The sequence below is a fragment of the Caretta caretta genome, chromosome 1 (genome assembly GCF_965140235.1).
Source record: "Caretta caretta isolate rCarCar2 chromosome 1, rCarCar1.hap1, whole genome shotgun sequence".
Classification (NCBI taxonomy): domain Eukaryota; kingdom Metazoa; phylum Chordata; order Testudines; family Cheloniidae; genus Caretta; species Caretta caretta.
The window spans coordinates 350,515,163-350,628,280 of NC_134206.1; the positions used below are offsets into that span (position 1 = coordinate 350,515,163).

At 51.1% G+C, this 113,118-nt stretch overlaps 2 protein-coding genes and 1 long non-coding RNA gene across 11 annotated transcripts; 2 read left to right on the top strand and 1 right to left on the bottom strand.

Annotated features, from left to right (window-relative positions):
* Window positions 1-26,900: 26,900 nt before the first annotated feature.
* LOC125630617 (uncharacterized) lies at window positions 26,901-33,441 on the top strand. The gene is made up of 3 exons (XR_007354721.2): window positions 26,901-27,053; window positions 30,960-31,267; window positions 31,567-33,441. It is a non-coding gene; the product is annotated as an uncharacterized LOC125630617 (long non-coding RNA).
* A 2,865-nt stretch (window positions 33,442-36,306) lies between these two features.
* LOC125630885 (uncharacterized) lies at window positions 36,307-68,066 on the bottom strand. The gene is made up of 11 exons (XM_048837100.2): window positions 68,051-68,066; window positions 65,538-65,633; window positions 61,363-61,460; window positions 54,516-54,667; window positions 53,285-53,377; window positions 51,086-51,220; window positions 49,617-49,777; window positions 45,540-45,655; window positions 41,716-41,805; window positions 39,490-39,610; window positions 36,307-37,242 (listed from the first exon to the last, which is right to left on the bottom strand). The coding sequence occupies exons 1-11, from the start codon at window positions 68,051-68,053 to the stop codon at window positions 36,991-36,993; spliced, it is 1,317 nt and encodes a 438-aa protein (XP_048693057.2). The 5' UTR covers window positions 68,054-68,066; the 3' UTR covers window positions 36,307-36,990.
* A 1,714-nt stretch (window positions 68,067-69,780) lies between these two features.
* IRF5 (interferon regulatory factor 5) lies at window positions 69,781-111,742 on the top strand. 9 transcript variants are annotated; one of them, XM_075124597.1, is made up of 11 exons: window positions 69,787-69,880; window positions 72,458-73,577; window positions 77,596-77,732; window positions 102,535-102,746; window positions 103,485-103,674; window positions 106,431-106,483; window positions 107,629-107,659; window positions 108,746-109,057; window positions 109,313-109,702; window positions 109,960-110,078; window positions 110,908-111,742. In XM_075124597.1, exons 4-11 carry the CDS (start codon window positions 102,573-102,575, stop codon window positions 111,142-111,144), a joined length of 1,506 nt encoding a protein of 501 aa, XP_074980698.1. In that variant the 5' UTR covers window positions 69,787-69,880; window positions 72,458-73,577; window positions 77,596-77,732; window positions 102,535-102,572; the 3' UTR covers window positions 111,145-111,742. The 9 variants fall into 9 exon arrangements, with proteins under 9 accessions (XP_048692760.2, XP_074980697.1, XP_074980698.1 ...); XM_048836804.2 differs by lacking the exon at window positions 69,787-69,880 and adding an exon at window positions 70,828-72,320; XM_048836803.2 differs by lacking the exon at window positions 72,458-73,577 and having other exon boundaries at window positions 69,781-69,880.
* Window positions 111,743-113,118: the final 1,376 nt, after the last annotated feature.

Here is a 113,118-nt window from a genome sequence, read left to right on the forward strand (position 1 = left end):
CCTAGGTAACGCATTCCAGTGTTTCACCACCCTCCTAGTGAAAAAGTTTTTCCTAATATCCAACCTAAACCTCCCCCACTGCAACTTGAGACCATTACTCCTTGTCCTGTCCTCGTCTACCACTGAGAATAGTCTAGAACCATCCTCTTTGGAACCACCTCTCAGATAGTTGAAAGCCACTATCAAATCCCCCCTCATTCTTCTCTTCTGCAGACTAAACAATCCCAGTTCCCTCAGCCTCTCCCCATAAGTCATGTGTTCCAGACCCCTAATCATTTTTGTTGCCCTTCGCTGGACTCTCTCCAATTTATCCACATCCTTCTTGTAGTACGGGGCCCAAAACTGGACACAGTACTCCAGATGAGGCCTCACCAATGTCGAATAGAGGGGAACAATCACGTCCCTCGATCTGCTCGCTATGCCCCTACTTATACATCCCAAAATGCCATTGGCCTTCTTGGCAACAAGGGCACACTGTTGACTCATATCCAGCTTCTCGTCCACTGTAACCCCTAGGTCCTTTTCTGCAGAACTGCTGCCTAGCCATTCGGTCCCTAGTCTGTAGCGGTGCATTGGGTTCTTTCGTCCTAAGTGCAGGACCCTGCACTTATCCTTGTTGAACCTCATCAGATTTCTTTTGGCCCAATCCTCCAATTTGTCTAGGTCCTTCTGTATCCTATCCCTGCCCTCCAGCATATCTACCACTCCTCCTAGTTTAGTATCATCCGCAAATTTGCAGAGTGCAATCCACACCATCCTCCAGATCATTTATGAAGATATTGAACAAAACCGGCCCGAGGACCGACCCTTGGGGCACTCCACTTGACACCGGCTGCCAACTAGACATGGAGCCATTGATCACTACCCGTTGAGCCCGACAATCTAGCCAACTTTCTACCCACCTTATAGTGCATTCATCCAGCCCATACTTCTTTAACTTGCTGACAAGAACACTGTGGGAGACTGTGTCAAAAGCTTTGCTAAAGTCAAGAAACAATACATCCACTGCTTCAGGATTGATTCCTTGAGGACCTGCTCCATGATTTTTCCGGGGACTGAGGTGAGGCTGACTGGCCTGTAGTTCCCAGGATCCTCCTCCTTCCCTTTTTTAAAAGATTGGCACTACATTAGCCTTTTTCCAGTCATCCGGGACTTCCCCCGTTCGCCACGAGTTTTCAAAGATAATGGCCAATGGCTCTGCAATCACAGCCGCCAACTCCTTAAGCACTCTCGGATGCAACACGTCCGGCCCCATGGACTTGTGCACATCCAGCTTTTCTAAATAGTCCTTAACCACCTCTTTCTCCACAGAGGGCTGGCCACCTATTCCCCATGCTGTGATGAACAAGGTCCACTCCGACTGCTGTGCTGGGCGTGAAGACAGAGCCAAAAAAAGCATTGAGTACATTAGCTTTTTCCACATCCTCTGTCACTAGGTTGCCTCCCTCATTCAGTAAGAGGCCCACACTTTCCTTGGCTTTCTTCTTGTTGCCAACATACCTGAAGAAACCCTTCTTGTTACTCTTGACATCTCTTGCTAGCTGCAGCTCCAGGTGTGATTTGGCCCTCCTGATTTCATTCCTACATGCCCAAGCAATATTTTTATACTCTTCCCTGGTCATTTGTCCAATCTTCCACTTCTTGTAAGCTGCTTTTTTATGTTTAAGATCCGCAAGGCTTAACAGTGAAATCCAAGCTGGTTGCCTGCCATATTTACTATTCTTTCGACACATCGGGATGGTTTGTCCCTGTAACCTCAATAGGGATTCCTTGAAATACAGCCAGCTCTCCTGGACTCCTTTCCCCTTCATGTTAGTCCCCCAGGGGATCCTACCCATCAGTTCCCTGAGGGAGTCGAAGTCCAGGGTCCATATTCTGCTGCTTACCTTTCTTCCCTGTGTCAGGATCCTGAACTCAACCAACTCATGGTCACTGCCTTCCAGATTCCCATCCACTTTTGCTTCCCCCACTAATTCTTCCCGGTTTGTGAGCAGCAGGTCAAGAAAAGCTCCCCCCCAGTTGGCTCCTCTAGCACTTGCACCAGGAAATTGTCCCCTAAATTTTCCAAAAACTTTCTGGATTGTCTGTGCACCGCTGTAGTGCTCTCCCAGCCGATATCAGGAAGATTAAAGTTGCCCATGAGAACCAGGGCGTGTGATCTAGTAGCTTCTGCGAGTTGCTGGAAGAAAGCCTCATCCACCTCATCCCCCTGGTCCGGTGGTCTATAGCAGACTCCCACCACTACATCACTCTTGTTGCTCACACTTCTAAACTTAATCCAGAGACACTCAGGTTTTTCTGCAGTTTCATATCGGAGCTCTGAGCAGTCATACTGCTCCCTTACATACAGTGCTACTCCCCCACCTTTTCTGCCCTGCCTGTCCTTCCTGAACAGTTTATAACCATCCATGATAGTACTCCAGTCATGTGAGTTATCCCACCAAGTCTGTTATTCCAATCACGTCATAATTCCTTGACATCACTAGGACCTCCAGTTCTCCCTGGAGATTGTTTCCAAGGCTTTGTGCATTTGTATACAGGCATAGAATCATAGAATATAAGGGTTGGAAGGGACCCCAGAAGGTCATCTAGTCCAACCCCCTGCTCAAAGCAGGACCAATTCCCAGTTAAATCATCCCAGCCAGGGCTTTGTCAAGCCTGACCTTAAAAACCTCTAAGGAAGGAGATTCTACCACCTCCCTAGGTAATGCATTCCAGTGTTTCACCACCCTCATAGTGAAAAAGTTTTTCCTAATATCCAATCTAAACCTCCCCCACTGCAGCTTGAGACCATTACTCCTCGTTCTGTCATCTGATACCATTGAGAACAGTCTAGAGCCATCCTCTTTGGAACCCCCTTTCAGGTAGTTGAAAACAGCTATCAAATCCCCCCTCATTCTTCTCTTCTGCAGGCTAAACAATCCCAGCTCCCTCAGCCTCTCCTCATAACTCATGTGTTCCAGACCCCTAATCATTTTTGTTGCCCTTCGCTGGACTCTCTCCAATTTATCCACATCCTTCTTGAAGTGTGGGGCCCAAAACTGGACACAGTACTCCAGATGAGGCCTCACCAATGTCGAATAGAGGGGAACGATCACGTCCCTCGATCTGCTCGCTATGCCCCTACTTATACATCCCAAAATGCCATTGGCCTTCTTGGCAACAAGGGCACACTGCTGACTCATATCCAGCTTCTCGTCCACTGTCACCCCTAGGTCCTTTTCCGCAGAACTGCTGCCTAGCCATTCGGTCCCTAGTCTGTAGCTGTGCATTGGGTTCTTCCGTCCTAAGTGCAGGACCCTGCACTTATCCTTATTGAACCTCATCAGATTTCTTTTGGCCCAATCCTCCAATTTGTCTAGGTCCTTCTGTATCCTATCCCTCCCCTCCAGCGTATCTACCACTCCTCCCAGTTTAGTATCATCCGCAAATTTGCTGAGAGTGCAATCCACACCATCCTCCAGATCATTTATGAAGATACTGAACAAAACCGGCCCCAGGACCGACCCTTGGGGCACTCCACTTGATACCGGCTGCCAACTAGACATGGAGCCATTGATCACTACCCGTTGAGCCCTACAATCTAGCCAGCTTTCTACCCACCTTGTAGTGCATTCATCCAGCCCATACTTCCTTAACTTGCTGACAAGAATACTGTGGGAGACCGTGTCAAAAGCTTTGCTAAAGTCAAGAAACAATACATCCACTGCTTTCCCTTCATCCACAGAACCAGTAATCTCATCATAGAAGGCGATTAGATTAGTCAGGCATGACCTTCCCTTGGTGAATCCATGCTGGCTGTTCCTGATCACTTTCCTCTCATGCAAGTGCTTCAGGATTGATTCTTTGAGGACCTGCTCCATGATTTTTCCAGGGACTGAAGTGAGGCTGACTGGCCTGTAGTTCCCAGGATCCTCCTTCTTCCCTTTTTTAAAGATTGGCACTACATTAGCCTTTTTCCAGTCATCCGGGACTTCCCCGGTTCGCCACGAGTTTTCAAAGATAATGGCCAATGGCTCTGCAATCACAGCCGCCAGTTCCTTCAGCACTCTCGGATGCAACTCGTCCGGCCCCATGGACTTGTGCACGTCCAGCTTTTCTAAAAAGTCCCTAACCACCTCTATCTCCACAGAGGGCTGGCCATCTCTTCCCCATTTTGTGATGCCCAGCGTAGCAGTCTGGGAGCTGACCTTATTAGTGAAGACAGAGGCAAAAAAAGCATTGAGTACATTAGCTTTTTCCACATCCTCTGTCACTAGTTTGCCTCCCTCATTCAGTAAGGGGCCCACACTTTCCTTGGCTTTCTTCTTGTTGCCAACATACCTGAAGAAACCCTTCTTGTTACTCTTGACATCTCTGGCTAGCTGCAGCTCCAGGTGCGATTTGGCCCTCCTGATAACATTCCTACATGCCCTAGCAATATTTTTATACTCTTCCCTGGTCATATGTCCAACCTTCCACTTCTTGTAAGCTTCTTTTTTATGTTTAAGATCCGCTAAGATTTCACCATTAAGCCAAGCTGGTCGCCTGCCATATTTACTATTCTTTCGACTCATCGGGATGGTTTGTCCCTGTAACCTCACTTGAGATAACCTGCTGATTGCCCCTCATTCTCAGTATGAGGTAGGAGCCCTCCCCTCACAGACATTCCTGCCTGTGCTTCCTCCCGGTATCCCGCTTTCCCACTTACCTCAGGGCTTTGGTCTCCTTCCCCCGGTGAACCTAGTTTAAAGCCCTCCTCACTAGGTTAGCCAGCCTGCTTGAGAAGATGCTCTTCCCTCTCTTCGTTAGGTGGAGCCCGTCTCTGCCCAGCACTCCTTCATGGAACACCATCCCATGGTCAAAGAATCCAAAGCCTTCTCTCCAAGGCCACCTGCGTAGCCATTCGTTGACTTCCACGATTTGGTCTCTACCCAGGCCTTTTCCTTCCACGGGGAGGATGGACGAGAACACCACTTGTGCCTCAAACTCCTTTATCCTTCTTCCTAGGGCCACGTAGTCTGCAGTGATCCGCTCAAGGTCATCATTGGTGCCCACGTGGAGAAGCAGGAAGGGGTAGCGATCCGAGGGCTTGATGAGTCTCGGCAGTCTGTCACATCGCGAATCTTAGCCCCTGGCAAGCAGCAGACTTCTGTTTTCCCGGTCAGGGCAGCAGATAGATGACTCAGTCCCCCGGAGTAGAGAGTCCCCGACCTCCACCACCACCCGCCTCCTTCTCTTGGGAGTGGTGGTCGTGGAACCCCCAACCTCAGGACAGCGCATCTCATGCCTTCCAACCAGCGGAGTCTCCTTCTGCTTTCTCCCCCCAGACGTATCATCTGGTCCACTCTCCATAACGGTACCCATAGAGAGAACATGAAAACTGTTACTTACCTGTGTCTGCGTTGCTGGTACCCGAACATTCCCCCTTCTTCTGGAGGTCACATGTTGCCAAGCTTCTTCGCTGGCCTCTTGGCTCCGCTGTGCAACCTGCTCTAAATCTTTAGAGCTTTGTGCCCGTAGAAGCATATCCTGACTTATCCAGAAAATCCTCAGATTCTCGTATGCAACGCAGGGTCAATATCTGTTGCTCCAGACCTTCAATCTTCTCTTCCAATATGGATACTAGCTTGCACTTTGTACAGACAAAGTCACTTCTGTCCTGTGGAAGAAAGACAAACATGGCACATCCAGTGCAGGTCACAATAGCTGAAACCCCCCCCCCCCTTCCATATCACCTTCCTACTCTGAGCTTCCTCAGAGAAGTTGGCAAGATGTAAGCCTCACTGGGCTCACTCCAGGCAAACTCCTGCTGTGTGCTGCTCAGCTGGTTCGCCGCTGCTCATGAGGAGCTTCAGTTGGAGATCCCTGACTTTTCTTGTCCTGGCTGTTAGCTTTCTGCAGCGTGGGCACTTTTAAGTAATGTGCATCTCGTCAAGGCAGCGGACACACTGAGCGTGGCCGTCAGAGATCGGTATGGAGAGTCTGCAGGTCAGGCAGTGTTTAAAACCAGGTGAGCCTGGCATGCCTGACAGAGTTGGTCCCTTAGAGAAAAACGTTAAGGCTAAGGCTGTACACCTGTCAGAGAGGTGGGGGAGGGGGCTGAAGAGAAATAAAAGGATTTTTAATGAAATTAAAGAAATTAGGGTAGGGCAAGTGGATAGGGAAGCTAACTACAACTAAGCTAACATTACCGCTATGAATTATCCACTATAATTTTTTTCTGAAGTAAAAGAGGGTGCTGCTGATTGCTCTGACTCAAGCCAAAGGTGGTAGAGCAGGAACTGCGGGGGGACAGTTGGCTATGCACTGCTATGTAACCACTTGGGAGTGGCGCGAGACGGCTACTGTGTGTGCGCGGCCCAACCGGGCACTACTACCACAAATCTCCAATTACAAGTGCAGGGTCTCAAGACACCTAAAGTGGAGCACCTACAGGGACACTCCTTGAAGAAGAACACGTGGATACAGACAGATGGTGGAGTATAAAGAAATCATAGAAGATTGGGGTTGGACGAGACCTCAGGAGGTCTAGTCCAACCCCCTGCTCAAAGCAGGACCAACCCAACTAATCACCCCAGCCAGGGCTTGGTCAAGCCGGGCCTTAAAAAGCCACTAAGAATGGAGATTCCACCATCTCCCTAGGTAACCCATTCCAGTGCTTCACCACCCTCCTAGTGCAACGATGCTGCCTCTGGTGGGACACAACTGAGAGCATCAATTCAGGACAAATTGCTTAGAGCAGGGCAGTCACAGCCCCAGGCTGGTGGTTCTCCACCTCTAAGGCACACCAAACCAGCCAAACAAAGAGGACTTTGGTCTCACCCCACTGGTTAACCATAAATCACACAAGCAATTCCCTTAGACACTCCAGTTTCCTAGTATCACCACCACTCGTTATGGGGGTGAATGGTTATGAAAACCAATGCCACAGTAAAAGAAAAAAATGTTCTCACGATCTCAAAGGACAAAGCCCCAGACCCAGGTCAATATACAAGTCAGATCTTAAGCCACAAATCACACTGTTGCCAATCCTTTAGAATCTAAAATCTAAAGGTTTATTTATAAAAAGAAATATGGAGGAGAGTTAGAATTTGTTAAATGGAATCAATTACATACAGTAATAGCAAAATTCTTGGTTCAGGCTTGTAGCAATGGTGGAATAAACTGCAGGTTCAAATCAAGCCTCGGAGTACATCCACAGCTGGGATAGGTCATTCAGTCCTTTGTTCAGAGCTTCAGTTTGTAGCAAAGTTTCTCCAGAAGGAAGAAGCAGGATTGAAGACAAAATGGAGATGCTGCTGCTGCCTTTTATAGTCCTTTTGCCATGTGGCTTTTGCTTTCTTTGTTCCAACCACAAGCCACGCAGCACATGGCATAGAAAAACCTTAGAGTTCCATCCATAGGCATGTCTCTGCATGCCTGGCTGAGTCACAAGGTGTATCTGCCTTCTCTCAATGGGTCAATTGTATAGCTGATGGTCCTTCATGGGCCATCAAGCCAGCGCGGACGCCACATTGTCTGGAGTGTCACCCAGAAGCTTAGCACAAGTTTGAAATAGACAGTATAGAGATGCTTATAACTTTAAATACAAAAATGATACATGCAAGCAGATAGCATAATCATAACCAGCAAATCATAACCTTGTCATAGACGTCTTACTTAACCTCTTTGTAGAAGATTGGGTGCCGCTATATGACCTTAGTTGCAACAATGATCTATATGGTCAATTTATGTCAATAACGTCACACCTAGTGAAATAGTTTTTCCTAATATCCAACCTAGTCTTCCCCCACTGCAACTTGAGACCATTGCTCCTTGTTCTGTCATCTGCCACCACTGAGAAGAGCTGAGCTCCATCCTCTTTGGAACCCTGCTTCAGGTAGTTGAAGGCTGCTATCAAAACTCCCCTCACGCTTCTCTTCTGCGGACTTAAGTCATGTGCCCCAGCTCCCTAGACATTTTCATTGACCTCCGCTGGACTCTCTCCAATTTGTCCACATCTTTTCTGAAGCGGGGGCCCCAAACTGGATGCAGTAGTCCAGATGTGCCCTCACCAGTGCCGAATACAGGGGAATAATTCCTTCCCTTGATCTGCTGGCAATGCTCCTACTAATGCAGCCCAATATACTGCTAGCCTTCTTGGCAATAAAGGCGCACTGTTGACTCATATCCAGCTTCTCGTCCACTGTAATCCCCAGGTCCTTTTCTACCGAACTGCCACTTAGTCATTCGGTTCCCAGCCTGTAGCAGTGCGTGGGATTCTTCTGTCCCAAGTGCAGGACTTTGCACTTGTCCTTATTCAACCTCATCAGATTTCTTTTGGCCCAATTCACCAATTTGTCCAGGACACTCTGGACCCTCTCCCTACCCTCCAGTGTATCTACCTCTCCCCCCATCTTAGTATCATCCGCGAACTTGATGAGGGTGCCATCTAACCCATCATCCAGATCATTAATGAAAATATTGAACAAAAATCGGCCCCAGGACTGACCCTTGGGGCACTCTGCTTGATACCGGCTGCCAACTAGACATTGAGCCATTGATCACTACCTGTTGTGCCCAATGATCTAGCCAGCTTTCTATTCACCTTATAGTCCAGTCATCCAGCCCATACTTCTTTAACTTGCTGGAAAAAATACTGTGGGAGACGATCCCAAAAGCTTTGCTAAAGTCAAGGTATATCGCGTCCACTGCTTTCCCCATATCCACAGAGCCAGTTATCTCATCATAGAAGGCAATCAGGTTGGTCAGACATGACTTGCCCTTGGTGAATCCATGTTGACAGTTCCTGATCACCTTCCTCTCCTCCAAGTGCTTCAAAATGGATTGCTTGAGGACCTGCTCCACGATTTTTCCAGGGACTGAGGTGAGGCTGACTGGTCTGTAGTTCCCCAGATTCTCCTTCCCTTTTTTGAATATGGGCACTATATTAGCCTTTTTCCAATCGTCTGGGACCTCCCCTGATTGCCATGAGTTTTCAAAGATAATGGCCAATGGCTCTGTAATCACATCAGCCAATTCTCTCAGCACCCTCGGATGCATTGCATCTGACCGCATGGATTTGTGCATGTCCAGGCTTTTCTAAATAGTCCCTAACCTGTTTTTTCACCCCTGAGGCATGCTTACCTCCTTCCCATGCTGTGCTGCCTGGTGCAGCAGCCTGGGAGCTGACCTTGTCTGTGAAGACTGAGGCAAAAAAAAAAAAAAAACAAAGAAAAAAGCATTGAGTACTTCAGCTTTTTCCACATCATCTGTCATTAGGTTGCCTCCCCCATTCAGTAGGGGTCCCACACTTTCCCTGACCACCTTTTTGTTGCTAACATACCTGTAGAAACCCTTCTTGTTACCCTTCACATCCCTTGCTAGCTGCAACTCCAGTTGTGTTTTGGCCTTCCTAATTACACCCCTGCATGCTCAAGCAATATTTTTATACTCCTCCCTAGTCATATGTCCAAGTTTCCACTTCTTGTAAGCTTCATATTTGTGTTTAAGCTCAAAGATTTCTCTGGTTTCAGAGTAACAGCCGTGTTAGTCTGTATTCGCAAAAAGAAAAGGAGTACTTGTGGCATCTTAGAGACTAACCAATTTATTTGAGCATGAGCTGTAGCTCACGAAAGCTTACTTCATCGGATGCATACTGTGGAAAGTGTAGAAGATCTTTTTATATACACACAAAGCATGAAAAAATACCTCTTCCATGCTTTGTGTGTATATAAAAAGATCTTCTACACTTTCCACAGTATGCATCCGATGAAGTGAGCTGTAGCTCACGAAAGCTTATGCTCAAATAAATTGGTTAGTCTCTAAGGTGCCACAAGTACTTTTTTTTTTTTTTTTTTTTTTTTTTTAAGATTTCTCTGTTAAGCCAAGCTGGTCGCCTGCCATACTTGCTATTCTTTCTACACATTGGGATGGTTTGTTCCTGTGCCCTCCATAAGGCTTCTTTAAAATACAGCCAGCTCTCCTGGACTCCTTTCCCCCCTCATTTTAGCCTCCCAGGGAATTCTGCCCATCAGTTCCCTGAGGGAGTCAAAGTCTGCTTTTCTGAAGTCCAGCGTCCATATTCTGCTGCTCTTTCTTCCTTTTGTCAGGATCCTGAACTCGACCATCTCATGGTCACTGCTGCCCAGGTTGCCATCCACTTCTACTTCCCCTACCAATTCTTCCCTGTTTTGAGCAGCAGGTCAAGAGGAGCATGGCCCCTAGTTGGTTCCTAACTTTCTGGATTGTCTGTACACTGCTGTATTGTTCCCCAACAGATGTCAGGGTGATTGAAGTCTCCCATGAAAACCAGGGCCTGTGACCTGGAAAGTTCTGTTAGTTGTCCGAAGAAACCCTTGTCTACCTCATCCTCCTGGTCTGGGGGTCTATAGCAGATGCCCACCATGACATCACCCCATCGCTCTCACCTCTAAACTTAACCCAAAGACTCTCAACAGGCTTTTCTCCAGTTTCACACTGGAGCTCTGAGCAATCATACTGCTCTCTTACATACAGTGCAACTCCACCTTTTCTCCCCTGTCCTTCCTGAACAGTTTATACTCCTCCATGACAGTGCTCCAGTTATGTGAGTTATCCCACCAAGTCTCTGTTATTCCAATCACATCATAGTTCCTTGACTGTGCCAGGACTTCCAGTTCTTGTTTCCCAGACTTCTTGCATTCGTGTACAGGCACTTAAGATAATTAGCCAATTGCCCTACTTTCTCAGTAGGGATCAGGAGGCCTCCCCTGTTGCACCCTCCTCCTTGTGTTTCCTCCCAGTACCCCACTTACCTCAGGGCTTCGGTCTCCATCCCCTGGCGAACCTAGTTTAAAGCCCTCCTCACTAGTTAGCAAGCCTGCCTGCGAAGATGCTCTTCCCTCTTTGTTAGGTGGATCCCATCTCTTCCTAGCAATCCTTCTTCCTGGAAGAAAATCCCATGGTCGAAGAATCCAAAGCCCTCTCTCCGACATCACCTGCATAACCACACATTTACCTCCACAATTCAATGGTCCCTACCTGGGCCTTTGCCTTCAACAGGGAGGATGGACGAGAACACCACTTGCGCCTCAAACGCCTTTATCCATCTTCCCAGAGCCACATACTCTGCAGTGACCCACTCAAGGTCATTCTTAGCAGTGTCATTGGTGCCCACATCCCCAGTAAAATAATAAGACCATATTTGTCAGCATGATAAAGTCATGATCTCTCCACACCAGCAGCCTAACCGTTGTCAAGATTTTTGTAAGTGTCACAGAAAAGGTGAGTTTTGAGGAGGGCTCTGAAGGTGGATAATAAGGTGGCTTTTGTTAGGGGGCTTATTCCTTCACCCACTTACTTCCCTGGTCCTTCTCGCATGAACAGAGAGCAACAATACCCGAAGTCCAAAGGTGCAAACAATTCGATGTTTATTGGGGTGAACTTCCAGCAAGCATGATTCCAGTTTCCTTCCTTAGTATCCTCCTTCCCAGCTCTGACACCACAGAGCCTTACACGTGTGTCCCTGTTCCCATCTCCCCCTTTAGCAAAACATGATTCCAATTTTCTTACCCCCATTCCCATCTCACACACCCACCCACACCCAGTCACTTCCTCATTGACTACAGATTATATAGTAAAACTTGAGTTCTGCTTAGCTATACCTTAACCAATCATTTTCCTGAAATTTAACTAACCAATCCTAACCAATTATATCCCACCACCTCAATTAGTTTACACCCAGCAAAATTATACAGCAGACAGGAACAATCACAGAACCATACAGATTATACAGACAAACAACAGCAAAGTGGGAACTATAATGACAAAACAATACAGAAGTGAGGATTTCACATCCCAGCTATTGATAAGTGAGTTCTTGCCAGACAGGATGCTATCAAACTAAGTTTCCTTTTACATTTTCTAGGCACTTCCCTTCCTCTGGAGGTGATAGGAATACAATCCTGTCCTGATAGTGCCTAACAGCCCAATAGCACCTTATTTTAATGTGACTAGTTTGGAATGTGAGGATGTGACCGTTCGCTTCCCAGCTTATGGCTGCCTCTGCTGCTTAGCCAAAGGCCTGAGCCTAAGCACAGGGCCACAAACTGTCACAGTAAGAGATGGCCCTTACACTGGCAGACAGTGGTTTTGATTCTCTTTTATACCTCTATCACTAGCCAAGTGATAAGAATACACCTAAATTCTTAGAGTATAGGCCTTTACAGACAGGCCTGAATATCTATATCCTAACAGCTTTGCAGATGTTTAGGGCGAGCCCTCCCAAGCGTGTGGGGCAGCATGGGAGAAAAAATGAAGGGATTTGTTTGAAAATGTAACAAGTGGCCAATGGAGGCTGGTTATGTGGGCCGACTGGAGGTGAGCATGAACAGTGCCTGAGCAGATAGGTAGGTGGGGCTTGATTGTGAAGAGCCTTTAAAGTGAGTACAAGCAGCTTATGTTTGATGCAGTGGAGAAGAGAGAGCCTGTGATGGGTTCAGTCAAAGAGACCCCCTTGAGACTGTCACCTGGTGTGCTGAGACTACCTCTGCGCTCATTTTCTCTGCCAGTTTGGGCCTCCAGAACGCTGCCTTCTTGAGCCAGACACACAAGCCTGCTGCAACACAGACCCAGGGTCTGCAGTTTTGGCGGTGTGGTTCAGACTTAACTGAAAACAGCTTAGTAAGTGCTCCTGTCTCCAGCACTGAGACACCCAGCTCCCAATGGCATCCAAACCCCAAAGAAATCCGTTTTACTCTGTATAAAAGCTTATACAGGTTAAACTCAAACTGTCCGCCCTGTATAACACTGATAGAGAGATGCACAGCTGTTTGCTCCCCCAGGTATTAATCACTTACTCTAGGTTAATAAATAAACAAAAGTAGGATTTAAGTGGTTCCAAGTAATAACAGACAGAAGAAAGTAAGTCACCAAGTAAAGCAAAAACATGCAAGTCCAAGCCTAATATGTTAAGAAACTGAATACAGGTAAATCTCACCCTCAGAGATGTTCCAATAAGCTTCTTTCAGAGTAGACACCTTCTTAGTCTGGGCCCAATCCTTTTCCCTGCTACAGTTCTTGTTAGTTCCAGCTCAGGTGGTAACAAAGGGGATTTATCATGACTGCAGCCACCTTTGTTTTGTTCCACCCCTTTTATAGCTTTGGCACAAGGCAGGAACCCTTTGTCTCTCTCTGGGTTCCCACCCTTCCTTCTAAATGGAAAAGCACCAGGTTAAAGATGGATTCCAGTTCAGGTGACATGATCACATGTCCTGTGAGACTTCATTACCCACTCGCTGGCACACTATACAGGAAGTCTTACAAGTAAACAGAGCCATTTACAACCAACTGTCCTGGTTAATGGGAGCCATCAAGATTCCAAACCACCACTAATGGCTCACTTAATTAATTGCATAATTACAGTAGGACCTCAGAGTTACATTTCATATTCCTAGTTTCAGATACAAGAATGATACATTTATACGAATAGGAGGACCGCACTCAGTAGATTATAAGCTTTTTAATGCTACCTTAAAAGAGACCTTTTGCATAAAGCATATTCCAGTTACATTATAAACATATTTTATAAAAATATGGAGTGCAACGTTACAGCGCCATTGGAGGGATTCAAAGGAGGGATTCAAGCAACAGGCTAGGAAAATGATCTATGCAGCAACATTTTGAATGGATCTAAGCTGGTAAGATTGCATCTGTCAAGGCCAGAGAGAAGGATGTTATGTCAAAACATCTTCAGGTTACATCAAAACACTATCATGCACATCACTGTTGTCATTTTACATGAAAATGCTATCACATTGTGTCAAAAGGACAGCACACAACAACATTGTATTAGATACAATGATATCACATTGCATCGGATGTGTGACCCTAAGAGCTACTCAAAACCCCCTGGCAGAGGACCCACTATATTGTGGCACTTATCAGGCCTAACACACACACTCACTACCACCCAGTACACTTGTCAAGGTTCCTTCCCCACTCTGAACTCTAGGATACAGATGTGGGGACCTGCATGAAAGACCCCCTAAGCTTATTCTTACCAGCTTAGGTTAAAAACTTCCCTAAGGTACAAACTTTGCCTTGTCCTTGAACCCTATGCTGCCAGCACCAAGTGTGTTAAACAAAAAACAGGGAAAGAGCCCACTTGGAGACATCTTCCCCCAAAATATACCCCCCTCCCCAAGCCCTACATCCCCTTTCCTGGGGAAGGCTTGATAAAAATCCTCACCAATTGGTACAGGTGAACACAGACCCAAACTCTTGGATCTTAAGAAACAATGAAAAAATCAATCAGGTTCTTAAAAGAAGAATTTTAATTAAAGAAAAGGTAAAAGAATCACCTCTGTAAAATCAGGATGGAAAATACCTTACAGGGTAATCAGATTCAAAATATAGAGAATCCCTCTAGGCAAAACCTTAATTTACAAAAAGACACAAAAACAGGAATATCCACTCCCTCCAAAACAACTTATTTTAGCAGTCATTAAACAAAAGAAAATCCAACGCATGTTCTAGCTCGATTACTGACTAACTTAACAGGAGTTGGAAGCTTGCATTTCTGATCTGTTCCCGGCAAAAGCATCACAGATAGACAGACAGACCCCTTTGTTCCCCCCACTCCAGATTTGAAAGTATCTCGTCCCCTCATTGGTCATTTTGGGTCAGGTGCCAGCGAGGTTACCTTAGCTTCTTAACCCTTTACAGGTGAAATGGTTTTGCCTCTGACCAGGAGGGATTTTATAGAACTGTATACAGAAAGGTGGTTACCCTTCCCTTTATTTTTATGACAACACTGCAGTCAGCATACGTGTCCAGAAGGTATCTTGTAAGGGATCATATGTAAACTGGTGAAACACAGGTCAATAATATTGCTGTGGGATGTATATACAGGATATATATAAAGAATTATACATATGTGCTGGAAATATGTTCTTAAAATGTGTTTGGGAGGCAGTGCATAAAGCATGCCTGCCCTAGACAAAGGAGAGTGGATTTCCCTGCCTGACTGGTTTGCCTACAGGCAAAGAACAATGACATACATTAACATATAAGGTAAACAAAGCAATGAAGCTAACAAGTGGTGGAGGAAAGAGTTTATCAAGCACATCTGGGGGACAGAGCCTGCACTCCAGGAAGCCTTCCTTGCTCTTAAGGCAAAGACAATGGACTCTGCAAAATATAAGGTGAGCAAAAAGACATTCTAGTTATCCATCCCTTAGGGAGCCAAGGGGACAGCACCCTCTGAGCCTGTGAAAAGTGGAACCTCCTATCTGAATGGCTGGTAGCTTGATGGAAGTGAGAAACCTGCACAGGGAAAGATTGTAACTCGCTAGAATTATATTTTAGGCACTAGAAAGCATGTTTTGGTTTGTTTCATATGTAACCACACCATCTTTTCTCTTGCTTAGCCTTTTATTTTATTTAAAATGAATTTTGTAATGTGGTGTTACACCACCGTGGGTTTGGCTCTGGTGGCTACAGTTTCAAGCTTAACAGAGTTAGAGTCTTTGGGAACACAAACACCAAGGGTAGTGACCACACAGACATTCACAAGTACAAGGTCCAGACTGTTTTACAAGTTTTATTAAAGATACAATTAAAGTTATGATTACCCAAGTGTAGTGAAGCAAAGACTCACCAGCATGGCACCTCCTGCTGGTCATCTTGGGAATTAGCTCTTCAGCCTCAGAGCACCTTCTGCTGGCCGGTGTCTCACCTACCTCAGGCCCCCGTATCCCTCCCAGACCCCAGTGCCCTTTACCTTGGGGTGCTGTCCCAGAAGTGCCACACCACACTCTGGGTCTCCCCTCCTAGGGGAACCCCCAACCCCCTCACCCACCTTGCCTCAGTGGCTACTGCCAGTTGTCATCTAGCCCCCGCTCACTGGGACATACTGCAGTCTGTCATGGCCACTCATCATTGGCAAGGAGGTTGGACCAGCTGCCTCTGCCTATCTCTGGGCTGCACCTCCCAGCCCCAGTACCTGCATAGGCCTTTACCATGGCCCTCAGCCTGGGGAATTACCAGGCTGGAGCTCCCCAGCTCCTCTGGCCTTTCCCTAGCCCTGCTCCACTCCAGGGTCAGGAGCTAGAGAGAGACTGACCTAGCTCCTTCCTGAGTCCTTATAACAGGGCTAGGTGTGGCCTGATTGGGGTGTGGCCCCAGCTGTGGCTGCTTCCCTAATCAGCCTGGCCTTTTCTCTCCAGAGCGAAGTAACTGCCCTGGGTGACGAAGTGGGACTGTTCTTGATGTTTCCTCTGAATACTGTAGGGGTACCTCAGTTTCCCCATGGCATTTCTTAAGTTTAGGTGGTGGGATAAGGCAGGGGATGTAATTGTTGCAGACTACAGGGCCAGTGTACATAAATGGCCGACACTCTGTCTCCTGGCAACTGATGGCCTGGCCCTTCCCCCCTGCAAGGTGAGAGCTGAAGGGTTGGAAAACAAAGGAATCCGGTGACCTCCTGGCCCGGGAAAGGGACAAAGCCCAGAGGAGGAGGGGCTGGAGGGGGAGTCAGTTGGGGGCTGGCTGGGGGCGAGGAGTGAAGTGCAGACGGGGTTGTCTGGCTCACTCCCCCCCAAAATGGACCCAGTTGAGGGGTCGTGTTCTCTGCACCTAGAAGCTCTGTGTTAGACCATGTTCCTGTCATCTAATACACCTCTGTTTTACTGGCTGGCTGAGAGTCACATCTGACTGCGAAGTTGGGGGGCAGGACCCTCTGGCTTCCCCAGGACCCCGCCTGGGGGACTCGCTAGGGGAAGCGCACGGAGGGCAGAGGAGGCTGAATCCTCCAAGATCAGACCCAGGAAGGTGGAAGCCGGGTGAGCTTTTTGCCCTGCAGACAGGCTGCTCACAGAGAGGAGGCTCCCCCAGAGTCCTGCCTGGCTTCGTCGGGAGCAGTTCCAGAGCAGCACCCCGGGACGCCGGGACACCCCACTACATCAAGCATACAGAAATTCTATACAGACCTATGCACAAGTTACTAAAAGGGCTTCTAAATTTAACCAGCCAAGAGTGGCGCCTTAGGCACCGACTCCATGGGTGCTCCCCCGCCCCCCGCCAGGCTTCCCGCGAATCAGCTGTTCGCGCGAGAAGCTGGGGCAGGCTGAGATGCAGGCTGCGGCTTCCCGCTCAGGCCCAGGGAGGCGGAGGTGAGCTCGGGTGGAGGGTGGGGGGGGGGTGCGAGGAGGGCCGCCCATGCCGCAGCAGGTAACCGGGGTGGGGAGGGCGCAGGGGAACCGCTCCCTGCCCCAGCTCACCCTTAGCCACCCTCAGCCTGAGCGGGAAGCCGCCGCCTGCTTCTCAGCCCTCCCCGGCTTCCCGCCGAACAGCTGATTCGCGGGAAGCCGGGGGAGGGGGCGGAGAAGCAGAGCGGGGCGGTGCGTTCAGGGGAGGAGGAGGAGCGGCAGCTCCCCGCCCCGCGCCCGGCCCCAGCTCACCTCCCCTCCTCCTCCTCCCCTGAACGCACCGCCCCGCTCTGCTTCTCCGCCCCCTCCCCCGGCTTCTGCAGACTCAAGTGGAGAACCAGTGTTGCTGGCCTAGGCGTTAATACACTGCTGCAGGGCAGAAGTGAGGGTGGCGTGGTCTGGTGTTGCCACCCTTCCTTCTGCCCTGCTGCTGGCGGGGCGCTGCCTTCAGAGCCGGGCGCTTGGCCAACAGACTCTGCTCTCCGGCCGCCCAGTGCTGAAGGCAGCATAGAAGTAAAGGTGGCAATACTGCAACCCCCCTAAAATAACCTTGATGGCCAATAACCTTGATGGCCAATAACAGAACACCACTGGTCATCACATACAGCCCCCAGCTAAAACTGCTCTAGCATATTATCAAGGATCTACAACCCATCCTGAAGGATGGTCTCTCACTCTCACAGACCTTGGGAGACAGGCCAGTCCTCGCTTACAGACAGCCCCCCAACCTGAAGCAAATACTCACCAGCAACCACACACCACACCACAGAAATACTAACCCAGAAACCAATCCCTGTAGCAAACCTCATTGCCTACTCTGTCCCCATATCTACTCTAGCGACACCATCAGAGGACCCAACCACATCAGCCACACCACCAGAGACTCATTCATCTGCATGTCTACTAATGTGATCTATGCCATCATGAGCCAGCAATGCCCCTCTGCCATGTACATTGGCCAAACCGGACAGTCCCTATGTAAAAGAATAAATGGACACAAATCGGACATCAGGAATGGTAACATACAAAAACCAGCAGGACAGCACTTCAGTCTTCATGGACATTCTGTAACAGATTTAAAAGTAGCTATACTTGAACAAAAAAACTTCAGAAACAGACTTCAAAGAGAAACAGCAGAACTAAAATTCATTTGCAAATTTAACACCATTAGTTTGGGCCTGAATAGGGACTGGGACTGACTGGCACATTACAGAAGCGCTTTGCCTCTCCTAGAATTGACACCTCCTCATCTATTATTGGGAGTGGACTACATCCACCCTGATCGAATTGGCCCTGTCAACACTGGTTCTCCACTTGTGAGGTAACTCCCTCCTTTTCATGTGTCATTTCATGGCCTGGGAACTACAGGCTAGTCAGCCTCACCTCAGTCCCTGGAAAAATCATGGAGCAGGTACTCAAGGAATCAATTCTGAAGCACTTAGAGGAGAGGAAAGTGATCAGGAACAGTCAGCATGGATTCACCAAGGGTAAGTCATACCTGACTAATCTAATTGCCTTCTATGATGAGATAACTGGCTCTGTGCATAAGGGGAAAGCAGTGGACGCGATATACCTTGACTTTAGCAAAGCTTTTGGGACAGTCTCCCACAGTATTCTTGCCAGCAAGTTAAAGAAGTATGGGCTGGATGACTGGACTATAAGGTGGATAGAAAGTTGGCTAGATTGTCGGGCTCAACGGGTAGTGATCAATGGCTCCATGTCTAGTTGGCAGCTGGTATCAAGTGGAGTGCCCCAAGGGTCGGTCCTCGGGCCGGTTTTGTTCAATATCTTCATAAATGATCTGGAGGATGGTGTGGATTGCACCCTCAGCAAGTTTGCAGATGACACTAAACTGGGAGGAGAGGTAGATACGCTGGAGGGGAGGGATAGGATACAGAGGGCCCTAGACAAATTAGAGGATTGGGCCAAAAGAAATCTGATGAGATTCAACAAGGACAAGTGCAGAGTCCTGCACTTAGGATGGAAGAATCCCATGCACCGCTGCAGACAAGGGACCGAATGGCTCGGCAGCAGTTCTGCAGAAAAGGACCTAGGGGTTACAGTGGATGAGAAGCTGGATATGAGTCAACAGTGTGCCCTTGTTGCCAAGAAGGCCAATGGCATTTTGGGCTGTATAAGTAGGGGCATTGCCAGCAGATCGAGGGACGTGATCGTTCCCCTCTATTCGACATTGATAAGGCCTCATCTGGAGTACTGTGTCCAGTTTTGGGCCCCACACTGCAAGAAGGATGTGGAAAAATTGGAAAGAGTCCAGCAGAGGGCAACAAAAATGATTAGGGGACTGGAACACATGACTTATGAGGACACGCCGAGGGAACTCGGATTGTTTAGTCTCCGGAAGAGAAGAATGAGGGGGGATTTGATAGCTGCTTTCAACTACCTGAAAGGGGGTTCCAAAGAGGATGGATCTAGACTGTTCTCAGTGGTAGCAGATGACAGAATGAGGAGTAATGGTCTCAAGTTGCAGTGCGGGAGGTTTAGGTTGGATATTAGGAAAAACTTTTTTACTGGGAGTGTGGTGAAACACTGGAATGCGTTACCTAGGGAGGTGGTGGAATCTCCTTCCTTAGAGGTTTTTAAGGTCAGGCTTGACAAAGCCCTGGCTGGGATGATTTAGTTGGGGATTGGTCCTGCTTTGAGCAGGGGGTTGGACTAGATGACCTCCTGAGGTCCCTTCCAACCCTGATATTCTATGATTCTATGATTATATAATGCCTGCATCTGTAATTTTCACTCCATGCATCTGAAGAAGTGGTTTTTTACCCACGAAAGCTTATGCCCAAATAAATCTGTTAGTCTTTAAGGTGCTACTGGACTCCTTGTTGTTTATGTGGATACAGACTAACACGGCTACCCCTCTGATACTATTTAAAGAAGTGTTGTTTACTACTTCTCATAACACAAGAACTAGGGGGTCACCAAATGAAATTAATAGGCAGCAGGTTTAAAACAAATGAAAGGACATATTTCTTCATACAACGCACAGTCAATCTGTGGAACTCCTTGCCAGAGGATGTTGTGAAGGCCAAGACTATAACAGTGTTCAAAAAAGAACAAGATAAATTCACTGGAACTTTTTAAATCAAGGTTGGATGTTTTTCTAAAAGATCTGCTCTATTTCAAACAGGAATTAATTCAGGGAAGTCCTATGGCCTGTGTTATATAGGAGGTCAAACTAGATAATCACTGTGGTTCTTTCTGGACTTATCTATGAAACTATGAATATCCCTGCTAAAAACTTACTTCTTCCACAAGGTCTGGAATTGGGGAAAATGGAAAATATTAGATGATGGAGTGGGGCATAAAAATAGCCAAGAGGAATTCTGAACTCCTGATCTCCTGGAGCATTTTGACTTTTTATATCTGATTTATTATTAACTCTTATGATTATTTGTATTACAGTCAGAGCCAGGGGCCACATCTAAGATTAGGGCCCCGTTGTGCTAGACACGGCAAAAACGCATAGTCCCTGCCATGAAAACCATCTAAATAATCAAGACAGGCAAAGGAAATATTATGATTACTTTCTCATTTTACAGGTTTCAGAGTAACAGCCGTGTTAGTCTGTATTCGCAAAAAGAAAAGGAGGACTTGTGGCACCTTAGAGACTAACAAATTTATTTGAGCACAATATTTAAATTTGTTAGTCTCTAAGGTACCACAAGTCCTCCTCTTCTTTTTTCATTTTAAACTCTCTGGGACAGGGACTTTCTCAATGCTTGCGCATTGTCCAGTGCCAATCACATGGTGCTTGACAAATAATAAATAAAATTAAAATAATACATTTTTGCATACATCGTACCAGTGGGTACACATAGGCTTCTGGTGAACCTCATCGATGTGCCTGTATTTCTGTTGCCTTTCTTTATGCCAGAGTTAAATAGGAAATTTAAATAGGAAATGGTTGATTTTTCCAGTACTCAGGCTGATCGGGTGCTTTTTGGGAAGATTCTGAATGAGAGTATTTGAGATGGGAAGTTGAATTATGTATCAACTAATCCTCAATTTGACCACAGTTGCACTAGAAAAAAAAATCTCAGTTGACCAAACCTGGTTTTAAAACATACATAAGTTTTGTCTTCAAATATGGCATGACATTTTGCTTGGAATAAAATAACGTTAGTACACCTTGTTGTCAGATGCCACCGGTGTGGTGCTCTGCTCTAATTGATGAAGATAACGGTCGGCTGTGTGCGTGTGTTCCCTCTGTGTGCTGCCCCGGCTCCGCAGATCACTGGGACAGGAGACCCCGAGAGAACCCCCAGGGACCACAGACTCTGATAAGGTTCGAAGGCACCTGGCCAGGTTTATTGTCAAACGAAGCACAAGAACAGTTCCCCACAGACAGGGCCGGTGCAAGGATGTTTCGCGCCCTAGGTGAAATTTCCACCGTGCGCCGACCCCCACCCCAGCCCACTCCGCCAGCTCCCAGCCGCGTTGCTCCGCTTCCCACCACCACCGCTGGTCAGTTCGGGGGCAGGCCTGACCTCTTCATCCAAGCCCCCTCCCCCAAGCGACAGTGCTGGAAGCTGGGGGAGTGGAGTGGCCTGGGGCCGGGTCGCTCTGCTTCTCGCTGCCACCGGTGAATGCGGGGGCTGGTAGATCCGACCCCTGCTGCCAGCGCCAGGCCCCCCGCTAATCCCCCACACTGCTCTGGGCTTCCCTGCCCTGCTGCTGCGCCCCACAGCTCCTGCCCCTGCAGCCCTTGAGCACAGCCTCCCCCCAGAGGGGCTGGCCCCCCAGCAGAGCAGCTGCTCCCCCCACAGGGAGGGTGCAAGTACTTGGGCTGTGTAGAGCACCACCATAGATAGGGACGGCCTTGCCTGTGCAAATCCATTTAGAGCCAAAGAGGTTACAAACATGTCCTTGAAGTCAGAATCTGAAGACAATGGGAGTTGCACAGGTGTAACTGAGGAAGCAATATATCCAGCAGAACCTCTGGCACTAGTGATCACTTGTGAGATGGGAGGAACCCAGCTTGACAGTCAGAGACCAGTGTGAGTCTGAGGGGCTAATAGAGAAAACAGGCCATATTTTTAAAGATATTTAGGTGCCTAGTGGGATTTTCAAAAGTATGTAAGTGCCAAAAACCCATGACTAAATACTGCAGGTGCCTAAACTCACTCGGCACCTGTCATGGAATGCTAAACTGTATTATATTATCAAACCATTGGGTGGCATACTGTGTAAAATACCCTACTTAAGCTAACCTCAGCCATACCTGGCAGAGTGTTAAAGGATCTTACACTGAACACGTCTGGAGTGTACAAGCAAGCTCCATAGCCAGTCCACCTCTGGTACAGAGGGACAGGACATGGTGTCAGGAGTAAACTAACAGAAAGAAAACACCAGCAAAGGCTGCAGACAGAAGGAACAGCACCAAACGTTGCAGGATCTCATCCACATGCCATTCTTCAATGCCCCAGAGAACTTCAGCTTTGACAAACCTTCACAATGAAAAGACCGGAAGCAGGATTTTGCAAGATTTTGCATTGCTACCAAACTGTATAAAGAAACTGGAGATATCCAGGTATTAACTTTAATTTATACGATGGGTAAGCAAGCATAGCGTAACTTTAAATCCTTTGGCTTTACTGAAGACAGTCATAAAGATGACTATGAAAGGGTTCCAGCTAAGTTTGATGCATTCTTTATACCTCAGAGAAATATGGTGTATGAAAGAGCATGTTTTCATCAGAGAATTCAAGGACCAGGGGAAAATGTTGAATGTTTTCTAAGAGTTCTGTATATATTGGCTGAAAAGTGTGATTTTTATGGGAGCGCAAATAATGAAAATATCAGAGACAGGCTGGTTATTGGGTTAACAGATCATAACTTTTCACAAAAAGAAAAGGAGTACTTGTGGCACCTTAGAGACTAACAAATTTATTTGAGCATAAGCTTTCGTGAGCTACAGCTCACTTCATCGGATGCATCAGCTCACTTCATCGGATGCATCCAATGAAGTAAGCTGTAGCTCATGAAAGCTTATGCTCAAGTAAATTGGTTAGTCTCTAAGGTGCCACAAGTCCTCCTTTTCTTTTTGCGAATACAGACTAACACGGCTGCTACTCTGAAACTTTTCACAGCAGCTACAAATGAAGAGAGCTTAACCCTTGTCACAGCTATACAGAGAGCAAAACAGTCAGAATTAGCCAAACAGAACAAAAGGCAGGAGCAATTTGAAAAACCTGAAGCTAACTTAGAAGCTATAAACAGACACTTGAGTGTTAAAAGTCATGATCATAAAACCCGGGAGGCAAGGAGAGAGAATGCCCAGGCTAAGAGGGACGAATTCCAGTCTACATGCACAAGGTGTGGAAAAGGTCCTATTCCAAGAGATGATACATGTCCAGCCAGAGGCACATGGTGTAATAATTGAATGAAATATGGACATTTTGCAGCTGTTTGCCGCATCAGAGCAGTGAGACAATTGACTCATATTACAGACAACCCAGAGCCATTGTTTCTGGGATCTATCAGGTGTGATGATATAGAGCCTGCCTAGAGAGTGAAACTGAATATTCCTGGCAATGTTGTTGTAACCATGACTGTCCCAGGGTATTAGAGAGACAAGGTGGGTGAGGTAATAGCTTTTATTGGACCAACTTACGTTGGTGAGAGAGACAAGCTTTCCAGCTACACAGAGCTCTTCTTCAGGTCTGGGAAATGTATTCAGAGTGTCACAGCTAAGTCCAAAGTGGAACAGCTTGTTCCTTTAGTTGTGACACTCTGAATACATTTCCCAGATGTGAAGAAGAGCTCTGTGTAAGCTCAAAAACTTGTCTCTCTCACTGACAGAAGTTGGTCCAATCAAAGACATTACCTCACCCACCTTGTCTCTTGAATATTCCTGGCAAGACTATTTACTTTAAAATAGACTCTGGAGCTGACCTCACAATCATCTCAGACGGGACTTACTATCACTTTCAACCTCTCCCTGAGCTGAAGTCACCTGACACAGCTCTGACTAACCCTGGAAGTATTCTGAACTGCCTGAGCCAGTTCACCAGGGAAACAAGTTACAAAGACAAAAGCTATGCATTCAGGGGACATGTGGTCAAAGGATCAGAGACCAACAACCTCCTCAGCCGTCGCGTGGCAGCCATGATCAGACTAATGAGAAAGGTGGAAGAACTTGATGGAGGATTTGATGATATTGGACTTTGGAAGGGAGATCCAGTACAAATCAACTTAAGAGACCAGGCTGAACCATACAGTGTGCAAAACCCCCAACTGGCGGTGAAAAGACACCTTGGAAGAAACTAGCTGCAGATTTATCTGAATTCAGGGGACATTATTACCTGGAAACAGATCTTAAGATGTTTAAAGAAAACTTAGTTTGACAGCAGTCTGTCTGGCAAGAAATCACTTATCAATAGTTGTGGCTGTGAAATCCCTCACTTCTTTATTGTTTTGTCTTTATGGTCCCCACTTCTCTGTTGTTTATCTGTATGGTCTTGGTCTGGTTCTTTGATTGTTTCTATCAGTTGCATAACTAATTTTGTTGGGTGTAAATCAACTATGGTGGTGGTGACTGATTGGTTAAGGCAGGGGTCGGTAACCTATGGCACCCGAGCCGATTTTTAATGGCACGCTGCTGCCTGCCGGGTCCTAGCCACTGGCCCCGCTCAGCCTGCTGCCGAATCCAGGCCGGGACCCCATTAGGCAGCAGAGTGCCATTAAAAATCCTCCCCGCCCTGGCCCGCTCTTCTCCGCCCCACCCCCACCCCGCGGGGGCAGAGTGAAGAAGCTGGGTCCTGCCGGCTGCTGCTGCAGGGCAGGCAAGGTCCCTGCTCCCCCGCCTCTTCCCCCAGTGTGCTGGGGCCCTGCCCCTCCTCCTCTCCCTCCTTGCTGCCCATCAGCTGATGGCCCTTGTGAGGGAGGGGAAGAAGCGGAGCCGCAGCACGCTCGCTGCCCCGGGGAGGAGGCGGAGAAGAGGTGGGGACGGGGCCTTGGGGAAGGGAGGGTAGAATCAGGGCTTATCTCCTCCAGCCCCCTGCCGTAAACCGCTCAGGGCAAGGGGCTGGGAGCACCCCCATGACCCCAGCCCACACCCCCAGCCCTCTGCCCTGACCCCTACACCTCTCCCCACACCCCAGCCCCCTATCCTGACCCCTGCAGCCCCCACACTCCCAGCCCTCTGCCGTGACCCCTGCACCCCCACACACCCCAGACCTCTGCCCTGACCCCCGCACCCTCCACGACTCCAGCCCTGACTGCAGCACCCCCCCACATACCCAGGCCCCCCACGACCCCAGCCCTTACTGCAGCACCCCCCACATACCCAGCCCCCCACACTCCATGCCCTGACTCCTGCACCCTCCTCACACACACCCAGCCCCCTGCTCTGACCCCTGAACCCCCCACAAATTCCCAGCCTCTGCCCTGACCCCTGCACCCCCCACATTCCCGCCCCCACCCTGAGCACCAAACGGGAGGTCCTGTACCCCTCGTGCCAAATGGGAGCTGCCCAGGTAAGCACTCCACACCCAAACCTCCTGCCCCAACCCTGAGCCTGCCCCCCCTTTCTAGCTCCTGGCCAGACCCTGCACCCCAACACCCAGCTTGTTCCTTCACCCCCAGCCCTGTGCTCAGTGCACCCCTAACCTCAGCTCAGTGCAGAGAGAGAGGGCCGGGATCCCAGACCAGCAGCGGGCTGAGCGGGGCTGACAGCCAGGACCCTAGCTGGCAGGAGCCGGTGGACGGAACCCCAGACCGGCAGCGGGCTGAGTGGCAGCAGGCTGAGCCGCTCAGCCCACTGCCGGTCCAGGGTCCCAGCCACCAGCCCCGCTCAGCCCGCTGCCGGTCCGGGGTCCCGGCCGCCGGCCCCGCTCAGCCCGCTGCTGGTCCGGGGTCCCGGCCGCCGGCCCCGCTCAGCCCGCAGCCGGTCCGGGGTCCCGGCCGCCGGCCCCGCTCAGCCCGCAGCCGGTCCGGGGTCCCGGCCGCCGGCCCCGCTCAGCCCGCTGCTGGTCCGGGGTCCCGGCCGCCGGCCCCGCTCAGCCCGCAGCCGGTCCGGGGTCCCGGCCGCCGGCCCCGCTCAGCCCGCAGCCGGTCCGGGGTCCCGGCCGCCGGCCCCGCTCAGCCCGCAGCCGGTCCGGGGTCCTGGCCGCCGGCCCCACTCAGCCTGCTGCTGGTCCGGGGTCCCGGCCGCCGGCCCCGCTCAGCCCGCAGCCGGTCCAGGGTCCCGGCCGCCGGCCCCGCTCAGTCCGCTGCTGGTCTGGAGTCCTGGCCGCTGGCCCCGCTCAGCCTGCTGCTGGTCTGGGGTTCTGGCTGCCGGCCCCTCGCCAGCCGGGGTCCTGGCCCCAGGCCCCGCTCAGCCTGCTGCCGGCCTAGGTGATCGGAACCCCAGACTGGGAATGGGCTGAGCGGGCCGGCGGCATAAGATCAGCATTTTAATTTAATTTTAAATGAAGCTTCTTAAACATTTTGAAAACCTTGTTTACTTTACATACGACAATAGTTTTGTTATATAATATATAGACTTATAGCGAGAGACCTTCTAAAAACGGTAAAATGTATTCCTGGCACGCAAAACCTTCAATTAGAGCAAATCAATGAAGACTCGGCTCACCACTTCTGAAAGGTTGCCGACCCCTGGGTTAAGGGATTGTTTTACAATACAGTAGGATTGGTTAGAGAATTGTTGAGTAATATTTTAGTAAAATGATTGGTTAATATACAGCTAAGCAGGACTCCAGATTCACTATATAAACTGGGGTCCAAAAGGAAGTTCTTTGGCACCAACTCCAGGACACAGCTCCAAGATCAGAGCTGCCAGGCCTCAGCACCCTGTCAATCACACCGTGCAGAAACTGGAGTCCTCAGATGACCTGATCCTGACTGGCCACCAAGAACAGTTCATCGGCCTTATCGGGAGTGGTGAGTGTTGTGTGCTTCGTGTGTGCATTCTGATGTGGTGACTGTTAATAAACAGAGGTTAAGGATATTCCTGTGTAAGGCTCTTTCACGGGTAAAAGACCCCGTAAACCCGCAAAAGAGTACACCCTGAGCCCTATGAACTGGGAAAGGGTGGGGTGCCTAAATTTACAGGGTTATGCCTTGAGCCCATGGGAGGGTAAAGGTGGGTTCCCTAGAGTGTGCAGGGGCGACTGGTTTGTATAATTGTTGGTGGTGCCCAGAATGGGTCCAAGTCCTGTGCAGGTCCCTCTCCCTCCCCCCCCCCCCCGCACCACCGGCCTAAGGCTCTGGGGGGGAGTTTGGGTTCGGGGTCTGGGCTGGAGCAGGGGGTTGGAGTGCGGGGAGGGGCAGGGGGGACTCTGGGAAGGCATTTAAGTGTGGGGTGTGGGCTCTGGGCTGGGGCAGGGGGTTGGGGTGCAGTTGGTGGTGTGGGGGCCAGGCTCTGGGAAGGAGTTTGGGTGCAGGGTCTGGGCTGGGGCAGGGGTGCAATGGGGGTGTGGGGGGAAGGCTCTGGGAGGGAGTTTGGGTGTGGGGTCTGGGCTGGGGCAGGGGTGCAATAGGGGGTGTGGGGGGAAGGCTCTGGGAGGGAGTTTGGGTGTGGGGTCTGGGCAGGGGGTTGGGGTGTGGGATGGGGTGCAGGGGGCAGGCTCTGGGAGGGAGTTTGGGTGTGGGGTCTGGGCTGGGGCAGGGTGTTGGGGTGTGGGAGAGAGTGAGGGGTGCTGCACTTACCTCGGGCGGCTCCCAAAAGTGACCAGCACCCCCCTCTGGCAGCAGCTCCTAGGCGGGGGCCCAGAGGGGTCTCCATGCGCCGCTGCCCGCAGGCCCCACCCGCACAGCTCCCATTGCTGCAGTTGGCAGAGTTGGCACTCAGGGTGGGGGCAGTGTGTGGAGACTCCCCCACACACATGCAGAGACGTGCTGGCCGCTTCTGGAAGCGGAGCAGGCAGGCAGGAAGCTGCCTTAGCCCTGTTGTGCTGCTCGTGGTGGCAGTGGGGGCCCCGGGCCCTTTTAAATTGCCCGGGGGTGGCAGGTGGGGCTGGGGAAGAGACCTGGCCCCGAACTTTGGTGGAGCCAGGCCCCTGTGCTCTCATATTGGTGGAGCACGGGCACCACGGGCCCATAGAACTCGTGGCCCCTGAGCGTGCGTGTAACAGAGAATTTTGTGCGGGTAACACTGATGGGAAGACAAACCAGAACGACTGTTCCAGTAAGATCCTATCTTCAGCCACGCAGAGAGCAGCCAAAGTGGATAAAAGGGTTTCTGACACTTTAACAACAGACATCACGCCGAGAACTGCTGGGTCTCAAACCCGGTGACCGGGTTTGTCCAAACTGGATGGAGAAGAGGGAGGGACAACTGCAGCTGTCGAGAAATACAAAAGAATTCAGGGCCCAGATCATGTGACTGAGACTGCCAGTGAAGAGTGAAATAGAAACTGTCGACATCTGCAGTTTGTTACGCAGAAAGAAGAATCAACAGGTCAAATGCTACAGACTGTAGGTGCAGAACGAGATGACGAAGATTCAAGGATTCCAAACCGTCATTGCAACTAGCAGACGGCCAGAGGCCCAAGTTGTTACGCATTCAGGTCGTGAAATTCGAAAACCAGCACGATTCAGAGACACTTGACAGCCTGAGCCGACCTGAACTTGAAAGAGAGCGCGACAGTGTAAATACTGTATGTGGTAGGAATGCAGAACTGACAAGGAATGCAGATGTAATCGGAGGCTAAACTGTGTTATACTCTTCCACTCCAAGGTAGTGCTCGGTGCTAACCTCAGCTAGGTCCCAGGGTACAGTCAAGCACCTGACGATCAACGCCGCTGGAGCGTACAAGCAGCGGGTGAGAGCTGGATTCGGGTCAAAGAGGAAAGGCCCGCTTGCTGAAAGGCAGGAATCTGCTTTCTGTAGCAGGAATGTTACATGACATGGAGAAGCGTAAGTCACTTAGGAGGGTCTGGAGACTTGGGCTGAAGTCGACTGGATTTATCACAGATATTCCCAAGCCAGGAATGCAGCTGGGGCAGCCATCACAGCATCCTCTGGCTTCCCACTAGTGCTGGCCCACAGTGCATCTCATGGAAGCTTCTTTGACTGACGCGGCGCTTCCTCTCCTACAGCAGAGGTCGCTGTGTCCCACTAGCCACGTTGGTGCGACCTGTCAGTAGGACAGGGATGCTGAGATAAGAGAGGTTTCAGAGTAGCAGCCGTGTTAGTCTGTGTCCGCAAAAAGAAAAGGAGTACTTGTGGCACCTTAGAGACGAACCAATTTATTTGAGCCTGAGCTTTCGTGAGCATCCGATGAAGTGAGCTGTAGCTCACGAAAGCTTAGGCTCAAATAAATTGGTTAGTCTCTAAGGTGACACAAGTACTCTTTTTCTTTTTGAGATAAGAGAGTGGATTGGATTTGAGAAATCACTGCTGATGGCTTTCAGAGGGAACCCCAAACCAGAGCTGTGACCGCTCAAGGCCCTGAGAGATCCCCCGGCAGTTTTCATCAGAGTGGAGGAGTTAGCCGTGTTGTTTCCTCCCCTTCCCCATCAGAAAGCCCTGCTCCAGGAATTGCAGGCTACCTCCAAAAGTCTCAGTTGGATACAGGGTTCCTATTCACAGCCTGCTTTAAACTGTTGCTGTGCAATGTTAAACAGCTTCCACATTTCACCCCAGAAGTGACTGCATTGCATCAGTTGGTGAAGTGATCCCTCTGGCCAAACAATCAGTGTGTGAGTTCAGTGGTCCCGCTGTGTTTCAAGATCTGCTTTATTCTCCATTGGGCTCCAACAGGCAGCCTCTGGTGCATGACAACAAGCGTTTCCCAGCACCCTGCCCAGACTCTCTGCTTGGGAAGCTCAGCCCTTAAAGGCATGACCCCCTCCCCTGCATCCAAACACCACAGAGCAATTTGCAAATATTTTGTTAATACAAATTGCAAGTTTGCTTTGGGACTATTCGTCGTGCCACACAGAGATGCACTTTAATACTACAACATTTAGGCACTTGAGCAAAACCAAAGGTATTTGTTATTCACAAGTGTTCAGAACACCACAGGGTTTGTTCATGAAACCTGCAAGTTTCACAGGTTTTAGCTTGAATGATTAGTCATCTGGAAACTCGTACTGGAAAGTTTTTTTTGTCTCCCATTATCTGCTGGTTTTCATTCGTTAGTCTCATGTTTAAAATGTTGCAGACATCTGTTCAGGGAGCACTAGCCACACCATGTGATTTAGGTGACCAGTCACAGACCACAAAGAGCGAACAGTGGCCACTACCTGCTGGCAAACAAGCCATCGCTTGCCATTTGTGTGTGTAAGCTCAGTGTATGACTAACTAATGTGTGCACAGAAGTCGGTATTGGGTCATGAACAATTTGTGAACAGAAAGAAGGGCCAAATGCATCAGAGCATATTTCCAGCAAATAATGTGTCCCGCTCACCTTGTCCGTCTGGTTTATACAGATCTTTGGTGGGACTCTGCGGGGAGACAGGTTATAATAGATGCCTGGCCTGATGCTGGGGGGATGAGCAGGGATGCGGGCAGGGAAATGACCAGCACTGCTTTAGATCAACGAAGAACCTCCACCTGCTAAATCAGGGCAGGATGTCGCCTTTCCCTCAACGAGTTCAGCAGAACAGAAGCCAGGAGTGTGCAGGAAACCCCCCTGAATTGAGACTCGTGGGCTGGGGGGTGGCTTGCTTTTTACACTGGGGCAGGCTGCAGCATGGACTCTGGAATCGAGTACGTCTGGTTAACCGGAGAGTAAACTCATGCCGGCCATGGAAACATGCAATGCAGCAGGAGGCAGCTGAGGGTGTTACTGCCCTGGGGCAGGGGGATGGCTTTTAATTCTTCTTCTTCTTTTCTTCCAGGAAGTCCAGGCTCCTGCGGGCGACAATCCATGTAAGTACCCAGCCACCTTTGCACAGTGTTTGCTTTGCAGAGCGAACCCCTGTCTGACCCGAAATTGGAGAGTGAATGGACAAACAGGTGCCTGGAGTAGAGCTGGGGACATGAGGAGCCAGCCCAGCCCACTGACCGGCCAAGTCCTTGATGCTGACTCTGACTAATGACACTCGACTGTCTGGTGTGCAATGCCAAGACCGATGGTTTAAAGGAGGCAGCTCTGGAGGGTCACTTCACATGGGGTATTGCTATGTGAACCCAAAGGGAATGGCAGGTAAGAGGGAGGGTTTGGGTGGCTCTGGGGCTGGGGAGATGCCCTGAGAGAGATCCTATTCCCTTGCTGCGCTGTCCTCCGGAGAGCTGCGCAAGGAGCTGTATCGGCCCAGGGGCTGTCCACCAGCCGACTGTGTTCTCAGGGCGCAGGGCACACACTGTGCTAGCTGACAGACACTGGAGGGATCACAGCTAAGGGGCAATGGCAAGGCAAAGACACCGGAGCCGTGGTTTCTGGGGTTAATGGGATCTGGTTTACACGGGATCGAGGCCCTGATCTGCCTTCTCTCTCTCTTTCAGTTCTTTGCTGTCAGTGGTGGGATGCTGATCAGCCAGGCCGGGTGGAGAGCTGCAGCTGGACTGTAATCGGGGGCCAAGGCTGGGGGCAGGGCTGGAGCAGAGCTGGGGGTAGAGGGGGCTGGGTGGTGCTCCCCCTCACCCCCATGGGGGCTGGCCTAGGGCCTGCTGCAGCCCCAAGCCTGGTCTCTGGTCAGACGAATCCTGTCTCTGGGTGTTGGACACATTGGTCTCCTGGACTCTGGGCTCAAGCCTTCGCCAAGTGAGAGAGGAGTTATTGTTCTTGTGAGGTTCTGGGTGAGCCAACTGGCAGGTCCCCACCCCCGACTGCATGGCCTTTTCCCCTGTGAGTGGGTGGTTTGAGCCCAGAACCACAAAGATACTTTGGTGTCTTCACCCTGGCCATAGGCGCCTAAGGCCCAGTTTTGGCTTCGTGAAACTCCCACCGAACCCAGTGTCTCCGGACTCACTGGGTACCTACGTTTTCAGGGGGAAAGGGCCCCTCAGTTCACACCTCGGCTCCGGAGTGATGGATAAACTGGGGGAAGATGGACATTTGGCCGCCTACGTCGCGGGCGGGACCTGGTCTGTAGCAGCGCTCGGAGGCCTCCCGCAGATCAGAGCCCATTCAGAATCCAGCTGCTGGAGGAGGCCATGGTCCCACCGCCAACCCCCTTGTATCTTCTAGCTCAGTGGTTAGCGTGCTCTGGCTCTCCACTGTGGTTAAATCATGATTGGAGCAGGGGGATGGGCCCTGGGTCTCCCACCTCCCAGGTAGATCCCCCAACCAGACGACTCGAATCACTCCCAGTCTCTCTCTGGCCCAATGACTGCTCCACTGAGGGGGAGGGTGGGGCTAGCCTGAGATCAACCAGACGAGGGGGGCTCCTGCTAGAGTTTGGAGCTCTGACCAGTTGGGGGGGTTGCAAACCATATTTGCATTCACTGGGCTTTGTGCTTTGTCATTTGAATCCCAGCCCCCCTGGTCTATCACGTATAAAACACGCTTTCTAGCTACGTGAGGTGCCTGTGCTTTGTGTTAGGGACAGAACAGTGGATAGTTATTCCCACCTCTGCTTTCTTTCCAGCCGTGAGTTTGAAGCACGCAGCCTGGATCTGAAACCGGGCTAAGTGAGATCACCAACCCTCGCGCTAGAGGAGTCCACTGCCTCAGTCTTTTATTTCTCTGGGGTCACTGCAGTGCATCTGAGGTCCTTCCTTAATACCAGGCAGCTTTGAATTGCAGCGCGAGGGGGCCGCTCTCAGCCCTGGGTTTAAGATGGAAACTCGAGAGCGGATTGCTGGGACCCGCAGGGCCGCCAGGGGAACTTTCTGTAATATTGTTGGCAGTGACTCTGGGCTGGGGAGAGCTACTCCATGGGTGCAGAACTCTTAAAAAGCTGCTCCTGGGGCAGAGCAGGAGACACCAGGTGCATGTGTTGTTAGGATATAGATATTCAGGCCTGTCTGCAAAGGCCTAGACTCTAAGAATTTAGGTGTGTTCTTATCACTTGGCTAGTTCTAGAGGTATAAAACAGAGAATCAAAATCACTGTCTGCTGGTGTAAGGGCCTTCTCTCACTGTCACAGTCTGAGGCCCTGTGCTTAGGCTAAGGCCTTTGGCTAAGCAGCAGAGGCAGCCATAAGCTGGGAAGCGACCGGTCACATTCTTACAGTTAAAATTGGTTAGTTAAATTTCAGTAAAATGACAGGTTAAGGTTTAGCTAAGCAGAACTCAAGTTTTACTATATAGTCTGCAGTCAATCAGGAAGTAAGGGTGAGCATGGGAATAGGCAATGGGGGGTGGGGAATTGGAATCATGTTTTGCTAAGGGGGGGATGGGAACAGGGACACAGGCGTAAGGCTCTGTGGTCTCAGAGCTGGGAAGGGGGACACCGAGGAAGGAAACTGGAATCATGCTGGCTGGAAGTTCACCCCAATAAACATCGAATTGTTTGCACCTTTGGACTTTGGGTATTGTTGCTCTCTGTTCATGCGAGAAGGACCAGGGAAGTAAGCGGGTGAAAAAATAAGCCCCCTAACATGTGTCACGTAAGGTAACTGTCTGGGTGGGATGAATGGCTGCAATTCACCCATTTCAACTGAGAGTCCGGAAAGACAATGGGAACCCCAGGACTGAACAAGTAACACCTAACGAGGGGAAAGTCCGACAGGCAGAAGGTGTGAACCCAGCCTGGGTCTGCAGGACAATGGACCGAGAGGTGACTGGAGGCTGGGATAAAAGCTGGCCCTTGGAGACACCAGCTCATGTGGGACTGGGAGACAGACAAGGACAGGGACAGAGTGAGGAAACCAAGATGTTTTCTTCAGGAACATGGCTGAAGGGATCCCTGCCTTGGCCAGTCTGGACAACGTCTTAACCTTTGGTTCTCTGTGCTGACCTAAGGACTTCCCAGGGCTATGTTGCAGTTGACTAATAAACCCTACTTTATTTGGAAAGGGCTGCCTGGTGTCACTGCAAATACTTGCAGAGGTGCACTGGCCCCTGGAGAGCGGACAAGTCTCACAGCACAGGCTGGAGCCCAGGGGCTCAGCCTTGGGGCTGCTCAGGCCGGGTGGCCTCCCCTTAAGAAAGAGTGGGAGCCCTGGGGTGTCTGTCACAGTGAAGCAGTTCCTCCAAGGGGCTGTTTTAAAGCCAGGGCGTAACATCCTGTGGGGCCATGACACCCGTGCTCTCATTCAGCGCTTCATGAGGTAAGATTCAAGTATTGAGTTCACCTGGCAGTTCTTGTCATGGGGGTTTTTGTGGGCTCCCGTGCTCGTTCTGCGGTTCCCGTCTCGCTGGTTTTCCATGCAATTTGCCTTTCTCCCGGGCAGGACAGGTGTGGAGTCTTCCTTTAGCTCCCCTTCTCCTCAGGATGCTGCCATCTTGAATTGCCTGACCCCAGCTGAGAGAGACACATGGCAGAGGTGAGGTTCAAGACTGCAGGGCACCTCCCTTCTAGCTAGTCCCAGGGAGTAACACAGCTGCCTTAGCAACTCAGCCCCTGCGCAGCCCCCGCTCTCCGCAGGAGTCGCTACAGAGCTGTGGCTCTCAGCCTATTTACCACAGTGGGCCGCATCCAATACTACCACTACGGCCCTGCGGAGGCCACATGGGCTGCAGCGCTCTGCTGATTGGGCCACAAGTGGCCTGCGGGCCGCAGGTGGAGAATGCCAGAGAAGACGGTGATTGCGGAAGTTTGATGCTGACTGAATCCCTTTGCATCTTGGAGTACGTTAGTCGTGGCTCTTCCGGGCTCCAGCTCAGTCAGGGGTTGGGTAAGGGCGCGTAGCTGTCTGGGTGGTTATATTTTCCCATAAGCTTTTTTAGGGTCAAGGAGCCATTTGCAGGGCTATAACACAACCTCTGGTAGTGCAGTTCCTAGCTGGTGGAAAGAGAATGAGGAAACCAGCTCTCCTGCCATTTCACCCCCACAAATAGCTCCCTACAAGTAAAAAGAAAAGAATATCCTGGAATTTGTGCGTTCCCCCCACAGGGTATCAGCATTGCTGCACAATCCAAAGCGACAGCCCCCGGGATGGACATCTACCCCTACAACAGATACAGGAGTTGTGACAAAGTGGGAACTTTCTTAACGTTTTGCATGAATATGGTGTGTGCCTCAGTTTCCCCCATATGGTGCACAAGTATCTAGGTGGGGGGGCAAAGCTGTGTGATCTTGCAGAGGCCCTAGCGGGCAGCTGTGAGTGCCATATAGCTACTGGTGCACAGACAGTGGCCAGCGCTCTGTCCTGCAACTGATTGCTCGGCCCATCCTCTGCAGGAGCCAGCCGGAGGTGTTTGAGAACAGAGAGAGAGAGAGAGGTGGAGCCCAGGTGACCTGTTTGCCTGGGAAAGAGACGAAAGAAGGAGGAGGGGCAATGGGGCACGACTGAGGGTGGGCTGCTGGAAGCTGGTCAGGCTCCGGGTTGGGACTCAGTGGGAGAGCCCAGGGCTCTCGCCGCCCCCAGGATGGACTTTGCTGCAGGTTCCTGTTTCTGTGCAAACAAAACTCTGTTCTACGCTATGTTCCAACTGATTAATAAACCCTCCTGTGTCACACGCTGGCTGAGCCACCTCCGACTGTGGAGCTGGGGTACATGGGGGCATGAGGCTGCCCCAGGTGTCCCAGCCAGGTGGACTCACTGTGAGGAGCATGGACGGGGGGCTGAACGCTCCGAGGTCAGACCCGGGAGGCGCTGTAGCTAAGAGGGCTTGCCCTGGTGAGAGCGCACCCTGAGGGGTGTCACACTGGCCCAGGGTCCTGTCGGGCCCCCCCTGAGAGTGGTGCCAGAGTCCCAAGCCGGAGCACCCATGACAGGAGCGATGAATGCGTTAGTTAGCACCCCCCAGCTCGCTACAGAAACTACAAGGCGGCTCACTGGCCGCAGAGGGCGGGGAAAGGGCTGACAGCTCCTCTCCTCAGAGCTACGCTCTCTGACTCCTGCAAACAGAGCAAGGAAGTAACAGAGCTTCAACCAGGAGCAGGAGGCTATCCCTGCTTCCAGCCAGCGTCTCTGGCCAGCAAGCCATCCCTGGTTCACCACCGGCAAGAGCAGGTCTGACGAGATTTAGTGGCTCCCTGAATAAGCCCGACTCCTACAGCTTGACTCCGACTGTCAGGGGATGCCATGCAGGAGACAATCCAGTCTCAACAGTGGTATCAATGTCACTTCCCAGTGAAAGGCAGAGACTTCACAGCAGGGAGAGGAGGAATAAAAGCTTGTTCGAGACACAGTGTCCAGGTTGTGGAGTTTTTATTTTACAGGGAGGTCGTACTGGGCACTAGCAAGTTATAGACAGGCTCGGCTGTGCTTCACGTCCAGTGCCTTAGACAGAACCATCCAGCTACACTTGTTTTTCCTGTTTGGGTGGTCACCTGCCCTGGTCTCCACATGGCTCTGACAGAGCCATCTGAGGACGGGTTTCGACCCTCCCCTAGGAGGCCAATTCCAGAGCAGCCATTACTGCCCACCTCACTCTGCCATCTGGGTCCCTGTGCCACTGTCAATCCACAGAGCTTCCCATGCTTCAGGATTCTGAATGGGTGATTACAAACCCCTTTGGGAGGGGTTAGAGCAGCGGTCCCCAGAGTGCAAGCACAGTTCTTTGCCTAATGTAGTCAGTACATGGTCATCCTCAGCTTGACTACACCCAGTGCAGACTGCATGGCCTGCTCCAGGTCCAGCATGCAATGATGGTCTTGCTTGGCTGAAGATGAAGCACTGAGTGCTCAGACAGGGAGTGTCTGGAGGCCACATCCATATTGTCATGATGAAGAGGGCTGCGTTCTGCTCCACTCTGCTGCGTGTTAGCTCAGCCTGCTGGCAAGCTGCCAGCGGGACAGTGCACCTGGAAAGACATCCAGGGGCATCCAGAGTGAAGCTTGTCTCACTGCCTGTCAAAGTGATTTTGGTCTCCTGCCTAAACCTTCTGAGCTAATGGTGTCTTTGACTGTATGTTGACTTCTACTAATCTGAAGGCTTGAGGCACCACAGCCAGCTGCAAACAAATGCCTTTCAGGATGTCGATAAGAGGATAAGTCAGGTTCCGGACGCTGCAAAGGACATTCAATAGGAATAGCAGCAGGGGCTGCAGGAGGCTGTTAAACACGCCAACCAAGAAGGGCTTAAGAACGTGATCTCCTACAGTTGTCAGCAGGCCCACCACCAAGACCTGGAGGGAGAAGATGGATTTTGGTTAGTTGTTTACAGAGTTATTTATATAGCTGAATATATTCACTAACCAGCAGTATGTACTGTATCCAGCCAGGTGTAATGGAACTGCTGAGTTTATGAATAATTCGTGCAGGACAGTCCACTAGCAAGGACCCTGTGAACAGACCAACCACTGAGGTTGATGGTATCCAGATACAAGCTCAGGCTGGAGGGAAGTTCTCCATGCTGAGAAGGGGGAAAGCAGACAGAAGAGGCCAAGAGATTGAGGGTAGAAGGAACAGTTGAGAAATCTCCATTTGTCTCCACCACAGAAAACAATAGCCTCTGTGTAGTACAGAAAAATTCAAAGTCACAGCAAAGGTGAAACTTCCCCAGGTATTACAGAGCATTGGTAACTGCTCTAGGGGTTAAGATGAAAACTAGCTTCCCATTACAAGCCTGGTTTTCAACCCCTTAATCCAAAGGAGCAGATCCTTTTGAAACTCTATATGACACATCTCATCCCAGGGTAGAATCTGACTGAAGTACTGGAAGGGAATCGGGAGTTTTATTCTTAGGGCTGTAAACATTTTTCCATCATTGACTGTGACAAATTTCCATCCCTTTTCCTAAGCTAGCTTTGGCTCATTCGTCTCCCAAACAGCTGGGCCTCCAACCTCCAGAGCCACTTTGCTGCCTGAGCAGAGGCACCTTTCGGTGTTTGGGGAAGTGACGGATTTATAGCAGGGTTTTGTTTGAGAATTTCTTAATGTTTGTGTTTTGAATGTGAGATTCTTCATAATCTGCATTTCTCTGTCTAGACAACGTGGGGGATCAAGATACTAGTCTTCCTTTAACTCCTTTTCTGGAAAGCAGGGAGAGCTTCCAAGCATGGCATGTTTGCTTGTCTTAGACTGGACAGTTCTTTTATGAAACAATTTCTTTGGTTCCCAAAACCAATCATGCAGGTAAAATTAGCCAAATGTTGGAAGTCCCTGAGCCCTCCAATTCCTAGAACACACCCTTCTCTCAAAGGGAAGAGGAGTTCCAGATGCGCCTCAGACTTTGAGAACGTTCCTGAGGCTATGCAACAAAGGCCACTGGCCTCAAAAGCCACAGACTCCACAGGGGTTATCCTCTTTTCTATATAGGAAAGTAAGTTGTGCTCCCTGAAGGCCAACATATCTCTGGACCCCATTTACCCCGCCCCCTGCGCTGGGAGTTGTTGACTTCACTATTTAGGCTAGGGCTTAGGTTACAAAGGAACCAGCACTTATAGAAGGAGAAAGTGGGATACATACACCCCGCATAGAAGACCTACTACAAGAGGGTCAGCTCAAGGAAAACCTCTCCCCAGCCACGATGCTTCACTCACACAGAATCCACCCTCTCCTGCATACCCAAACATCACAGAAAAGCATGTTTTGGTTAGAGTTTGGCAAGTACTTAAAAGAAGCCATGTTGATAAAGCAGAGTCAGGACTTTCATTTTTGAGTTTTCCATTTCTCCTCTTCATCCACCCACAAACCTAAAGCCACCCCCTGTAGCATCAACTCCTAGGAAAGTTCTAGGGAACATCCTGTTTCCTTCAGAGGACTGAAGTTGTGCCCACCTCTACCAATACAGTCCCACATTATGTCTGGGCAGACTATGGTTTTAAATTGAGTTGGGATAGGCCAAAGGCATGTGACCAAAAAAGGATGAGGTCATGAGAAAGAAGAGTTAGTATATTAAACTTACAGTGACCATTGGAAATACCAGTGTTCTCTTATTTAAGGTTTGGGCTAAAGTAATAGACATAAAACACAGTTGATTGGGTACCAGGTGCAGTAAATAATTGGATATAAAAGAAAATCTTTCATCTGGCCTTAGGTAAGAGCTGATATTGGCAATGACATCACTTGTTTGTTAAAGTGTACTGAAAAGTAAACTCTTAAAGGGTTCATTGCAAATACCTGCCTGACCATGCTGGAGCTGACCTATACAGGTCTACGCACCCCATTTGTGAGTATCTTGCTCAAATGTTTGTAAATGTTTTGTTACTGTTTGGATGTAGTAAATTACTTAATTAGTTAGGCATGTTCAGAGCAATTTCGGCCTCTAGTTTAACAAAGGAAAGTAAGGTTAAATCAGTGTCATGGTCGTACCCTGCAACAGTGAGGATAATGGAACCCCACCATCACAATCTGATCCACCTAGGGTGCTGCCAGAGGTGCCTTTCAAGGAGCAGGGAGGCCAGTGGAGCTCTGGGAAGGGCCCTGCTCACCTGGAACACTGATTTGCCGAGAAAGCGGACCAGCTCAATAAGGAAAACAAGGACCACGTTCATCAAGATCCTCAGCAGGCCAAAGAATTCCCTCAGGTTTTGCTGAATCACCTTCTCAGAGCTGCCAAATGGAGAGGAAATACAGGTTCTCACGCTGGCAGGAAAGACCAGGCTCTTTGGGAATGAATCATGCTAGCTCTGCCCTGGGTGTTATATCAACACAGAACTACTGTAAGAGTAAAATGACCCCCGAGCCCCACCTACCCACACTAGGGGCCAACGTTTTCAAATGTAGGTGTTGAGCTCCATATTCAGGCACTTAAATAAGTGGCCTCATTTTCAAAGATGCTGAGCACTCATCACCCAATGAGCCTTGTGGGTACTTGGCCCCTCTGTCGTCAGGCTGCTTATTTAGGTGTCTAACTTTAGGTATCCAAGAGTCAAAGCTGTGGTCAGGAGCTTGAAGAACCCCTTCCCCCATCCCCATCCTGCATTTGATTAAGCTGCCCAAGGGCCCAAAGCAAGTCAATGGCAGAAGCTGGAACAGAACACGGAGTCCTGATTCCCAGTCCCCTCCTCTAGCCACACTCCCCTTCACATACACAAAACCTGTCTCAGCCTCCGACCTTTCAGCTAAAAGCAGCTAGATTATTTTAGTCTTTCAATATTACTCTTTATTAGCTGGCTGGACAGGTTGTTCACGAGCAATGCAAAAAGTTCTTCCCCCTGGGCTGAGCACAATTCCTCCACAGCACAGTGCCCTGCTCATCCAAGAAGGGAGAAGTCAGCTCTCAGATCTAAATAAGTCTCTCACACGGCAATCTGGAGTACTACCGACAGGCACCATCAGAGAGGATGAACGATTCCATAGCTTATAGGGAAAATCCAAGTCTTAACTAGCCCTTACCATTGAAAACTGCTCATCTATGAAAAAGAACGTTATCTTGCAACAGCTCATAGATAGCCTTCATGTATTACTGCAATGGTATAAGAGATCGTTATTTGTGGTGGTGGTAAAAATCTCTCCGCTGCATTGTGCAATACTTTCACCAGCCTACCTTCTTCAAACATTCTGTTCAATAATTGTCCTGTGACAGTAACGGCCAGAGCAGGATGCCTGACTCTGCCATTCAGCAATTTGACTGAGAAAGAGATGCATCCTCGCTGGCTCAAAATGATTCGTTCCTTTACATCAGGAACAATAGGAGGCTCTGGAGGCTGGCCAGCTCAGGGTAATGGGTTATGAAGACTTCCATCTCCTGGTAACTAGCGAACCAGTGACCCAGAGTTGCTACCATCTGCTGGGAGCTCAGTGGCCCGCCAATGTGATACAGCGGTCTAAGTTGGAGTCCCCATTACAAAAGACACCCAGAAAATGCACTGGCCTCATGTTAGGTTGCCTCAGAGAGAAGCTGGTTACAGATGTGCTGTATAGGGCTAGATATCATTAGGGTTATTGCACCCAGAATCCTAGCGGTGATCTTTCTCAGAATCATAGAAATGTCAGGCTGGAAGGGACCTTGAGAAGTCATCAAGTCCAGCTCCCCACACCCCCACCCCGCTCTGTGGCAGGACCAAGTACACCTAGATCTTCCCCAACAGGTGTTTGTCTAACCTGTTCTTAAAAGCCTCCAATGACAGGGATTCCACAAATGCCCTAGGAACCCTATTCCAGAGCTTAACTGCCCTTAGAGTTAGAAAGATATCCTAATATCGAACCTAAATCTCCTTTGTTGCAGATTAAGGCCAGTACTGCTTGTTCTGCCAATAGGGGACTTGGAGAACAACTGATCAGATCCTGCCTCAGCTGTCTTGTCTCAAGACTAACCATGCCCAGTTTTTGAACCTTTCCTCACAAGTCAGGTTTTCTAAACCTTTGATCATTTTTGTTGCTCTCCTCTGAACTCTCTCCAACTTGTCCAAGTCCTTCCTAAAGGGCGGCACCCAGACCTGGGACACAGAACTCCAGCTGAGGCCCCGCCGAGCAGGACAATGACTTCCCGTCTCTTACATACATTTCCCTACCTTTCCAGGGCAGAGTTGAGGTCAGCGAGAAGGGGCTGGGGAAGAAGACACCCTTGCACTGCTACTGCCTTCACTGTACCAAAGAAGTGCAATTTTCAGGGCCACTAGTCAACGGTCCATTCATTTTAGAAGGGAAAATAAATAAATAATTTGAGACAGCTGCAGGCGGGGACTTCCCACAGGACAGCGAGTGCTGGTTACCTTTCTGCCAGCTTCATCATGTAGGCTCTCTCATGATCTTTCTTCGGCTGGTAATAATGTCTGTTTCCATAGTCAAAGCAGTACATGCAACTGGAAGAGCCAAAAGCGACACAGTTGTTGGGGACCCTGGGGCATGGCCACTCGGTAACTCGAGGGGATGGAAGACCACGAGTGTCGATGAAGCCCCCTCGCACGAGGCCCAGGTGTCCTTGGCCCCCCCTCCCGCCAGGAGGCACTCGCAGCAGCTCTGCGTACTAAGCCCAAGTGTCCTTGCCACCCCCCCACCCCCCCCCCGCCTGGAGGCACTCGCAGCAGTTATGCTGAGAATCTGCAACAATATGCTGCAGAATCAGGCTGCCTGAAACTAAGCAAGGCCAAACAGGGCAGATATGGAAGAACAATGCTGAATAAAGCAGCTTTATGTATAGTTTAACAAATGATACAGAGAACCAGGGAACTAGCTGGGAACTGGATTGGCTGGCTATATGGATACTTGGGGCAGCTTGCTATTGGATAAGTATGCTGGGAAAAAGGATGTATAAAAGCCTGTGTAACTTCCTGCTCTGTGTACAGGATTTGAGATTCAAATCTCCCTGTACCTATTTGAAGCTTCAAATAAACTTTTCTGCGTCTCCACCCCCTTGTGATTATTGGGTGTAGTACACCGGGTAACGAACCACTCAAGCTGTTGTTCAGCCTCTCGGCACTGGGTGCCGGCAACACAGTGAACACCCCCAGTGTGCAACTGTCTACCTTTCACACTGTGAAAGCCGTCAGAACGGGCATCCCAGACGCTCCAGAGCCACCATTATCAACAAACAACGTTGCACACTAACTCTGGATGGACTGGGGGGGTGGGGGGAAAGAGAGGAAGCTATATGCGGCAGGCACCACAAAGATGTCCACAGACCATGCTATTAATGGAGGGGAGTGTGCCCTCTAATGGCACAACAGAGAAGTGCTCTAGCAAGGCTCTGTGCACAGAATTTTTTGTCCAAAAGGTTTTTCTCAAGAGTTTTAACAAACATCTACTTAAATGGTGATTATCTGAAAAGTGGGGTGGGGGTGGGAATTCCACGGTACTGTCCCTCAGTGACTCAACAAATGTATTCAGTTTGCCAGTAAAGATGTTTCCCGCCCCCGCATCCTCCCCGCAACTACCAGTTCTGCAAAGTTCCTTGATAATAGAGAGTCAAGCTGGGCTCTTTCCATCCCATGGGCCCCCCCACCAACAGTTCTACAGGCTGAATTATGTTCTCACTGACATCTGTGCCACTCCATTAGCTGCTTGCACAGGTGTAACTGTCTGGAGCTTAGCAAACCATTCTGTTGCTGACACCTGAGAAGGAAAAGACTCCAGCTTGCTCTTCCCTAGCATGTTGGTGCTGCAGATCTAGTAAAAATAAAAAGCACCACAAGAATGTGCAAACAGAACTCTGAATATACAAAAGGAGCAGCCCTGTTGGGTAATATGTTACCAGTTTTACAATCGCTTTTCAGAGGATAATGACACTTTTAATCACCTTTGTCTGCACTGGTGAATGTATAGTTTGGCAATACTGGCCTTAATTAAAAAATACAAACTGAAGAAATGATTGCCAATTGGATGAGACCTGGAAGGCCCTGGAGGTCAAAGCTTTGGCCACCCCTTTTTCAGACATTGCTGTGGTCACCTCTCTGGGGTGGATCATGGTAGCTGTTTAACAGAACACAGCAAGAGTTTAGAGCAGGAAATGGAAAAAAAAAAAACTTTCCAGTTGAAAGTGCCGGTGAAGTTTGAGGGCTGGTCTACTCACAGAGTTACGTCAGCTTAACCACATTGCTCAGGGCTGTGAAAAACATCATGTCCCCTGCTATGCAATTAAGCCGACCTATGCCCTCCTGTAGACACTGCTAGGTTAGCAGAAGAATTCTTCCACTGACATAGCTACTGCCTCTCGGAGAGGTTGATCTACTACAGGGACGGAACAACCCCTCCAGGTGCTGCAGGGAGTGTAGTAAATGCCTACGCTACAGAGCTGCCGCTGTACCACTGTTGCGTTTCTAGTGTAGACGTACTCTTAAGTAGGAAAAATACGATAACCCATATTGGGGTTTGGCTGGAACACCAGGATTAATACCGCTGTTACTGCAAGAAGTGCTCTACAGCTTTAGAAACCAGAGGCGACAGGAACAGCCTGGGAATCTGTCTGTGTGCACTTATGGATTCCAGTTAGATTTTACATTTACACCCCTATGGGGGTTGTTCGCAGCATTGTACCTCTTGTGTTAAAAGAAGGGGGACTGGGCCTCTGCCCTGAATGGGACAAATTCACAGACCATCAGTTGGTTAATAACCTTGCCCTAGCAGGGCAATGGAGGCTCCTTGGAAGGGCTATTGACTTTCTAATGACTTATCAGATCCACCCCCTCTGAAACAAAGGGGTGTATGGAGGTGAACCTACCACAGCTGGGGTCCAAGGTCTCACACTGGGGCTCATGACCAAACCCCCTCTTATAAGCCAGAGTGCTTCAGTGAGCGCTTGAGCAGAGAGAGCCCAGAAGCAGAAGACTAGGCAGCAGGAGAGGGGGTGCAGAAGAATCTGGGGTTCCCTGGAAGACACTGACTAAAACCCAAAGGACTCTCTGGAAGGGTGAGGAAACTGAGGCAGGTCCTAGCATACAGGTGTTTGTTGTTTCTTATAGATCTATGTATCTCTTGTGCTCTCTCTAATAAAATGAAAGTGTGTGTATTTAGTAACACCTTGGCAGAGGCTGCATGTTACTTGCTTAGGGCACGCCTACACTAAAAAATTAAGTCGACATAAGTTCGGTCGGCCTCCAGCTACCGCAGTAATTAAATCAGCGCACACTGCATTCCTTCTGTTGGTGGTCTGCGTCCTCACCAGGATCGCTTGCACCAACTTACGTGGCACATCGTGGGGCACTGACAGGCAGCGTAAGCAACGCAATGTCGACATGCACACGGCATCGAGCTAACTACATTGACCTAAGTGCTACGTCTCTCGCGGAGGTGGAGTTATTAGGTCGGTCTAGTGGGCAACTTACTTCAGCGTGAGCAATGTTACAGTGTAGACGCTTACAGAGTTCAGTTGATGTAAGCTGCTTTACATCAACCGAACTCTGTATTGTAGACCAAGCCTCAGACTGTCACTTAGTCCCTCAAAGGGGAAACCACAAACCAGAGGGTCCAAAGCTTTTGTGGAACTCTGGGAGCAAGTAGCTGCTACTGAGGAGTTTGGGGAGAGCAGTGGTAGTTTCAGGGCCCAGGGGTCCCCACTGCCAAAAGGGGTGTCAGACATGGGGGCTGCACCTGTACTGCCTGACTAGAGGTTCAAAGCCAGAGAGACAGTACCTAAACTTCATCCAGCCCTTGCAAGCCAAAAGCCTGTGGGACCCAAGGTTTGGGTGCAGTACAGCAGCCTGCTGAGTGTCCAGGAATGGGAGCTCATCTAGGGGTGTAACACCACATATGCTCAGGACAGAAGTTATGCATCATCTGAAAGATGGTGCCTCCAGCAACACTGCGCTCCTCTCTCCCTGAGAGGGAATGGGGCTTGGTTCACTACCCACTCTGACTCAATGACCCAGTCTACCTTAATTAGTTTGGGGAAATATAAGAAAATCGCATACCAAGGGATGTTGCTGCAGTCACCAAATTCATCCCAGCCTAGAACTCCCTACTAGATGCCCAACTCCCAGTATTTAGGAATCAAAAACGCCCTGAGAAGAGGGGAATGGGAGAGCGAGTCCACAGGAAAGGGAAACAACAGGTTAGAGAGGCCTTTTCCAGGAGCAAGAAGGGAATCAAGCATTTCACTTACTGGTCATCTTTATAACTAACATCTGTTACAGTCCCCACTTTAACTCCTTCCTCCATGGGACAATCAAGCTTTCTATACAGTGGCTCCGTAGTGAACCCATAGTTAATCCAACCAAGCTGTCAAAGAGAAGATACAAAAGTATACATAAAACATATCAAACTATTTTACTCTATCCAAAACTCAAGGACTGTTTCTAACACAATTTCTGGAAGAGAAATGTTCTTTGCATTCCTGCGCTTTTGGATGGCTTTTTTTTCCTGATAAGCTCATTAGTTTGTTCTTGTTGAATAACACACTCATGCTGTATATGGTTCTTTGTAGAATTAGAAAAAATAGACCTGAAGTCTCCCCTATAAAGGGCAGTGTAGATGCAAGGACATGACTTCAGGAGATGGGGGGGGAGAAAGAATAAAATCCTCCCCAGTAACTATCATTCTGGGGAAGCAACTCCTCCTTGAATGTACTGATGGTAAATGACCACGGGAATAAACTACCAAGGGAAATGGTGGATTCTCCATCACTTGATGTCTTCACACCAAGACCGGATGCCTTTGTGGAAGATGAGCTTTAGCCATACAAGTCACTGGGCTCAATACAAGGGAAACTGGGGGAAACTGACCAGGAAGTCAGAGTAGATGACCAGATGGTCATCTTCTGGCCTTCAACTCAAAAGGGAATTGGCCACTCTTGGCAACATCAGAAGCTCTCCTTGTTCAGGGGTCTATTATTACCACTCCTAACGACGAATACCATGCTTTATGTCCAGTATCAGTCATTCATTCAGTTCTTGACCTGCTCTGCTGTGACGGTCAATGATGGGGGTTTACATGGGGGCACCCACCTGTCCACTACGAACAGGACTGAGATCCACTAGCTCACTTCAGACCCAAGTGACAGCCGTGACGATAGCAACTTCCACGCTGGGTTGGCTGGGAACCAGTCACAACAAGCGAAAGGCTTTGTACCCCAGTCCTCTACAGTGAAGGGTTGTAAAAACCAACCCTCAGCAGCAACATCACCACATGCCTCAAGGAAGTGCTGGTACTTCACAACCTCTAACTCTGTCAGAGAAAAGAGACGACGAAGTGGGGGGATAGGATAGAGGTCTGTCAGATCACAAATGGGGTGGAGAAAGTGAACCAGGAAGTGTTATTTACCCCTTCACATAACACATGAACCAGGGGGTCACCCAATGAAAGTAAGAGGCAGCAGGTTTAAAACAAATCTAAGGAGGTATTTCTTCACACAACACAGAGTCAAACTATGGAACTCATTGCCAGGGGATGTTGTGAAGGGCAGAAATATAATTGGGTTCAAAAAGAATTAGGTAAGTTCCTGGAGAATAGGTCGAATAGCTATTAGCCACGATGGTCAGGGATGCAACCCTATGCTCTGGGAGCCCCTAAACCTCTGACCACCAGATGCTAGGACTGGACTGGATAAATGCCCTGTTCTGTTCATTCCCTCTGAAGCATCTGGCCACGGCCACTGTCAGAAGACAAGTTACAAGGTTCGATGGACCATTGGTATGACCCAGTATGGCCATTCTTATGTCATTTAGGAACTGAGGCCCTATATAGGATGGCATGGTGCCATCTTCACCTTTAGCAAAAGAAGGTCCAGCTCTGGCTTCATACAGTTAGTTGTACCCTCTCACACCAGGAGAGAATGTGGTCCCCAAGTGAGAGTGAAAGAAAAAATGAGCGTGCATCAATGCTAGAGTTTACTGTCCATGAATAGGCCTGGGTAATGTACCTACCTATTGTAGGATTAGCCATTGTGCCCATCACTATAGCAACCAAGCACTGAACAGCTCTCCCGGGGATGACTTGTATACAGATGAGATCCAAACCAGGATTGAGGTGCATTGGCAGAGCTGTGCTGGGACAGCTGGCACAACACAGCACCTGCTCACCATGCCAGCCTAAGCCACTTAGTTCCTCATTTCCAAAAGCCCAGCTTTCTTCTGCTCTGTTCTCTTTTAAACCAACTGACCAAAATGCTGGATGGACTTTATAATAAAGACAGGTCCAAGTATCAAAGCTCCCTTGAAGCATGTGCATGCGCATTAGAGGTCAGGGGTGGGGCACAAAAGTTGGGGTCCAATGTATTGCTTCATCTCTGGTTTGCAAGGGACTTGGTAAAGTACAAACACAGCCAAGTTATGATTTGGCTCTGCAGAACGGCATGGAGGCCTGAATATGGAGCCCACAGACTGCGTTGGGGCAGAACTCTGAATATGCTCAGGCGTACCTTTTGGGAGTAGAGGGCAAAAACCCTTCAACATAGATCAGTCACTGCTCTTGCAGCTCTCTGATCACCATCACAGGTTGGCCAGGGCCTCTAGGCAGAGTCGTCTCAGCTGAGAGAGTGCCACAGAGACACAAAGTATTGGAGTTTTCAGAAGTCAAGTGACTTGGAGAGAACTGTGCTGTTATCCTGAGATACACCCAGCTTTTGGATAAAAGGAGTTTTTAGGCACAGCAGAGAACCAGACAGGGTTTCCAGTCCAACCTCAGACACAAGTAGAAGGTAATCTAGTGGTTAAACCTCTTCCTAAGGAGAATTTTATGAACTAAGCAGACATTTCCGGAAGACAGAGCTCTTCAAAATCCCCTTCAGAAATGAAAGCCAAACCTCTAATCTCCATTCTGTTAGCACAACAGAGGTCCTGGATTGAGAGGAACATCCCAGTTTGGGCTGATCAAGTGCTGAAAGAGTCTGCAGAACAAATGACACAAGGATGAGCAGCCCCCCTCTAGAGGCTCCCACATTTCTTTTTACAGGGAGGCACTTTCATATCAGGGTTAGAGCTGAGCCCGAGCGGGGACAGGACAATTCGAGGGCTGGTTGAAGGCATCCAAGGATAGTCACACTCGGAAAAGTATCTTCGATTGAAAGCTCTTGGCACAGCATCTGCCTGACCCTGATCTGAGCTTTTGGGCATTACCGTAAAACAGATAATAAATATGAAAACTATGAAATAATAATCAGCACTTCACTCTTCACTATCACCTAGAAAAAATGCCGGACTGAGAGAGATTTAAAGAGCTCCATCAATTTACCTTATCCAAAACCAAGATCAAGAAGAAGATGGATCCCAGCCCACCTCCTAGCTGCTTGCTCAGTTACCAGTGGGGATGCAAAGAGCAGAAGATTTTCAGTGTTTAGGTAGGTGTTTGCAGCACTAGCTATTGGGGAGAAAATAAAAAATCATCTATTGACTTGTAAACTAAGCACTCTGGCTCCTCAATCACAGCCTGAGGCTGCCACTGCTCTCACCTCTCCAGATCCTTCTGCAGCTGGGGTCTCTCCTGCTGACGTTTACTGTCATGGCCACTTTTGGCATCATGTGCCAATTTGATCACAGCTGAGTTTAAACCAAACACACTCTGCTTTCTATTACGCTTGTCACTCCAGCAGCCAACCGCTTCCATTACAGGGATTGAAACACAAGAGCAGAACAGGTGTAGCTGATCAAAGGCTAAGTAGAAAAGAAGAGGTTCCTCGAGAATGCCCCCGGACAGCTTGCAGAGGCCATGAAGTAGCTGCACAGGATGTGGAGTTGAGAGTCTCCAGTGGCTTTGTGGATGAGTTATGTGTTCGCCAACTGGGCTACAACGCCGCTTGAAGCCTCAGAGATGTTTAGCTGCTGTAACAGGAGACCAGAGACCCGTGTGAGAACCATTGAGCTCTACACAACACAGCTCTGCAGTCTAGTTGGCTCCGCGGATCCGGTCCCCACAGAGGGATACTGATATATTTTAAGGTACCATTTCAGAATCAATTACACTAGCACAGGCCAAGTCTATAAATCGCTACAGTTAACTTGTGCACTACATTATGGATGCATGTGTGTTGCTAGGCAGTCCTGGCCAGAGTCTGACAGTAAGATGGCTGCAAACGCTGCATGCTGTAGTGGCTAGGCACAGTGCGGCACATGGAGGTCGCTTCTGACACATATATATCGAAATAGGACTCTCACAGTCCTATGCTGTACTGAATTGGGAACTGCCAGATGAAGCTACAGAAGGCTTTGGGCAGCCTCCACGCAAGTGGGTACAGATGATCCGTTACCTCTTTCAGTTCCTCTTCACGCTCCACTACAGAGCCCTCAGCCCACTTCCTTCCTGCTCCTCCCAGTGGAGGGGGAGAGTTCCTCTTCTCAAGCCCAAAGCTGTTCTTGTTCCCTCTGCCATCTGGGAAGCAGGGTAGCTGGGTCTGGTTTGGAGAGGATTCTAGACAAATATCCCAAGAAAGGAAACAAAGAGGAGCGTTAGAGTCAGATATGGCCACCAATGAAGTCTGGGCTTGCAGGTTTCTTTGTTTTTTTCCTCTCTTTCTTTGGAAAAAGAAATGCAAACAAGTCAGTAGCTCCCCCACAAGCAACAGCTGGCTGAGTCAGGAATCAGATTTCACAGCAGCTGGGAGCTTAGCCAGCCTCCCATTCCACCAGCACCATGATGATCACCACACATTTCCTTTAGCATCACCACAGTCTATCAGATTAACATAGACTGCCTGAAACCACATCCCAACTGGCTGGTTGCATCATGCTGAAGTCACACTGCCCACCTGCTGCATACAGCTCACGATGTCGCTAGCTAAATCATGCACCTCCGGCAACGCAGGCCTCCCTCACCAGAGACAAAGCAGCTCTCCCTTAGCTTGTGATAGCAGGTTTCTTCCTACCCCTGCCCCTTTGCTTTTCCTGCCTTTTTCCAGGCTGCATCTTGCACGTGAACTCCCCACCCCAGTACCCAAAGCAATATCAAACTATTCACTCACATCCCTCCTTAGCACTCATTTCTTCCAACAAGACTCACTTTGTGTAGTGTTCCTTGCCAGAGAGAAGAGGCAGAACTAGGCTGCGATCAATACAAAGGGGACTCTTCACTGAGGCGGCAGGACACAGACAGTCCCTGTGGTTTTCCCTGACTCTATAGCTTCCAGACTGACTGACAGACACAATTTGTGCTACCAAGTGTCACTTCTCATCTCCTGAAATCCTGGCCTGGACCATGCAGTCATGGAAAGACCTGCTGACTATGCTAGTGGTATCAAAAAATCCTCCAGTTGCCTAAAGCCTCTCACAGCTGACTTGTTTGGTCTGCAAGCAGCTTGGGACAGAGAACACATCTTCCTGCATGGAGCATGCTGCAGGCACTTAATACATCTTTGGAGCATGTCACTGTGTCTTCCAACTCAGAGCAACAACATACCCTTTGCATTTAGGTACTGCCTCCAATGTGCTAGGCACGGTCCAAACACACAATCACTGCCCTGAAGAACCTATGATCTAATAATATTTGGCACTTATAAAGCTGGGCCAGTATCATCACCCCATTTCACAGATCGGGCAAACAAGGCAGAGAGGTGAAGTGACCTGCCCTAGCTCTCACAGGGAGTTGGCAGCTGAGTCATGAATAGAACCAAGGAGTCCTGGCTGCCAGCCCCACTCATATACAAATTACAAACAGATACAGTCAGCAGCAACATACAGCCTTCTCCTGCTCAGTGACCATGCCTGGCCTGGGCCAAGTTACCTTCAGTTTGTGTGCTCTTGATAAGGGGCTGCATCCGCCTCGGACTTTTGATCTCAGACCGAGCCTCTGAGTTGTCACACGCCTCTCTTTTTTCAGCTGGTGCTACGGCCAGCTTAGCCAATGGTGGTGGATCTCCTGTTGGAAAGTAAACAGTACAGGCTCTCTTTTTGTGAAAGAGGCAATGAAGAGGCATTCAGGGCACAGACAGAAGACTGAATGGATAAGAAAGGAGACAGTGGACAGAGTTTAGTACAAGCTCTACCAAGGATCATCTAGTCCACCCCCTACCAAGCCAGGACACACTCCCCAGATAGGGGATGGTATCACACTCTAAACCAATCATCTTTTACTGTTAGGTGGTTACCTACTAGTCAGACAATATTAGACTGCAGCTGTTCACTCCTCACTCTAGTGCCAGGTACCACCGTAAGCCATTCTTCTCCCTCTCTAGAAGTCATTCAACTTTCAGATACTTTTAGAAGTGTGTTTCCCTTGGGCATTGCCTGGGCTAGTTGGACATGTCTAGTTCTCACAGCTCTTCCTCACATATCAAACCCTCCAGCCTCGTCATCAATTTCTCTGTACTCTGAGTTGCCTCTAACTGATCTTTGCATCTCTCTAGGACTGAAGTGATGCTCAGGGGGGCAGAGACAGGACAGCTGTACCTTTCTCCAGTGCGTTCTGGCAAAGGGCATTGACAACATTCATGAATTAAGCCACCCACCTTCCACTTCTTCTGTGCCAATTCATTCATTGATGCATCTCCCTTTCCACTCATCTCACCCAGAAAAAGTCCCCTGCTCACATACATAGCATGACCTGGTTCTCTATTTCAAATTTGGCTTCTGCTCTCTGATGCAATTGGATGGTAGCCATGCACAAGGCCTGAGAAAGGGTCAGCACACAGTCATTTGGAAACGAAGAAGTAGCTAGGATACCAAGTGGCTAGTTCACTGTAGCTGCCATTCTGCCCCAATCTCAACTTCTACACGATTTTTACACTCAGGCAGGGTGGTCACTGCTAGCTTGTCTCTGTCCATGGAAAATTCCTGAGTCCACTGGATCCTCAGACAGAGCGGAAGTGCTCTTTCCCTCCACGGCTTTGTTTATACCTTACAGATGCTGGATACGTTTCAGAGCAGGATAGCCTCTTGTGGAGCAACATGCTTACTCCGCTCGAAATGCGCTCCTCTTGCTCCAGCATGGTTTCCAATGACAGAAATGGAGCAACTGGAGTTTAGAGGTTTGGTTAATCTCTAATGTTAATATATTTCTGCAACAGGATCCAGCTAACTGAGAGATCCTGTAGAGCAGTGGTTCCCAAACTGGGGTTCGTGAAATGTTACAGGGAGTTCTCAGGAAAAATTTCCCTAATGGCGGACAGAGCTGTCCCTAGGGACCTTGGGCAGCACGGGGCCAGCAGCCCAGAGCCTTTGGACTTCCAAGAGCTAAGCAGTTCAAAGCAACCATATCTATCACACTGAGGAGATTTAAACTTCAAGACTCCTTATAAGAAATGGAAAGGGAGGTGGATATTTTTTGCTGTTTTTAAAATTAAATAGGCAACTAGTATTGTTTTTAAAATTATTATGAAGAACAAGTTTAAGCTTTGCTGTAACGTGTGTTGTTTGCCTGGACTGCTCAAGACCTGAATGCTTGTGTAGGAGAAACTCTTTGAGTTGGCTTCTTAAATCCCTTCATACTGTTTCACATCTGATACTCCTTGGTGAAACATAGGAGCCTTGTCTTGTAACAGGCTTATTCAAAGTGATACAAGCTATGAAAGTGGGATCTTGGAAGAGTGTTGCCGTTTTCATAATGTAATAAAAATACTGTAATGATAAATAATAATTAATAATAAATAGTGTGTAATAAGCATGTCATAAAAACAAATTTTATGTTTCCAAGATCACTGCTTTTATAATTTATACTCAGATAAAGGAGAAAATCCCTGGAAATATTCATTTTTAGGAGGGGGTTCACGAGACTTGACATTTTAGTGAAAGGGGTTCACAGGTTGTTAAAATTTGGGAACCACACAGAGAAAAGCAGAGCTGGAATATTTTTTAGGCAGAATAAAGTATGCAAAGCACGGTTCCGGTTCTTGTAGAAGGACTTCAGGCAGAATCATTCCTTCGATTGTGAGGGGCCTGGGTCGGTATCTATGTTTTTGTCTTGTTTTTTGATGTTTTTATTTACCTTGAGCATGTTCTGTTGAGCTGGACTCATAAACAAAGGCTCTCTGATTTTTCACGGAATGTTGATGAGATTTAGCATCTTTGGGGTCTTGATCTAAGAAAAATTAAGGAAAACAGGTACAAGAAGTAAACTGTCTACTGAGCCAAGCCACAGCCACTCACATGCCCCAGAGATGGCCACAGTAAAGAGTCCTGAATGGAACAGGATCACTTTTTTCCAAATCAAGAAGTTATTCCAGTCCTGGGCTCCCCACGCACACAGCAATTCTGACGTCCCTCAGTCCTGGCCCACAGCCCTTCTGGTCTTCTACTCTTGCATCCCCACACTGCTCTACCAATGCATCCCTCTACTCCTGAGCTAGAACATCCTCTACTGCTGAGAATCTGCTCAGACCAAGCAAACCCGCCACTCAGGTTGAACTGTGCTAATCTTGTGGCAGTTTGGGAAGGTAGAATATGCACACGGCTGAGAAGAGCACAGCCATATAACAGTACATTGAAGGTAGTAGAGGGTTATATTTGTGTCTGATGCAGAAGTCATCTGTAAGTGCCAGTTACTCAGATGTGCTCTGTGCCAGCCCATCGGATTGGTGGGAAGCTGGTAAAATTCACTGATATACGATTTGTATATTTTTAAAGAAATCGGCTTCATAAAAAGATGAGATCCTTTAACAAAGGCTTCGAGCAGTGGGGCTGGGGTAAGGGGTAAGGAGAGAGTGGAGCTGCAGCAAGCTCAGCTCTCCAGGCCAGGGTTGACAGGACTACCATACTTGGCTCTGCTGCACCCTCTGTGGGCAAGCAAGGTGCAGGACTGATGGCCTCACAGGTATGTCTACACTGGAGCTGCAGGTGTAACTTCTAACTCTGGCAGACAGACCCGAGCCAGCCGCGATGGACTAGCATGCAACAAATGGAAGTACTGCTGCAGCAATGTGGAAGGCTAGCAGCCTGAATACATACACAGGGCTTGAGACAGGAGTGTGCTCCAGCTCCAGAGTAGATTAAGAGCCCCATCCAGTTCTTCAGCTTCCCCTGTCAGGAAGATGCTGGACTGGAAGACAACTCCAAGTGACTACAGAACATGAGATCTGTTCTCCAGGCCAGTCAGAATACAACCCAATAATGACAAACCTGCCTTCACATCTATCAGATAAAGTAATATGTTACAGTTTCAAACAGGACCTGAAAGGCACCCTACAACCTCATCTTCAGGAGAGTTCTGGGGACATCACCTATCGAAATTCCCTTAAAGTCCTCAAACGGAGGTTTCTTCTGATCCACTCTCCTGCTTGCCACCTTTTTCCTTGGTGCCTGAAGATGGCTCTCCCCCTCAGCAGAGGCTCTGGACACTTGCGAGTGGGTGAAAGCAATATTCATCCATGAACTGTAGAGATTAAAGGTCTAATTAGGAAAATAAAGGGCTACATACATAGAATCATAGAATATCAGGGTTGGAAGGGACCTCAGGAGGTCATCTAGTCCAACCCCCTGCTCAAAGCAGCACCAATCCCCAAATAAATTATCCCAGCCAGGGCTTTGTCAAGCCTGACCTTAAAAACTTCAAAGGAAGGAGATTCCACCACCTCCCTAGGTAATGCATTCCAGTGTTTTATCACCCTCCTAGTGAAAAAGTTTTTCCTAATATCCAACCGAAACCTCCCCCACAGCAACTTGAGACCATTACTCCTCTTTCTGTCATCTGCTACCACTGAGAACAGTCTAGATCTATCCTCTTTGGAACCCCCTTTCAGGTAGTTGAAAGCAGCTATCAAATCCCCCCTCATTCTTCTCTTCCGCAGACTAAACAATCCCAGTTCCCTCAGCCTCTCCTCATAAGTCATGTGTTCCAGGCCCCTAATCATTTTTGTTGCCCTCCGCTGAACTCTTTCCAATTTTTCCACATCCTTCTTGTAGTGGGGGGCCCAAAACTGGACACAGTACTCCAGATGAGGCCTCACCAATGTCGAATAGAGGGGAACGATCACATCCCTCGATCTACTGGCAATGCCCCTACTTATACGTCCCAAAATGCCATTGGCCTTCTTGGCAACAAGGGCACACTGTTGACTTATATCCATCTTCTCGTCCATTGTAACCCCTAGGTCCTTTTCTGCTGAACTGCTGCTGAGCCATTCGGTCCCTAGTCTGTAGCAGTGCATGGGATTCTTCCGTCCTAAGTGCAGGACTCTGCACTTGTCCTTGTTGAACCTCATCAGATTTCTTTTGGCCCAATCCTCTAATTTGTCTAGGGCCCTTTGTATCCTATCCCTACCCTCCAGCGTATCTACCTCTCTTCCCAGTTTAGTGTCATCTGCAAACTTGCTGAGGGTGCAATCCACACCATCCTCCAGATCATTTATGAAGATATTGAACAAAACCGGCCCGAGGACCGACCCTTGGGGCACTCCACTTGATACTGGCTGCCAACTAGACATGGAACCACTGATCACTACCTGTTGAGCCCGACAATCTAGCCAGCTTTTTATTCACCTTATAGTCCATTCATCCAGCCCATACTTCTTTAACTTACTGGCAAGAATACTGTGGGAGACTATGTCAAAAGCTTTGCTAAAGTCAAGGAACAACACGTCCACTGCTTTCCCCTCATCCACAGAGCCAGTTATCTCGTCATAGAAGGCAATTAGATTAGTCAGGCATGACTTGCCCTTGGTGAATCCATGCTGACTGTTCCTGATCACTTTCCTCTCCTCTAAGTGCTTCAGAATTGATTCCTTGAGGACCTGCTCCATGATTTTTCCAAGGACTGAGGTGAGGCTGACTGGCCTATAGTTCCCCAGATCCTCCTCCTTCCCTTTTTTAAAGATGGACACTACATTAGCCTTTTTCCAGTCATCTGGGACCTCCCCTGATCGCCATGAGTTTTCAGAGATAATGGCCAATGGCTCTGCAATCACATCTGCCAACTCCTTTAGCACTCTCGGATGCAGCGCATCTGGCCCCACGGACTTGTGCTCATCCAGCTTTTCTAAATAGTCCCGAACCACTTCTTTCTCCACAGAGGGCGGGTCACCTCCTCCCCATGCTGTGCTGCCCAGTGCAGCAGTCTGGGAGCTGACCTTGTTTGTGAAGACAGAGGCAAAAAAAGCATTGAGTACATTAGCTTTTTCCACATCCTCTGTCACTAGGTTGCCTCCCTCATTCAGTAAGGGGCCCACACTTTCCTTGGCTTTCTTCTTGTTGCTAACATACCTGAAGAAACCCTTCTTGTTACTCTTAACATCTCTTGCTAGCTGCAACTCCCGGTGTGATTTGGCCTTCCTGATTTCACTCCTGCATGCCCGAGCAATATTTTTATACTCCTCCCTAGTCATTTGTCCAATCTTCCACTTCTTGTAAGCTGCTTTTTTGTGTTTAACATCAGCAAGGATTTCACTGTTAAGCCAAGCTGGTCGCCTGCCATATTTACTATTCTTTCTACACATCGGGATGGTTTGTCCCTGTAACCTCACGAAGGATGCAGATGAAGTTTCCCTCCCCTCGGGTTAAAAGCCAAACCTAAATTATTCGTGACGATATCTACAACCCCGTCAGTAAACCTGTGATCTAGTTGCGCAGATTAAGAAGATATTTGAACCAGAAGGGGAGAAAAATCAGCTGTCTGCGTTTTGTGGCTGTGTAAACAATTCTAGGACAGTTGGCCACGTCCAGGTGATTTGGAACATGAACATCTGATGTTCCGTCAAAGAGAAGTTCTCTGTAGTTGGTGCTGCAATGCTTCCATCCGATCCCCACACGAAGGAATTCTCGTATACAGCAGGGATACAGACTGACTGCTAGTTTGCCATGCAAAATCTCATAAACCTTATGGTGAAGTTCTTGCACTATCTCCAGCTGATCCCCACTCAGCCCCTTGACAAATGCCGAGTTTATGGCTCAGTTCCCACAGCTCCCCAGATGAGAGCTGTTGTGCTAACTGGGCCTACAAATTTACCCTAATTGTGAGTTAAACTGTAAAAAGTGAAGGAACATTTATAGAGCGGGTAACAAAATGGAGAAACTAGAGCTACTGGTGCAGGAAGTGAAGCCAGATACTATAGGGATGTCAGAAACATGGTGGAATAGTCGCCATGACTGGAGTACAGGTATTGAAGGCTATGTGCTGTTCAGGAAAGACAGAAATAAGGATAAAGGTGGTGGAGCAGCATTGTATGTTAATGATGAGGTAGACTGTAAAGAAATTAGAAGTGATGGAAAGGATAACACAGAATCCATTTGGGTCAAAATCACTTTGGGAAAGAAAGCTACCAGAGGCTACTCTAGGATAGTGCTTGGGGTATGCTAAAGACCCCAGGATCCAATCTGGATATGGATTGACACCTTGTTAATATTTTTAATGAAATAAATACAATTGGAAATTGTATGATTATGGCAAACTTTAATGTCCCAGATATAGATTGAAGGACAAGTGCTACTAGTAATAGCAAGGCCCAGATTTTCCGGGTTGTGATAGCTGGCAGATGTCTTCATCAAACAGTCATCGAACCAACAAGAGCTGATGCCATTTCCGATTTAGAATTGGTGAGTAGTGAGGACATGGTTTGAGTGATCATGAGCTAATTCAGTTTAAACTGAATGAAAGGATAAACAAAAACAAATTTGCACATAGGGTCCCTGATTTCAAAAGTGCAAACTTTAAAATATTAAGGGAATTAGCTAGGGAAGTGGACTGGACTGAAGAACTCAAGGATCTGAATGTGGAGGAGGCCTGGAACTACTTTAAGTCAAAGTTGCAGAAACTCTACCTGCATCCCAAGAAAGGGGAAAAAATTCATAGGGAAGGGTTGCAGACTAAGTATCACAAAGAGGTGATAAAGAGAAAGCAGAAAGCCTACAAGAAATGGAAGATGGGAAGGATCAGCAAGGAAAGTGTAGGGATAAATGAGAACTGCTAAAAGCTAAGCAGAGTTGGACCTTTTAAAGGAAATTATGTCCACCTAAGTTAGGTTGGCGTACAGCCGATGCAGTAATTAAAGGAAAGAGGAAGTAGGATCGCCAAGCACTGAGGATGGGGTGGAGATTAAAGATAATCTATGCATGTCCCAACACCTAAAGAAATACTTTGCCTCAGTTTTTAATGAGGCTAAAGAAGAGCTTAGGGGCAATGGCAGGGTAGTTAATGGGAACGAGGATATGGAAGTAGAAATTACCATATCCAAGGTGAAAGACAAACTCAAACAGCTTAATGGGACTAAATTGGGGAGCCTGGATAATCTCCATCCAAAAATATTAAAGGAACTGGCACATGAAAATGGGAGCCCAATAGCAAGAATTTTTAATGACTCTGTAAAACTCATGGGTCACGACTGGAGAATTGCTAACATCGTATCTATTTTGAAGAAAAGGAAAAAAAGTGATCCAGGAAATTACAGGCCTCTTAGTTTGACCTCAACTGTATGCAATGTCTTGGAACAAATTTTGAAAGAGAAAGCAGTTAAGGACATAAAAGTAAACAGTAATTGGGACAGAATATAACATGGGTTTACAAAACATAGATCATGCCAGACCAACACGATCTCCTTCTTTGAGAAAAAAAAACTGATTTTTTTGACAAACGAAATGCAGTAGATCTAATCTATCTGGATTTCAGTAAGGCATTTGATAGAGTTCCACATGGGAAATTATTAGTTAAATTGGAGAAGATGGGGATGAATTTGAAAACTGGAAGGTGGATAAGAAACTGGTTAAAGGGAAGACTACAATGATCATACTGAAAGGTAAACTGTCAGGCTGGGCAAAATTTATTAGTAGAGATCCTCAGAGATCGGTCTTTGGACCAATCTTATTTAACATTTTTATTTCTGATCTTGGCACAAGAAGTGGGATTGTGCTAATAAAATTTGCAGATGACGCAAAATTGGGAGGTATTGCCAATATGGAGGAGGACCGGAATATCATACAACAAGATCTGGACGACCTTGAAAACTGGAGTAATAGAAATGGGATAAAATTTAATAGTGCAAACTTATGCACTTAGGGACTAACAAGAAGATTTTTTTCTATAAACTGGGGATTTATCAGTTACAAGTGACAAAGGAAGAGAAGACCTGAGTGTGTTGGTTGATCACGGGATAACTATGAGCTGTCAATGTGATTGCGGCCATGAAAAGGGCTAATACAGTCCTAGGATGCATAAGTGAGGTATATCCAGTAGAGACAAGGATAACGATACTAACACTTCCAAGGCACTGGTGAGACGTCATCTGGAGTACTGTGTGCAATTCTGGTCTCCCATGTTTAAGAAAGTTGAATTCAAACTGGAATAGGTGCAGAGAAGGGCTACTAGGATGATCCAAGGAATGGAAAACCTGCCTTGCGAGAGGAGACTCAAAGAGCTGGAGATATGACTGCTCTCTATAAATATGTCAGCGGGATAGATACCAGGGAGGGAGAGGAGTTATTTCAGTTAAGTGCCAATGTGGACACAAAAACAAATGGATATAAACTGGTTATCAACAAGTTTAGGCTTGAAATTAGACAAAGGTTTCTAACCATCAGAGGAGTGAAGTTCTGGAACAACCTCCCAAGAGGAGGAGGGGAGGCAAAAAACCTAACTGGTTTCAAGACTGAGCTTGATAAGTTTATAAAGGGGATGGTACAAGGAAATTGCCTACAACTGCATGCAGCCGATCTGCAACTGCTAGTAGCAAATAACCCCGAGATCCGGTGATGGAACACTAGATGGGGACGGTTCTGAGTTACTAGAGACTTCTTTCCCAGGGTCTTGCCCACATGCTCAGGGTCCAGCTGACCATCATATTTGAGGTCGGGAAGGATTTTTCCCTCAGGTCAGACTGGCAGAGACTCTGGGGGTTTTTAGTCTTCCTCTGCAGCATGGGACACAGGTCACTTTCAGGTTTAAACTACTACAAATGGTGGATTCTCTGTAACATTAAGTCTTTAAATCATGACTTGAGGACTTCAGTAACTCAGCCAGAGGTTATGAGTGTGTTACAGGGGTGGGTGGGTGAGGTTCTGTGGCTTGCAATGTGCAGGTCAGACAAGATGATCATGATGGTCACTTCTGACCTTAAAGTCCAAGATACCAGGCCAGAGAGAAGGAGCCAGATGACGTTTCCATCTCTACTGGCTAAATCCAAATACCACCTGGGATATCAAACTTTGTCACACGCCGCCCCCACCCCTTTGTGTATTCTTTTCCTTCCCCACATTATTTCTTCTCCTTCTCATCCCTCCCTCTCCTTTTTACTTCTATTTAATAAGAGTCTGGCTTAGCTGGCCAAGACTGCATATTTTGCAATTCTGCTGTAAGCCTGTGAGCAAAAAAAGGCAGCTACATGCAATGCCTTAAACAGTCTGAAGCTGGGACAAGTCTGCCAAGTCTCTGAGGGTATCCCCACACAGCAACTAGACACCTGCAGCTGGCCCGTGCCAGCTGACTTGGGTTCACAGGACTCTGGCTGTGGGGCTATTTCACTGCTGTGCAGACCACTGGGCTTGGGCTGCAATACAGACTGTAGGATCCTGCGAGGTGGGAAGGTCCCAGAACTCAGGCTCCAGCCTGAGCCTGTAACTCTACACAGCAGAGAAACAGCCCCGCAGCCTAAGCCCCACGAGTCTTCTTTGCTGTGTAAACATACTCTGTGTAAGCATACTCTGAATGCCTGACCAGACAGTGTGCTGGGTCTGTGTTTCTCAAGCAGTGAGGCTGCAAGAGTCAATACCAGAGCCAGAAACTGCATTTTGTCTCTTTGCTGTCCTTTTCTCTCCCCCTTTTGTGTTTATTCCTCTTGTCTTGTCTTCTAGGAACCAGGATTGGACCTGAACAGCAGCAGCAGCAATGACAGAGCGAAGTCCTCATGTTGCTCTGGATATTTCAGGAGCTGCACTGCTCTGGAGTGAATGTGTCCAACCCTCCTTAGCCAGAGGGATGGGGCAGTCACGGTAACGTGTCTTGATAGTAAGAGCAAATACAGTAGAGCGAGAGGGAAACCCACGCGGGGAAAGAGAAAAGCTATGAACCATAATAGCACAACTACCTCTCCAAAAGGCAGAAGAAAATCTCCCAGTTTGGGCGGTGCTAGTTGGGGATGGACCTACCCATCCTGCTGTGGAACTCCTGCTCCATTCCCTTGATGGCTTTGCTGCTTCTTCTGTCCCTCCTCTTCCTGACTGCACAAGGACTCGGTAGCACCAGCCTTGGGAAAGATGCAGGATGTCAGCAGTCTCATATTGCTAACCAAAACGTTTGTATCACAAGGTGAAGACACCAATTTAAAATTGCTCTTTAAAACAAGGCATGGTCTCCTTCGCTTGAGATACATTACAGCACCCAAGGAACTAGCTAGGGTTATAGATGGGGAAAGAAAAGGAGGACTTGTGGCACCTTAGAGACTAACCAATTTATTTGAGCATAAGCTTTCGTGAGCTACAGCTCACTTCATCGGTTGCATTCAGTGGATAATACAGTGAGGAGATTTATATACACACAGAACATGAAAAAATGGGTGTTATCATACACACTGTAAGGAGAGTGATCACTTAAGATGAGCTATTACCAGCAGGAGAGCAGGGGCTGGGGGGAAGAAAACCTTTTGTAGCGATAATCAAGGCGGGCCATTTCCAGCAGTTAACAAGAACGTCTGAGGAACAGTGGGTGGTGGTAGTGGGGGGAAATAAACATGGGGAAATAGTTTTACTTTGTGTAATGACCCATCCACTCCCAGTCTCTATTCAAGCCTAAGTTAATTGTATCCAGTTTGCAAATTAATTCCAATTCAGCAGTCTCTCGTTGGAGTCTGTTTTTGAAGTCTTTTTGTTGTAATATTGCAACTTTTAGGTCTGTAATCGAGTGACCAGAGAGATTGAAGTGTTCTCCGACTTGTTTATGAACGTTATAATTCTTGACATCTGATTTGTGTCCATTTATTCTTTTACGTAGAGACTGTCCAGTTTGACCAATGTACATGGCAGAGGGGCATTGCTGGCACATGATGGTATAGATCACATCGGTAGATGTGCAAGTGAATGAGCCTCTGATAGTGTGACTGATGTGATTAGGCCCTATGATGGTGTCCCCTGAATAGATATGTGGACACAGTTGGCAATGGGCTTTGTTGCAAGGATAGGTTCCTGGGTTAGTGGTTCTGTTGTGTGGTTGCTGGTGAGTATTTGCTTCAGGTTGGGGGGCTGTATGTAGGCAAGGACTGGCCTGTCTCCCAAGATCTGTGAGAGTGATGGGTCGTCCTTCAGGATAGGTTGAAGATCCTTGATGATGCGTTGGAGAGGTTTTAGTTGGGGGCTGAAGGTGATGGCTAGTGACGTTCTGTTATTTTCTTTGTTGGGCCTGTCCTGTAGCAGGTGACTTCTGGGTACTCTTCTGGCTCTGTCAGTTTGTTTCTTCACTTCAGCAGGTGGGTATTGTAGTTGTAAGAATGCTTGATAGAGATCTTGTAGGTGTTTGTCTCTGTCTGAGGGGTTGGAGCAAATGTGGTTGTATCGTAGAGCTTGGCTGTAGACGATGGATCGTGTGGTGTGGTCTGGGTGAAAGCTGGAGGCATGTAGGTAGGAATAGCGATCAGTAGGTTTCCGGTATAGGGTGGTGTTTATGTGACCATCACTTATTAGCATCGTAGTGTCCAGGAAGTGGATCTCGTGTGGACTGGTCCAGACTGAGGTTGATGGTGGGATGGAAATTGTTGAAATCATAGTGGAATTCCTCAAGGGCTTCTTTTCCATGGGTCCAGATGATGAAGATGTCATCAATATAGCGCAAGTAGAGTAGGGGCATTAGGGGACGAGAGCTGAGGAAGCATTGTTCTAAGTCAGCCGTAAAAATGTTGGCATACTGTGGGGCCATGCAGGTACCCATAGCAGTGCCGCTGATTTGAAGGTATACATTGTCCCCAAATGTGAAATAGTTATGGGTGAGGACAAAATCACAAAGTTCAGCCACCAGGTTTGCCGTTACATTATTGGGGATAGTGTTCCTGACGGCTGGTAGTCCATCTTTGTGTGGAATGTTGGTGTAGAGGGCTTCTACATCCATAATGGCCAGGATGGTATTTTCAGGAAGATCACCGATGGACTGTAGTTTCCTCAGGAATTCAGTGGTGTCTCGAAGATAGCTGGGAGTGCTGGTAGCGTAGGGCCTGAGGAGGGAGTCTACATAGCCAGACAATCCTGCTGTCAGGGTGCCAATGCCTGAGATGATGGGGCGCCCAGGATTGCCAGGTTTATGGATCTTGGGTAGCAGATAGAATACCCCAGGTCGGGATTCCAGGGGTGTGTCTGTGCGGATTTGTTCTTGTGCTTTTTCAGGGAGTTTCTTGAGCAAATGGTGTCGTTTCTTTTGGTAACCCTCAGTGGGATCAGAGGGTAATGGCTTGTAGAAAGTGGTGTTGGAGAGCTGCCTAGCAGCCTCTTGTTCATATTCCGACCTATTCATGATGACTACAGCACCTCCTCTGTCAGCCTTTTTGATTATGATGTCAGAGTTGTTTCTGAGGCTGTGGATGGCATTGTGTTCTGCACGGCTGAGGTTATGGGGCAAGTGATGCTGCTTTTCCACAATTTCAGCCCGTGCACGTCGGCGGAAGCACTCTATGTAGAAGTCCAGTCTGTTGTTTCGACCTTCAGGAGGAGTCCACCTAGAATCCTTCTTTTTGTAGTGTTGGTAGGAAGGTCTCCGCGGATTAGTATGTTGTTCAGAGGTGTGTTGGAAATATTCCTTGAGTCAGAGACGTCGAAAATAGGATTCTAGGTCTCCACAGAACTGTATCATTCTGGGGGTGGAGGGGCAGAAGGAGAGGCCCCGAGATAGGACAGATTCGTCTGCTGGGCTAAGAGTATAGTTGGATAGATTAACAATATTGCTGGGTGGGTTAAGGGAACCATTGCTGTGGCCTCTTGTGGCATTGTAGTAGTTTAGATAGTTTAGTGTCCTTTTTCTTTTGTAGAGAAGCAAAGTGTGTGTTTCAAAGTAACAGCCATGTTAGTCTGTATTTGCAAAAAATAAAAGGAGTACTTGTGGCACCTTAGAGACTAACCAATTTATTTAAGCATAAGCTTTCGTGAGCTATAGCTCACCTCATTGGATATAAGTGGCTTGTCTAGTTTTTGTAAAGTCCAGCCACGAGGAAGTTTGTGTGGAAGGTTGTTTTTTAATGAGAGTATCCAGTTTTGAGAGCTCATTCTTAATCTTTCCCTGTTGCTGTAGAGGATGTTGATCAGGTGGTTCCACAGTTTCTTTGAGACCGTGTGGCACAAGCTGTCAGCATAGTCTGTATGGTATGTATGGTATGATGGGAAAAGAACATTCATCTTGGGCCATACGGGGTGGGCAGGTGTTTACTACATTTAGACAAAGTTCCACATCACGCAGTTTAGACTCCCCTCCCCCCTCACCTAAGGGCCAACTTTAGGCATCTGCACCTCCTGCAGAGGCCCCAAATTCTCCTAAACACCACCCATCTCCTGGGACCAATGAAGGACTGATCTCTAGTGCTAATTTCCTAGGGTTTGGTGTCCTGTCCAGTTTTAAGGGCCCCAGGTGATGGAGCTTCCATGATATCCTTGATGAGACTAGAATCCACAAGCTAATCCACATCACTGCTCCAAAAGTCCTTCCTGTAGAAAAGACTGGTCTAGTAGCCTTAGGTGACTGTGGACCTTGAACTCCTGAGTTTTGCTTCTCGCTCACTGTAATGCTTGAGTAAATGACTCCCTTCACCCTGCATCAATTCCCCAACCTGTGAAATGGGGAGGATAGTCCTTACCTAGCTCACTGGTATGTTGAGAGGTTTAGCATCAGTGAAGTGTTTTGAAAAGCTTGAATTTACCATGGCCAAATTATCTCCCCTGATCTTCCCTTCCTCTCCATTCCCTGCAGTCTCTGTAAGGATGGTTGGCACCATCACCACCCTCACCTTCATTCAGGCCCATAACCTGGGAGTTTCCTTTCATTCCTCTCTCTCCTTTCCCCACATATGCAAGTCATATCCAACTCTTGCCACTTCTTCCTCCATAACCTCTCTATCTCTGCAGCTAAGAGCTCATGTCCAGGCCTTTATTTCCCATATCGACCTCTACAACTCCTCCTCTTCTCTGGCCTCCCTGCCATCCACTTCACCTTCTCCAGTCCACAAAAAGGTCACTGTGCATTATCCCCTTGCTTCTTTAGGGTCACTGATTGCTTAGGAGTCCCAATAATTCATGAGTGAAGGACTTCACCCCTGAGTACCAATTAAAGTCAAGTGCTGCAGCTAAAATCTTACCAAGAGTTCCGACACTGCTAGCCTTCCATATGGCTCCTCCTCACAACTGGAAGAAGAACGAGAACTGTCCCAAGGACTGCTCAGTGCATCAATGTCCTGAAATACAGAAGGAGGCGTCCAGGTCAGAGCCCACTGCACTTTCAGGCAGTTATATTTTGATTTCCTAACATCTCTGTGTCATTTCAACAGGATATGGTGTTCTCCTTCAGCTGCTGCAGAGCGCTGCGGCCAGTAAACAGGTGGTGCTGTGTTCCATCACAAAGGTAGCTGCATTTCAACATGGGGAAGTCACAAAGTAATTGCTATTTTTATGGTCCATAAAATGCGTTGAAGTCCTCCTGCATGAAAATTGCCATACTGGATATCAAAGATATAAGACCACAGTGAAGGCTGACCAATAAGATATTAACCCTGCAATGTTCAGGAAGATTTTAATCATTTCAGGTATGCTTTGCAAGGGTGGTAAGCACATTATATCTTCCATACACTCACCAGAACTGGTCTTTTGCTAACAAATAAACTAGTTAATTGGCTTAAATATAAAATATATGTGAAAGTAAAAGGTATGGAGTTGAAATGTTAAAACTTGACTGATCTGAATATAAGTCTGTGTTGTTTTAAGCTTTCAAGACTGGATTACCTAGCTAGAAGGCCAGATATGGATTGCTAACTGCATTTCATTTTTGCACTGTACATGGTGAAAGATGCTGTCACTATATACAATGTGGAAGAGAAATCACCATGATAATTACTGTAATGAAAACTGGAAGGAAAGTTTGTGGTTGGAGCCAGAAAAGCAGCTATATTTAAAAGTTTCCTTCTTACTCAAGCAATCTTCTCCTGTGTATCTCTGAGTCACACTGTAGCTGCTCAGTTCACTAACACAAATTGCTCTCCCAACTACAACAATGCAGCTATGGCTGAGAGGTGGATTCTGATCTGCCTCGTGCATTCCACACTACGCTGGAAGACCTGTCAGCTGAGAGCCTGACTGCTACCTTCCCAAAACTCTTCTGGCTGCTCTTCCATGTGACTCCCCACTCTTCCTCTATTCACATAAATGATCCGTGAGAAGCACGAATACTGCCACGAATACTATTACTCAGCATCACAAATTATAATGCAGACTTGGAAGTGAGTGCATGAGTCATAATACCATAGACCATATAATGCAACAATAGCGAACTGATTCAGTAACAGCCTCTGCCTTATTCTCTTTTTCCAAGTCTAGCCACTACCACTTCCTAAGATCAGTTAGCTATTTCAGGTTAAGGATTTTAGACAACAAGTTACAGTTTTGTTACTGTGCGCAAACTAACTTCGTGTGCGGATTCCTTCTCCCATATACAGATACCACCTCTCCTGCTTTTCCCCATAACCCTGAATCCATGGCAGACTCCTCAGCAAAGATGCAGGTGAGCAGTGAAGTGAACATGTTCTAACTCTCACATGGCCCTAGGTCTGACTAAGCGTTTCCACTAGAAAACAAACAAAATTTGGGTTTTTCTGGAGAAGTTTTGCGCTGAGGTTTTCGGTTTACTTGGATGCTGAGCTCAGGGGGATGAACTGGCATCAGAAAACGAGCACCACGCCAAATCATAGAGTTCTGCACCATCACACTCACAGGGCAGAGATCCAGGAAGAGGGATGGGGCCAAGCGTCCAGCTTTCAACTGGAATGCCCGGTCAAAAAGGGACCCTGGTGGCGGTGCTGACTGGGCTGTTAAAAGTCTGGTCAGCAGTGCAGCAGGGGCCCAGGGCTAAGGCAGGCTCCCTACCTGCCCTGGCTCTGCACTGCTCCCAGTGCTGAGGCAGCCAGGGAGGCTCCATGTGCTGCCCCCACCCCTTGTACCAGCTCCGCAGCTCCCACTGGCCGGGAACCACGACTAATGGGAGCTGCAGGGGCGGTGCCTGTGGGTGTGAAGGGAGCATGCGCTGTGCAGAGCTGCCTGGCCGTCCATGTGCCTAGAGGCCGCAGGGACCTGGCAGCCGCTTCCTCGGAGCCATGATAATCGCCGCTAGGACCCCACGCCCCTTCCTGCACCCCAACCTCCTGCCCCAGCCTGGAGTCCCCCCCCAGCCCCACCCCCAGGTAGAGTCCTCATTCCTCCTGCACCTCAACCCAAAGCCTCCTCCTGCACCCCAAACCTCTCATCCCTGGCCCCACCCCAAAGCCTACACCCCCAGCCCAGAGCCCATACCCCCTCCCACACCCCAACCCCCTGTCCCAGCCCAGTGAAAGCGAGTGAGGGTTGGGAAGAGCGAGCGATGGAGGGAGCGGGGACGGAGCAAGCGGGGGCAGGGCCTCGGAGAAGGGGTGGGAGATGGGAAGGACAGGGGTGTTCGTTTTTGTATGATTAGAAAGTTGGCAACCCTAGATGGGGAGGGGTGTCCCTCTGTGGCCCCAATTTTAAAGGCACAGATGTGAACGCTCCCTCACACCTGGGACCAGTTCATAAACTGAGAGGCAAACCCCATACTGCTCCTGCTAAGGTTATTCCTGGGGGTACGTACCATGTGGCAGGCCTGGCTGCCGTCTCTGGGAGCTGCCTAGCAGTGCAGAAGGGCATGGAGCGGGGGTTGTAGGTGGGCAACTGGAGTGGGCAGAGGGTGACACCCAGGGGCATAAGGGGGCCTAGCACCTGAGGGAGGACTTAGGGCAAGGAAATGGAGACGGTGGGGGGGTGAAGCTGAGGCTGAGAGGCTAGGGGTCCCGAAAGGGCAAAAGCCGGTACTGGGCAGGCCTAGGAAGTGGAAGGGGCCTGGAGTCGGGGGGGAGCTGGAGCTGCCTGGGCAGCGGAGGGAAGAGATTGGGGTGGTCCGGCACTTGGGGGGGGGAAGCTGGAGTTGCCTGGGGAGTGGAGGGAAGAGATTGGGGTGGTCCGGCGCTCGGGGGGGTGGGGAGCTAGAGCTGCCTGGGCAGCGGAGGGAAGAGATTGGGGTGGTCCGGCGCTCGGAGTGGGGAGCTGGAGCTGCCTGGGCAGCGGAGGGAAGAGATTGGGGTGGTCCGGCGCTTGGGGGGGGGGGGGGGGCTGGAACTGTCTGGTGCTGAGGAGCAGAGGAGTCTGTGGGATGGGGCGGGGGGCTGCAAGGAGGCAGCTGGGGCTTTCTGGCACTGAGGGGCACTGCGGCCTGTGGAGGGGGTCTGGTTGGGATGGAGCGGGGGTGGGGCTTTCTGGTGCAGAGGGGAGTGGGCCTGCCTAAGGGGGAGGTGCCGTGCCCTGACCGGCTGGGGGTGGGGCTGTCTATGGGGGAGGGACCGTGTATGGGGGGGCGTGTCACCACTGGCTGGGGGCGGGGCTGTCTCTGGGGGTTGCTGTGGGGGAGGGGCTGTCTCTGGGGGTTGCTGTGGGGGAGGGGCGGTGTCGCGGGTGGCTGGGGGCTGGGCTGTCTCTGGGGGTTGCTGTGGGGGAGGGGCTGTCTATGGGGGTTGCTGTGGGGGAGGGGCGGTGTCGCGGGTGGCCGGGGGCGGGGCTGTCTCTGGGGGTTGCTGTGGGGGAGGGGCTGTCTATGGGGGTTGCTGTGGGGGAGGGGCGGTGTCGCGGGTGGCTGGGGGCGGGGCTGTCTCTGGGGGTTGCTGTGGGGGAGGGGCTGTCTATGGGGGTTGCTGTGGGGGAGGGGCGGTGTCGCGGGTGGCTGGGGGCTGGGCTGTCTATGGCGGTTGCCGTGGGGGAGGGGCTGTCTATGGGGGTTGCTGTGGGGGAGGGGCGGTGTCGCGGGTGGCCGGGGGCGGGGCTGTCTATGGCGGTTGCTGTGGGGGAGGGGCTGTCTATGGGGGTCGCTGTGGGGGAGGGGCGGTGTCGCGGGTGGCCGGGGGCGGGGCTGTCTATGGCGGTTGCTGTGGGGGAGGGGCTGTCTATGGGGGTCGCTGTGGGGGAGGGGCGGTGTCGCGGGTGGCCGGGGGCTGGGCTGTCTATGGCGGTTGCTGTGGGGGAGGGGCTGTCTATGGGGGTCGCTGTGGGGGAGGGGCGGTGTCGCGGGTGGCCGGGGGCGGGGCTGTCTATGGCGGTTGCTGTGGGGGAGGAGCTGTCTATGGGGTCGCGTGGCGGGGGGCGGGGCTGCCAGGTAACCGCCGCACGTAGCTCCCGTCTGCTGCCAACGGCCGCCCGCGCCAGGCGGCCCCCAGTGAGAACTGACCAACCCGCGGCGGCCAATCGTTGAGCCGGGCTGGGTGAAAGGGGCGGAGCGATCTCAGGAGGCGAACCAATGGGAGCGGAGAAAAGCGAAGGGGCGGGGACAGTTTCATAGCCCTCGCTGGCGGCACAGAGGAATCCGGGGAGGCCCCTAGTCCCCCTTCCCGCTGCATCCCCCGCCGCCCCCTCGCGGCGCTGAGCGAGTGCCCAGGTGCATTGTGGGTACGCGGGTCGGCATTGGCCAGGGTCTGGGCGGGGCCCGGCCAGGGGGCCCGGGGGGCGCAGGGCTGAGGAGTGCGGGGCCCGGCCAGGGGGGCCCGGGGGGCGCAGGGCTGAGGAGTGCGGGGCCCGGCCGGGGGGCCCCGGGCTGAGGAGTGCGGGGCCCGGCCGGGGGGCCCCGGGGGGCGCAGAGCTGAGGAGTGCGGGGCCCGGCCGGGGGGCCCCGGGGGGCGCAGGGCTGAGGAGTGCGGGGCCCGGCCGGGGGGCCCCGGGGGGCGCAGGGCTGAGGAGTGCGGGGCCCGGCCGGGGGGCCCCGGGGGGCGCAGGGCTGAGGAGTGCGGGGCCCGGCCGGGGGGCCCCGGGGGGCGCAGGGCTGAGGAGTGCGGGGCCCGGCCGGGGGGCGCAGGGCTGAGGAGTGCGGGGCCCGGCCGGGGGGCCCCGGGGGGCGCAGGGCTGAGGAGTGCGGGGCTAGGAGGGGGCAGGGCCCAGGAGGGGGCACGGCCCAGCCAGAAGGCCTGGGGGGTGCAGGGGCAGGGCATAGCTACAGGGCTTGGGGTGTACTGGGCTGGGCAGGGGAATGTGCAGGGCTGGCAGGTACAGGGTATAGGACAGGGGGGTGCGGGGTCAGGAGGGGACAGGGCCTAACCACAGGGCCTGGGGTGTGCAAGGCTGGGGTGGGCACCCGTGCAGCCAGAGGACTTGGGGGTACTGGGCCTAGGACAGGGGTAGGGATATCCCAGGATGGCGGCACTGCAGCCTGGCTCCTTCAGCCTAGCCCTGTCTCACTCCAGCTGTGGGAGCAGCTCCATTAGCTGCTGGGAGTATTGGGCTGTTACCTCTCTGGACAGGAAGTGGATGTGATGCGCACGCTCCACCAGCATGTGGCAGCAGCACTGACCCTTGCAGAGCCCATCCCTGCAATGCTGGAGTGAGGTGATGATGCCTGGAGCCATGGCACCCTTGGTGATGTTCACGAGGGGAGCTTCCCCCAGGGAACTACTGCACGCCAGCTACTCATCAAGGTCCTGCCCTACTGAAGTCAGTAGGGACGTTACCATCCACATTAACTGATGCAGGCTCAGGCCCCAAGTCCAGAATCTAAATACCCCAGGTGTCAATAACCAGACACTGACATAGGGCATGAACTAGAGGTAGGACTGCACAGTCAGGACCAAAAACAGAACAGGGATATGAATGACATGAGCAGCAATCCTCATGAAGTGAACTATTCTTAATCATATCACAAACAACCAGGCTGGCTACATATTCATATCCTAGATTGATGGCTGTGTCAAATAGAGGTCCCCAAACATCTAGGCCTTGTAACTTGTATCCTGTAACTTTAAATTCATTATTCCTAGGTGTGGAAGGATTTCTTTTTTTTATTGGTTGATGTCGGTAAAGCTCAGTTTCCCTGTACACTCCCAAACTGACAACAAAAATATTTTCAGCGATAACAATAGAAATGTACAGACAGGCAATGTAAGAAAGATGCTGCTTGAGAACTTACTGTGGTTTAGAATGTTGAATGAGGCTTGTTACAAATGGACTAGCGTATGAATAGTGAACAGGTGTGATTTATTGATTTAAGGATATTTAATTTGTATGATTTTGACAATTTGTGTTTTAACAGTTTGTAAAGCTTTGCCTTTTTGAATATCAGTGTCTATTGTCCTTAGTCTGCGCCCCCCCCCCCCATATCCCACAATTGAAAATTTAAACGGATAAAAATCTCAAAAAAAATGCTTAAAAATAAACATTGATATCAATCAAAATTATAAAAAAGTTAAATTCTGCCAAGAGTAATTATTTTCCAGTTTAATTTCTCTCACTTGACTTAGTTACATGCCACTTTGTGTCCCAGCCAGCAATCACACCAAAATATCACTGATTTGTTAAGTAACCAAAATAAACAAATCCTGGACACTTTAGAGTCTTTAAATCGGGATTTGACATCTTTTTAAGAGGAGAGAGGTTTTGTCTGGTTAAACCACAAGTTATTGGCCCTGATACAGGAATCGCAGCATGAAATTCTATGGCCACGTTATGCAAGAGGTTAGATTAGATTATCATAGCGGTCCTTCTGGTGTTAAAATCTGTGAACTTCCTTTACATCACCTCCATTTGACAAATGAGGAGAAGGTGGCATGTTGAGGAGAAATGACCCACACAGCAAGTCAAGAGCAGAGCTAGGAACAGAAACCAGGAGTCCTGATTCCCTGTCACCAAGCCAATATCTATGTTAAATTCAACATTACCTTTGAAAAAGAGGAGATAAAAGTCTGTGATTGTCAGTCTAGTATTTCTGACATCTTTATGGGGAAACTGGAGACTTGCAGCTTGTGTGGGAGGTTTTCTTCATGTGTCTATCTCTGCAGCTGGAATGGGTCTGATGACTAAATTCATTGACACAGTACTGTGGAACAGCTCAGGTACTGTCAGAGATCCCCTGGGCTAAATCCCAACCTTTTATCCAAATTAAATAACATTCCTGGTCAGCCTCAACAATGCACGTGAAGCTGATCAAATCAAGTAAATGAATATTTTACATTTCTGTGGAACTTTTCAGTTTCAGATATTTAGAAATGACTGGCAACAGCTGTTTGGTGTGTGGAAACACTGTGCAACCTAACTATCGTGGCTGCTGCTACAATACCAGCAGGAATAGCTGGGAATACCCTACTCTGAAATACAGCCACCCTGCTGTGAGTCAGGAATCTGGGACATGGATCAACAGAGAGAATTTTGGACCAAGGACTTCAGAGCAAAAACCCTACTTATGAAAAGTGCCATGGAATCCTTAATACATACATAGAACAAACAGAATATTGGCACTCAAGGTCTCATCTAAAAGACCTTCATGCAGTAAACTGCATGGAGCTCATCAGTTTATTGACCTTGGTTGGAAGGATGAAGAGCTAGGGGAACCCTGCTGGAATCTGAAGCTGTGATTTCATAGAATCTGAGTGTCTGGAGGCTCCTGGTTAGCAGTTGCAAAAACTGCTTTAGCTAAGAAAACCTATCATTTCCTACCAAAAACTCTTTGGTGAGAGGCTGGAATATTTTAAGCCGTGCAAATCAGAATTCTGCTTCGTTAGAACGGAGTTCCAGCTTGTTGCTTTTAAAGGAATATGTTCCAAGGGAAGTCTTGTCTCGAAAGGAAGGTTTGGAAAGAAGATGTAATGGAACAAATAAATTGTTTCAGTTCCATTCTCTTCTGAGCCCCAGATCCCTGCCACGTACTGAATGGCCAGCAGAGAGGGATATCACTCCATTCCCCTTTGTGTAGGATGGCAGGCATGGAAATCTCATTTTGCGGTTAAGTTTTGACATCAGGATTAAAAAGAGTTTAATCGGGTTAATTTCACTTCACCAGGTGACTGCTGCGTGGGTGGGACGCAGCACGCACTGGGTTCTCTTGAAAACACTTCAGGCTTCTACTGGGCCTGGAGTAACTATGATGTGCTCAACAACAGCTTACACCCAGTGCTTAAAAATACCACCAATGGTATTGCTCCTTCCTCTTTCTAAAAAGTGTCACATCATCTTGGACAGCTGCTTGTGAGATGGACACCAGCTGGAAGACGGGACCTCAGCCTAAATTCTCCGAAGCAGAGCATCTCTCTGGAGCACCCATTGTGCTATGCTGCAACACAGCTGTTCTTAAACGGTGGCCCCTGGACCAATTGGTAAGCCTCAGGGCATTTGGTCCCCACATAGCGGGCTGGCCACATAGGGCTGGCTTCTCCTCCTTGTAGGCAGCTTCTGCACTTCATCAAAAGCTAGTTTCAAATGCTATACAAATCTCCCCTGAAGAAGTGTTATCCCAGTGTGAGAGACTCACCCGAGCCCACCTTGGCTCACTGGGTTTACTAACAAGAGTGTGATGCCAATGAGCCGCACCAAGGTTTCCACTTGGGACGGAGCTTGGATGAAGGTACCTAGAAGAGGCCAGTCAACAGCTGGCCAAGGGAAGCCATTTTCTCCACAGAAGAGGAGGGCTGGCAAGGGTTCCCAGGCACACACTGAGTTTGACAAGAGAAGCTTCATCGTGAATGAAGGGCTGGAGTGGATGGGCTGCCCATGCGGGGGAATAGCTCCCCCATCCAGGTGAAACTCATGTCTCAGTCAGTCCAACTCAACCGTGCTGGGGAGGTGAGGGGCTGGCACAGATCTCTGGATAGATCAACAGGTGGCACAGGGCAGGATACCTAGGGAGAGGGGCTGGCCCAGGCAGGTGAGGGGCTGGCCCAGGCAGGTGAGGGGCTGGCCCAGGTGAGGGGCTCCCCAGGCAGGTGAGGGGCTGGCCCTGGGCGGGTGCGGGGCTCCCGGGCGGCGAGGCGGGGCTGGCCCCTGGGACGTCCCGGCAGGGGGTGCGGCTGAGCGGCGGGGGCGGCGGCCCCGCCATGCGGAAGTGCTGGGCGGCTGCTGCCGAAGTCAGGAGCCCGGCCCGGCTGACAGCGGCCCCCGGGCAGCGAGGGGAGCAGCCCGGCAGGAGGGTCCAGGAGCCTCCCGGCGCAGGGTGAGTCGCGGTCCCCTCCTCCCCGGGCTCCGAACCCCCCCCGGGGACCCGTGACTCCCACCCCCGAGTGCCCCAGCGCCCCTCCCTTGCTGGGGGAGCCCCTGAGTCCCTGTCCTGTGCCAGCCCTAGAGCCCTATACCTGTCCTGTGCCAGCCCCTGCCCAGGGTCAGCCCCTCCCTATGCCGGCTCCTCATGTGTCCAGGGTCAGCGCGAACAGGTGGGGGGCTGGCACAAGTGCCTGGGGAATGGCGCCTCTATTTATTGTGGTGAAAAGTTTCCTGGACCGGGACCCCAACCCCGTGGGAGAGAGAGAGAAACTGAAAGCTGGTGGGTCCCCAGATGAGGGGCTGGTGGGAGCTGAGGCAGCCCCCCTGCCCCCGGGAGCTGCTCTGCCCCCACCCCCTGGTGTCATTAGCGCAGAGCTCTTGATCCAGCCGATATTGTTTTTTCACGCTGATCCAAGTGAGGTGCGGCACAAGCGGGTTTATCTCTGAGTGCTGGAAACACAAACCTCCCAGATGGGCTCACTTCTCCTCACTGTCCTGCTTCTTCCTCACTGAGATAACGCACTCTGCTCTCCTGAGTCGTGTGTGGGCACACAAGCGTGCACACGTGCTCTCTCCCTGCAGAGTTGTGTGTGTGTGTGTGTGTACATACACTCTCTCTGTGCAGGGTTGCATGTGTATACACACACGCGCTCTCTCTCTCTCTCTCCCTGCAGAGTTGTGTGTGTGTGTGTGTGTACATACACTCTCTCTGTGCAGGGTTGCATGTGTATACACACACGCGCGCTCTCTCTCTCTCTCCCTGCAGAGTTGTGTGTGTGTGTGTGTGTACATACACTCTCTCTGTGCAGGGTTGCATGTGTATACACACACGCTCTCTCTCTCTCTCCCTGCAGAGTTGTGTGTGTGTGTGTACACTCTCTCCCCCCCCCCCCCCGCAGGGTTGTGCTCTCGTTCTCTCTCTCTGTCTCTCCAGAGTTGTGTCTACACACAAACCCCTTGCGTACAAATTAAAGGAAGCTCCCCCTTCCCCAAAACGGCAGGTGGGGAATAAAGACCAAAAGTTTCCTGCCGCCATTGGCGTGCGGCACAGACCTAGCAGGCTGCTCCGGAGAGCAGGACCTGCTGTGGAGATGGGCCCAGAAGGGTCCCATGCTAGATGAAGAGAGGGAGCGGGGAGAGTAGCAGGAGACCGCGCTGTTAGAGGGTTTACTTCTCACAATCAATGCAAGAGCTTTAATTGGGTTAGTCCCCCTTGTGCCTATTCCTCTGTGTGCCATGTTCCCACCTTCCCCAATTCCCCACGGAGGAACATTTTTTCCCCATGTTAAGCTATTTTTCTCGGCTCAGTGACACATAGGTAGTGGGCAATCCGCTGGCAAATACCTAGGAGAAGCAGGATTAAATTAATAAAGACCCTGGCAGACAGTGTAGGTTTTATTGACAGTTTGTCAAAGGAGTTTTCAATGCTACAATGAAGACAAAATTAGGAAAACCCATCACACAATGTGGCTTTTAACCTTCCCCTGCCAGGATTGTATTCAACCGCCACAGTCCGAGAGAGGCAGCTTGTGGCACTGAATTCTAAACAAACAGGAAATAGACGAGTGGGATTTGCTGGGCCAAGGCGAACAAATTGGAAACGAATAACAACTTTAAAAAATTCTCTCAGTGCCAACAATTGAGGGGTTTGTTAGGAACAAGGAGATGAGATTTCTTAAAAAAAAACAAAAAAAAAACAACAAACCAATGCAAATGTGACCTTTAGTTCGCGAGCCTCCCTTTAAAAAAGAGACAATTAGGATGAATATGGGGGAAACTCAACAAAAGCACAGTCGTTGATCGTATAACCCCCACCCAATCCTGCACTGGCTGACGGTGGCTGGATTGAATGTCATAGGCCTGCCCACCTGTCGTCTCTAGAACTTCAGGATAGTTTTTTTCCTATCAATGGCAGCTTCACAGAGATGGTGGTGGTGGTGTTTACCTTTCTCCAAAGCAACAGGCCCTGGCCATTGCCAAAGGCAGCATACCAGCCTAGATGGCTCACCATGCTTCTGGACAAGTTGCAGCAGGGTTAACTGGTCATCCCTCCCAGAGCCCAGTTCTCCTTGTAATAATAAACTCATCCCTTGAATACAGGTGCTAGGAGGTGAAAGGGGAGTTCCCCTCCTTAAGCAAGGCTGTAATGACAAACACAATGACCCAGGCAGGGTGGCACAGTAGAAGCTGGTTCAGAATGCTGAATTTGTCATTTTAACAGCATGCTTCCCTGTTCCTTTCAAAAACCTAGCCCAGAATAGCAGCTGGAGGGTGGGGGAAGCCAGGCTGTTGCAGCAGAAAGGGGCAGGAGGACCTGAGTCACACACTAAACAGGGACCTGTGTGTGGATGTAAGTGTTCAAACTTGGGTGCTTCTAGCCAGACACAGAATAAGGACACTTATTTAATTGCTTAAGTGTGGATTTAGTTGTCTAAATATAGACACCCAACTCTGAAAAATGTGACCATAATATAATTGCCCAGGATAGCGTATAAAGTCCTGCAAAACTTTAGGGACCAATCCTACAAGGCTCTCCTGGACAATTCTCCCTCGGATAATATTGCCTAGGAGAGCCAGTATTAATTGACAGCTGCTGTTAAGGTTTCATTGCTCCCAGAGATTACACTATAGATTCCCTGGGAGCTGGGATTGTCTCCCGGGGTTCTGAAATGTACATGTGTTTTTATTACAAAGGTCTGAAGTCATCTGCAAAACAGCTAATCCGAGTTCCCTCTCTCTACCTAGGTATTTAGGTACTGTTGAGTCACAGGCACAGACCTATGGGAAAGTGAGAGACTTAAGTACTGCAACCTAAGCTGGGTGTCACTCTTGCCTGCCTGGGGTTTGGTTGCTTGCATATGAATTCCTTCCTTTTAACTGAGCTTCTGGTACTGCAAGATTTCCAAGACAAGGCAAGACATGTGGTCTGTCCAGCACCTACCACGGTGGGGCCCTGATTGAGGTCTCCGGGGGTTACTTGCGGTACAAATAAGAGGGGAAATGAAGGGGGTTGTTACGGACATGGCTAGGCTGTTTATACTCCTCCTCCCAAAGTTATGGAGTTTTCACGCTTGGTAGCTGAAAACCCATGTCTATTTCTGATGATTTGAGGAAGTGTCTCTCTCATTTTTATTTCAGATACTGAAGTTAGAAAAAACCCCAACCCGAATTTCAAATTCCCCTCTCTAACATCGAATTCAAAGCCAGACCTCCATGGGCTTCCAAGAAGTCTTGGGCCGCCTCTTCTCTCTTTCCGTTCTGTGAACCTACCTTAGGTAAGTCCGCTTGTCTTTTGCACATTAACTTTATGAAGGTGTCCGCTAGTGGGAAACATCCAGGCAGGAATTGATAGTGGTGTAGTGGATGTTGTATTTTTTATCTCGACCTGGTGTCTGCAGCACTGTTACCGACTAGAACAATGTGGTTATGAATGGTTAATTGCGGCTCAGACCGGGAGCAGAGCTGTGTGGGAACTGTCTGTTCTTGTAAGATCATTGTTCATGTTTAATTAACAGGTGGGAGAAGGGGTTGTAAATAAGAACCTGTTACCATGTCACCCAGCTACAGACTGTGGTCAGGTCAGAATCAAGGTTTAAGGATTGAGATAAAACTCAAGAGTCTGGAGTTAATGAAGTCGGTTTCTCCGCCTTCCACCTCCTTTAAGAAATAATGTAAAGGGACACGATTGTCTTGAAAATCGGATCTATCTGAAAATGTTGGACCTACGATAGTTAAAAGTAGCACATAAGACTAGGAAACCTGAGAGACGTTCGCAGAAAAGCAAATCTCTGTCTTTGCGCTTTGTCATGTGGCATTTTACAGGGCTCTGTAGAGTCAGTTTCGCTGTTCCTCTTTACAGTCAATCAGTCGCTTGGTGTTTCCCTTGCTGAAAAGAAATGTAGCGCTTTTTGAAATTAACTAACTTCCAGAGAATTCCCATTTCTGATGGAGTGCCTTGTATGCATCCAATGAAGTGAGCTGTAGCTCACGAAAGCTTATGCTCAAATAAATTGGTTAGTCTCTAAGGTGCCACAAGTCCTCCTTTTCTTTTTATTCCTATGGCTGTATTTTGAGAATGCCTAGGGATCCCCCTCTGGGAGCAGGACCACATTGTGCTAGTTTATGTACAAACACAGAACAAAAATCTGGCCTGGAGAGGCTAAACTGCCTGTGAAAAATGAGTGAGGCACACAAATATTTTCCTGGGTTCTGCTTACTGCGGTTTCAGCCAGTCTGCCCTTTCCTCACATTAAATGGTCCCCGCGCAGCCACCTCCGAGCAACGTGATTAAAATGATCTGGGGCTCATTTCCATGGGTTTCCACACGGGGAAGAGCCTGAAAAGATTGGGATCATTTAATTTTGGAAAAAGACAAATAGTAGATAATACCCACTCCTGCCATGAGCGTGGGGGACTGGACTAGATGACCTCTCGAGGTCTCTTCTACTCCTATGATTCTATGATCTCTTAAACTAGCCAAGGCGTGTTAAATTTGATGTTCCGTTTGAGGTTACTGGCTAGACCTAAATGAAGTAGCGGGTGTGGTTTAAACTGAGAGCGATCATGAAGATGTGCATGAGATGTTCGTTTACAGAAAGAATCAAAGGGGCTTCCAATAAATTCCAGCAGCATTAATCTTTGTCAGCACGAACAGGATGACTGTATGAATTTCATACGGTAACAGGGATGCTGGCCAGCTGGGAGGTTGAGAAATCACCTCCCACCTTTGTGAATAGAGCCTCAAAGGGAATTTTTGCCTGATGCCTTGTCCGACAGAATGGCGGTAGAGAGTGAGCTGGTTTGCATGGGAGGACAGGCTCTCTGAATCGGTGTTGCAGGGAGATTCTCTCTTGTCTATTTTTTTTCCTTAGTCCTATTCTCAGGAACATACAGTTTGCCAGCCTAGATCAGAACATGGGTCCGTAGAGCTGAATATCGTGTCTCTAGCAAGGGCCAGTGCCTGCGACTTCAGAGTTGAAGTCCCTATGAGATGTCTCATCTGCCCCATTACATGGTATTGCCATTCCTGATATCACCTGGGGATCAGCCTGGGGCTGGATGGCAGAAAGCCTTTGCAAGCTTAGCCTTCCATCTCAGCACATCTGAGCTCTGGCCAAGGCCCTACAGAGCCCTGTCTCTGCTGTATCTCTCCCCTCTTTTCCACTCACTTGCTTTCCTCTTTCCTGGTATCCCTCCCTCAAACCTTCTTCCTTCGCCAGTCATCCCTGGGTTCTTCTCCTCCACGCTCTTACCAGGGGCCCATGCACTTGCACTGCATGGCTGTGATGAAGTGGGAATGTTCTTAATGTTTTCTCTGAATACTGTATGGGTGCCTCAGTTTCCCCTAGGTATTTCTTAAGTATCTAGGTGGTGGGATAAGAGGGTGTGATTGTTGCAGAGCCCTAGAGGGCCAGTGTGATGGTGTCTGACAAAGAATGGCCGACACCCTGTCTCCTGGCCACTGATGGCCTGGGCCTCTCCTCTGCAAAGGTGCCAACTGAAGGTGTTGGAGAACAAAGAGACCAGGTGGCCTCCTGGCCTGGGAAAGAGACAAACAGAGGCCAGAGGAGGGGCGGGAGAGTTTCAGTTGGGAGCTGGCTGGGGAAATGGAGGGAGGCCCAGATGGTGCTCTGGCCTCCCTGCCCCCCAAGATGGACCTGACTGAGGGTCCTGTTCTCTGTACCTACAAGCTCTGTTTTTAGACAGTGTTCCTGTCGTCTAATAAACCTTCTGTTTTACTGACTGGCTGAGAGTCACGTCTGACTGCGGAACTGGGGTGCAGGGCCCACTGGCTTCCCCAGGAGCCCCACCAGGGCAGACTAGCTGTGGGAAGCGCACGGAGGGGCAGAGGAGGCTGAATGCTCTGAGGTCAGACCCAGGAAGGTGGAAGCCGGGGGAGCTGTGTGTCCTGCAGACAGTCTGCTCTCGGAGAGGAGACTCCCCCAGAATCCTGCCTGGCTTTGTAGGGAGCAGTTCCAGAGCATCGCCCGGGGATGGCGTGATGGTGGCTTTGCTGCGTAGGATCTTGGAGGCGGGGACTGGGTCTTATTGTTTGTCTTTTATGCACCATCTCTGAAGGCCGGGGTTCAAATCCCACTCAGGTGATGCAATTGGGAGGGAAACAGCCTCCTGGAAATCTCAGCACCCTCCCCTTCCCCTGCCCCCCAGCCTGCTGCATGTCTGTGTGTGGACATGGGGCGAGCTGGGGGTTGAGTCACTTTGCTGACATATTCTGTGGCTCTTGCTTTCTTTGTTCTTAATTTGCCTGTTGTCAAATGTAGGAGGTGGGCAGGTGCTCAGAACGGAAAATCAAGGCCTTCCACGTGCAAAGGGAGACGTTCTGAATGAAGGGAGGTTGCCGGAGGTCCCTGTCAAGAGGAATTGGGCAGCCACAGATGTCTGTGGGCCCAGTTGGGTTCAGGTGCATTGGCAGAGGGTGGCTGGGGGCTCAGGTCTGCAGGAACAAGGGTCTGGATTGAGGGGCGTGGCCAGAGGAGGCCCAAGGCATCAGCACATCTGTGGTGGGGGAGCCCCAGGACTGGAGCAGCAGCAGGTCTGATACCTGAGCCCTGCTTGCCGGAGACCCAGATGGGGTAGGAGTGATGGTGTACAGGTAAGCGGGCTGGCGTTTCTCCACCATGCACCTTGTAGATGGAACCAATTCACTTTTGGAGCGATGGTTTTGTTTCCTTACCCGGTTTCTGCAATGAGACAGATCTCCAGGGAGAGCTTGGGATTTCGTTTCCCGCGGGGCTTGGCCTCTCAGAGAAAGACCCAGCTTGCAAATGTGGGGCTCCCGGCTCTTTACTCACACGCCAGTTGCTTCACCCGTCCGCCCGTCACATCCGTGGTTGTGCTGTAGCAACCTATGTGATGTCACTGGCCGGGTTCTGAGACCTAGATGTGATGAAACAAGCAGAGGCTTAAATTGCCCAGGGGGAAGAAAGGCAGGGAGAGACCAGGACTTCAGATGGGGGGGGAAGCTGCCCTAGTGGGAGGAAGAGCCATCAAACTCTGGTACCTGCAGCTCATCCAGAGCAAAAGTATTGGCCACCTCTCAGCCAATCAGATAGCAATATGCAAATCTCTGCTTGCTGGCTGGCTCGGAGGAATATTTTTTCCCCATGTCAGTGTAGACCCTATGCTGCTTACCTCGACCGTTACTGGCTTTCAGGGGTCGTCCCCCGATGCCCCACGCTGACAGTAAACTCAGAACTGCGCTCCGGGTGGGGGCGCGCACCCCGCCACAAGGAGCCGTGTGGGGACCCGCACAAGCGATGGAATAACCTCCGGGGCTGCGTGCCAACATACGTGAGGTTGGTGCAATTTTGTGTTGGAGACGTGGCCTAAGAAGAATGTCTGCAGAGTGATGTCCATGGGCTCGGCCGCAGGACTTGCCAGTGCGTTTGATGGGACGCTGAGCGTGTGCCGGTGGGGACGCTGCCGTCAGGTTTCCGTGATCAGCAGGATGTCCTGCCCCTCGAGAAAGAGCGGTCTGTATCTGTACGGCCCGGTGACTAGAGCCATTCCCCCAGGCCATGCTTGGAGCATGCGCACCTTCAGCTGGCCTCCAAATGTGCCCCGTTGTCACTGGGTCCACTCGCTGCCTCCTGGTTGCTCTGGGGATTAGCTTTGGCCAGGCATTGCGCCCGCCTCTGGCAGCATCCCTCCTGCCCTCTGCACCTCAACCCTCTGTGGTCCCTCTTCGTGCCTTGGCCCCTCCGGCCAGGTCACTGCGCGCTTCCCCTTCTGGGGGTACCAAAGTCTCTCTTGACACATGGACTCTGGCAATCTTCGTGCTCACTGCCCAGCCGGTGCCACTTCCCCAGCGGCCAGCAGGGGAACCTAGGCCCACCCACTGCTCCGGGTGCCAGCCTGGGGACCCCGTATCTGCAGCTGTGGCCTGCTTTCCTGCAAGAACCTGTTGCTCCTTCCTACAGTGCCTGGGCTTTATACAGGCCCCTCCTGTTCCTGCCCAGCTGAGCTGCCTGTCTGATCAGTCCCTGCTCCCTGGCTGCTCCTCCAGGTGCTGCCTGGGCAGTTAATCTTGCAGCTGCACCCGATTCCAGCCAGGGAGGATGGAGTCAGCAAGCGGATCCTGCCCTACTGAGTCAGCCTGGCCTGAGCCCCGTTGGCAGGATTCCAGGGCCACTGGAGTAACTCCTCGCTCTTACAAAACCTGCCATGGTGTCGGAGACCAGGACATGGTGGTCATGCCCAGGGGTTAGAGCAGGAGTTGGTGACCGGGACTGGAGCCGGAGGCAGACATCGGAGCAGAGACTCAGAGCAGGTTACCCTTGCCTGCAGTGAGGCAAGGCAAGGGAGGAGGGGACTGGCAACCCGGAGGAACAGGTCCTATCGCAGCCATGGGCGAATGCTCTGAGCAGCCCCCAAACTGCTGCTGCGGGGCACAGTTCCCACCAGTCAGGCAGCCGACTCCAGGTCAGCTGCACTCCTGTAGGTTGCTGGAGCCTGACTCCAGCTCCTGACCCATGGTCTCGATAGCGTCTGTGCACTGACTCTGTTCCCTGGGAAGGCTGAGGGGCCAAGTCTAACATGCCGAGATTCAAACCTGTGAGTGCGGAAACTCTGGGCTTGATGCTATTGGCTGCCTGTGGCTCTGCCAATATTTACTGTCTAGGTCAATTCTTGTTAATCTCGGCAGTAATCTTACCCGGCACTCACCGAGCACTTTACATTTCCAAAGCGCTGAGCAAACTTTGGCTGGTTCCCAACGACAGTCAGAAATCTCTCTGAGGGCTTGGGGTTAACACTCTGCTTCAACCAGGAAACCCAACTGCTCACTGAGCAGCACCATGCAGAGCAGATCCCAGGTCACGAGGGGAAAGGGCTTGAGGATCATTCCTGGCCCCGTTTACACCGAACCCTCCCACAAAGGAAAACCCACAGTTTAGGGGTACTGGTAGCTTATCCCCAGAGTTTCAGGGCTGGAACTGAGGTTACAAGTTGGGACCGAGTTGTTGGCAGAGCAATGTGTGGAGCGCCCAGAGCTGGCATAGCAGGGGCTGCGGGTCGGGATTGAGGGGCACAGGCACAGCAGTGGGGAGTGGGGAGCCCAGAGCTGGGATAGCGGGGGGCTGCGGGTCGGGATTGAGGGGCACAGGCACAGCAGTGGGGAGTGGGGAGCGCCCAGAGCTGGCATAGCAGGGGCTGCGGGTCGGGATTGAGGGGCACAGGCACAGCAGTGGGGAGTGGGGAGCCCAGAGCTGGGATAGCGGGGGGCTGCGGGTCGGGATTGAGGGGCACAGGCACAGCAGTGGGGAGTGGGGAGCGCCCAGAGCTGGCATAGCAGGGGCTGCGGGTCGGGATTGAGGGGCACAGGCACAGCAGTGGGGAGTGGGGGGAGCCCAGAGCTGGGATAGCGGGGGGCTGCGGGTCAGGACTGAGGGGCACTGGCAGAGATATGGGGGAGGGGAGCCCAGAGCTGGGATAGCAGGGGGCTGCGGGTCGGGATTGAGGGGCACCAGCAGAACTGTGCACGGAGAGCGTGGAAGAACTGGAAACTTGAATCTGTTTTCTCAATGTAATTTATTTGCCTTGATGGTTTTTGGTTACCTGGCTTTCCAAGAATGTCCGGGTCCTGGTACAGTAACAATAACCAGCTGCCAGCAAACCAGAGCTTCCCTCTGCCTGCTCTCCTGGGAGGATCAGAAGTGCGGTGTGTGAAAGCAGGCGATTCTGGGCAGAAACCCGGTGGACAAGGCAGTTGCAGCTGCCCACAAGTGATTCTGTGTTTCTTCGGGCGGTGTGGATGTGGGGGGGGGGGTCAGTTATGCAATTACCTGACTGGCCAGAAAGATATAGGAAGAAGCGAGAAAGGAGCAGAAGAGTAGAAAAAAGGAGAGAGAGAGAGGAGACAGGAAAGTGGACCATAAGGATGAGGTCTGGCTATGTGGAAACATAGGTAGGTGACATTTATGGCCTAGAAAGAAAAGGAGTACTTGTAGCACCTTAGAGACTAACCAATTTATTTGAGCATGAGCTTTCGTGAGCTACAGCTCACTTCATCAGATGTATACCGTGGAAAGATCATAGGTGCACTTAGGAGAAAGAGATCTCCTCTAAAGGGTTGCTCCTTGAGGGGTGTGACTGTCTCCATGATGAGAGACAAGATCTCCTGCGTCCAGCCCCTTGGTCTTTCCAGGGTGCAGGGAGGCTCCCTGATGGGGGTCTCGCGACTGATGCATAACAGGGAAGGCTCAGAGCTTGAAAAGATACCGAAAGGAGGCCGGTGAGCACAGGAAGCTGGTTGGTGAGGGAGAGAAGCCAAGCGACTGCACTGTTTTGCAGTGGGTCAGAAGGGGTCCTGGCATTGACTGAGCCAAGGGTAGCAAATACAGGTTTGCCCCCAGATTTGGTGACCGTGTCTAGAGGGAGCGTGCTGCATTCTGGGCTGTGCCGGGGCAGAGTGTCACAGCTGGAATATTGGGAAAGGGGCTGATTTTCCTCCTGCATTTGGCAGCTGTCCATGGTTACACACCCCCTGCTTCGGGCTGTTGGCTGTTCCGGCGGGGCTGCCGGTGGCGATGGGCCCCTTGTCAGGGCGCTGGAGAGTGTTCTGTGAGCACGCGTGGCCTGCGTTGGAGTTAGGAAAGGTTCTGCTTGCAAAGAGGGGATGTTTCCTCACCTATTGTGTGTCATTTCCTTTCTGGCTGTGACTAAGCACCGATCTGAAACCTCCACTTCCCTTCCCTGCCATGTGGCAAGAACTCCCAGGGCAGGCGTCTGACCCACCAGGCAGGGCTGCCCTTGGCAAGCCGTCCGACGCGAAGGGACGCCCAGGAGGCCAGCTGCCCGCCACGCAGCTCTGAGCAGCAAAGCCCTTGGATGTGAGTTTGCACTGTAACTACACCTGGATCCGCACACCTCTCCTCCAGAGCGTGCTCTTCGTAACTTTGCAGCTGTTACTTCTATGTTGGTGTAAGTACCCTGGTGCGGGCGTGGCTAGCAGAATGCTGCGCCCCCTGCTGGCTGGTTGTGGAGCCCGGAGTGTGACCAGATAGTTTTTTAAAGCAACGGCAACCATGCAAAGTTCTGTTGTCTCTCAATGTTCCCGTCTAACCCTTCCCTAGTGGGAGGGGTGGGACTTGGTGACCTTTTCTGTTCCTAATTGCTTAGCTCAGCCAGTATCCTGCCCTGCCTGTTACTGGTGGGTTGGTGCCAGTTACCACAAATATTCGGCCAATTAAGTATTTTTTAAGTCTTTCCAAAGATACCTGTTTTTTAAGAGTGCAACTTAAATTATTTCTAGAATCCCCACAAGCCTGGAAAGTCCCCTGTCGTCCCCCAGGCTGGTCATGCGGTGCAGGGCAGCAAAATGTTGGTAGCAAAGTTCTGCTTTCAAGTAGCTGTACTGTGAAGTCCCGGCAGGGCATGAATAATGTGGAAGAAGGCCGTTTAAAGAACGGTGAAGTGCTGTTCCCTCTGGCTCCGGGAGCTGAAAGACAGATGCGGGAACTGGATAAGGGGAAGGCTCCTGTTTTTTCCCTCTGCACATGCCCTTAAATCTTGGTACGTCAGTTTCTGCTGCAAGCCTAGAATCTGTTTATTGGCTCTTCATCCTCATGCATCAGGGCATAAACTGATCGGCAGCTGGGGTCAGGAAGAGGTTTTGTGGGAAATGCATGGTTGTGGGAGATGAGGAGGCATTCTGATATCCTCTGGAGCAACTAGCACCAGCCACTGTTAGGTACAGGATGCCAGACAAACTGGACCACAGCAGTGTTTGCACAGAGCTGACCCCAATTCCTACTCCCCCTTGCTCAGCTGCTGGCATCGATTACCCCAGTTCCCTTGCCTGACATCTGAGGGGTGAAGAGAGCTCTGCAAAGAGTGACTCCTAGCTGAAATCAGCTCTGGCTGAGAGTAGCTAAGCATGGCTTCTACCACTGTCTATCCAGTACCTCCCTCATAGCCTGTCTCCATGCCTCAGCTTCCTCCTCTGTACAGTGGGGCTAGTGATATGCACTCATCACCAGTACAGGGCCTATGGCACACAGTCAAGCAAGCCTGCTTCCATCCAGGAGATGGCAGCTCTTTGTATTCCAGTAGCACTGAAAGGCGCCCACCAAGGGTCCTAGTGTGCCAGGTGCTGTACACACAGATAAAGGAACACACAGTACGGTCCTTGCCCCAGAGAGCGCCGAAGGTGGGCTACAGCAGGTGGGTGACACCAAGCGTACAGGCAGGAAGATGGACATGGTGCCCAAGAAATAATCCCGTTTCGTGCACTCAGCAGCAGGCCCACGCTGGCCTGGTGTTTGGGGCCGGTTTCTGTCCTTTGTTCCACACTCTGGGGCAGAGCTTTTCCCTGTTCATCATCAGCTCCCTTTCTGCTTTGGGGATTCCTGGTGAGTGTGGCGTGTGTGTGTGTGAGACAGAGGTGGATTAAGGTCTCCTGAGGCCCTGGGCTGGAGCAAGGGTGGGGCCCTGGTGCTGGAACCATGACCCTGCCCCACCCTGTCCACCTGCGGCCCTGCCCCTTCTGCCTGAAGCCCCGCCCATAGCCCCACCCTGTTCCATCCCCTTGCCCATGGCCTGCCTCCATTCCACCCCTTTCCCCACAGCCCTGCCCCCCGCTCACTCCTGTCCATGCCTCCCTCCCCCCGCTGCAGAGAGCAAGAGCTCCTCCAATCCTGGAGTCATGGCGAGGGGAGATTTTTCCGGGGCCCCCAAATTGGCTGGGGCCCTTGCGCATGGGCCCCATTGGCCCGTGGGGTAATCCGCCACTGGCATGTGTGGTGTGAATGGCACGTAACTGTTTGGTTTTTTTAAGTCTCTAAATCACTACCGCATGCTTAGCTCTCCCGAGAATGGAAGCGAGAGAACTCTCCTAGACTGTCGTTTTGTTCTGGCTTTGTACAGCTCCTGGCACGTTCGAGGGTTTCCCCATTTTCTTCTTACCTGTGTCCCAGGAAGGACTAGCTCAGCCAGTTGTTTTCTGGCCACTGGGGCTGAGCGGAAGCTGCAGCAGGTTCTAGTCAAGCAGAGCGGGGCAAGTGAGGGTGTCTTAAAGGAGAAGGGTCGCACAGAGTTCTAAGAATTGCACCCTAGGTCGTGTCTGAGCCCTGGTTCAGCGGGGAACTTAAAGGCAAGTGCCTAACTTTAAGCATATGAGGAAGCTTAGTGAAGTCAGTGGAACTACTCATGTGTAGGGCAGCGATATTCTTTTTGTGGGAAACTGAGGCACAGAGAGACTAAGTGGCTTGCCCAAGTTAAACAGGGAGTCTTTGGCAGAGCCAGGAATTGCATCCAGGTCTCCCAGCACCCTCCCCACTAGATCTACCCCCCCCCCCGGCCCCATCAATCAGGAACTTCTCATACTGCACTATGGCAATTACCAACCTGACAGAAAGAAAAGGAGTACTTGTGGCACCTTAGAGACTAACCAATTTATTTGAGCATGAGCTTTCGTGAGCTACAGCTGATGAAGTGAGCTGTAGCTCACGAAAGCTTATGCTCAAATAAATTGGTTAGTCTCTAAGGTGCCACAAGTACTCCTTTTCTTTTTGCGAATACAGACTAACACGGCTGTTACTCTGCAACCTGACAGACTCATCCTGAAAGGTATTTTGATGCCTAACTTCTATTGGTTTCAGCCTTTGAGGATCCAGGACTTAGCAAATTTCACTTCACAGCCCCTTTCTTCCTCCTGCTCATTACTCTGTCCACTGTAATGGCCCCCGGAGTGTATGTGGGGATCGGGGCCACTGCATTGGGTGGACAGGATCAGAACTGTGTGCCCTAGTCCTCTGTCTGTCGCTTACCATTGCTCTCGTGACAGGGGCCCGTGTTTTCACAACAGCTCGGTTGTCGTTCTCGTCCCTGCTGTTGCCATGAAGTCCAGACTGACCCTAGCACCCAGCACAGTGACAAATGCCCAGTATTACAGGGACAACATCAGTCTAACCGGGACATTTCCATGTGGAAAGCTGCATCTAACAGTAACTGACAGCGCACTGGATAGTCAGTGTCAGTTTTCCTCTGGGTAGTCAGCTGTTTTGAGAGAGTCTTCCCTGCAGAAACAAGGACAAGAACTACATTTGCTAATTTAAATCAACCTGCTCTGTTACAAAGAGGAAACCTTGATTTAAATAAACAATTTTAATCATGTTTTGCATTTGCACTTTTTATTTTCCTAAAGACAGGTTAGTTCTCGTTGGCTGGTAACCATTAAAACACATTGATTTGCAGCCTTTGTGCTAAATTCGGGGCTTCTTTTTGCTAACCAGGAGGATACGCTATATTGAGACACTTTTATTTAAGCAATTATGCAGTTTGAAATACATTTATTCATCTTCTTAATTTTTACATTTTTATTAAATTAGAAAATGGGGAATGAAACATTTCTTATACAATAGATGATTAAGTTTAACTTGGATGAGAATTCAAATTCAATTAAAAATGCACAAAAACACCGTTTTTTTTTTTTCTTAAACTAACTTAAAAGTGCTGGATACTTGAGAAAAAACAATTGATCAAAAAGTTTATCAAAACATGTTTTGCATTTAAAACTAACTGAGTTATAAAAGAAAGGAAGTATCTGCAGTTAGTGAACTGAATGGATTGTTTCTAGTCACCACATCCCTCAAGGTTTTAGAATTAGTAGAGCTCATCCTCTCACACCTAGTTTTTATTTACAGATTGGGAGAGGAAAACAAGCTTTCCTGCTTTTGCATCTCCCAATTGGTTTCTTAACTTTGAAGGAACTAGTAGTCATTGAACTGACCTAGCTGAATAAGCTGATCTGAAGAAAATATTCTAAAATAGTTTAGAATTTCAGCAAACTCGGGTTCCAGGTGCTTCACCAGCAACTTCTACCGGTTCAGTGGTCTGACTTTCTTTAAAACTTGGCAGCGAACATGTACTGTTTCATAGTATTATTTCGTATTTAAATTAAATGATGTTGATAGATTATAATAAATGTAGGCCTTAACAGAGGTCATCAATTTCAAATGTAATTTATGTAATTAAAAAAAATATTTATATACATTTTAAAAAATCCAATGTTTTAAATGGATTTTTATCCTTTGGTTTGTAAGAACAGTTCGGGCCAGGTGAGTCCAACACCACCAGATGTGGGGTGGCTGTTAGTCCTGGGGAGAGTTTGCAGATCCTTTTGGAAGGGGACGAGACTTGAAGTGGCCGTTGTCTCTTTAAGTGTCGCTGGCCCCAGTGCCCACCCCGGGGCACTTCCTCATTCCTGTGCTCTGCAGAGCAGCTGTTCCCTCTCACTGCTTCCTGTTGCCTAACCAGGGTTTATTCCATAACAACACTTTCCTCTTCCCTGTGTCGTGTATTTTCCTCGGGAGGCTTTTTGGAGCAGCGCTCTCTGTAGCTTTTCATCAGCCCTACTGAATTAGCCTCACTCTTCCTCCTGATGATTGTTGTTGCTCTTCTTCGAGCTCCTTCCTCTTGGTCTGTCTCTCTGCTGCGGACGTGCCGCAGGCAGAATGTAAGTGGGTGGCTGCATGCGCTCCATGTGTGCCCCCTACAGGCCCCGGCACTGTGGGTCTTGGGTCACTCCAGTGTGAAGGGAGGGCAAAATGCTACCCGGTCGGGATAGACTAGCCTTGCACTGACATTGAATGCTCAAAAACCATGGGCCAGCCCCGGTCCCCCACCATCACCACCGCGGTCATGAGACTGGCTTAAAAAAACCTTGCGATTAAAATAAATATAGGCAGGGTTCTTTGCAATTGCCTTCTGGTTTCGATGCTGTTTGGGTCACATTTTCAGGCTTTTCACAACCACCATGGCTAGAAAGGTACCTGTTTTTTGTTTTTTGTTTTAAATGGCAGCTGATATTCTCCTGCATTCACATGACTCTAGGAACTGGTGCTTTAAGTTAAACACCCGCTGTCACGAGAGATGGCCATCTGGCACCTGTCGTAAGAGGTGACACCAGGTGCAGGGCCCCAGAGGAATTAGCCCACAGTTGGCACCAGGACAAGTGGGGTAACAATGAGCACATCACAAACCATGGCTATGTATAGGGCCCTACCAAATTCACGGTCCGTTGTGGTCAATTTCACGGTCATAGGATTTAAAAAATCATAAATGTCTTGATTTCAGCTATTTAAATCTGAAATTTCATGGTGGTGTAACTGTAGGGGTCCTGACCCAAAACCGAGTCGGGGGGGGGGGAGGGGTTGCGGTACCGTTACCCTGACTTCTGCATTGGTCCCGGCGATGGCGCTGCCTTCAGAGCTGGAGAGGGGCGGCTGCTTCCCAGGAGCCCAGCTCCGAAGGCAGAGCCGCCGCCAGCAGCAGCGCAGAAGGGAGGATGGCCTGGTGTGGTGTCGTCACCCTTACCTCTGCACTGCTCCCGGCAGAGCGGGGCCCTCAGTCAGCAGCCGCTGCTCTCCAGCCCTGAAGGCAGCACAGATGTAAAGGTGACAATACTGCAACCTGCCTAAAATAACCTTGCCACCCCCCTGCAACTCCCTTTTGGCTCAGGATCCCCAATTTGCGAGGCTGTGGGATCTGTATGGTATAGGGTAAAAGCACCCACAAGACCAGATTTCACGATCTGTGACGCATTTTTCATGGCCGTGAATTTGGTAGGGCCCTAACTACGTATGCACATAAAACCCGTGCTTGTCGGTGGGGCCTATCCCAGCCTCTGACTCCTTCACTTGCAAATAGCACATGATTGACATGACTGTCGCGTGTGTATCTGCGGAACACGTGCCTTGATCTAGCTGGGAGCTGAGATGTACACCGGGAAGCAGTTTGACTTGAGGGGGAGTTTGCTGTTGGGGGAAGGAGTCCATGGGTGTGTTTGGCTGGGCACATGAGCCGGGCTGCGGGTGGATGTGAGCGTCGACTCAGCAGCTGTTTCGCTGGATGTGCAGTGGTTGTGTCCAAAGGAAATGCGCTTGAGCAACCTCGATTCTTGGGAAATCAAATGTTTGTCTTGGGAATAAAATAATAATAGCCTGCATTCCACCACTCTGACGCTTGCTGATCAGTGCCTTACGCCGCGTGCTGCCCCACAGACCACCCTGCGGCTAGTTACTACTAAACGGGAGGACAGGTGGCAGAATCTTGCCCAATAAGTTGAGGAGTTGCACACCCATCACTGAAATGCAGCCACCTCTGGGGTGGAATGTGGGAGCTGCTTCACAGTGGACAGTAACGCTGGAGAAGAGTTTGAGACAGGAAGTGAAGCCTGACACTCTTTGGAGGGACCCTCCTCTCAGGTTAAAGGCAAGGGACCAAAAAGAAACCTGGGGTTGCTTGAGTTCAAGGGAAGAAACGGGCCAAAGAAGTTAACGTAACCCAGTCACTGTCCAGCATCAAACAGTGTTAAACAAGGTCCTGAGTTTGGTGTACAGAGATCTATGTCTGCTTTCCACAATGGCAAAGGCAACATCCAACATCCCGTTAGCCTTTACTAAAGGTATGGAAAAGGGAGAAAACTAGTTCAAGCCTGTGAAATGTATCCTCTTAAGTGAGGCTTTCCTTTTCACAGCCTCCCATGTCCCCTTTCCCTTTAGCTGGGGAGAGTTTTAGAAGGAAACCCCCCCTTGTTTGACCAGCCCTTAGGTGGTACCAAAGATGGGGGTAACTGTCCTTTGGGGGAGAAGAGAAGTTCTATTCACTGAGATGGGCTGGCGCTTGGGTGACCAGATGTCCCGATTTTTATAGGGACGGTCCTAATATTTGGGGCTTTGTCTTATACAGGCGTCTGTTACCCTCACCCCCATCCTGATTTGTCAGACTTGCTATCCGCTCCCCCTAGCTGGAGCGGTTGTTTCTGCTTTTTAATGTCTGGTCCTGTTTCATCCCAGGTGGTGGATGGGATTCAGCTGGAGCCAGTAGGGGTGGCTGTGTCATCTGGGTCCCTCTCTCTGGCCTGGCCTGGTCTGGTCAGGACATCTGTTAGGATTGGCACTAAGGTCAGGGGTCCCAGGAGCTGGGGTCGGGGGTGGCTGCCAGGATGCTGATGCTTGTGTGTCTGTCCTTCTGTCTGTTCTTTTCCCCCAGAGTCTCTCTCTTTAAGGACCCCAGAAGGGAGTGGTGGGTGGAACAGCCCATCCCCGCATTATTTTGTCCACTAATTAGGCCTAATATCCGACACACCAACTTCAGTTCGTTAATTTCCGGTTCCACATCTTCTGTTTTTAACTAGCATCGTTTCAACAGTCCTGGGATTACAGCGACATGGGTATACACTAATCCAGTTTCTCTCTCTGGATTTCTTGCACCTGTTCCCTTCCACGGTGGTCGTTGTACACAACGGTGATGTTCGATGACTGTATGCTCGTGGTGTGTGTATGTAAACTCCAATGTATTCAGTGCAAGGGAGGTCACAGCTGTGTGCCCAGAGCTGGGGGTTGCAGGGTGGGGCCTGGACTTTGGGTGGGTGATTAAAATACACACGGAGCAGCCTGTGAAGAGCCCCGCAGGGACCAAGGGCTGTGCGGGGGTGCAGTCAGCACCCACCAGGGAGCTGTGCCAGGTGGGGGAAGGGGCTCCCCATCGTGTGGGGTGTCTAAGATCATACTAGACTGGAGGGAAGAGCTTTCCCCAGGACCTGGGCTAGGTGGAGCCCCCGCCCCACCTCCCCGGTGGGTGTCTGTCGCTCTCCTCCCCAGGGGACGAGATGACGTTCCTGTGTCAGGGCTCTTGCCAAGCTGCCTGAGGGCATGGGAGCAGCGGGCTAGGTGAGGCTCCTCTCCCAGGTCTACAGGAGACGCGTGCTTGGTGTGTCGCCCCACGCCCTGCCGGCGCCAGGTGGCCTGACCAGCCCGGCGACTCGCCCAGCTCGGGCAAGCTGCAGCAAGCAGAGAGCCTCCCTGCCCAGCCCAGAGACCCTCCCGCTCTGCAAATACCAGGGTGTTGTGGGCCCCCTATAGGGCATCATCCTACCTCAGGGCTTGGCCTACCCTCCCGGAGCGATAGGTGTGCAGCCCCCTCCATGACTGTCTCCTCTCCAGGCTCGGGGCTGTTCAGTGCTCCCCCCATCCACCCTCCAAGCTTCGATGGGCCCGAGGGCAGGGCGCCGTGTGCCCCACACCCGGTGACCTGCTCCCATCGGTGCAGATTGCACAGGGCTGGGCTTGGCACTCACCTCAGAGAGAGTGAAGGAAACGCGGAGGACTGGCAGCAAATGGGGAGAGTCGGGAGCTGTGCAGCACGGCAAGGAGATCCCCTCCTCCTAGGCCCTGCCAGCCCCGCCCTGCCCATGTGGGCTGGGCTTTCTTCTCTCCTTTCCCCTGGCTTATTTGAAATCCTCTCTCCAAAGAAGCTTGGAGCGGAGGAAAAGTCCTGCTGCGTCTCCTCCATTTCCAGCGCCTGAACCCCTCCTCCTGGCAGCGCCGTTGTCCCAGAGCTGAGAGGAACCTGCCCTCCGGGCGCTGCCCCCGCATCAGCCATGCTGTAGCCAGTGTCTGCCAGCTGGCAGCTGTGAAGCCTGGGAGGGGGCAGGGGGAGCTCATGCAGAGTGTGGGGTTTTGTTTGTTTGTTTGTTTGTGTGTAGGACCTACAAAAACTGTCCCTTTTTTTTTCTCTTGGCAATAACAGGACTTGTTTTCTGTGTGAGAAGGTTCATAGATTCCAGGAGTTGAAGGCCAGAAGGAACCACTTTAGCTCACCTAGCCCATCCTGTATCACGGGCCATTACATTTCACCCCGTTACCCCTGTTTTGAGTCCAATAACTTGTGTTCGGCTAAAGCAAATCTTCCAGACAGGCTGCCAGGCTGGATCTGAGGACTCCAAGCAATGGAGAACCTTCCACGTCCCTTGGTAGTTTGTGCCAGTGGTGAACCACCTTCCCTGGTCACAATTTTTACCTGATTTTAATTTGTCTGGCTTCCGCTTCCAGCCAGTGGTTCTTGCTCTGTCTGTCTTCATGAGAACCTGGTATTTTCTCCCTTTGCAGGCACTCAGACTGTAAATCGAGTCACCTCTAAATCTTCCTTTGATCAGATAAATAGATTGACAGTCTCTTGAAGTCTCTTGCTGTCAGGCATTTTCTCCAGCGCTGCAATCGTTTCTGTGGCTCTTTTCTGCACCCTCTGCGATTTTCAACTTTCTTCTTAAAACGCAGCCCCCAGAACTGGGCTCAGTATCCCAGGAGTGGTCTCACCAAGGCCGGGTAGAGAGGTAAAATCACCCTGCTGCTCCTAGGCACCGCTCCCGTTCATACATCCCAGAATTGCATTCGCCTTTTTGTTGCCACAACATCCCCGTGGGAGCTCATGTTGAGCTGCTTAGCAACTGTGACCCCAGAGTCTCTGCTTTCGAGGATCCTGGCCCCCATTCGCGTCCTGTGTTCCTTGTTCCTAGAGTTGTAACTTGTACAAACGTTTTGTTTGCCTGGGCCCAGCTTCCCAAGCAATCCAGATCGCTCGGTCTGACTTCAGGGCTCCGCTGGGAACCCTCCCATCCGGTGTTGGCTCCCTGTTGACAGCTCTTGTCTGAGATCTGTCAGCTGGTCAGGCCCTAATCCAGTGTGCCCTGTAATGCAGTGCTAGCTTGGGATCCTCTGGGGACCTCAGGGTCACAGCCAAGCAGCCTCGTAGCAACCTGCTGATATGTCGGGCCGTGGGCGGCTGGCGCTGGGGTTGTTTCCGCAGGCCTGTTTCGAAAGGCCTAGCAGCTGGCTCTCGGGGTTTGTTTTTTCCCTCTGCGTCCTCAGCAACAAGGCCGTGTGCGTGCCCCATGTGCCCTGCAGGGGAGTCCAAAAGAGGAAGCAGGACTGGAAGGAGAAGCTGTAGACCAAGTGCCCGGGCACAGGGAGAGAGGTGGTATGGAGCCCGTCCCTGGCAGAGCCCCGGGGTTCATACAGCTCAGCAACCCCTGCTCCTGCCCCATCGTGAGCCCCCTGCTCCTGGGAGCCAGCAGCCCCACCCCATGCACTGGGGGACCCCCCCAACATAAGCCAAGCAGGAGACCCCACCCTGCAGTACCACCAAGAGGTCCCCATCCCAGCTGACCCTTGCCCCAAATATAATTTGAGCCAGGGCACCCCTCAGCCGGGATGCCCCTTCCCCCACCACATGGACTGGGGCCTGGATCCCCCATCCCTCTGGTACATCCTGCCCCCATCCCAGGAGGTGTCCCAGCTGGCCAGGATCACACCATGGAGGTGTGAGTGGAGGCCCTGGCAGCAGGGGAGGAGCGAACAAGCACAAGTTTTGGGGGGCTCTGGGGGTGGGGAATGGGCCCCTCACGACTAGGGCACTGCCCTGAATCCAGCTTTGCTTGGCAGTAACGGGAAGGCAGCAGGTGCTGGCAGGTTGGCGGCCTACATGAGATGAATTTGTTGGGTCTCTGCCCAGTTCCTAATGAGCAGGTGTCTGCATCAGAAAACATCCCTGTAGATGACACCAGCTGGCCCCCTCCTTGGCAGTCCCAGCAGAGAGGCCGAGGACTTGTTGGACCTGGAGCTCGACCTCCGTGCGCTTTCCCTGCCCTATCCCAAGCGTGGCTATCCACGTGGGGAATAACTGGCTAGCTGTTAGCGCTGCTGAAAAGGAGCTGGGGGCTACAGTTGATCACACACTGAATATGAGTCAGCAACGTGAGGCAGGTGTGAAAAAGGCTAATATCCTTCTGGGGCGTGTTAACAGGAGTGTCGTACGTCGGACATGGGCAGCAACTGTCCTGCTCTGCTCGGCACTGGCGAGGACTCCGCTGGAGTCCTGTGTCCAGCGCTGGGCGTCGCTCTCCTCTGGATTCTCTCCACTTTGTCCACATCCTTCCTGAAGTGCAACAGAAAACCTGACCTGTGAGGAGAGGTTAAAACACGGGGCATGTTTAGTCTTGAGAAAAGAAGCCTGAGGGGGGACCTGAGAACAGTCTTCACACCTATTATGGGCTGTTATAAAGAGGGCGGGGATCACTTGTTCTCCATGTCCACTGATGGTAGGATAAGGACTAAGGGCTTAATCTGCAGCAGGGCAGACTTGGGTTTGATATTAGGAAGAACTTTCTACCTCTCAGGGTAGTGAAGCTCTGGAACAGGCTTGCAAGGGAGGTGGTGGAATCCCCGTCACTGGAGGTTTTTAGGGACAGGCTAGTGACCCACCAGCCTTGCTCTATAATTAAGACTGGTGTGCTCTTTCTAGGGAGAGCTGTATTTCTGATGGGAGAAGCAGGCTTTAATTACCCCTGTGGACCAAAGTGGTTGTAATAGACTAAAATGGACCCTGGCCATTCATGACCAATCATTGAGGAGATTGGAGGACTCGCTTGTTAGATCTCTGAGATATAATTATTAAGTCTGAGAATTGCTCTCAAATTTGTGAATAATATGAGCTGCTGGTGAAATCTGTACAACCACTTGTCTCTAGACAAGTTGACTTTGGTTTTAGCTATTCTAAATGCTTCCAGAGATTGCGCACTTGGTTTGATGCGGACGGTGAAGGAAAAGTCTGTTCTCGTGGGTAAGATGAAATCCCTCCCCTCATTTATTTCAGGATGTAGTAGAGGCCAGAAGAAGATATAAAGGTTTATTATATGAGACGCCTCCCAAGAATATCTTAGATCCTTGTGGAAGGATTTTGAAGCAGAAGCGAATTCTAAAAATTCTTCCCCATTTTGGAAGATGGCAACTTTAGCGCTGGTAGATACGCTCCAGTTGAGGAGCCCCATATTCATGATGAAGCCCAGGTAGTACACTTTGGCCAGGGCCTTAGTGATTTCGCTCAACCAATTTTACATCTGCTTCTGCCATAGCTGGTGCAATGAGGAATCCTCTCTTGGGTTGACCGCTCCGGCCTTCCGAAATGGACAGAGAATTGCAGCTTCAGGGGAAGATTTTCTCCTGATGGAAGTTTTTCAGGAGAATCTTAATTGGTTCTCCCCAGTCTTTGGCTAAATTATTTACCGTCATTAACCAAATTGGATGGGTTCTGTCTGGCTGGCTGGATATCCAGTCTTGTCGTTCCTATTTTTAAAACAGGGCTAGAAAGAATCCTGCTTCATGTAGAGTTATTAGCTGGTTATATGTGTCAGAGAAAATGTACTCCAGATGTTTAATATCTCAACTTGAAATAGGGGCTTTCAAGGCTAATTTATTACAGGCAGAGCAGTCCAATTTTAGGGCGGGTAGGGCCACAATTGATAATTGCTTTATTTTATCCTATATGATTTATAAATATATGCAAAAAGAAAAGGAGTACTTGTGGCACCTTAGAGACTAACCAATTTATTTGAGCATGAGCTTTCGTGAGCCACAGCTCACTTCATCAGATGTTTACCGTGGAAACTGCAGCAGACTTTATATACACACAGAAATCATGAAACAATACCTCCTCCCACCCCACTGTCCTGCTGGTAATAGCTTATCTAAAGTGATCAACAGGTGGGCCATTTCCAGCACAAATCCAGGTTTTCTCACCCTCCACCCCCCCACACAAATTCACTCTCCTGCTGGTGCTAGCCCATCCAAAGTGACAACTCTTTACATAATCAAGTCGGGCTATTTCCTGCATAGATCAAGGTTTTCTCACATCCCCCCCACCCCCATACACACACAAACTCACTCTCCTGCTGGTAATAGCTCATCTAAACTGACCACTCTCCAGGTTTAAATCCAAGTTAAACCAGAACATCTGGGGGGGGGGGGTAGGAAAAAACAAGAGGAAACAGGCTACCTTGCATAATGACTTAGCCACTCCCAGTCTCTATTTAAGCCTAAATTAATAGTATCCAATTTGCAAATGAATTCCAATTCAGCAGTTTCTCGCTGGAGTCTGGATTTGAAGTTTTTTTGTTTTAAGATAGCGACCTTCATGTCTGTGATTGCGTGACCAGAGAGATTGAAGTGTTCTCCGACTGGTTTATGAATGTTATAATTCTTGACATCTGATTTAATTATAACATTCATAAACCAGTCGGAGAACACTTCAATCTCTCTGGTCACGCAATCACAGACATGAAGGTCGCTATCTTAAAACAAAAAAACTTCAAATCCAGACTCCAGCGAGAAACTGCTGAATTGGAATTCATTTGCAAATTGGATACTATTAATTTAGGCTTAAATAGAGACTGGGAGTGGCTAAGTCATTATGCAAGGTAGCCTGTTTCCTCTTGTTTTTTCCTACCCCCCCCCCCCCCCAGATGTTCTGGTTTAACTTGGATTTAAACCTGGAGAGTGGTCAGTTTAGATGAGCTATTACCAGCAGGAGAGTGAGTTTGTGTGTGTATGGGGGTGGGGGGGATGTGAGAAAACCTTGATCTATGCAGGAAATAGCCCGACTTGATTATGTAAAGAGTTGTCACTTTGGATGGGCTAGCACCAGCAGGAGAGTGAATTTGTGTGGGGGGGTGGAGGGTGAGAAAACCTGGATTTGTGCTGGAAATGGCCCACCTGTTGATCACTTTAGATAAGCTATTACCAGCAGGACAGTGGGGTGGGAGGAGGTATTGTTTCATGATTTCTGTGTGTATATAAAGTCTGCTGCAGTTTCCACGGTAAACATCTGATGAAGTGAGCTGTGGCTCACGAAAGCTCATGCTCAAATAAATTGGTTAGTCTCTAAGGTGCCACAAGTACTCCTTTTCTTTTTGCGAATACAGACTAACACGGCTGTTCCTCTGAAACCTATAAATATATGGAGGTTAAGGGTGCTACAGTGTGTGTTGCTTTCTTAGATCTAAAGATGGCATTTGGTTCTATTGATCAAGGCAAACTTTGGGAGACATTAAGAAGGATGGGTAACAATCATAGAATATCAGGGTTGGAAGGGACCTCAGGAGGTCATCTAGTCCAATAGATGCTCAAAGCAGGACCAATCCCCAATTAAATCATCCCAGCCAGGGCTTTGTCAAGCCTGACCTTAAAAACCTCAAAGGAAGGAGATTCCACCACCTCCCTAGGTAACGCATTCCAGTGTTTCACCACACTCCCAGTAAAAAAGTTTTTCCTAATATCCAACCTAAACCTCCCCCACTGCAACGTGAGACCATTACTCCTCGTTCTGTCATCTGCTACCATTGAGAACAGTCTAGATCCATCCTCTTTGGAACCCCTTTTCAGGTAATTGAAAGCAGCTATCAAATCCCCCCTCATTCTTCTCTTCCGCAGACTAAACAATCCCAGCTCCCTCAGCCTCTCCTCATAAGTCATGTGTTCCAGTCCCCTAATCATTTTTGTTGCCCTTCGCTGGACTCTCTCCAATTTATCCACATCCTTCTTGTAGTGGGGGGCCCAAAACTGGACACAGTACTCCAGATGAGGCCTCACCAATGTCGAATAGAGGGGAACGATCACGTCCCTCAATCTGCTGGCAGTGCCCCTACGTATACATCCCAAAATGCCATTGGCCTTCTTGGCAACAAGGGCACGCTGTTGACTCATAATCTTGTTGAATCAGAATCTTCTACGTGACTTCTGCTCTACAGTAAATTTTCATCCTACATGAAGTAAATAACTAACTGTCAATTATTTAAATATGTCTTAAAACCTGTACTAGAACATCACATGATCCCACATTACTAGGTATATCTTACCTTCCTTCAAAAACATGACTCACCATTTTGCAGGCACTTTTAGCCACTTCAGGGGAGTCTGAATGTTTCTTCATTATGTCCAGTGCATTAATGTGTATTCCTTTTGCCAACAGAACCTTTCTAATATTTACATTACAATCCGAGACTTTCAACTCGTTTGGAGTCTCTAGCCCAGGGCAATATGGCTATCAGGGTCAGAACTAAAATCAACATTTTCCTTGTTTCTAGGGGAGTATGCCCAGGATGCCTTCTTGCTCCTCCTCTTTTCAATTTACATATTAATGAAGTGGTGGATGTTTTAATGGAAGATAATTTTTCTCTGCCACAAATTAAGGGTCGACCTATCCCAGAGTCATTGTATGCTGATGATGGGGTTGTTTTATCACTAACTCCCCCAGTTATTTTCTCGTTTTCCCTCTCATGGTAACTCTCACTGTAACTAAATTATAAGGTCAAGGTCATGATTTTGGGGAAGAACCCCTCTGCAAATTGAGTGGAAGCTAGGAAGGCCACCCTGTGGAACAAGTCTCTGCTTTTACTTAGTTAGGGATAAAGTTTTATCATTCGGACCACTGGTCCCCTTGTCATAAAGACTTAAACCAAAAGGCCCTTAGCTCTGCTCCGTTTTACATGCTCATATGGTGGGAACAGAGTTGCCCCTGGCACTAAGAATTTTTAATGCAAAAATAATATTCCAGGTCATCTATGGGGTTGAAATTTGGTTAAGGGGACAAATTTTGGCCTTAGAGATTGTTCAAAATATTTTTTTGAGGAGACTTTTATTTCTCCCAAAGTCTACCCCTGCCTTGTTTTTACATGCCAAGCTGGGTGTTCTTTCTGTAATTAGTAGAGCTTGCATTGCTTTTCTTATATTTTGGTTTAAAATCTGTCCCCTTCCAGATTATAAATTGCCCCTTCTTTGCCTCCAGGAGATGGAGGAACAACCTGTGTGCTCCTTATTTCCATGGTATAACACTCGCCAATTTATCACAGCTATGTTGGCTTTTTCTGCTACTCACTTTATTGTCAATATCTTTTAATTGATATCATCAGCTGCTCAAACAGAACATGACAGCCCATACTCAAGAAGAATATCTGGCTATGACTCATGATTCCAAGTTTGCTTTTGGTTTTTTCCTTTGAAGATGGCCTATGTCTTTGAACTATATTTGAGTGAGTTCTCAAACCCCTGTTGCTTAAGGCACAGACTCAGCTAAGATTCCAAACCATGGAAACTGCTGTCCTTCAAGCTGTTGAGAAGTTCCTTCACATCTTCGGCTTTGCCGATGTAAATCTGGAGTGCTGGAGGACCTACCTCACTCTCTTTTGGATTTTAGAATTTTCCAGCTTCTGAGAGCACGCGGGATTTTACCTCTTGTGCAGGAAACGAGCTTTGATCACCATCTCCAAGGATGTTTTTAGTTTCTTCTCAGTCGCTGGCAGTAATCAAATCAGTGGCAATCTTTGCCCTTTTAGCATTGTGCTGAAGAAGAGAGTTTTTATTAGGCTCTGACTGACATTTTAATGGATCATGTATATCAGTGTTTCTCACCGACCGGTTCATGGACCGGCGCCCGTCCCTGAGATCCCCCTGACACAGTTTAGGAAGGCAGCAAGCCCGTCTATGGTATCGAAAAGGTTGAGAAACGTGGATATAGATGTGGTTACTTTAGATTTGTAGGTTTGTCTTTTTGTATTTGCAGCAGACGTGTCATAGGTAAGGCTACGATTTAGTCACGGAGGTTGCGGAAGTCACGGAATCCATGACCTCCAGCGACCTCTGGGACTTCAGCCCGCAGTGGTGGGGAGCTGCAGGGTCCCCTGTTGCCCGCGCGGGAATGGGAGCTTTAAGGTACCCCCCATCACCTCTAGCGGCCCCCGGAGCTCCAAGCTTGCTGCAGGTGGTGGGGGTACCCTACAGCTCCTGGACGCCGTGGGTGGTGGGGGAACCCCTGAGCTCCCGGCCGCCGCGGGCTCCCGGAGTACGGGCAGCAGGGGCACCCCAGAGCTCCTGGCTGCTGCAGGCGGCGGGGGCCCCAGCAGCTCCCAGCCATGGACAGTGGGGGACCCTGGAGTGCCGACACGCAGTCCGCGGTGGGAGCTCCTAGCCGCCGTGCAGCTGCCCCGTTGCAGGCGGTGTGGGCACCCACAGATCCCCATTTTGTCACGGATATTTTTAGTAAAAATCAGGGACAGGTCACGGCTTCCGTGAATTTTTGTTTATTGCCTGTGACCTGTCCGTGACTTTTACTAAAAATATCGGGGACCAAATCTTCGCCTTAGTCAGAGGGCGATTTAATAAAATTGACTTGAATAAAGAAAGAAGACCAGGCTGGACAAACCCCCATCAGAGATGGTCCAGGGTTACTTGGTCCTGCCTCAGCGCAGAGGGCTGGATTTGGTGACCTCTTGAGGTCCCTTCCAGCCTGACAGATCTGGGGGTCTGTGAAGAACGGGGAAGGGAGGACTCTGCCTCCCCCCCACTATTATCCCTGCCCTTCCCCCTCCCCTCATTCCTTCCCCCTTAGCTCTGCCCTCTCCCCTGGGTACCTGGCCCTGTAACAGACTCTCCCTCTCTCTGTCTGCAGGCTAGTGGCCGACGTGGCCCTGCGGGCCGTGAGTCGCCATGAACGCGCATCCCCGTCGCATCCGCCTGAAGCCCTGGCTCATCGCCCAAGTGAACAGCAACCAGTACCCAGGCCTGCAGTGGGTGAACCCCGAGCGCAAGCTCTTCTGCATCCCCTGGCGCCACGCCACCCGGCACGTCCCCACACAGGACGACGAGAACACCGTTTTCAAGGTGACCGCCCAGGGGGCCTGTGGGATGCCAGGCTGGGCTGGGGGTACCCTTTGGGGCACATGGCACCCAGCTGACATGTAAGGAACGGGGTTGGCTGGTCATGCGCGCAATGCGACGTGACCCCAACTGGGACTCCCAGGAGCTGCTGCACTGGGGCAGGCTATGGGTCCCTCTGCCCCCTTGGGATGGGAGGCTCATGGGATGGCATAACCCCCTGGTGTCCCAGAATGCACCCTGCTAGCTGCATGGGACTAGCCACCAGGCCGCTCAGTTAGCCGCCTCTTGAGGTGTTTGAAAAGGCCTGTTTTCCCCCCTGTGAAATGGGGCCGATCGTACCAGCCTCGCAGCAGGAGGCGTGATGTCCGCACCCCTTTTTGAACTGCCCTGTGGACGCAGCTGCGAGGGGTGATGTGCTGCTGTCAGCCAGGCCCGGAAGCCCGTGGCGTTTTATGCCAGCCGGTGTCACTGCAGAAGCCGACACAGGCTCTGGCCCTGGTGCTGGCCCGCCAGTGAATTATACGTTGTGTCAGGAGAGCATCTCCGAGCTGCCTTCTCCCCAGGCCACCCCCTGGCTGCCCCTTGTCATCGCTCAGCCGATGGCAGCTCAGGAATGAAACTTTAATCAACTGACCATACAGGCGAAAGCTTGGATTTCCTGAGCTCCTAGCACTGGGGCTGGGCTGGGGCTTGACCTATGTCTGTGACCACCCCCCTACCCCATGAATCCCAACCTCTCAGGCCTGGGCCAAGGAGACTGGCAAGTACAATGAAGGTGTAGATGAGCCGGACCCAGCCAAGTGGAAAGCCAACCTGCGCTGTGCCCTCAACAAGAGCCGCGAGTTCAAGCTGATCTACGACGGCACAAAGGACACGCCCATGCAGCCCTACAAGATCTACGAGGTGTGCGAGGGCCACCAGCCCAACGGAGGTACCAGCAGCCCAGGCAAGGGGGATCCAGGGGATAGAGTGTACTCAGACTGTCAGAAAGCCCCTCGCCAAAGGCTCTTGAGCAAAGTAAGCTGTCGTGGGATAGGAGGGAAGGTTCTCTCATGGATTGGTAACTGGTTAAAAGATAGGAAACGAAGGGTAGGAATAAATGGTCAGTTTTCAGAATGGAGAGAGGTAAATAGTGGTGTCCCTCAGGGGTCTGTTCTGTGGCCAGTACTGTTCAACATATTCATAAATGATCTGGAAAAGGGTAAACAGTGAGGTGGAAGAATTTGAAGGTGATACAAAACTACTCAAGATAGTTAAGTCCCAGGCAGACTGTGAAGAACTGCAAAAGGATCTCTCAAAACTGGTGACTGGGCAACAAAATGGCAGATGAAATTTAATGTTGATAAATGCAAAGTAATGCACATTGGAAAACATAATCCCAACTATACCTATAAAATGATGGGGTCTAAATTAGCTGTTACCACTCAAGAAAGATCTTGGAGTCACTGTGGCTAGTTCTCTGAAAACATCCACTCAATGTGCAGCGGCTGTCAAAAAAGCGAACATAATGTTGGGAATAATTAAGAAAAGGATAGATAATAAGACTGAAAATATCATATTGCCTCTATATAAATCCATGGTTCGCCCACATCTTGAATACTGCGTGCAGATGTGGTCGCCCCATCTCAAAAAAGGTATATTGGAATTGGAAAAGGTTCAGAAAAGGGCAACAAAAATGATTAGGGGAATGGAACAGCTTCCGTATGAGGAGGGATTAATAAGACTGGGACTTTTCAGCTTGGAACAGGGACAACTAAGGGGAGATACGATAGAGGTCTATAAAATTATGACTGGTGTGGAGAAAGTAAATAAGGAAGTGTTATTTACTCTGTCTCCGGGGTTGTGAGTTCAATCCTTGAGGGGACTGTTCAGTTGATCTGGGGCAAAAAATGGTGATTGGTCCTGCTTTGAGCAGGGGGTTGGACTAGATGATCTCCTGAGATCCCTTCCAACCCTGATATTCTGTGATTTCATAACACACACGTACTGGGGGGGGTCACCAAATGAAATTAATAGTCAGCAGGTTTAAAACAACAAAAGAAAGTATTTTTTCACACAAGGCACAGTCAATCTGTGGACCTCCTTGCCAGAGGATATTATGAAGGCCAAGACCATAACAGGGTTCAAAAAAGAACTAGATAAGTTCATGGAAGATGGATCCATGAATAGCTAGTAGCCAGGATGGGCAGGGATGCTGTCCCTAGCCTCTGTTTGCCAGAAGCTGGGAATGGGCGACAGGGGATGGATCTCTTGATGATTCTCTGTTCTGTTCATTCTCTCTGGGGTACCTGCCATTGGCCACTGTCGGTAGACAGGATACTGGGCTAGATGGACCTTTAGTCTGACCCAGTATGGCCGTTCTTATGGTAAGGGGGGACTGGGTTGGGGGAGGAGGGGAACTGGGGGCAAGCAGGGTACCTGGAAAGGAGGCTGCTGGGAAAAATGAGGGTTGGGGTCCTCTTTTCTGAGGGGGGGGCAGGGAGGATAACACCCTCCCTGCCCCCCCGCCGCCTGGGCTTCTCTGGCCTATTTCCCATCTTCGGCGGCCCCACCTCAGAGCTGCAGAGGCTAGGCAGGGGCTGCCTGGTGAGCCCCTCAGTGCTTGGGGGGGCTGCCTGTGCCTCCACCCAACAAAAACCCCACAAACAGGCCCCACAACACCTCCAGCCCCCTCCAAAAACCAGGCCCCGGGACCCACTGCCCCTGCAACCCAGCTACCAGGCCCCGTGACCCCCCTTCCCTCGCCTCACTCGGCTACCAGACCCCATGACACCCCATCCAGCAAACTCACCCTGCAAACAGGCCTCGTGACCCATCCCTGACAACCCAGCTAACAGGCCCCATGACTCCCCACCAAACCCCAGCTAACAGCCCATGTGACCCCCCCCCGCAAGCCCTCAGCCCCCTGCACCCCAACCCCATGCCTCAACCTGCAGCCCCCTCCCACACTCTGAGTCCATCGGCCCCACCCTGGAGCCCCCTCCTGCACCCCAAACCCCTCATCCCCAGCCCCACCCCAGAGCCTGCACTCCCAGCTGGAGCCCTCACCCCCTCCTGCTCCCCAACTCCATGCCCCAGCCCTGAGCCTCTTCCCGCACCCTGACCCCCTCATTTCTGGCCCCACCCTGGAGACTGCACCCCCAGTTAGAGCCTGCACCCCCTCCCACACCCCAACCCCCTGGCTCAGCCCAGTGAAAGTGAGTGAGGGTGGGGGAGAACAAGCCACTGAGGGAGGGGGAATGTAATGAGTGGGGGGTGGGGTCTCGGGGAAGGGGCGGAGCTAGGGTGTTGGGTTTTGTGTGACTAGAAAGTTGGCAACTCTACCCCCACACGCTCGCAGCACCCAGCTAACAGCTCCCATGACTGCCCATCCAGCAAACCCGCCCTGAAAACAGACCCTCTGACCCACCTCCCGCAACGCAGCTAACAGGCCCCTGGACACCCCCAGGCCCTCCAAAAAACAGGACCCAGGACCCACGCCCCGCAACCCAGCTAAGAGGTTCCGTGACGCACCCCAGACACCCTCACTCGGCCCAGAAAACAGGCCCCATGATTCCGCCCAGCTAGCAGGCCCTGTGACTCCAGCCTCACCCCCAACTAACAGGCCCCATGACACACCCCCTGCTGCCAACGGGCCCCATGGCTCCCACGTGTGGCTTGCTAACCGCCCCCGTGTCTCCATTGTAGACTCGCTGGCCGGGGAGGATCACACCTGCTGCCTGGGAGAGGAGGATGAGGAGGTGAGTGAGTGAGGGGGTTGGTGGAGCTGGCCAGCGCGTGAGTGTGGGTGCAATAGGGCCAGAAGGCTACTAGCCATTACACACTTCGCAGGCTGCCAGAGCTTGCCATTGAGTGTCCCCTGAAAACCTGGGACAGAGTGCTGCGCTTGCCCCACCTGCTGAACAGCGCTGCATCTGCTAGCCCACGGGCTGGCTGCCGAGGCCCTGGGGTGGGGGAATCCCTTCGGCTGCATGGGCATGCCCTAGTGTTGCCAGGCATCCGGTTTCCAACTGGAACCTTCAGTCGAAAAGGGACCCTGGTAGCTCCGGTCAGCACTGCTGACCGGGCTGCTAAAAGTCCGGCTGGCGGTGCTCCGGGGCTAAGGCAGGCTCCCTGCCAGCCGTGGCTCCATGTGGCTCCCGGAAGCGGCTGCTATGTCCAGCTCCTAGGCACGGGGTGGCCAGGGAGGCTCCATGCGCTGCTCCCACCCTGAGGGCCGGCTTTGCAGCTCCCATGGGCCAGGAGCCACAGCCAATGGGAGCTGTGGGGGCGGTGCCTGCAGGGGTGGGCAGCGCGCAGACCCACCTGTCCACACTTTTGCCAAGGAGCCGGACATGCCGGCCGCTTCCGGGAGCTGCCTGAGGTCAGCGCCCCCTGGCTGGAGTCCATACCCCACACCCCCTCCTGCACCTTAACCCCCTGCCCCTGCCCTGAGCCCTCTCCTGGAGCCTGCACCCCCTCCTACACCCCAATCCCCTGCCCCAGCCCTGAACCCCCTCCCTCACCCAAACTCCCTCCAAGAGCCTGCACCCCCTCCTGCCCCCGCTCTGAGCCCCCTCCCGGATCCCGCATCCCCTCCTGCACCCCAACACCCTACCCCAGGCCTGAGCCCCCTTCTGCACCCCAAGCCCCTCATCCCTGGCCCCACCCCAGAGCCCGCACCCCCAGCGGGAACCCTCACCCCAACCCCCTTTCTCAGCCCTGTGAAAGTGAGTGAGGGTGGGGGAGAGCAAGCGACGGGGGGGTGGGAGGGATGGAGTGAGCGGGGGCGGGGCAGGGGCGTTAGGTTTTGTGTGATTTGAAAGTTGCCACCCCTCCCCTGGGTCTGTCACAGGCCCCTGGGTGCCCTCCCCCAGTAACCGAGCGCCTCCTGTCTCTCTCACAGCTGCAGAAAATGACGACGCTGACGATAGTGGGTGAGTGCTGGGGGGCCGGCCGGGGTGCCTGGCAACTTGGGGACGGGGCTAGCAGGACTTGCAGGGCTGGTCTGCTCCCTCCATCTACTTAGCCCCGGGGACAAAGCCACTCTGCTCCCCGGTTAAACCCCTCCCTCCCTCGGGTGCCCTGCAAGCTCGGGCAGTGCCCAGGCCCTGCGGCAGGCGATGGGGCTGGTGCCAGGTGCCGGCGTGGCCTGAGGCCGGGGATGGTGATGGAGCAGGGCGACCTCATCCAGCTCGTGGGCCGGGGCGCCAGCCAGGGCGTCTCTCGGCCTTGCCCCGGCCCATTGGCGGGGTCACTGCGGCCCAGTTGCCCGGGGCCAGCACCCCTTGGTGCAGAGTCTCGTCACCCCTGAGCACCCCCCTGCATTCCATAGGGCTCTGAGGCCCTCCCTCTCCCTATGCCGTCCTCATGCCTGAGTCTGCCCCCTCCGCCCCTGCTCCACCCGGACCCCCGCCTCCACAGGGAAAGGAGAAGGGGCTGTGACTTGGTGTGGGGTCCTGCCGGCTCAACCCCATGGGCTCCCCCTGCTCTGTGCCCAGAGCCACCTGCAGCTGATCAGGGAACGTGGGGCAGAGGAGAGTGATGCACTCAGCAGCCTCCAATGCCCCCCGCCCCGACTCCAACGGGAGCCTGAAAGCTGTGGGGAGAAACACAGGGTGGTCCCTCTCTTCCCCAGTCGCGGGCTGGGTCTGTCCCCCAAGCAGACAGTCCCAGCTACCAAAGTGCCCTGGGGGCTTGGCTGGCACAGCAAGATCCCACTCCAGGTTGGGGGCTGCCCCTCTTTTACCCTCGATCCACCCTCCCGTGTGGGGCACTAAAGGACCAGCTCCCATCCGGAAGGGTCAGTTGTTTTCCTCCTTTGCTCTCCGTTAGGGTGAGGGCCCTTGCACCAGGGTTGCTGGAGAGCAGGAGCCGTGTGCCGAGGGGGTCCCGGCCCGCTGGCCCGCCCCCAGGGCCTGGGTGTTGGGTGTCGTGGGCTGGAGCCGGCATGGCTGGCGATGCCAGCGGCTGGCTTGGGCTGACGAGGGGATCCTGAGCCAGGGTGTTTTGCTGTCTTGCAGATGGCAGCCAGGGCGTGGAGCCGCTCCCCTCCTACGTGTGGCCGAAGCAGGAAGTCCAGTATCCCAGCGCCTGCGGGAACGGGTCCTTCCCCCCGCTGGGCACCCAGGAACTCCTCCACCCGGACGTGTCGGCACCTCCGCCTCCCACCGTCGGTGCCTTCACCGCCAGGGAGCTGCCGGCCCAGAACCCTACCGGGAGCATGCCGCTGGGGGGGCCGGGCAGCCTGCAGAACCTGCCCCCCGCGGACGTGTCTCTGCAGCCCATGGAACAGTTCATCCCCGACCTGCTCATCAGCCCGCACATGCTGCCATGTAAGATCCCCCTGCCCACCCGCTCTGCCTGGGGCTGCCCTCCCCATCGGTGCTTCCTTGCCCTGTCCCTTCTAGTCTGGGGCGCGAGCTCCCTGGGGCGCGGGCTGCATGCCGTTCCCTCCGGACAGCACCTAGCGCCGTGACCAGGCCGGGGGAGAGGCTGAGGGCAGGTAGCGGTGTGACGGTAGCACAGGGTTATCAGGGCCCCCCCGATTGCCCCGGCTAATGGGCTTGTCTCGCTCTTCCCGCGGCCAGTGACCGACCTGGAGATCAAGTTCCACTACCGCGGCCGGCAGGCCAGCTCCCTGACCGTCAGCAACCCCCACGGGTGCCGGCTGTTCCACAGCAGCCTGGAGCCCACGCACGAGCAGGTGGCGCTGTTCGGGCCCGTGACGCTGGAGCAGGTGCGCTTCCCCAGCACCGAGCACATCCCCCACGAGAAGCAGCGCTTCTACACCCACCAGCTGCTGGACGCCATGGACCGGGGCCTGATCCTGGAGCTGCAGGGACAGGACATCTACGCCGTCCGGCTGTGTCAGTGTAAGGTCTTCTGGACGGGGCCCTGCGCCGGCGAGCGGGCCGGCCCCAACCCCATCGAGCGCGAGAGGAAGATCAAACTCTTCAGCCTGGAGAGCTTCCTCAACGGTGAGCCAGAGGGGCTGGGGACCAGCCCTGCCCTCCGCATCCTGGCGCCCCGGCCCTGGCCTCCCCACGTGGCTTCTCTGCCCCCAGCTTTTCTGGCTTCCATTCCCCTAGGGCCCCTCTCCTCTGGCCCTGGCCCCTCCCACACGGCGGGAGGGCGGGGCGGGGGGGGGGATTGCTAGATGCTGGGCGGCGGCGGGGATTGGAAATGCCACGGGGTCCCCGCCCCTCATGCTGTGTCTCCCTGTGGGGCTCCCTAGGGCTCATCCTGTTCCAGAAGGGGCAGACCAGCACGCCGCCCCCCTTCGAAATCTTCCTCTGCTTCGGAGAGGAGTGGCCGGACCAGAAGCCGAAGGAGAAGAAACTTATCACTGTCCAGGTAAGGGGTCCCCCACCCGCTCTCGCTCCTGGGAGCAGGGCCTAGGGCCCAGCTGCGGTCCTGTCTGCTGGTTTGGCTCTGTTAAGGACCCTCCGCCCTCTCTGCCCTTGCTCCTTCCCAGTCTGCAGCAGGACACGCCAGCCATGGAACTGTGGCCCTTCCAAGCTGGGGTGCCTGATGGCCCAGCGCCCCGGGCCCCTGGACTGCACTGAACTCCATGCACACAGGCCAAGGCTAGAACGAGGACGCGCCCGCAGACCCACATGGGCCCCCAGCAACAGCCCAGAGAAGGCCGAGTGGTTGGGACTGGGGGACGCCTGCAGCTTGCGAAGGGGGAGTTGAGGGCCAGGCGTGTGCGCGATACCCTTCCCGAGCAGGGGGTCACCAGAGCATCTCGGGCTGGGAGTGGTGTGACCGATCAGTACTTGGACGGGACACTCGGTCACCAATTCCTCGCTGCTCCCTCATTCAGCAGGCCCCCTGGTCATGCCGACCGCTCCGCCCCTCCCCTCCCTGGGCCAAGCTCGGAGATTTTCACACTGCCCCATGTAGCTTACGCTCTAAGCTCTAATCGCAGCCCTGGCCTGCTGGGAGGGGTGGAGACGCAGCAGCAAGAGGAGGCTGTTACCCGGCAGGGTTTAGCGGAGAGAAGGGAACGTGCTCGGAGCAGGGCTGTAGCAGGGACTCCCGAGTGTGGGCTGGGTAACTCAGCCCCGGATCCTTCCAGGAAGTGGGGGCAGACAAGGGGTTGAGGCTGGGAAGGGGCAGGGGTGAGCAGGCCGCAGAGGGGAGCGGGCTAGCAACGGCCTGCTGTTTGTCTGCCACCCAGGTCGTGCCAGTGGCCGCCCGCATCCTGCTGGAGATGTTCTCTGGGGAGCTCTCCTGGTCGGCGGACAGCATCCGCCTGCAGATCTCCCATCCGGACCTGAAAGACAAGATGGTGGAGCAGTTCAAGGAGCTGCATCAGCTCTGGCAAAACCAGCAGAGCCTGCAGGCCCCCCCGGCCTCGACCCTGGAGCCAGGCCCGGGCCCTTGGGCAATGCAGGCCAGCAGCATGCAGCAGTGAGGACGTGGGCACGTCGCAGACACTCACCCGCTTCCCCTCCCTCCTGAGGGGCGCCCGTGTGAGCCTGGCCGTGCACGCCAGCCCCGAGGAGGGGGAGACGAGGCAAACTGATCTCCACTGCTTCAGCTACAGGGCGATGCTCCGCCGGATCCGTCAGCGCAGGCTGCCCCCCAACCTCCCAGCTACAAGCTGTGGCCCCCAAAGGGGCCGGGGGGAGGGGGCTCTTCCTGCATGGGATGGGTGGAGGCCGGCCCACACCATCGCCTGCTGGGAATACGCTAGGCTGCGGGCCAGGACCCACCTTGCCAGAGCACTGCAGGGCCAGGCAATGCCTGCCATGGAGGAAAGAGACTGAGTTAGACCCACAGCCCTGGGCATTTATGGGAACTGCCTGGGGGGTGGGCAGCAGGTGCTGGGGCCTGCTGAAAGGACAGGCCCGGCCGTTGGGCCTGATCCAGCCCGCGGGCGCGGCTGAGCCAGAGGCGATGCTGCATTCACAGTGTCCGGGAGCTGGCGTCACGGCCCCGGGAGCTGGCCTGGCACAGAGATGCGGCAAGGGAAGTGCTCAGCTGTTAATAAAAGCAACCACTTGCCTGCGTGCGCGCGTGTGTGAGGCTTCTTCTGATGGGGGCCGGGGGAGAGGACAGGAAGGGAGCCGGCCCGATGAGCGTTCAGCGTAGGGAAAAGCACACGCTGAGCCCCCCCAGCCCAGAGCTCCTGCACTCACCGAAACGCGCCCCCCCTCAGGGGGAGAGGAGCTAGAGCGTAGCAAGCCCAGGCCTAAGGGCCCGCCGGGGGCTTGGCCGGCCGGGACCACGGGCAGCCTTTGACCCGCGGATTCTCTGCCCGCCTCAGCACCCAGGGCGCGCGTGCAGGCCCAGCCGACTGCCTGCAGCCGTGTGCACGTCGGAAACTGACCAAACCGCCCCGGTTCGGGCTCCAGCACGGTGGCTGGGGGCGGGGCCCTGCTGCTCCCCAGCCTAGCCAGGCCACCAGGGAGCCGAAGCCGGGTTAGTTGCAGCCAGGAGTCTGAAGCGTTAATGACTTGGCAGCTGCGCCCCCTCGTTCCCATTTGTAACTGCTGGGCCGTAACCTCCTCAGCAGCGGGGCGCTTCCCCCCGAGTTCGTCACGGCTGCGGCACCGGCTGCCTGACTGAACAAGTGGGGCTGAAAAAGCCCCAGCAGGCACAGCGGTGTCTACGTTCCCTTCCCTGCGGCTTTGGCCTGGTCAGTTTTAGAGGCCAGGCAACAGCCCTTCCTTTGAGACAGGCCCCTGCTTGGACGCTGGGCTCGGCAGGGTTTCCGCAGACCCCGACTGCTCTGGCTGCGGCCGAGCGCCTGTGGAGACGTTTTAAGCCGTTTGCCTCAGGGTAGAGCATCATGCAAAGCACGTGTCCCTACGTACCAAACCCCCAGCGGAGCAGGACACGGGCCGACCAGCCAGCCCATGCCTGTGTTGGCAGCTAGACAGCAGGGTGCCTGGTACACAAACCTGGGGTCGGACAGTCCTGGTGTCCCCGAGTGATGCTCTGGGCCTGCTCCCTATGAAGCCAGGCAGGACTCTGGGGGAGCAGCCTGTCTGCAGGACACACAGCTCACCCGGCTTCCACCTTCCTGGGTCTGACCTTGGAGCATTCAGCATCCTCTGCCCTCCCTGCGCTTCCCCCAGCGAGTCTGCCCAGGTGGGGTTCTGGGGGGGGGGCAGAGGGTCCTGCCCCCCAACTCCACAGTCAGACGGGACTCTCAGCCAGCCAGTAAAACAGAAGCTTTATTTGACGACAGGAACGTGGTCTAACAGAGCTTGTAGGTGCAGAGAACAGGGCCCCCTCAGCTGGGTCCATTTTGGGGGGCAGTGAGCCAGACAACCACGTCTGCACTTCACTCCTCCTCCCCCTCCAGCCCCTCCTCCTCTGGGCTTTGTCCCTTTCCCGGGCCAGGAGGGCACCAGATTCCTTTGTTCTCCCAGCCTTTAGC

Bases quoted from the DNA above. Each gene is read 5' to 3' on its own strand.
- LOC125630885 (XM_048837100.2), bottom strand. The intron at 51,221-53,284 runs GTAAATAAAAAC...ACTTTCCAACAG, and splicing joins CTCAACAGAACATGCTCAAG to GAGATCCACCACCATTGGCT. The intron at 39,611-41,715 runs GTAACCAGCACT...TCCATTTGGCAG, and splicing joins ATGATGAAGCTGGCAGAAAG to CTCTGAGAAGGTGATTCAGC.
- IRF5 (XM_048836803.2), top strand. From the start codon at position 102,573: ATGAACGCGCATCCCCGTCGCATCCGCCTGAAGCCCTGGCTCATCGCC. The intron at 102,747-103,484 runs GTGACCGCCCAG...CCAACCTCTCAG, and splicing joins ACGAGAACACCGTTTTCAAG to GCCTGGGCCAAGGAGACTGG. The intron at 109,058-109,312 runs GTAAGATCCCCC...TCCCGCGGCCAG, and splicing joins CAGCCCGCACATGCTGCCAT to TGACCGACCTGGAGATCAAG.